The sequence below is a fragment of the Haliotis rubra genome, unplaced genomic scaffold, assembly GCF_003918875.1.
Source record: "Haliotis rubra isolate DU_JTF1 unplaced genomic scaffold, ASM391887v1 Scf168, whole genome shotgun sequence".
NCBI lineage: Eukaryota > Metazoa > Mollusca > Gastropoda > Lepetellida > Haliotidae > Haliotis > Haliotis rubra.
In genome coordinates, this window is record NW_025765647.1 from 83,656 (window position 1) to 227,834 (window position 144,179).

A 144,179-nucleotide genomic window follows, 5' to 3' on the forward strand; every position below is an offset into this window, starting at 1 on the left:
CAAAGAATATAATCCATACTGACCTGTAAGCACACAAAGGCGGAATTATCCATGACACGGTGTGATGTCCGCGCAGAGTGACCAGTCATTAGTCCAGCGATTAGGGAAGCCTAGTGGATAAAACATAAACTCGTCTAAGACCCGGGTTCGATCCCAAGACAGGCTCAGTGTGTGAACCCCGTTCGTAATATTTCCAATCGTGATAATACAGGGATATTGCCCTATACGGCGTCAAACCAAACTCACTCACTTAACAGTTCGAAGTAGAAATATTTGTATTTTCTTGCTGTCGTTCAGGAAATACGTTTCTGACTATCGCTTCGTGAATCAGTACGGCACTCCAGCTGTGTAGTGCCTCACATATGTATTTTTGCTGTAATCAATTTCACAAAAACAACCGAACATTAATAATGTAGAAATTTCCCTATCTCCATTTAACGCCACCCAAAGCATAGTGGTGTATTCAAATACAATACGCTTAATTAGCCGAATGCCATTTGTCTGGCAAGTCTTCTAAGTGTTTCATAATGATCCATATCCCGAAGCTGAACACAAGTCCCCATAAACACTGATTAAAATGAGTCATTAAATGGGGAGCCATGGAGTGTATAGTCACACACAATCCTGAAACAAATAATTCCAATACAGATAAATGAAATTCTGTAATATTTGAAGGAAGTGAAATAACCGTTTCTTCTCTGTGAAATATGTCTATTTCAGAGACTGTTGCGTTTATAAATTCTCCTGAATCATAACGGTATAGTCTGGTGAGGGTTCTTACTTGTTTTGTCTTTGTTTTTGTTTTGGGGATTTGTTTTGTTTTGTTTTGTTTGTTGTTGTTGTTTTGTTTTTGTTTTTTATTTGGTTTTGTTTTTGGTGTTTCGTTGGTTTTGTGTTTCTTTTTCTTTAGTTTGTTTTATTTTTATTTTATTTTTTGGGGGTGGGGGCTGGGGACACCTAATTGTGCCTGCACCTATTGTTCTAAGTAGGGGTTCAATCGACCATGGTAGATAGGTAAACAATGGAGGGATTAACTATAGTCTGTTGCAGTAAAACAGATTATTAAACTATTAAGAAAAACTCCTAAAATACTTTACTCACATAATTTATTCATTTTATTGTACACATACATGCATATGTTTATACAACATACATAACATAACACATGACATCTGTCATTTACACATTTACAACCAAATGCGACGCAACATCTGGGAGATTTACTCCTGGTCAGCAAGTCATTAATTTCACTTTCAATTTTGTATCCAGATTACGATATTTTCTTCTTTTTGGTGCCAGACTACCACCAGAACAGTCTCGGCATGTGGCTGCTGTTATTTTATATCCACGAACTTGAAGATGATTGGGTGGACTATTTTGTTTAGTTTTGAGTGCCAACCTTCCAAGTGGTTGATGGTCCTGGAACCGATTGTATAAAAGTGGTTCGAAACACTACGCCCATCCACCTTGACCCACTGTTCAGTTGAATAGCCAGTGAATCTCACAATCCCAGCATCTTCAACGTCAACATTCTCAAGGGCATTCAACCAGATGTCGTCAATGTCACGTGAATGGGCAGAGGCATGACGGCTGAGTCTATTTACACTGGGGTCTTTGTTGAAGAGCTTCTGGAGACCAAATTTTTAGCATTTCTCCATATCGCTTGACGGTAGTGGAACATGCATTCTTTCAGCTGGCAGCTGAACACATTTCTGGCAGCATTTTGGGCAGCTTGTTCAAAGTCTGTGAACATGGTCACTGGTGCCAAAGAATGTTGTTCTCGGCGACATTCTGCACAACAATCTGGAAAAACATTTGTCTGGGTCTTTGTCTGGTAGAAGTGAGTGAGTGAGGTTTGTTTTACGCCGCACTCAGCAATATTCCAGGTAAATGGCGGCGGTCTGTAAAAGTCTAATCCAGTGATCAACAGCATGAGCTTCGATCTGCGCAATTGGGAACCGATGACATGTGTCAACCAAGTCAGCAAGCCTGACCACCCGATCCCGTCAGTCGCCTATTAGGACAAGCATGGGTTACTGAAGGCCAATATTCTAACCAAGACCTTCACGGCTCATTCCATCGTGTGTATGAGTGAGAGAGAGAGAGTATGGTTTTACGCCGCTTTTAGCAATATTCCAGCAATATCACGGTGGGGGACACAAAAATGGACTTCACACATTGTATCCATGGGTGGAATTGAACCCAGCTCCTCCATGACGAGCGAAGGCTTTAACCACTAGGCTACACCACCGCTTCAGTAAGTGAGTGAGAAATGGTTTACGTTTTCAGCAATAGGCAAGCAATACCGCAGCGGGGACACCAGGAATGGGCTTCAAGTCGAACATTAAAGAATAACCAACGAGTTATCAGGAATTACTGATTAACAGCCCCGCGTGCAGCTCAGGGCTTACAGCATTTATGCTTTCACGGGGACCCATACGGAAATTCATACTCGACACTTCGATCACCATACTCTATATATTACTTATTAGCATTTTAAGAGTGAATGAGAGAGTGCGTTTAGTTTTTAAGCCCCGTTTTAGCAATTTTCCATCGATATCACGGCGGGGACACCAGAAATGGGCTTCACACATTTACCCATACCCATCGAAATTAACCCGGGTCTTCGGTCAGCAGGTCTTAATGGCCGAAATCATAACCTATTTCGGAAAATATTCAGTAATTTCTACTTATTATCTCGATCAGCAGCTGATGTCAGTAAGTGAAATGGATCTGCCCATTTAACGCTGGCTGACCAGTTGTACAGCAAAATATAACACTGATGGTCTAAAGGCTAAACTGTCATGGGAGGATCTTCAAAGATTCCTAAACAATGATACCGAACTCTGTTCAAAATCAGCAGTAGATGTGTATTCATTTGACAACCAACAAAACCATAATGATTCCGAACTTGAGTCAAACAGAAATGTACTATAGTAGACAACTGAACATGTTCAATTTTGTCATCCATGTCCATAAGAATGGTGATGGCATCATGTGAATTTATCCAGAAACAGTTGCAAAAAATGGTGGCATGCAGGGATTAACTGGTTCCCAGATCTTTCAGCGCGACTTCAATATACAGACAGAGTCCAGCTTGACCAATCCGGACGTGACGTCAAATAAACGAGCAGGGCGTTTTAAATGGCAGCCTATACCGGCTCCCTAGCTTTGGCGAACGTTAGCGCGCGCAAAGGGAGCCGGGAACCAGCTTACCGTAAGGAAGCGAAAGTACTAGTCGAGAAGTTTTCAAGGGAGGTAACTCTAATTTGTTTACGCATTCAGAGGGCGAATATTATGTATGACGAGGCAGTTTTTATCATCTTAGTCAAAGAACATAACGTAAGTGTACGGTTGACATTTAAAGGGATATTTTGTGACAGATTAGTGTACTGTCATCTTGTTGTTTTGTAGAATTCGTTGGTTTCACATTAATTTTCGACTCGCTGTGCGCATGCGTAGAGCGTGTAAAAATATCCTCCGGCCATATCCGGTTTGGTCGTATTAGCGATATTGTAAACACGCTCTAAATAAATGCTGTATAAAAATTATTTACGCGTGACAACTGTTCATAGTTGAGTACATACATCAATTTGCCTATGCTTTTCAATATTTGATGTCCTATTTTGGTGGCATTGCATCAGAGATGTGTTTTTTTACTTGTGAGAAGGGGTAGCCGGCGGCTCTCGGCTAGAGAAGGGGATGTGCAGGAAGGACGGTGGACGGGTGGTGGTGAGATGTGTTTATACAAGAGCTTGTTAACAAACGTTAAGCTATTTATTAAACTGATTCCGGTCCCTTCCATTCATAAATGAATTGAGATTAGTTAAATTCGACATAAAACCATATATTTGTTTTGATTTTCGCTTCCTTTAGAGTGCGTCTACACTATCGGTAAAGCTTACGACCAAACCGGATATGGCCTGAGGATATTTTTACACGCTCTGCGCATGCGCACAGCGAGTCTAAAATTAATGTGAAACCAACGAATGTGAATGGCCCTCCCTAAAATTTATATCCCAGTTTCACCAGTTTTCGGCGACGTAACAGCGATTCGCGGTACATATGTAACCATGCTATCGTAATAAAAATATTTTACATTCAAGACAAAGTACGTTAGCCAAGGTGTTTCCTCTTACTTTTTTATGATTCTCTCGGCTTCGTCGGTTGAGCAAGGCCGCCATGACCGTAACGTTCTATATTTGGCAACTTGAGCATTACGTCACCAGTTTTCGGCGATAACGTTATACACAGAATATCTATGGTGTTCCAATGTAGATATAATTCATCAAGGCAAATTAAGTGTCTCCTAGTCACTTGTCAATCTTTAAGAGTTAAAATATAATGTCAGTTCAACAATTTCAAGCACAGATAAGCGATGAAATCCAAACAGGTTATATACACTGTTGATGACAGTTTGTGAATGCAGTTCACTCTTCCACTGGGCTGTGATCACAGTGGGGACAGAAAAATGCCGCATGTAATGCGCAAAACGGTGACACTTGTACAAAGACAAGGTGAACCCAGTGACCACATTTGTCACACTGTGCCCATTTCACAAACGTGATTGAGTCACAACGATGCAATGCATCGGGTGTAAATTTTCCGCACACACAGCAAACTTCGTCGTCATCAGTTGCACTGTCGGAAAAACTGTCTGAGAAGGTTGTTGATGGGGGCGAGCGGGCGTTTCGTTTTGCGCATGGTCCTTTCCTTTTGACTTATTGTGGCCAGAATTCCCTTTAGACAACAGGGACGATGTGGACAACGATGTAGTGCCGCTTGACTTCTTCTTCCCTTGCCGACTTCCTTATCAGCCTTCCGTTTCTCTGGATGCTGTTTCTTGTGCTTTCGCTATCCTGTCAACAACTGCCTGATCTGTGATGACTTTCCGCCAACGATTTTACTGATGGTGTTCCTTGGCTTGTATGTTTGAACATTTCTCAAAACTTCTCCACCCGACATTCCAAGAATGTCCTTGCAGTATCCAGTCTGTCGTCGGTGTCCTGTCAATGAAGCCGCACCTGTTGAATTTGAAACCGCTGGGTGTCGGTCTAGAGAAAGATCGGGCAGGCATTACAGCCAAGTCATCAATCACTTAGGGGCTGAGGGGAAGATTCCTGATTTTGTGAAAGATGACAAAATGTTAACAGGAGTTAACGTTGAGTTGAAAACACGACATGCTATGCTGCATATATCATGCTTTCCGATAGCTTTTCCAGAGTTCACTCTTAAGAATGAATGACATGATCGTATCCATGTCGCGTCTCAAAAGGCCCGGTAACATCCGATGTCCAGTGGCTGTAGGAGGTGGCTTGTATGAGGGGGAAGAACAAATAGGACAATGTGATTTTCCGTGCCCATTCTATCAATCCAAGGAAGCGTGACTTTGTGTCCGTCATAGAGGATGAGAACGGGAGAGTCGGCTGCGCGTGAGGGCAAGTGTCGGACCAGGTGCGTTTTCATATCGTGCTGAATACTTCTGTATTAGACCACCCTGTCTCTGAAACTGTGCCTCCAGTACCGGGTGTAGCTCCTGATAACAGCTCATCTCTCATCACGATGTCCAGGAAATACAAAGTAAGGGGGAACGCTGCCACCAGCTGCGTTAACAACGGCAACCATTGTTACCGTTTGTGATTTCCCAGATGTCACGGTCTGTGGTTTGCAATGTATCCCGGCGACGATTTTGGGTGCTGTTACATCAGTTGATAGTCCCTTTTCATCGATATTAAAAAATTGCCTGGGGTGAACTTTGAAAGTTGTACTTTTGCATGGCGTTGGAGAGTTCTGTGAAATACCGACTGATGTTTTCTTTGGTGGCTGATCTCGCCCTCGCTGCTTCAAGTTTCCTCGGTTTCTGTACTTTAAGTTCCGGCCATCTATCTAAGAAACTGTACAGCCATCGGAGACTTAAAGGATGATCTCTGTCTCTGTGTCCTTGATTGGCAGCGTAATCGCTTGCAAGATTAATGGTCTCCTGACGCGATATAACCATAGCCAATCTCCCCATAACTCTGATATGGCTCGCTAAAAGGATTCTTCTTGTGAGGAGAACAGAGGCATGGGACCGACTTGACAGTATCTACGCTGATATTGCCCAACAAAGCGATCCTTAAGGGTAGAAACCGGAACCCCCACCTGGCTGCTGCTCTCTGTGCGGACACATTTTCTTCTACCACTAGTCTGTAAGCATTATCTAGATCATCTCTGGTGTAATTGGACCCCCCCCCCCTCTCTCTCTCTCACACAAACACATATACACACACACCTGCTTGTCATGTACAAAATCATGTTTGGTTTCTCATAGTTCACCTGGGCTTGAACGGGAATATACTAGCTGAATGCCAACAATTATCATGATTATATTGACCACTTTTCAAACTCTTGTTAATGCGTAATCTCATGGACTGTAGTACCCAATGTCTTCAAATTTGGTGACAGGCTACATTGGGGGATTATGCATACACCAGTCGATTTGGGTGACCTTGACCTTATCTTCAAAGGTCACCCAAGACACTTTGACCACCTTTCAAACTTATGTAAACACGACATCTCATAAAACATTGTACCCAATGTCTTCAATTTTGTCAACAGCCTACATTGCATGATTATGCAGACACCAGTCATTTCAGGCATCTTGTATGTGACCAAAAAATAAAAAGTAGTAAATATGTTATAAATATTCCATTTTTTAGCGGCGGGGGACATTGCCATATCAGTGGCAAACACTTGTTTTATTTGGCCGGAGTTTGATTACACATGACATTGGTAATCAATGCTTCAGGGTGAAATAAAAAGAATATCAAAGGAAGAATAGTAAGTAAGTAGTTACATTAGCACACCCTGGTATCAGTTTAGCATGAAAAACAGGTTTTACTGTTATTAGCTGTTACATAATACAGTACGGCGGTGGGGTAGCATGTTGGCTACTTGTCACACCCGAAGACCCGGGGGTCGATTCCCCACATGAGTACAATGTGTGAAGCCTATTTCTGGTGTCCCCCGCCGTGATATTGCTAAGTTCACAGTAAGCCTACAATCAGTGTGCTATCCAAGTACATAAGACTATAGCTTCATTAATTAGTCTAATTTTAATAAGAGTATGAATTTCTTACAAATTACAGTCATCCCTCGCCTTAGCGTGGGTCTCGGGGTCCATGGACGACACCCCGCATTGTCAGACACCCAGGGTATTGGTAACATCTAATGTATCTCAGGTGATGGTTCAATTATGACAAACATATATGTGTGTACACATGAAAACATACATGCATTTGTGAATGGTTACGATACTAAAGTTGAAATGCTCGTGATTGAGGAAAAGAAAAAAATTGTAATAAAGTATTTATGTGTGTAAGATCAATCTGTTATAAAGGTTCACATTGAGTGTGTTTACAACTTTAACTGCTGTAACGTCTGAGACCATGGAAATCCATGTGGACATTCTTATGGTCAACAGGTACCAGGTTATATGGTTCATATAGACTTATCTTGTAATAGAAATAATTAACATAGTTACAGCATGATACATTTGATATTTTAAACAAATATATACTATATACAGTCAGAGCTCGTATATCCGAACTTTAGATATCCGAATACATCGGTTTCTGACATTCTTCACAAAAAATGAAATTTTCTAGTTACAATTTACCTTGTATATCCGAATGTTCGGTTTCCGTATCCGAACGGTCAATTTTGGTAACGAAACAGAAAAATATGTAAATCAAAACCCAAGGTCTGTTGTCGGCAAGGGATGAAAACATGAAGTCTATCTATTTACACAGAAGAAATAGTTCATTAAATATTTTATTTATTCAGTAGAATATGTAATTATGATAACACATTTTTATTGACTATTTCTGAAGTTTGAAAGTCATTTTGGTTTAAACATATTTTATTATTATTTATGAAAATGAATTGGGATTGGTGAACAAGCATTACTGCTTATGTTAACACCGCTCCCATGCAACATAATTTACAAAATGAAATGGAGGATGTGACGTCATCGATATTGACTATTGCATAAATATATTTTTAAGTACATATAAATATATACAGATTACATCAAATACAACTATTCTCTAAGTAGTCATAATCAGAGAGTTACAGTTGTGTGTGTCTAACAAGCTATTGTAGGAATATAAATCAATCATGAGAAGGCTGTTGAGTTAATTTAAGTATTTTCCTGAGCAAATTTGAAGCGTTGTGTCTTGATGATATAATCGTGGACGGATTCAACTATTTTCTGGTTTACATAAGGAGTAAATTCTTTGTTTCCGTTCAAAATGGTATCCAGGGTGCCGTTCCACTAACCGATCTTAGCCCTATGCCAATCGTAAACCCCTAAAATCCCAATCTTAGCGTGACGTTACAATCGGCATACCGTTCCACTAACCAATCTTACCTAAGTCAATCGTAAAGTTAAGATTCAAAGTCTAAGCTGCTCATGACCAACTTAGGATAGCTAAAATCAATCATAGAGAAACCAAAATGGTGGCTTTCCTATTCTATGTGAAAAATAAGAGCGAGCATTTCACCGTGAGCGTCCCCTAAAATCCCCAAAGAAATGAATTTGTATATTTCTGTGATGTAAACAAACACTGCACTGAAGCCTTACAAATGTCAGGCAAGTCTGACCACTGTCGTCATGGGAACACAACCGAGCGAGTCGGTGTGACACATTTGTACAACAATATTGCAACGTCATGGTTAAGAATAAGGACAGCTGTGAAGTGAACAATGTTCTGAAGCAAAAAGACACAAATATGTTTGATTTCACTGCGCATATTTGGTGGGGGATTCTAAAGGCAAGCCGCGTGTGATTCAAGATTAAATTACATTTGTGACGTCATTCCATTGTCTGCTCGCTCCATTACTTTTCAGGAATGGAGCAATGTGTACCAGCTTCAAATTAAAGACTTCATTTTGTCATTTTGACATATAACTTTGATAACAGAAATATTCCCAATACTTTGAATGTAATTTAAGTAGGGTAATATCCTCGTAACTCTCCATTCCTTAAAAACAATGTGCCTCGCATGCGAAAGAGTCTCGATCTAAGCTTGGATGGGATCGTGAAGATCGGGACCCGGCTACGATCGGCCTAAAGATCGGTTAGTGGAACGGGTGTAACTTTTAGCTAAGACGATTGTAAAATTGGCGTAACTTGCTAAGATTGATCTTAGATAAGATCGGTTAGTGGAACGGCACCCAGGTTATAACGGGTAGTGTAAAGTACATATTAGTTCTTATAAAGTGAGAAAATAGTGTAGGGCGTTTTCACTCTGATATCGACAAGAGCAACATGGACTGTCTATTAAATGTCTTTTATACCTATCGGCGTTGAGGTCGCTAGATCCGAGCGTGAGTCGGCAGTGAACGATGTGACAAAAACAAGAGCCATAATTAAGGTCAATATAAATCTTGTTTTCGTTTTTTGTAATTAGGTTTTTAAATTCTGTGAGACTACATGACCCTTTGGAATTTGGTAGGGCATTCCATAAATTTATTGTGTCCGGTAAAAAGGATTGGCATAAGAGGCAGTTCGACTGTAAATTCCTTGTATTTCAGAGTTATTTCTTAAACTATAGCTTGTAGTTTATTAATTTCTCTTTCAAATGATCACGAAGTTACCTACACAAAATGTTTAATTTTTAAAGACATTTACCTGAGTATGATAATCAATTTATCTTATAAAGTTTCATTAAGTTACCTCCACAAGATTCAGTTACATAGCAAATCAGTAATTAGCTAGGGTTAATCTATTCTATCAGGCAGGGGAGTATGGTGTGTTTTCTTTGTTAATTACCTACTCCACTGTCTCATAACTGGGAGTGGGGCGGTGGGGTAGCCTAGTGGTTAAAGCGTTGGCTCGTCATGCAGAAGACCCGTGTTCGATTCCCCACATGGGCACAATGTGTGAAGCTTATTTCTGGTGTCCCCCGCCGTGATATTGCTGGAATATTGCTAAAAGCGGCATAAAACCATACTCACTCACTCATAACTGAGAGTCTCACAATTGGGAGTTCTCACAAATGGGAGTAGACCTGTAGGTTAATTAGAGAAGAAACAATTGAAAATGTCGGCTTTGTTAAAAAATCCAAGCAGCGAATAACAACTCTGTCCGTCAACAATCATCAATCAAAGACTTTTTCAAGCCGATTTAATTTATGTTATGTTATGTTATGCAAGATGTTATGTTAAATAAAGATGTAGTTATGTTTCAATGTTATTTTTAGTTGTTTTGTATTCATGTGCAGCCGACCACCTAGGTCCTGGTTCGGATATCCAAATGATTCGTTTGTCCGAGCAATTCAATAAAAAAACAAAGTGTTTTGATAAACGAGGTCTGACTGTATACATGCAATTGTATGCCTACCCTTGATCTTCAGTTCAGGCTCGCTGACTTGGTTGACACATGTTATCGTATCCCAATTGTGTAGATCAATGATCAGGCTGTTGATCACTGGATTGTCTGGTCTAGACTCGATTACATTTTCGACCACAGTGATGCAACTATCCAGAGTATTATCAGGGTAAAACATTTACTTTTGTAAAACACAGACAATCTTTTCTTTTCACACAGGAATAAACAGATAGAAAAGCTATGTATTGGTAATTACAAAAGTTTACAATTTATAAGCCAACTTTACTACATGTAATGCACAATATTAAACACTTATTAAGTTACTTTAATATAACATGTAGTGTGACATTTAAATGCAATAACATGCAGTATAAATGTATAGAAACTTCTTAAAGTAACCTGAGTCAAATAGCATGCTGGCAACCTGTCCATGGGCGGAGTGTTTGCTGGCTGAGAACATGCAGTGAAACAAAGGCTTAACTTGGAGGGTCAGCTTGGCCGGCCGGCTGGTCAGTCAAGCACATCCTTGCTTTGGTTTAAAAAGCATTTAAATCATCCTGACAACTTAATTATTTATAGACAATAGGAAAAACTGAAGCATAATTAAATAAATATGGACAAGAGTCATATCTGCCAAGGAGTAGAGAGTAAGTTTGGTTTTACACCGCTTTTAGCAATATTCCAGCAATATCATGGCGATCGAGGGACACCAGAAATGGGCTTAACACATTGTACCCATGTGTAGAATCAAACCCAGGCCTTCTGCATGATGAGTGAACGGTTTAACCACTAGGCTATCCTACCTCCCTCATCTGCCACATAAACAGGGTAAACAGTTTGTTGGATAACGCAATTCAAAAAGATTGTTCCCCCCAAAATGTAATCCTCCTGCAGTTATAATGGATGATCCCCCAATATGCTGAAATTGTGCAATTTGGGGAAAAAAGGAAGCTGATTTTGAAAGTTGTGTTTTTATGCTTTGATTACAGGAATTGTTCACTGTTTCCATGGTTACAGCTGATATGATCTGCAATACATGATCCACAAGCTCATTATCTTTGACCAAAAAGTAAATGAGTTGAAATTATGTCTCTGAATATGGTAACAATCTATTTAACATTTTGTTCAAATTCAAACCTTAATGTGATTAATGTGTCTAGTCATTTGTTTCTTGTGAGACTTTTGAGATTGAACATCCAGATAGTGCATACAAATGATACATACATACATACATACATACACACATACAGACACACGCACGCACGCACGCACGCTTGCACGCACGCACACACACACACACACATACATACATACATACATACATACTCTATATCATGAGGTAGCAATTTCAGACCAAATATATATATGTATGAAAAAGGCGATAATTAATCCAAAAAAATAGTATCTCATAGGTCAAAGAAAAGTAAAAAATAATTTTAAATGAATATACAGGCATGTGTGTATGGACAAAGTTAGTTTGATTGCCCCGTACAGCCGTAGTGCAATACAAAGTTCACATGCCCTAAGGTAGACCAAAAAATGACAATGTTAAAAGATTATGTTTTTATCTGCAATACTCTTGTTATGATTTTTTTTTCAAGGATTAAAGAAAAGGTATTAAACTGAAAATGGGACAGTGGGGTAGCCTAGTGGTTAAAGCTTTTACTCATCACACCTGAGGACCCGGGTTTGATTCCCAACATGGGTACAATGTGTGAAGCCCATTTCTGGTGTCCCCTGCCGTGATATTGCTGGAATATTCTAAACACTGCATAAAACCCAACTCACTCACTCACTCATTCAGCTGATAATGTTTCATTTGCTAAAACCCAATTTAAGAATGTAATATGGAAGATATATGATATGTTATTTTATGTTTTCAAATAATAAAACAGTTTTTGCCATTCATGTACATTGGTCTGTGTTTTAGTGCTGACACAACAATATGTCGGAAGCTGGTATCAGTAGCGTGATGGGAGTGTACTCCTCTCTCAGCCAGGCAGTGACGTGGAGCTCAGTTCTGGTCTATGGAATCATATTCGGCCTGTCGTATGGGTTCTACAAGGTCATCCTGAGGCCATATCTAACCCCACTCCGAAAGGTAAGGATTGGCAAGTGGGGCTGGCTATTGATATAGATCAAAGAGATTGATATTTGTTAATTAAATGTTGATCGATTGTTGATAAATATCAGAGACGTAACTTTAAGCAAAAATGTCTGAAAGAAATTAATATATTTCACATCACTGGTGAGTTGTGACATGTTTATGTATGGATTATTAACAAAACAGTGCCCTGAACATAATTTAACAAAGTCATAAAATTGCATATTGTGTGAGAAAATAAACTATATTTCAACCACAAAAGATATGAGATAATATCGATGACACAATTTTCAAATCGATGATCATTAATAATTTTCCTGTCGACAATATTTCCGATTATCTATTATTTCAGCCAGCCCTATTGGCAGGTGGGGTTTTGTGACACTTTTAGCAATCGGAGTTAAGGTCAAGGCTACCTTATTTCAGAGCTACAGATAATGTTTTGGGTCATTGAGTTATGTACTAGCTTGTGTTCATCTCAATTGGGTATCCTAATTTTTCTTTGAGTAACCAAATATATTGTACCCACCTCACTCAAACTCATTTGGGTATTTTGCCATTTTCCATTAATTGTAAACATATAATCAAGATTAAATGTTGGTTTACGTGTTTGTTATTTGTATTTGGTCTGTAATGAGAAACAGTAAGAAAGACTGCAAGTTGCCAAGCTCATGTGCGGAAATAGAATCTCTCAGTATACCTCAGTTATTTGATCTGTCCTCGGTAATCTCTATCACATTTTTGTGTGTACGCATGTAAGATCAAATTTATTGAGTATTTACAAAAGTACAAGCGTACTTGTACGCAATAGACTTAATAGGAATTGAGTTCTCATGTAAATATTTGCATCATTTATGCAGACGCACAGCTTATCTGTACCTCTGCTTATTGAAGCACCTGATGCGGAAATACATCCAGTAGGCAGGTGAAGAAGTGTGCAGATAGAAATTCAGCAGATAAAATCTTAGTGGACCAACAAATAATGAAAATTTGAAATGGTGGGCTCTAAATTATATCTATATATTTTCTTTATGTTTAGTGTGTCCTTATCAACGTCTATTCTTTCCAGACCCATGAAGGTCAGGATTAGAATTGGCCTTCATCAACACATGCTTGTAATAAGAGGCGACTAACAGGATCGGGTGGTCAGGCTCGCTGACTGTCATCATATAGCTGGAATATTGCTGAGTTCAGTGTTAAGCAACAAAACAAAATCTATTCTTTTCAGATACCAGGACGACCGATCGGCAACATTTTCCTTGGAAATTTACGAGAGATATTTGGTGGTGAAAGCATTGATGTCTATGTCAAGTAAGTAACATTCAAATTTGTCATTAAAGGCACAATGTCACACATTTCCTACAATATTTTGGCCTATATTTTATATATTGGGACATATGCACTCACTTTAGCTTCCTATTGATGCAATAAAGATTTATTATCCCTTATGACTTGCCTGATATCGATAATTGAAACTTCGAGGCGAACAGCTTCCATACAGAGAACACTTGCCATATATGGCATGTAAACAATTGCTCCTTACATTGAAAAATGTCGCACGCGGTATTGTCGGTGTTTGCTGAACTGGTTTCAATCACATGTTAGCGTTTAGGATATTTGTAGAGAAGTGCTCCAAAGGGACATAAATCTATTGGGTTCGCTTGAAATAATGTTCGGCCGGAAGATGGCACGAGAGTCAGTTAATGCAACGTTGCATTAATTCATTCGAACATTTTAATTTGATATTGTAATCTTAGTACATAATTGTTTTAAATAAATTATTTGGTAGCTTCCATGAGGGCTGATAGTTAATTTTATTGAGAGAAATGCATTATTTATTTTTAGAGAAATGTTGTGTGACATTATGCCTTTAAGTTAGTGATAGTGAGTGAATCAAAAATCTATGTCTCATGTAAAATTGCAGCCCAAAAGCATTTGGATACAATAATAATAATATGACAGCAGTCTGAAAATAATAAAATACTGTGATTGACATCATGAGCATTATCTACGTAATTGGGATATGGTGACTTGAACCGACCAGCAAGCATGACCATCCAATCCTGTCAGTCACCTTTTATGAATAGCATGGATTGTGGATGACCACCTCTGGTCCTATATCTTCACGTGTGTCCATCCAGCTAGGGACACATGGTACTTCAGGGGTGGAAATAACCCATTGCCAGGCAGCCGAGTCCAGTGTTTTTTTCTGTGTGAAAAATTATCAGGGCAAGTGATTTTACATGTGCCACTGTACGAGTACACTAGCAATTTTAAAGTTATTTCCACCCTGTACTTAAATTACTGACCCCTGGAGATCTGGGTTAAAGTTGATCTTCAGTAACCCATGCTTGTCATTAGAGGCAACTAATGGGATCGGGTGGTTAGGCTCGCTGGCTTGGTTGACACATGTCATCAAATCCCAGTTGCATAGATCGATGCTCCTGTTGTTGATCACTTGATTGTCTGGTCCAGACACGATAATTTACTGACCGCCACAATAGGGGGAATATTGCTGAGTGAGGCGTTAAACAACCAACCAACCAACCAACCAACTTGAGGTACTATTTCTACCTTCATGCTACTTAGTATGATGATGACAGACCAAGGATCTCGAAAACAAATTGCGATTGGACCCCATGATCCTTTGATGTTAGATAAGGAACTCAGTGTTGCCATGGTTACTGGTTTTCACTATGGATATTTGGGAGATATTGCAATGGAAACCACAGAAATATTTCGTTATTACCTTCCTAAGTAAATAACTGTTTGCTTGTTTTAGATTTATCAGTGGACTTTTCATTCCAAAGATGTATATATGTGACATGTTTGTGTTTAAGATGGGTGAAGGAGATGAAGACAGGCATGATCAGGTACAACCATATTCTGGGCCAGCAGAGATTGCTGGTGGCAGAGGCTGATGCCATGAAGCACATAATGGTCACTCACAGCAAGAACTATGTCAAGCCAACGTTCCTCTTCAGGTCAGTGTGTCCTGAATCCATAATGGTACACGAATACAGTGAGATCCTGAATACCTGGACACATTCTGTTTTTTAAGTAAATCGTCCGGATAACTGAATACCTGGATATCTGGAATTCTGTCTTGCAGACTTTGGTGTTGAAACGGTAGCAACCATACACTTCTGGTGTTAAATCACTCCCCAAATAGCGTGGTCGTTTTGATTTGCTAAATACAATTCACTCAGTGTCAGATAGGCCTGTTAGACACAAGCGTATCTTTGTTTAGCTGAGTATCTTTGTTTAAACACAACTAGCTTTGTTATCTTTGTTTAGACACAACTAAGCGTATCTTTGTTTAAACACAACTAGCGTATCTTTGTTTAAACACAACTAGCGTATCTTTGTTTAGACACAACTAGCGTATCTTTGTTCAGACACAACAAGCGTATCTTTGTTTAGACACAACTAGCGTATCTTTGTTTAGACACAACTAGCGTATCTTTGTTTAGACACAACTAGCGTATCTTTGTTTAGACACAACTAGCGTATCTTTGTTTAAACACAACTAGCATATCTTTGTTTAAACACAACTAGCATATCTTTGTTTAGACACAACAAGCGTATCTTTGTTTAAACACAACTAGTGTATCTTTGTTTAGACACAACTAGCGTATCTTTGTTTAGACACAACTAGCGTATCTTTGTTTAGACACAACTAGCGTATCTTTGTTTAGACACAACTAGCGTATGTTTGTTTAGACACAACTAGCGTATCTTTGTTTAAACACAACTAGCGTATCTTTGTTTAAACACAACTAGCATATCTTTGTTTAGACACAACAAGCGTATCTTTGTTTAAACACAACTAGTGTATCTTTGTTTAGACACAACTAGCGTATCTTTGTTTAAACACAACTAGCGTATCTTTGTTTAGACACAACTAGCGTATCTTAGTTTAGACACAACTGGCGTATATTTGTTTAGGCACAACTAGCGTTTCTTTGTTTAAACACAACTAGTGTATCTTTGTTTAGACACAACTAGCGTATCTTTGTTTAGACACAACTAGCGTATCTTTGTTTAGACACAACTAGCGTATCTTTGTTTAGACACAACTAGCGTATCTTTGTTTAAACACAACTAGCGTATCTTTGTTTAAACACAACTAGCATATCTTTGTTTAGACACAACAATTGTATCTTTGTTTAAACACAACTAGTGTATCTTTGTTTAGACACAACTAGCGTATCTTTGTTTAAACACAACTAGCGTATCTTTGTTTAGACACAACTAGTATCTTTGTTTAGACACAACTAAGCGTAGCTTTGTTTAGACACAACTAAGCATTATCTTTGTTTAAACACAACTAGCGTATCTTTGTTTAGACACAACTAGCGTATATTTGTTTAGACACAACTAGTGTATCTTTGTTTAGACACAACTAGCGTATCTTTGTTTAGATACAACTAGCGTATCTTTGTTTAGACACAAGTAGCGTATCTTTGTTTAGACACAACTAGCGTATCTTTGTTTAGACACAACTAGTGTATCTTTGTTTAGACACAACTAGCGTATCTTTGTTTAGACACAACTAGCGTATCTTTGTATCTTTGTTTAGACACAACTAGCGTATCTTTGTTTAGACACAACTAGCATATCTTTGTTTAGACACATCTAGCGTATCTTTGTTTAGACACAACTAGCGTATTTTGTTTAGACACGACTAGCGTATCTTTGTTTAGACACAACTAGCGTATCTTTGTTTAAACACAACTAAGCGTATCTTTGTTTAGGACACAACTAAGCTTATCTTTGTTTAGACACAACTAAGCAGTATCTTTGTTTAAACACAACTAAGCGTATCTTTGTTTAGACACAACTAGCGACTATCTTTGTTTAGACACAAGTAAGCGTATCTTTGTTTAGACATAAGTAAGCGTATCTTTTGTTTAGACACAACTAAGCGTATCTTTGTTTAGACACAACTAAGCATTTATCTTTGTTTAGACACAACTAAGCGTATCTTTGTATCTTTGTTTAGACACAACTAAGCTTATTATCTTTGTTTTAGACACAACTAGCATATCTTTGTTTAGACACATCTAAGCGTATCTTTGTTTAGACACAACTAGCATATTTTGTTTAGACACAACTGGCGTATCTTTGTTTAGATACAACCAGCGATCTTTTGTTTAAACACAACGTATCTTTGTTTAAACACAACTAAGCGTATCTTTGTTTAGACACAACTAAGCGTATCTTTGTTTAGACACAACTAGCGATCTTTGTTTAGACACAACTATCTAGTATCTTTGTTTAGACACAACTAGCGTATCTTTGTTTAGACACAACTAGCGTATCTTTGTTTAGACACAACTAGCGTATCTTTGTTTAGACACATAACTAGCGTATCTTTGTTTAGACAACAACTAGCGTATCTTTGTTTAGACACAACTAGCGTATCTTTGTTTAGACACAACTAGCGTATCTTTGTTTAAACACAACTAGCATATCTTTGTTTAGACACAACTAGCGTATCTTTGTTTAAACACAACTAGTGTATCTTTGTTTAGACACATCTAGCGTATCTTTGTTTAGACACAACTAGCGTATCTTTGTTTGTCTTGCAGGCTGTTCACAAGAGTCACAGGTGATGGTTTGATCAGCTTGAATGGTGAACAGCATCTGACTCAGAGAAAACTTTGCCTTGGAGCATTCAAGAGTTCATTTCTAAAAAGTGAGTACAGAGGACATTGTGTCAGATAGACTACATCACAGACAATGCAGACTCAGCTGGAAAGGTAGCTATCAGACTGAGTGGAGCAAATGGGATTTATATGCTGATATTGGCAATATGTCAGCAAGATCACTCTGGCCTCACTTAACTTAGCCAGAGATGACAAAGCAGTACTTTCACAGATTTATCTAATCTCTTCAATGGGCCATTGTTTAACGAAAATTGTTTAATTTTCTCAGATATTTTAGAGAAGTGTTGCTTGATAAAACTAGACAAATCCTTTTCCATAATCGTAAGAAATATCTGCTAAATGTACACTTCAATGTACTGTTTCAACTATACTCAACTAAATTATAAACTTGACATTTGTTAAATTGAATATCACAATGGAAGAAGAGAAGTCAGTAATGAGTGTGACATCGAAGGCAGGCAGTGACAGCAACACATCTCCTCATGGACAGGAGAGCCTGTTGGCAGACACTACCAGGAAGTTGTCACCATGTTGTAGTGAAGTCCTCCCACCGTCTGAGGGTTTGTAAACATTGTTGCTGTTTCAGACATGATTCCGGCCATACAGAAACATGGCGAGGAGCTGGTGGACTTCTGGGCCCAGAAGTTGACGGAAAACGAAGATACAGATCTGGATGTTGGTGATGACATGAGTAGAATGGTGAGTCCTGGATGTTGGGGATGACATGAGTAGAATGGTGAGTCCTGGATGTTGGGGATGACATGAGTAGAATGGTGAGTCCTGGATGTTGGGGATGACATGAGTAGAATGGTGAGTCCTGGATGTTGGGGATGACATGAGTAGAATGGTGAGTCCTGGATGTTGGGGATGACATGAGTAGAATGGTGAGTCCTGGATGTTGGGGATGACATGAGTAGAATGGTGAGTCCTGGATGTTGGGGATGACATGAGTAGAATGGTGAGTCCTGGATGTTGGGATGACATGAGTAGAATGGTGAGTCCTGGACATTGGGTTGACATGAGTAGAATGGTGAGTCCTGGATGTTGGGGATGACATGAGTAGAATGGTGAGTCCTGGACATTGGGTTGACATGAGTAGAATGGTGAGTCCCGGACATTGGAGATGATGTGAGTAGAATGGTGAGTCCTGGACATTGGGTTGACATGAGTAGAATGGTGAGTCCTGGATGTTGGGGATGACATGAGTAGAATGGTGAGTTCTGGATGTTTGGTTGACATGAGTACAATGGTGAGTCCTGGACATTGGGTTGACATGAGTAGAATGGTGAGTCCTGGATGTTGGGTTGACATGAGTAGAATGGTGAGTCCTGGACATTGGGTTGACATGAGTAGAATGGTGAGTCCTGGACATTGGAGATGACGTGAGTAGAATGGTGAGTCCTGGACATTGGGTTGACATGAATAGAATGGTGAGTCCTGGATGTTGGGTTGACATGAGTAGAATGGTGAGTCCTGGATGTAGGGGATGACATGAGTAGAATGGTGAGTCCTGGACATTGGGTTGACATGAGTAGAATGGTGAGTCCTGGACATTGGGTTGACATGAGTAGAATGGTGAGTCCTGGACATTGGGTTGACATGAGTAGAATGGTGAGTCCTGGATGTAGGGGATGACATGAGTAGAATGGTGATTCCCGGACATTGGAGATGACGTGAGTAGAATGGTGAGTCCTGGACATTGGGTTGACATGAGTAGAATGGTGAGTCCTGGACATCGGGTTGACATGAGTACAATGGGGAGTTCTGGATGTTGGGGATAACATGAGTAGAATGGTGAGTCCTGGATGTTGGGGATGACATGAGTAGAATGGTGAGTCCTGGATGTTGGGGATGACATGAGTAGAATGGTGAGTCCTGGATGTTGGGGTTGACATGAGTAGAATGGTGAGTCCTGGACATTGGGTTGACATGAGTAGAATGGTGAGTCCTGGACATTGGGTTGACATGAGTAGAATGGTGAGTCCTGGACATCGGGTTGACATGAGTACAATGGTGAGTCCTTGATGTTGGGTTGACATGAGTAGAATGGTGAGTCCTGGACATTGAAGCACAGTTCAGCACAACAAAAATATCTAAATATTGAAGCACAGCTCAGTAGAACAACAGTATCTAAATAACGAAGTACAGTTCACTTGATCACAAGCATCTAAAAATAGAAGCACAGTTCAGTATTTGAGAAGAGAACATTGAAGCACAGTTAAGTAGAAAAGCAGGTTAGTTTCAGTTGAACATTTGTGTGATACATTGTATCTTTAGAGCTCCTGCATCCAGATGGCTGCAGACACTAGCATGACACGGAAACAAATATTATAACAAGTTTGTTGTTGACAGACAATGGACATCATCTCAGAGTGCGGGTTTGGATACAACACTGAGGCACTTCATAAACCAGAGCAGAAGGGATGCCGGGCCTTTACAGACCTGTTATATGGCTTCAAACCCAAGTGAGTGTAGATCAGGATGGCCTCTGTAGTGCATAGAGTGCCTGACTGGAGAGTGGAATGTTGGGGATTCAGTACCCTAACTGTCTCTGTCATGTAGTGCATAGAGTGCCTGACTGGAGTGTGGAATGTTGGGGATTCAGTACCCTAACTGTCTCTGTCATGTAGTGCATAGAGTGCCTGACTGGAGAGTGGAATGTTGGTGATTCAGTACCCTAACTGTCTCTGTCATGTAGTGCATAGAGTGTCTGATGGAGAGTGGAATGTTGGTGATTCAGTACCCTAACTGCCTCTGTCATGTAGTGCATAGAGTGCCTGACTGGAGTGTGGAATGTTGGGGATTCAGTACCCTAACTGTCTCTGTCATGTAGTGCATAGAGTGCCTGACTGGAGTGTGGAATGTTGGGGATTCAGTACCCTAACTGTCTCTGTCATGTAGTGCATAGAGTGCCTGACTGGAGAGTGGAATGTTGGTGATTCAGTACCCTAACTGCCTCTGTCATGTAGTGCATAGAGTGCCTGACTGGAGAGTGGAATGTTGGGGATTCAGTACCCTAACTGTCTCTGTCATGTAGTGCATAGAGTGCCTGACTGGAGAGTGGAATGTTGGTGATTCAGTACCCCTAACTGTCTCTGTCATGTAGTGCATAGAGTGTCTGATGGAGAGTGGAATGTTGGTGATTCAGTACCCTAACTGCTTCTGTCATGTAGTGCATCAGTAACCCTAAGAGTGCCTGACTGGAGTGTGGAATGTTGGGGATTCAGTACCCTAACTGTCTCTGTCATGTAGTGCATAGAGTGCCTGACTGGAGTGTGGAATGTTGGTGATTCAGTACCCTAACTGTCTCTGTCATGTAGTGCATAGAGTGCCTGACTGGAGAGTGGAATGTTGGGGATTCAGTACCCTAACTGTCTCTGTCATGTAGTGCATAGAGTGCCTGACTGGAGAGTGGAATGTTGGGATTCAGTACCCTAACTGCCTCTGTCATGTAGTGCATAGAGTGCCTGACTGGAGAGTGGAATGTTGGGGATTCAGTACCCCTAACTGTCTCTGTGGTCATGTAGTGGACAGAGCGTCTGATGGAGAATGGAATGTTGGGGATTCAGTACCCTAACTGTCTCTGTCATGTAGTGCATAGAGTGCCTGACTGGAGAGTGGAATGTTGGGATTCGAAGTACCCTAACTGTCTCTGTCATGTAGTGCATAGAGTGCCTGACTGGAGAGTGGAATGTTGACTGGAGAGGCATAGGAATGTTGGGGATGTTCAGTACCTAACTGTCTCTGTCATGTAGTGCATAGAGTGCCTGACTGGAGAGTGGAATGTTGGGGATTCAGTACCCTAACTGTCTCTGTCATGTAGTGCATAGAGTGCCTGACTGGACAGTGGAATGTTGGGGATTCAGTACCCTAACTGTCTCTGTGGTCAAGTGGACAGAGCGTCTGATGGAGAATGGAATGTTGGGGATTCAGTACCCTAACTGTCTCTGTCATGTAGTGCATAGAGTGCCTGACTGGAGAGTGGAATGTTGGGGATTCAGTACCCTAACTGTCTCTGTCATGTAGTGCATAGAGTGCCTGACTGGAGAGTAGAATGTTGGGGATTCAGTACCCTAACTGTCTCTGTGGTCAAGTGGACAGAGCGTCTGATGGAGAATGGAATGTTGGGGATTCAGTACCCTGACTGTCTCTGTCATGTAGTGCATAGAGTACCTGACTGGACAGTGGAATGTTGGTGATTCAGTACCCTAACTGTCTCTGTTATGTAGTGCATAGAGTGCCTGACTGGACAGTGGAATGTTGGGGATTCAGTACACTAACTGTCTCTGTGGTCAAGTGGACAGAGCGTCTGATGGAGAATGGAATGTTGGGGATTCAGTACCCTAACTGCCTCTGTCATGTAGTGCATAGAGTGCCTGACTGGAGAGTGGAATGTTGGGGATTCAGTACCCTAACTGTCTCTGTCATGTAGTGCATAGAGTGCCTGACTGGAAAGTGGAATGTTGGGGATTCAGTACCCTAACTGTCTCTGTCATGTAGTGCATAGAGTACCTGACTGGACAGTGGAATGTTGGGGATTCAGTACCCTAACTGTCTCTGTCATGTAGTGCATAGAGTGCCTGACTGGAGAGTGGAATGTTGGGGATTCAGTACCCTAACTGTCTCTGTCATGTAGTGCATAGAGTGCCTGACTGGACAGTGGAATGTTGGGGATTCAGTACCCTAACTGTCTCTGTCATGTAGTGCATAGAGTGCCTGACTGGAGAGTGGGAATGTTGGGATTCAGTACCCTAACTGTCTCTGTCATGTAGTGCATAGAGTACCTGACTGGACAGTGGAATGTTGGGATTCAGTACCCTAACTGTCTCTGTCATGTAGTGCATAGAGTGCCTGACTGAGAAGTGGAATGTTGGGGATTCAGTACCCTAACTGCCTCTGTCATGTAGTGCATAGAGTGCCTGACTGGAGAGTGGAATGTTGGGGATTCAGTACCCTAACTGTCTCTGTCATGTAGTGCATAGAGTGCCTGACTGGAGAGTGGAATGTTGGGGATTCAGTACCCTAACTGCCTCTGTCATGTAGTGCATAGAGTGCCTGACTGGAGAGAAGGAATGTTGGGGATTCAGTACCCTAACTGTCTCTGTCATGTAGTGCATAGAGTGCCTGACTGGAGAGTGGAATGTTGGGGATTCAGTACCCTAACTGTCTCTGTCATGTAGTGCATAGAGTGCCTGACTGGACAGTGGAATGTTGGGGATTCAGTACCCTAACTGTCTCTGTCATGTAGTGCATAGAGTGCCTGACTGGAGAGTGGAATGTTGGGGATTCAGTACCCTAACTGTCTCTGTCATGTAGTGCATAGAGTGCCTGACTGGAGAGTGGAATGTTGGGGATTCAGTACCCTAACTGTCTCTGTCATGTAGTGCATAGAGTGCCTGACTGGAGAGTGGAATGTTGGGGATTCAGTACCCTAACTGTCTCTGTGGTCAAGTGGACAGAGCGTCTGATGGAGAATGGAATGTTGGGGATTCAGTACCCTAACTGTCTCTGTCATGTAGTGCATAGAGTGCCTGACTGGAGAGTGGAATGTTGGGGATTCAGTACCCTAACTGTCTCTGTCATGTAGTGCATAGAGTGCCTGACTGGAGAATGGAATGTTGGGGATTCAGTACCCTAACTGTCTCTGTCATGTAGTGCATAGAGTGCCTGACTGGAGAGTGGAATGTTGGGGATTCAGTACCCTAACTGCCTCTGTCATGTAGTGCATAGAGTGCCTGACTGGACAGTGGAATGTTGGGGATTCAGTACCCTAACTGTCTCTGTCATGTAGTGCATAGAGTGCCTGACTGGAGAGTGGAATGTTGGGGATTCAGTACCCTAACTGTGTCTCTCTGTCATGTAGTGCATAGAGTGCCTGACTGGAGAGTGGAATGTTGGGGATTCAGTACCCTAACTGCTCTCTGTCATGTAGTGCATAGAGTGCCTGACTGAGAGTGGAATGTTGGGGATTCAGTACCCTAACTGCGTCTGTCATGTGGTCAAGTGGACAGAGCGTCTGATGGAGAATGGAATGTTGGGGATTCAGTACCCTAACTGTCTCTGTCATGTAGTGCATAGAGTGCCTGACTGGACAGTGGAATGTTGGGGATTCAGTACCCTAACTGTCTCTGTGGTCAAGTGGACAGAGCGTCTGATGGAGAATGGAATGTTGGGGATTCAGTTCCCTCACTGTCGCTGAAGGGGTCGTTGTCGGCACGGGTACTACAGATATGTACCCCAGGTACGTTTCTGTATACAGAAACGTACCTTGGCCATAATGAGAATACAGAAACGTACCCTAGGACGATTCCATTCCCATTGTGCCGTATTCTTGACCGGAACTGTCATACTGTTGTATTAGATACATTTGATTGCGTTATGTAAATAATGAGAATACACAGTAACAGATATTTCGCTGATGCATATGAATACCACTCGAGTCAGTTGAACGGGAACAACTTACATACGGTTTTGCTTTTGGATTGCGAATATGGACTCCTCCGCCTTTTAGGGTGCGGTAATGCGTTTCTGTATTTGACTTTCTTTAGGGTACATATCTGTATACAGAAAGGTACCTGGGGTACGTATCTGTAGTACCTGTGCCGACAACGACCCCTTCAGCCTAACTGTCTCTGTGGTCAAGTGGACAGAGGGTCTGATGGAGAGTGTGGTCTGTGGTTTGATTCCATGACCACCTCTGTATTTGGGGGGATAGAGGGAGTGTTTGCCTGGAGACTGATGGCTTGTGGTTGCATCTCAGAGGAGTAGCACTATGGAACTACACACACATACTTACAATCACACAGACCTACAAACACAAGGCAGTAGGGTAGCCTAGTGGTTAAAGCGTTTGCTTTTCATGCCGAGGACCTGGGTTCGATTCTCTATTTCAGGTGTCCCCTGTCGTGATAGTGCTGGAATAATGTGCTGTGCCTTGATTGTTAGTGCTATGAGCATACCTAGTGTGGAGTTTGGTGCTATATAAATGGACACATTATTATTATTATTAATATTAATATTGCTGAAAACCTCACTCACTCACTCAAACTAACACACAAACTCACGCACACAAATACTTTCAATATCACACACTCCCATCCCTACACAGACAAACAGATGCACACATGCATGCACACAAAGAGACTTACATAAACACACACTCACACAAACTCTTCTCATGTGCCCACATAGACATACACACACGCGTCACTATATCTGCATGATTGTTGAGCACAACTTTTACCCACATTTCTCTTCGCTGTGAGTAGGACCACAGATGTACTGAAAATAATCAACTCAAACAGACCTGGGTGTTGTCTGTAGTATAAACTATGTGTGTGATTTGTGAACATATGTTATTTGTCACTGTCCATGAATTTTCACTGTGCAGACTTTCTACAATCAAAGATTCGTGAATGTCTGATTTGTGACAGTGAGTGAGTGAGGTTAGTTATACACCACATTCAACAATATTCCAGCTGTATGGTGGTGGTCTGTAAATAATCGGGTCTGGGCCAGACAATCCAGAGATCAACAGCATGAGCATCGATCTATGCAATATTTGGGATACGATGACATATGTCAACCGAGAGCCTGACCATGATGTTAGTTCCCTCTTACGACAAGCATGCGTTACTGAAGATCAATCATAACCCGGTGAGGTGCTGGTGAGGTGAGGTGCTGGTGAGGTGAGGTGCTGGTGAGGTGAGGTGCTGGTGAGGTGCACAGCTTTGCAACCATATTTTTGCGTGCATATTTTCGGTTGAATACGATGTAATACTGTACAACAATAATCCCAAAATACTGCACATCAGGTATTGAAACAAAAAGGCCTTCTGAATACAAGTATAATGAAAAGGCCACTTATATAGCGCTAACTCAACTCTGTGGGGGGCATGCTCTAAGTGCATACAACACAACAGACCTTTTTACCCTGGATAACCCAAGCTGCCTGTAAGATGCTAGAAAGTTAATAGTCATGTGATGTATCCCACCGGGTACCCATTTTCTGTGGGGTGAAGAAATGCAGTTGTTGCAGAGCAGGACTGAAGTCCTAGAAACACTCAGGGTCAAGTTGCCAAACATGGTCACCCATCCAAGGACTTCGCGATCATTATCTACCTTGCTTAACTGTTGTGCAACCTTCGCTCTATGCACAAGAACACACATAGATCATAGATCATACACACATAGATCATCCCTTATTATGAAGATGTTGCAGAACAATAAGAGCCCCAAACAATTCATTATTTGATAATCTTCTATTACTGAACATGATGTACATAGTAAAATATGCCACTATATAATGCCTGCATTAATTTAAATGTTTTCATCTTTTATTTAGTATTATGCGGGTGTTTTTCCCATGGTTAAACAGCCACCTGCCATCTGAAGAAAACAGAAAGTTTGCCAGGAATCTGTCTGTGACGAACAAGATGATCCACGACGTCATTAGCAACAAGCAGAAAGCCTTAGAGGAGTGCACAGGTGATGACAGGTTACATTAGCAACACGCAGAAAGCCTTAGAGGAGTGCACAGTGATGACAGGTTACATTAGCAACAAGCAGAAAGCTTTAGAGGAGTGCACAGTGATGACAGGTTACATTAGCAACAAGCAGAAAGCCTTAGAGGAGTGCACAGATGATGACAGGTTACATTAGCAACAAGCAGAAAGCTTTAGAGGAGTGCACAGTGATGACAGGTTACATTAGCAACAAGCAGAAAGCCTTAGAAGAGTGCACAGTGATGACAGGTTACATTAGCAACAAGCAGAAAGCCTTAGAGGAGTGCACAGTGATGACAGGTTACATTAGCAACAAGCAGAAAGCTTTAGAGAGGTGCACAGGTGATGACAGGTTACATTAGCAACGCATGAAAGCCTTAGAGGGAGTGCACAGTGATGACAGGTTACATTAGCAACAAGCAGAAAGTCCCAGAGAGGTGCACAGTGATGACAGGTTACATTAGCAACAAGCAGAAAGCCTTAAGGAGTGCACAGTGATGACAGGTTACATTAGCAACAAGCAGAAAGCTTTAGAGGAGGGCACAGGTGATGACAGGTTACATTAGCAACAAGCAGAAAGCCTTAGAGGAGTGAACAGGTGATGACAGGTTACATTAGCAACAAGCAGAAAGCTTTAGAGGAGTGCACAGTGATGACAGGTTACATTAACAACAAGCAGAAAGCTTTAGAGGAGTGCACAGGTGATGACAGGTTACATTAGCAACAAGCAGAAAGCCTTAGAGGAGTGCACAGTGATGACAGGTTACATTAGCAACAAGCAGAAAGCTTTAGAGGAGTGCACAGTGATGACAGGTTACATTAGCAACAAGCAGAAAGCCTTAGAGGAGTGCACAGGTGATGACAGGTTACATTAGCAACAAGCAGAAAGCTTTAGAGGAGTGCACAGTGATGACAGGTTACATTAGCAACAAGCAGAAAGCCTTAGAGGAGTGCACAGGTGATAACAAGTTACATTAGCAACAAACAGAAAGCTTTAGAGGAGTGCACAGTGATGACAGGTTACATTAGCAACAAGCAGAAAGCTTTAGAGGAGTGCACAGTGATGACAGGTTACATTAGCAACAAGCAGAAAGCTTTAGAGGAGTGCACAGTGATGACAGGTTACATTAGCAACAAGCAGAAAGCTTTAGAGGAGTGCACAGTGATGACAGGTTACATTAGCAACAAGCAGAAAGCTTTAGAGGAGTGCACAGTGATGACAGGTTACATTAGCAACAAGCAGAAAGCTTTAGGAGGTGCACAGTGATGACAGGTTACATTAGCAACAAAGCTTGAAGCTTTAGAGGAGTGCTGAGATGATGACAGGTTACATTAGCAACAAACAGAAAGCCTTAGAGGGTGCACAGTGATGACAGGTTACACGTAGCAACGCGCAGAAAGCCTTAGAGGAGGTGCACAGTGATGACGGGTTACGGTGGCAACAAGCAGAAAGCCTTAGGAAGTGCACAGTGATGACAGGTTACATTAGCAACAAGCAGAAAGCCTTAAGAGGCGTGCACAGTGATGACAGGTTACATTAGCAGCAAGCAGAAAGCCTTAGAGGAGTGCACAGTGATGACGGGTTACATTAGCAACAAACAGAAAGCCTTGAGAGGGTGCACAGGTGATGACAGGTTACATTGGCAACAAGCAGAAGCTTTAGAGGTGCACAGTGATGACAGGTTACATTAACAGCAACAAGCAGAAAGCCCAGCAGAGGTGCACAGGTGATAACAAGTTACATTAGCAACAAACAGAAAGCTTTAGAGGAGTGCAGTGATGACGGGTTACATTGGCAACAAGCAGAAAGCTTTAGAGGTGCACAGTGATGACAGGTTACTTTAGCAACAAAGCAGAAAGCTTTAGAGGTGCACAGGTGATGACAGGTTACATTAGCAACAAACAGAAAGCTTTAGAGGAGTGCACAGTGATGACAAGGTTACATTAGCAACAAGCAGAAAGCTTTCAGGAGAGGTGCACAGTGATGACAGGTTACATTAGCAACAAAGCAGAAAGCTTTAGAGAGGTGCACAGTGATGACAGGTTACATTAGCAACAAGCAGAAAGCTTTAGAGGAGTGCACAGTGATGACGGGTTACAGTAGCAACAAACAGAAAGCCTTAGAGAGTGCACAGATGATGACAGGTTACATTAACAACAAGCAGAAAGCTTTAGAGGCGTGCACAGTGATGACGGGTTACATTAACAACAAGCAGAAAGCCTTAGAAGAGTGCACAGTGATGACAGGTTACATTAGCAACAAACGAAAGCCTTAGAGGAGTGCACAGTGATGACAGGTTACATTAGCAACAAACAGAAAGCTTTTAGAGGTGCACAGGTGATGACAGGTTACATTAGCAACCGCGCCCAGAAAGCCTTAGAGGTGCACAGTGATGACAGGTTACATTAGCAACAAACAGAAAGCCTTAGAGGAGTGCACAGTGATGACAGGTTACATTAGCAACAAGCAGAAAGCCTTGAAGGCGTGCACAGTGATGAGGTTACATTAGCAACAAACAGAAAGCTTTAGAGGAGGCACAAGGTGATGACAGGTTACATTAGCAACAAGCAGAAAGCCTTAGAGAATTGAACAGGTGATGACAGGTTACATTAGCAACAAGCAGAAAGCTTTAGAGGGTGCACAGTGATGACAGGTTACATTAACAACAAGCAGAAGCTTTAGAGTGTACAGGTGATGACAGGTTACATTAGCAACAAGCAGAAAGCCTTAGAGGAGTGCACAGTGATGACAGGTTACATTAGCAACAAGCAGAAAGCTTTAGAGGTGCACAGTGATGACAGGTTACATTAGCAACAAGCAAGAAAGCTTTAGAGGGTGCACAGTGATGACAGGTTACATTAGCAACAAGCAGAAAGCTTTAGAGGTGCACAGATGATGACGGGTTACATTAAGCAACAAACAGAAAGCCTTAGAGGGTGCACGTGATGACAGGTTACATTAACAACGCAGAAGCCTTAGAGGGAGTGCACAGTGATGACAGGTTACATTAGCAACAAGCAGAAGCAGCAGAAGCGTGCACAGTGATGACAGGTTACATTGGCAACAAACAGAAAGCCAGCAGAAGTGCACGGTGATGACAGGTTACATTGGCAGCAAGCAGAAAGCCTTAGAGGTGCACGAGTGATGACAGGTTACATCATAGCAACAAAAGCAGAAAGCCTTAGAGGAGTGCACAGGTGATGACAGGTTACATTAGCAACAAGCAGAAAGCTTTAGAGGAGTGCACAGTGATGACAGGTTACGTGTAACAAGCAGAAAGCCTTAGAGGTGCACAGGTGATAACAAAGTTACATTAACAACAAACAGAAGCTTTGAGAGAGGTGCAGGTGATGACAGGTTACATTAGCAACAAACAGAAAGCTTTAGAGGAGTGCACACAGTGATGACAGGTTACACAGCAACAAGCAGAAAGCTTTAGAGGAGATGCTGGTGATGACGGGTTACGTGGCAACAAGCAGAAAGCTTTAGAGGTGCACAGTGATGACGGGTTACGTTGCTTAACAAGCAGAAAGCTTTAGAGGTGCACAGTGATGACAGGTTACATTAGCAACAAAAGCAGAAGCTTTAGAGAGTGCACGAGTGATGACAGGTTACATTAGCAACAAAACTTAGAAAGCTTTAGAGAGTGCACAGTGATGACAGGGTACGCAACAAGCAGCAAAGCTTTAGAGGAGGTGCTGAGGTGATTGACGGGTTACGTGTAGCGACAAGCAGAAAGCTTTAGAGGTGCTGGATGATGACGGGTTACATTGTGTCAACAAGCAACGAAAGCTTTAGAGGAGTGCACAGGTGATGACGGGTTACGTTAATAATACGCCAGAAAGCCTTAGAGGAGTGCACAGTGATGACAGGTTACATTTGCAACAATCTATGAGAAAGCCTTAGAGGAGTGCACAAGTGATGACGGGTTACATTAGCAACAAGCAGAAAGCTTTAGAGGTGCACAGTGATGACAGGTTACATTATATAACAAAGCAGAAAGCCTTAGAAGGTGCACAGATGATGACGGGTTACATTAACCAACAAGCAGAAACCTTAGAAGTGCACACGAGTGATGACAGGTTACATTAGCAACAAACGAAAGCCTTAGAAAGAGTGCACAGTGATGACAGGTTACAGTAGCAACGAAGCAGAAAGCCAGGGTGCACGGTGATGACAGGTTACATTGGCAACAAAACGAAGCTTTGAGGAGTGCACTGGTGATGACAGGTTACGGTTAACAAGCAGAAAGCCAGAAGGTGCACAGTGATGACAGGTTACATTAACAACAAAAGCAGAAAGCCTTAGAGAGTGCACGAGTGATGACGGGTTACATTAGCAACAAGCAGAAAGCCTTAGAAGTGCACAGTGATGACAGGTTACATTAGCAACAAACAGAAAGCACAGAGGAGGGCACAGGTGATGACGGGTTACATTAGCAGCAAGCAGAAGCCTTAGAGGGTGAACGAGGTGATGACGGGTTACGTTGGCAACAAAGCAGAAGCTTTAGAGGTGCGCAGTGATGACGGGTTACATTAACAACAAACGAGAAGCTTTAGAGAGTGCTGGGTGATGACGGGTTACATTAGCACTCGCAAGCAGAAAGCCTTAGAGGAGTGCACAGGTGATGACAGGTTACATTAGCAACAAGCAGAAAGCTTTAGAGGGTGCACAGTGATGACAGGTTACATTAGCAACAAACGAAAGCCTTAGAGGGGTGCACGGTGATGACAGGTTACATTGGCAACAGAAGCAGAAAGCTTTAGAGGGTGCACAGTGATGACAGGTTACATTAGCAACAACCGCAGAAAAGCCTTAGAGGAGTGCGCAGGTGATAACAAGTTACGTGGCAACAAACAGAAAGCTTTGAGGAGTGCACAGTGATGACAGGTTACATTAGCAACAAGCAGAAAGCTTTAGGAGTGCACAGTGGTGACAGGTTACATTAGCAACAAGCAGAAAGCTTTAGAGGAGTGCACAGTGATGACAGGTTACATTAGCAACAAAGCAGAAAGCTTTAGAGGAGTGCACTGGTGATGACAAGGTTACATTAGCAACAGAAGCAGAAAGCTTTAGAGGGTGCACAGGTGATGACAGGTTACATTAGCAACGAAGCAGAAAGCTTTAGAGGTGCACAGTGATGACGGGTTACATTGCAACAAGCAGAAAGCTTTAGAGAGTGCACAGATGATGACAGGTTACATTGCAACAGACGAAAGCCGCTAGAAGAGTACAGTGATGACAGGTTACGTTAACACATAGAAAGCAGAGAGGTGCACAGTGATGACAGGGTTACATTAGCAACAAGCAGAAAGCTTAGAGGCGTGCGAGTGATGGGTTACGTGGCAACAAACAAGCCTTAGAGGCGTGCACAGTGATGACAGGTTACATTGGCAACAAGCAGAAAGCCTTAGAGGAGTGCACAGTGATGACAGGTTACGTTAACAAACAGAGAAGCCTTAGAGGAGTGCACAGGTGATGACAGGTTACATTAGCAACAAGCAGAAAGCTTTAGAGGAGTGCACAGTGATGACAGGTTACATTAGCAACAAACAGAAAGCCAACAAGAGGTGCACGGGTGATAACAAGTTACGTGAGCAACAGAAGAAAGCTTTAGAGGTGCACCAGTGATGACAGGTTACGTAGCAACAAGCAGAAAGCTTTGAAGTGCACAGTGATGACAGGTTGCGCTGGCTAACAAACAGAAAGCTTTAGGAGTGCACAGGTGATGACGGGTTACAGTATGGCAAGCAGAAAGCTTTAGAGGTGCACAGTGATGACGGGTTACATTAGCAACAAGCAGAAAGCTTTAGAGGTGCACAGTGATGACAGGTTACATTTAGCAACAAGCAGAAAGCTTTTAGAGGAGTGCACAGTGATGAGGTTACGTGGCAACAAGCAGAAAGCTTTAGAGGTGCACAGTGATGACAGGGTACATTAGCAACAAGCAGAAAGCTTTAGAGGAGTGCACAGTGATGACAGGTTACGTAGCAACAAGCAGAAAGCTTTAGAGAGGTGCACAGATGATGACAGGTTACATTGGCAACAAGCAGAAAGCCTTAGAGGTGCACGGTGATGACAGGTTACATTAGCAACAAGCAGAAAGCCTTGAAGAGGTGCACAGTGATGACAGGTTACATTAGCAACGCAGAAAGCCTTAGAGGAGTGCACAGTGATGACAGGTTACATTAGCAACAAGCAGAAAGCCCAGCAGGAGTGCACAGTGATGACAGGTTACATTAGCAACAAACAGAAAGCCTTAGAGGTGCACAGTGATGACAGGTTACGTAGCAACAAGCAGAAAGCCTTAGAGGCGTGCACAGTGATGACAGGTTACATTAGCAACAAGCAGAAAGCCTTAGAAGTGCACAGTGATGACAGGTTACATTGGCAACAAGCAGAAAGCCTTAGAGTGCGTGCACAGTGATGACAGGTTATATTAGCTGGAGCATCAGATGTCTGGCACCTTGGTATAGTCTGTTTAGCTCAAAAGCGAACCGATGGTGCAATCTAACTAGAAAACTACTTAAAATATAATACTTAATGAAATGCTGATCATAATTGCGATAGCGATAGTCAATGATGGCAGTCTGTAAATAGTCAAGCCTGGACCAGACAATCCAGTGATTGTATAGTATGTTGGGATAAAAGATGACAAACATCAACTAAGTCACCAAGCCTGACCTACCAAACCTGTTTATCACCTCTTATGACAAACCTGGATTGCTGAAGATCAGAATACAGAGGACTAGATCTGATGTCCAATATCTAGGACATATCATCGACATCAGGTTATTGTTGATATTTGAGAAACATAATGCCGCACAATCAGTAAGACGACAAAGTGATCTGTCAGTTGCCATGAAGCAGTCAGACTATGACAAACTTGTTGACTACAATACAAAGAAGAAATATCACCCTGGTGTTCAGACAATCAAAACAGACAATAATTCAAGACATTCCAGGTCAATGGTTTAGACCTTTTTTATGATGTTTTTGGGATGATATTTTGTGGAGGAAAGGGTGAGAAATAAGGGTGGAGGTGTGGGCGGGGGAATTTAATTTAGGTGTAAACTAGATAATCTAGATTACATTTCCTTGAAGGTGAGTGTGAGTTTAGTTTTATGCCGCTTTTGGCAATATTCCAGCAATATCACAGTAGGGGCCTTCAGAAATGGGCTTCACACATTGTACCCATTCAAACCCGGTCTTTGGCATAACGAGTGAATGCTTTAACCACTGGGCTACGCAACTGCCCCTTTTTCTGGAAAGAAGCAACAACCTATAGTTACATGATTCCAGCAGAAGAATTTACCAGAAGAAAGTCCTCTGTTACACGCACAGGATTCACCAAAAAGGTCCATGATCTATGTTGTAGTGCATGAAATTAACAGATGACATCCTGACATTGTCAGCTTGCAAGCAAGGTTAATCTCTTGGTCATGTTGACAGGCTGTCAGACCTCGGACAAAAATCCCGTCAGAACTTTCTTGTCCTGGAAATATATACCTATATCCAATGATGAACCTGTCATTAGGGAAATATCTACTTAGATCCAATGATGAACCTGTCATTGGGGAAATATCTACTTAGATCCAATGATGAACCTGTCATTAGGGAGATATCTACTTAGATCCAATGATGAACCTGTCATTAGGGAGATATCTACTTAGATCAATGATGAACCTGTCATTGGGAAATATCTACTTAGATCCAATTATGAATCGTCATGAGGGAAATATCTACTTAGATCCAATGATGAACCTGTCATTAGGAAATATCTACTTAGATCCAATGATGAACCTGTCATTAGGGAGATATCTACTTAGATCCAATGATGAACCTGTCATTAGGGAAATATCTACTTAGATCCAATGATGAACCTGTCATTAGGGAGATATCTACTTAGATCCAATGATGAACCTGTCATTAGGGAGATATCTACTTTAGATCAATGATGAACCTGTCATTGGGGAAATATCTACTTAGATCCAATGATGTACCTGTCATTAGGGAAATATCTACTTAGATCCAATGATGTACCTGTCATTAGGGAGATATCTACTTAGATCCAATGATGAACCTGTCATTAGGGAGATATCTACTTAGATCCAATTATGAATGTGTCATTGGGGAAATATCTACTTAGATCCAATGATGAACCTGTCATTAGAGACCTCAGACACAAATCCCATCAGAACTTTCTTGTCCTGCTGCATCAACTTTGGACGTTCTCCGCACCATACTTGTGCTGACAGTTTATGAAAGTGGTAAACAAATGAGGACCTGTGCCAACTTGGCCCCGTCATAGATTACGCCGTCATGTCATGATGTGACTGAAGTACTGATCAGACCAGTGTGAAATGACCCATGTGATTTTTATCATTACAGATGAGAGTAAACTCTCGGACCTTCTTAGCATGCTGCTGCTGGCACGGGATACAGAGTCAGGGGAAGGGTTGTCACGGCAACAGCTGAGAGATCATGTGATGACCTTCATGTTAGCAAGGTCATGAGGTGAGATGGTCAGAGAGTGCTGAACTGTAGGGGAGTTGGGGTAGCCCAGTCAGGTCATGAGGTGAGATGGTCAGAGAGTGCTGTACTGTAGGGGAGTTGGGGTAGCCCAGTGGTTAAAGCATCCACATGTCCTGCTGAAGTCACAGTTTGATTCCCCACATGGGTGCAATGAAGTGACACCCATTACTGGTGTCCTTGTGTCCCAAACCAGGATACAAACAACATGGAACAAATCTACAAAGTTAACTGTGTAAGCAAAATCAGGGTGGCAACAATTCAGGTAAGGAGGATGGTATACGAAGTGAAAACTGTGATCATTAGTTAAGTGTTATAGCCGACAGTTATGCTGAAATTGGGAAAATCATACAAGGGATGGATTGAGTGACAAATTCAAATTTACACCGTATTATTTATGTATTTCTTGTCACTTTTTTAACCAGACGACAGCAACTTCAATGACATGGTGCCTCCTGAAACTGTCTCAATGTGCCGAGATTCAGAAACGGCTTTGTGATGAAGTCACTGCAATCTTGCCCCCAAAAGGTCAACCAATCACCATAGAACACCTGGAGAAGATGCCATATTTGGCGTGTGTTGTCAAGGAAACGTTGCGGTGAGTAGCAGTGATGGTACTAATGCCTGATGATTGACCCACAGAATTAGTTCTTAGAACCCTATGATTCTTAAAGTGAGCTACAGTGTGTCCTGGGGGCATGGGGGTCATGTCTATGTGGATAGAGAGATACCTGGACTCCCTCTGTGGTCTAGTGGATTGAGTGTCAACACAAAGAAGCGTGAAAATGGACGGTTTGATTCCCTGTCTCTTTTAGTGGGTAGATGCCATGATACACTGGGTTGTTTAGATCAGATGGCTTGTGGTTTCACTAAATTGGTAAATGTCACAAACCTGCACCTGCACCTCCCTCCCATATCAAGCAGCATTAAACCCAAACTGACCGACCAATTCACTCACTCACTCAAACTGATTTCCTTAGCACATGTTTCCATGGCAGGTTGTACCCAGCTGCACCTATGACATTCCGGACTGCTGTAAATGATGATGTCCTGAACGGTTACTTCATCCCCGCTGGCACCATCATCAACATCCAAGTGGGAGCCTTGCACAGGTAAGGGGATCTTCAGGTACTAGCAGGGTGAAGGAGGGAAAGTTCAGGGTCTATGAGATGTAACCAGTGTGAGCTTGGTATGATGCCACTGTTAACAGCATTCCAGTAATATCTTGTAAGGGGTTTATCACAGATAGGGCTATGGTCTGCCAGCACAATAGACTCATCTGACTTTCCTCCTACAATGAGCTCACTTGTTGTGATAGAACTAGATTACTGTTAATAGCCGTCTTAAAACCAACTCACTCGCTCATGCAGGAGAGAAGCTGCAAGTGAAGGAAGTTTCAGATGTTTATTACTCTGCCCTTCCCTCTGAGGGAGTGAGTGAGTTATTATTTAACGTCACATTGGCAATATTCTTCCCTCTGAAGTGAGGTTACTTAAGGTGCATGCTCGCAGTGCAGTTTGTGATAATAACTTGTAGCCTGCAACACAGACGCAACATCAGAATACCCTAATCAAGCCTCAAATGATCAAACACCAGAAATCATTTAAATATCTGGGAAATAGCTGATAGTGAGTGAGTGAGTTAAGTTTTACGCCGCTTTTAGCAATATTTCAGCAATATCACGGTGGGGGAGACAAGAAATGGGCTTCACACATTGTACCCATGTGGGGAATTGAACCCAAGTCTTCGGCGTGACTCGCAAACGCTTTAACCACCAGGCTACCCCACCACCAAATTGCTCAAGTTCATCACCATCAAATCAGATATACATTTCCATTCCCCAGGAACCCGGCCTACTGGACAGATCCCGAAGAGTTCAAACCAGAACGTTTCATGGATGACAGTAAGGTCCATCCGTATTCCTGGCTGCCCTTTGTGGCTGGCCCCAGGATGTGCATTGGCTACAAGTTTGCCCTGATGGAGATGAAGGTAATTCTGGCAATCCTGTTCCGAGAGTTTGACCATAAACTCTCAAACCCAGACCAGATTTACAAGAAGCGACAAAGAATCACTATGAGACCAGATCCTGCACCTAAATTGAAGGCAAAGGTTTTGAACTAGCAAAGTTTTCCACCAGGTCCTGATGGCAAATGTTTTGAACTGTTGAGTGTTCCACAAGGTCCTTTGAAAAGTGTTCCAGTGTTCAAAAAGGTCCTTCAAGGGAGAGATGATGAACTGAAAGAATGTTTCAGTATTCTACAATGTGCATGAAGGCAGGGTGTTCAACTTCAAGGACCTTATTGAACAGTTAAAGTGTTTTACACCTTGAAGGCAAGGGTGTTGATTTATTCTTAAAAGAATTATTATGAATCAGATACAATACTCAGTGCCTTCTTGCCACATTGAAAACTTATAACTTGAGAGAGATACTTACAACACAGTACATATTACCTTGGTATTGTTAGCAAATTCTTAGTAAGCAAGATTAACATACATGACCTTGACACCAAGGGACACAACTCATGTTTACAGACCTCTAGTCTAACATGTTTGCTAATGTTGGAAAGACTTATTGTCATCATCCTTTAAACAAATGGGTAACTCGTTCTAAAGTAGTAGTATTTTAGTGCATTCCATCTGTTGAATACATGTATATTATCTCTGTGTAATTGGGCCCCAGTTCAGTAGCAAGTGTTCCCAAATCTGAATTACAGTAAAATCTTTACTGTGATCACTAATTGTTGGATAGCTGCATGATTACATACAAAGTCATGATAACAAGGTTGTCACTAGCTCACTTCATGATACCCATGAAAATATATATACTTAGATCCAATGATGTACCTGTCATTAGGGAAATATCTATTTAGATCCAATGATGAACCTGTCATTAGGGAAATATCTCCTTAGATCCAATGATGAACCTGTCATTAGGGAAATATCTACTTAGATCCAATGATGTACCTGTCATGAGGGAAATATCTACTTAGATCCAATGATGAACCTGTCATGAGGGAAATATCTACTTAGATCAAATGATGAACCTGTCATTAGGGAAATATCTACTTAGACCCAATGTTGAACCTGTCATTAGGGAAATATCTACTTAGACCCAATGATGAACCTGTCTTTAGGGAAATATCTACTTAGACCCAATGTTGAACCTGTCATTAGGGAGATATCTACTTAGATCCAATGATGAACCTGTCATCAGGGAAATATCTACTTAGATCCAATGATGAACCTGTCATTAGGGAAATATCTACTTAGATCCAATGATGAACCTGTCATTAGGGAGATATCTGCTTAGATCCAATGATGAACCTGTCATCAGGGAAATATCTACTAAGATCCAGGGAAATAACTGCTTCAAGCCCGTTTTCAGGGAAATAATCCCTTATATCATGATGAGCATTGAGCATGAGTACACCTTAGGTGAATATAAAATAGATGGTGAACAATAGCCAGTCATCAGGGAAATGTCTCCTTAGATCCTATGATGAGCATGAACACATCATCAGGTCTACAAGTTGTATGTCCAGGAAACATTGGATCAATGCTGAAACATTCCCACAATCAAACAAGCCATATAACTTGATTAAACATATTTTATACAATTATTGACTTCTAGTGAGGTTGATCCAATGATTTATTGACCTTGGACATGTCATATTCACCGAGGCGAATATCACATGTCCAAGGTTGATAAATCATTGGATCAACCGAAAAGTACTGAATACTTGTTCTTCTGTGACATAGGAGAGACTCAATATAAGCTGGAATAGGCTTGCAGCTTTCAGAGGCAGTATTAGTAAATGAAAGCATTTTCTTTAAAATTCAACTTGTTTATTATCACAATCTTTTAGATATCTTTCAACAGTCAATAACATTTCACCATCTTTAAAACATCACAGTTCAAATATTTCAAGTCTCAATTTCAGCAGTGCGGAGTTCACAGCTGGAATTTCCCAAATCTATTTTTAGCCACAGGAGGTGCTTGGATTGTTATATCAACCTCTCGCAACGTGGCGAGGTTGACATCGCTTAGCGTCACAGCTGTCATGTGACCAAGTGGGCCAATCAGTAGGGCGGAAATATACCCGTCATATAATAATATGAAATATACATCTTGATAAATATACAGAGAAATATAAACATTATTCATGATCTATAGAGCACATATGACAACAAATATAACACAAGCCTAGCCACATCAAGAAATATGTCTGTTTGAAGAGCTAGAACTAATTATCATGTGTTCACTAGTTGATGCACCAATTTACTGTTTTTGTACTTGCTCTTTGATTGCTGCTATGTATCATAGGGTTTCACTACGTTCTTGGGCTAAAGGATCATTCCAAATTAAGAAAGAATGAATAATGATTTTGGTACCAAAAAATGTCAACAAATGTACTCATGCTTTGTGTGTTTAGTTTTCTCTTTTAATGCTTATATAACAAAATTATCTCAATCTCAGGAATGTGATTTGAATTTAATACAAACAATGTTATTATGCAAGATGGTTTGAAATTGCATCTTCTAAAATATATCGATGGATGATGATGATGATGATGATGATGATGATGATGACAATATACAGATTATAATGTACTATGCTGAAAACGATTTTGATATGTGTTCACATACAAGTTAAATGTTCTTTAGTGAAATGACTGTTGACAGTTTTTACAATATTTAAGGAAATCATTGTACCCCATTTAACACATTATATATATAAACTGTATTTGTTATGTTAGTGTCTTTTCGGGTAACATTCTACACATTTCATACTTTTGTAGTTGTTATTGAAGAACATTTAGATGTTTAATTTCAAGTATATTTTTATGTCTATGTGAGTAAAACAATTACATATTCCCAAGACTCTTGTAGTTTGTTTCTGTAAATAACTTTACCATGGCCTGTGTATCAATATACGTTTGTTACATTGGCTAAAGTAGTACAATTCAGCTGTTAGTAATGCTCCTTCTTTACTGACCGCCTCCGTGGTGTAGTGGTTAGAGCTACCGCCCGGAGAGCGGAAGGTCACGGGTTCGATCCCGACCACGTCATACCAAAAGACGTTAAAATATGGTACTTGTTGGTCCCTGCCTGGCTCTCGGCATTATTGGGTACAACAAGGACTGGTCGGCTCGGAGTCAGTATAATGTGTCTGAGTGGGGTATTCATGCTTCACTGCAGCATGGTATCTCAGTGAGCTAGCACTATAAAACCAGCTTAAGTCTGGGCTAGTACAAGCAGCCACCCAGACACATACACACGCATGCACGTCGTCATATGAGCGAAATATTCTCAAGCACGACGTTAAATCCAATTTCACCTCACCTCCTTCTTTACTAATGGTACATTATCTGATGGTCAGTCAGTGCTGCCAGTTCCACCTTGACCATCCAGAGTTCCCTTGTTCCTGCCTAGATGGTCAAAGAGACTGGTGTTTCAGCATTGTCCAGGCCATGGCTGCAAGGCTGATACAGAACAGCCAAAATGACATTGCTCATCCAAATGTTTGTCAAACTAAAACTTGTTAAGCCATTTCTCTTTTCTGTTTAGCCATTCCGTGTACACTTATAAAGGTTTGTTCTTCAGCATCTCTTGCTTGTGTTAAGAGGCAACTTATGGCCTTGCTGAATTGGTTGATGCATGTCAGTGTGTATAGATCAGTGCTCATGATGTCAGTCACTGGATGTTCTGGTTCACATTCAGACTGTCGTCATAAACTTTAATATGGTCCTTTTTATGAACACACATTGTAGTTACTGTAAGGAAAATGTTTAACAGTATGACAGTGATTTTATAGGATGTCCAGACAAATGATATGAAACATCAAGTGAACTTAGCATGACAAATGTTTTTGCATCCCGGGTTCCAATATGTCTGATTCTTGATCAGGAACATACTGGTTCATCATACCATGAGAATTAATGCCATTTTTATGCAGGCCAATCTGATTTTGCTGAGCAATTTGTAACCATGGTGTGGTTGGTTCCCCACTACCAACTAGTGACTAAACGACCCTAAGGTCAATGTAACATCCAACTATTTCTACTCATACTCCTTCTCAGAAGAAGAAGATAAAGCCTGTTCCTTCAGCTGGCAAGATGCTGGCTTCCGTTTGCTGGGATTCCAAATCCTGCTGGTGGACTCCCAAGGAAAGGTCATAGTCAGAATGATGACAAACAGGTGTAGGCACAGGGGCGTGTCACGCTTGGAAACAGCGTTAGAAAGACATATAGGTATATAGACCCTACCCTAGTACTATATAAAAGGAAAGGGATGTACGGAACCACCACCTCCTCAATCAAAGTTAGACTTCACAACGTAAACTATTTTTAAGGCCCCGTCGATGGCCATCTATGGCCGACAAGAGAGTATGATTGCCGATGGTTTTGGAAAAAATATCTGCTTACTGTCGAGGAAATGATTTGTAGATGTTGCAATAAGTTTTTAGACCCGTGGAATGCCGCTGCCGATCGAATCTAGCCCTACATAGGTGCTGTCAACGTGGCTGGAACTAATAAACGAATTTAAAAGGTGAGTTTTCGCTGTCTTGGGTGATCCATGATTTTGGCTTGGAATTGTGGAGGTAGCTGTTTTCGGTGAGTCGTGGCGTATAACTTTTGAAATAATGATCCGATTGTGACTATTTATAGCTCATTTTGTAGGGAAATTATCTCGCTTTCGATCCGTAGGCCTCGACGGGGCCTTAAAGATAGTCAACATGGTGAAATCTAACTTTGATTGAGTAGGGGGTGGTTCCGTCGTTACATCCCTTTCCTTTTATATAGTACTAGGATATGGTCTATATACCTATATGTCTTTCTATCTCTGTTTCTAAGCGTGACACGCCCCTGTGGGTGTAGGTTTATACCACCAAACATGGGTTACAACAATGGAGTAGTATTGCTGTATTGCATGCAAATTTGATTTCCGAAAATGTTATGGGTCGATGCTGAGGATACCAATGGAACTTGTTGCATAAGAAATACATATACGCATTTGCTGTGTACTAAAGTTAAAAACTCTTTATACCTATTTACCTAAGTAACTTTCAGATTTTTCTATCAATTGCAAAGAGGGGTTTGATTTAGTTGATCAAATATATCAAATGTGTGTTTTAAATATCATAGGTCAAAAGACTTAACATGGTTCCATGACATGATTAAATATCCAGGTAAAACACAAATCAAATTGGATCAGTCATCATACCACCCACGCTTAAAAAAATCCGAAAAAGCCTACAGTGTTGGGATACTTTTTTACAATTTGACAAGAACTACCAGGGATATTTTCAAAAAACGGCATCTGTGGGCATCCACCGTTCTTATTGTCACATTGTTTAGGTTGAAGAAATTCTGCCAAGATGGACAGCTGCCCAGTTCCCGAGTGCGTCACGGTGGAGGGAGCAGGGGTTGACCAACTGACGTAATTAGATTGTTGACACGAAAAATAACTTTCTCTAAATCAGTGCCCCTTTAATGGCAAATCTGCTAATCTGCTTAGACAGTTTCGTGACGACATGAAGGCCAAACGTCCATGAAAACTCAGTAAGGTGTGTTGTTCAATCAGTACAATGCACATGTACAGCCCGCAGTGCATGGATGTAGCTTTGATCCCACAGAGCATCCACCGTATTCGGCAGATTTGGTACCAACATATTCACACCACTGTCCAACCTTCAAGAAGAAACTCTCTGGCAAGCTTTAGTAAAATGGTGACGTCACTTCTGACGTGGAAGAATGTTCACACTACAATGGGGAAGACTTCCACGCCAGTTGGAGGGTGGCGGGACAGTGAACACTAATTCTGAACATACTCCACGCCAGTTGGAGGGTGGCGGGACAGTCAACACTAATTCTGAACATACTCCACGCCAGTTGGAGGGTGGCGGGACAGTCAACACTAATTCTGAACATACTCCACGCCAGTTGGAGGGTGGCGGGACAGTCAACACTACTCATACCCACGCCAGTTGGAGGGTGGCGGACAGTGAACACTAATTCTGAACATACTCCACGCCAGTTGGAGGGTGGCGGACAGTCAACACTAATTCTGAACATACTCCACGCCAGTTGGAGGGTGGCGGACAGTCAACACTAATTCTGAACATACTCCACGCCAGTTGGAGGGTGGCGGGACAGTGAACACTAATTCTGAACATACTCCACGCCAGTTGGAGGGTGGCGGGACAGTCAACACTAATTCTGAACATACTCCACGCCAGTTGGAGGGTGGCGGACAGTCAACACTAATTCTGAACATACTCCACGCCAGTTGGAGGGTGGCAGTCAACACTAATTCCTGACAGTGAACACTAATTCTGAACATACTCCACGCCAGTTGGAGGGTGGCGGGACAGTCAACACTAATTCTGAACATACTCCACGCCAGTTGGAGGGTGGCGGACAGTCAACACTAATTCTGAACATACTCCACGCCAGTTGGAGGGTGGCGGGACAGTCAACACTAATTCTGAACATACTCCACGCCAGTTGGAGGGTGGCAGGACAGTCAACACTAATTCTGAACATACTCCACGCCAGTTGGAGGGTGGCGGACAGTCACACTAATTCTGGAACATACCACGCCACGGACAGTAACACACTAATTCTGAACATACTCCACGCCAGTTGGAGAGGTGGCGGGACAGTCAACACTAATTCTGAACATACCCACGCCAGTGAGGGTGGCGGACATACTCCACTAATTCTGAACATACTCCACGCCAGTTGGAGGGTGGCGGAGACACAGTCGGACAGTCAACACTAATTCTGAACATACTCCACGCCAGTTGGAGGGTGGCGGACAGTCAACACTAATTCTGAACATACTCCACTCCAGCCAGTTGGAGGGTGGCGGGACAGTCAACACTAATTCTGAACATACTCCACGCCAGTTGGAGGGTGGCGGGACAGTCAACACTAATTCTGAACATACTCCACGCCAGTTGGAGGGTGGCGGGACAGTCAACACTAATTCTGAACATACTCCACGCCAGTTGGAGGGTGGCGGGACAGTCAACACTAATTCTGAACATACTCCACGCCAGTTGGAGGGTGGCGGGACAGTCAACACTAATTCTGAACATACTCCACCAACATGCACATCGTAGAAGTTCTACTAGAACTATTCAGTCGGAGTGACTGAAATATGATCAAAACGGGTCATGACTCGCAAGCAAACAGAAACACAATTTGGTGCCTCGGGCATAGTAGGCAACAAACCTGTGTGTGTATTGTTGTGATGGTATAACAATATCTGGGCCTTGACGGAAATCTGGATGCTCACCTTTACCGTAATGAAATCATTTAACCTTTAATCATTTAATCAAAATCCCATGGTTTGGCGTTTCAACGCCAGATCACACTTAGCTCATATTGAATATCTTGCTGAATGGTGTAATTTCCTGACTGTTCCCCAACTGAGCAGAGCGAGATGAGATTGTCTGTCGTCTGTAAGTAGCGCCAGAAAATCTTAGCACCGCGAAATCGGCGACTCACTAATTCAGATCTGGAATGATAGCCTCCATCTGACGTCAGGTTGGTTCCAACGGAAAATAGTCCTTGTCTTTCATTTAGGGTCACGGGGTCACGCAATGTCATGGCTTTAACGTTTGTGCAAATTTCACACTGTTACATGATGAAACCTTTTGTTTAATATTTCTTATACATTAGTCAGAAAAGAGTATGGTTTTCAAGATTCATAAACGTTACTCTTTGGGTTGAGTGAAAAGCACCTCACACTAGCCTTCGTTGTAAAGCATTGATTATACAAAATTGACAAAAAATTGTATGCGTGACACTACCATGCTCTTCCTAATGATTATGAGCTTGAATAATTCATCAGCATTCTATACATGTTGTAGCTGGATCTAATGGTCAGACTACAGCTTGTTCAGCTTGACCTGAGCTACTCTACATATGCATGACCCGGGAGGTCAAATGGCACAAACGGCAGGTCGAGTTAACTTCATTAAATAGGGGAGCAGAGAATGTTATTTATGTTGCTGCTCACTGCCTAAAAGCACGAATCGGAAACATTAAACCATCTGTAGCTTCTTGTTGAAAGAAAGTTAGGGCATTGCGGACGATTTCTCGACACTAAGACGTTAAACGGCGACCTTGTCTCGGCTGTTCGGGCATGTTCACAATCAACTGACAAAGGTGCACCCCTTCACAATAATAGACCCAACCAGTTGTGACACGGTCACGCAATGCATTAGTATTCACTTGATCAGGTCAAGCTGAAAAAGCTGTAGATGACTTGTTGATTGCCTAGATGAAAGACTGATTGGTCTAGACACGATAAAACATACAGACCGACTAAATAGTTGCAATATTGTTAAGTGTAGCCCTGAAGGCAAAGATACAGACATAATATTCTGAGTTGTCATTTGGTATGGTAGAGTATCATCAGTATGATATTGTTCTCTTTGTATTGTTTAAAGGAAATAATCAGGTTAGGGAGTAAATACGCTGGTAAATGATTCCACTGGTAAAAAAAGTAATTATATATGAACGGCGTGCAGACTGCCTCCATTAGCTCATTTACAGATGATAAAAACAGCAGCAATCAAACATTGAATTTTTAGTGTTTTATAAAAAAATATATATTGACTTCAAACAATGAATATTAAAAGGGACTGAGTGGAACCTCGGGGTTTACAGGATTCGCCAACAATTCTAGAACTTGTACTTCACATCCGTGATTCATGTAATTAATTTAAACAGATATATTCACATGAAATGCATGACCAATCATGCCCATAAACTTGTTGCTAAATGTTGTATTGATTTGTCACTCATTGCAAGACAAAGGGAAACTTAAATTTCATATTTCAAATATTTCATGACTTCCATCGTATTGGAATACCATAGAAACCGGCTTTTGACGTAAGTAAAGGGATTTGGCGGCAAATGGATCTATATCTGCTCTTGTCCAGCAGCATAGCTCAGAGGAAATGAACTGGTATCACTGCACGTCCGTCAGAAGTCAAATGTCATATAGATAGTTTGTTTTTACAGCCGATCTAATAAATGTATAATAATATGTCATACAAAAAGATAAATTCGATGTTGTGGGTTTCTGGGTTTGACGTGTTTTGTATTCTATCTGTTTTCAAGGATCATATGCTCAATACGATTACTCTCTTGGCGATAATCCACTTATTCAGTAGTACTTCGTATTCTAACTCTCAATATGGGCATTGCTCAATATGATTAGAAGCATAATCCACTTATATGACTAGTAATTTGTTCCAAGAATCTGTATATGGGCATTACTGTAAATGAAAGAAGTTGAGCAAGTTCATTTATATGACTGTAATTTGTTATGCAATGTTAAACAATGTACAAGTAGTGCTGTACTGGGTGTATGTGGCAGATTCTGTCTATATATTTCTAGTGTCCCCCGCCGTGATATTGCTAAAGCGGCGTAAAACCATACTCACTCACACACACTCTATATATATATCAGTGCAGTGATGACAGTTTAGAAATATTGGCTACGTTTAATGCGCATACCGTGTGTCCGTGTACCTAATAGTGTTACGATATGTTGTATCCATATGCAGGGTATGAAACTCCCCAAAAAATCAGCCAGACTACAGGGCTGGTTAGATGTAAAACTTGCCAGCCCTGGCCAAAACTTACCTGCCCACAGAAAATACTAAGATACATCGATATCTAAATTGTAACCCGACCTTCGGGCAGGTGAATTTGAGAATCTAGCAGTCCGTGTTGAAAATAACCCGTCCCGGGAGGTCGGGCAGGCAGGTATTTCGAACGCTGCCATATGATAATCAAGGAAAGATGAATGTGAGTAACTAATATTAGAGCAACGTTATTTTTCTTGGACTCGGACATTTTTGGTTGTCTCAAACATAAATGTGGTTATTTACTACAATGGTATTGCAACGTTTCAATGACAATTGCCAACTAATAATGGCTCAATGTTTCCTTCTGATCCCATTTTAAGCAAACGTTAAAGTGTAAAGAATATTTGTACTGGTTAACCTTTAGTAAACCCCGTTCACGTATGTGAAGTAAGGTTTAGATGCAGCGTAAACTGGTTGGAAATACAAACTGATAAAAATTCTAACATTACTGGCAAACACAGATATTTGGGAACCTATGCTCGTGTGCCCTGTATATACTCACCTACACCATCTCTGTATTCCTTTAAGACCCGTGAAGATCCGGGGTGGAATAGGTCTTCAGCAACCCATGCTTGCCACAAAAGGCGACTATGCTTGTCGTAAGAGGCGACTAACGGGATCGGGTGGTCAGGCTCGCTGAATTGGTTGACACATGTCATCGGTTCCAAATTGCGCAGATCGATGCTCATGCTGTTGATCACTGGATTGTCTGGTCCAGACTCGATTATTTACAGACCGCCGCCATATAGCCGGAATATTGCTGAGTGCGGCGTAAAACTAAACTCACTCACTCACTATATTCCTTTACAAAATTATTAACACCCAAAGGCCATAAGTTTATTATGTTTATCAACTACTAAAACAAAGCTCATTATCAGTGTCGGTAAATATCTGTATTACAGTAAAGAAGAAGCATCACATATTCCATCATTCTTGCTGTCGCCTAGTCTGCCTCAGAGTTCCTGAACCACTTATTTTCCCCACAGCATAGCCCTCCCAGCAATGCTAAAGCCATAAATGAAGCAAGTCTAGATTTCCGCTGGTCTCCTTTGGGCTCCTTTTCAATTTAAATGAGTTTATTTGTTACAATCAAAATTATATAAATTCACAGACTAAGTGATAGTCTAGCTGTTGCCACAAATACGCTGCATATATTTTGTGCACAGGACATGTGGCTTGCATAGTAGCAAATTAGGAAATTGACGCGGAAGTAAAGCTATGATTTTACGGCTACTTTTTACAGTACCAAATGAACAGAAATATCATGTCGAAGTGACATAGTTGAATGACTCATTCTAGAATTACCTCCCCTTACCAAAGCGGAAGTGTCTCCATATTTATAATAATTTTATCGGAATTCGTTCTAATTTGCGTATAGAAATGTTACTATCGTAATTGCGGACTAGTGCACGGTTTCAGAAGATAGTTCTAAGAGGTATGTAGTGTTTATTAGGAGCACATTAGATGTATTACTTAGCGGGAAATGCAGACGAGCTTCGCCTTTGTTAAATAGTTACTATATTTCATATTTTGACACAGGCGTCCTGTCACAGTACATTTGACGTGACTAATTGGACAGTCGTGTTTGATTTGGGTATACTTTATATTTAACTGTACTCAAAGCATTAAAAGTCTGGAAGTCATTTTTAAGCAGAATTGTTATTTTCAAGAAACTATATGCATGGAAGAAATATTCTTATGGTCATGATGATGCTGCTTCTGATTCAGTAAGCAATCATATGCTGTCCCACAGATACTCGTAATCTACTTGGTGTCTGTCCCCAAACGCCTCTTTGTTAGTTAAAGTTTCAGAAGTGATCTTGTAGTCCAAATATACTCGTTCAGTACCCACCCATCGCCAGTCCAAATCATGAGTCAGTCAGTTCCCTCTGTCACACATTACCATGTAGACTGCCCCTAGTACATGTTTATGTGTCGTGTATAGTTGTCACTTAATCATTTTAAAGTATATTTACACAAATAACTGTGATAATAACAATAGCAAATAAGTACTATGATGAAGCCCCGCTATTAACAGTCATTATTTGACTTTATTTTAACATTTTTCAACTATTTATGTCAGGTAATCCCATTTCAGTATGATGCTAATGTACCATTATGTTTATCATCACTATATGAGCGGCACATCGTGCATCAAGCTGTCAAAATAATATCTGACCCTACTCACTACTTAAATTCGGAATACAACCTCCTCCCTTCAGGCTGCCGCTACAAAGTTCCAATTGTGAAAACTAAGAGAGCCCGTACATTCTTTATTCCAAGTAACATATCTCTCTTAAACAAATGTGAATATACCTAAATCAAAGAATTTATGTAAATATGTTTGGTATCTCTCTAATGTGTCAGTAGGTTTGCTGATGTAACACAAATTCCTGAAAAGGCATTAAAGTATTATTCTATTCTATTCTGTTCTGTTCTGTTCTGTTCTGTTCTGTTCTGTTAAGGGGTATCATGTGAAGATTTGGGTGGAATTATTTGAGGAACCCATGCTTGTCTTATTGGAAACTATAGCAGATGAGAACAGTAAGGCTCAAAGACTTGGTTGAATTATGTCATTTCAATATAGCATAGATCAATACTTTCATTAATGTCCAGTGTGCAAAATACCCACTGGCCTGTTAGCCCATGGCTAGAAAAAATCCATTTGGGTTAGTAAATCTCCACAGTCACTGGCCCAAATGTTTAGTGATTTTTCATGGGGTCATTTTGTAAATATATCACTCTCTCCGACTTGTTCAGTTATAATACACTTTTAAATCATGCAAGATTATGGCCTGATATACCGGTATAGTGATAAAAATGTTCATCCTATCAGCAGCTTAATGATGAAACCTGTGTCTACATTCAAATTTCGGACAAGTGAATTATTTTGTGGTCTAGTCACTTTCAGGCATAGCTGGCCCGACTGGCAAGCAAAATTTGGAAACTATTTCGCACACTGAATCTCCATCACAGGATTGTCCAGTCCAGAGTTGAATATTTACAACTTGCCATCGTGTAGATTGATTATTGCTTTGTGTGGTGTAAAACAATAAACAAGCAAACAAAAGTGTCTGAGATTTGTGGGTTTATGTGAAGAAGATTATATATTTTGGATATTTTGCGTATCAGCATGATTATTTTTTAGTTGTATGGTTATGGATGGAGTAGACTGACTTGTCATGTAATAAAGGGGTTTATTTAGGCATGTTCAGATGTGATATTGAGTTATAACTGGCAGTAAATGTCAGTAAACATAGTAGAAATATCCAGATGGAAATTACAAATATTGTACTAATTTGTAGTTTATCATGTCCATGAAGATATTGGGATGAATGGGTAACATAGTGATTAAGTTGTTTTCTTGTCACACCAAGAACCTGATTAAAATCCCCCATGACTACAGTATGTGAAGCCCTTTTTGGGAGTCCCCAGTTGTGAGGTAGGAATAGTGCTAAAAGTAGTGTAATGCCGTATTTGCTCACTCGAAATGTAAGAAATTATATTACACAATTTTCACATATTCCTAGTTTGGAATGCATGATAACTAAATGAATCCATGTCTGTCAGTGTCTGTAATGAAGTGCCTTATTTGAAATAGTACTGTATTGTATCTCAAGATGAAAGACAAGTTTGTAAATGGCTTGTTTCCTGGGTTTGCGTGACATCAGTTCTACTTGAGACAATTCAGTGTGTTCACCCCAACGATTGCTTCCTTCTCTGCTTATCATGCAGTGGAGACAAGTTGTGTTCCATCGACACAATCAAGGAAGTATGTTTTAGGCATGTGTACATGTTTTCAGGCATTGTCAGTGTAGCCATGGTGTTGGGAACTTTTTGTTACGCCCATGAAAAATGTTGTTTGTGAATTCTAGCTTTTCCTTGTATTCATCATGTACATTGACATGTTGCACAAACGTCTAGATAAGCTGGATATTTGTCATGTGCACAAAAACATATTTAAATTTTTTATTATGGCTGGCTAACAAGATCTATAAATGGAAATATTGTCAATGGGTAAAATGATTATCAGTATGAAAGTATCAATGATGAATTTGTTTTACTATTTGTTGCATCATATATGTACATTTCAAATTGTATTGATAAAGCTGATCATGATGATATCACACATAAAGTATGGTGATGACATAACATTTGAATGTATTCAGACAATACACAAAATTAGGTTTTTAATTCATGGGCTACTTTAGAATTATGTTCGGGATGGTATTTTTTAGTAATCCAAGCCTTAGTATGTTGATCTCAGCTTTTTAATTCTCTGATATTTATCAATAATCGATCAATATTCAGGTAACGGTTATCAATCTTTATGATCTATTTTGAAAGCCAGCCCCAAACTTATAGTACACAAAGCTGTACATAATTACCTTATGTGTCCACTTCAACTTGCATAAATGTATTTGTTTACAAAGCTTTATTTACTGATAGAGAGCAGGCATTTCATATACATGAACACTAGCAGAGTGAATTAATGCATAAAAGGGACTATATCTTTAGTATTGTTTATTCATCTCACTTTTGTAGGTTTATGCAACAAGTTAGATACTTCGGACAGCACATGATTGGAAGTTGTGTTACCCGTGGAGATCCGGGTTAGAATTGATCTTCAGTAACCCATGCTTGTCGTAAGAGGCGACTAACGGGATTGGGTGGTCAGGCTCGCTGACTTGATTGACACATGTCATCGTATCCCCATTGTGTAGATAGATGCTCATGTTCTTGATCACTTGATTGTCTGGTCCTAACTCGATTATTTACAGACCGCTGCCAAATAGCTGGAACATTGCTGAGTGTGGCATTATACAAATGTGATCAACCAACCAACCAATAGAACTTAGAAGTCGTGTGAAACAGTATTTTAACAATTGTTGAGAAAAATGTTTATTCAATGCCCTGAAGTAAAACTATGCTGAAAAACCTATCCAGAATAAAGCTATCTTTAATGTCAATGAATTCTTGATACATTATCATGTTAATGGGTCAGGTGGTCAGACATGGTTTCCGTCTCGCTCACGTGCCAGTGCATTGACGGTGTGGATTCTTGTCCAAAATATCAACATTACTGTATGCTAACAGTAGTGTATTACTGTATGCTAACAGTAGTGTATTACTGTATGCTAACAGCAATGTATTGCTGTATGCTAACAGTAGTGTATTACTGTATATGCTAACAGTAGTGTATTACTGTATGCTAACAGTAGTGTATTACTGTATGCTAACAGTAGTGTATTGCTGTATGCTAACAGTAGTGTATTGCTGTATGCTAACAGTAGTGTATTACTGTATATGCTAACAGTAGTGTATTACTGTATGCTAACAGTAGTGTATTGCTGTATGCTAACAGTAGTATATTACTGTACACTAACAGTAGTATATTACTGTACGCTAACAGTAGTGTATTACTGTATGCTAGCAGTAGTATATTACTGTATGCTAACAGTAGTATATTACTGTATGCTAACAGTAGTGTATTACTGTATGCTAACAGCAGTGTATTGCTGTATGCTAACAGTGGTGTATTACTGTATATGCTAACAGTAGTTTATTACTGTATGCTAACAGTAGTGTATTACTGTATGCTAACAGTAGTATATTACTGTACGCTAACAGCAGTGTATTACTGTATGCTCACAGTGGTGTATTACTGTATGCTAACAGTAGTGTATTACTGTATGCTAACAGTAGTGTATTACTGCATGCTAAACAGTAGTGTATTGCTGTATGCTAACAGTGGTGTATTGCTGTATGCTAACAGTAGTGTATTACTGTATGCTAACAGTAGTGTATTACTGTATGCTAACAGAAGTGTATTACTGTATGCTAAACAGTAGTGTATTACTGTATGCTAACAGTAGTATATTACTGTTTGCTAACAGTAGTGTATTACTGTATGCTAACAACAGTGTATTACTGTATGCTAACAGTAGTGTATTACTGTATGCTAACAGTAGTGTATTACTGTATGCTAACAGTAGTGTATTACTGTATGCTAACAGAAGTGTATTACTGTATGCTAACAACAGTGTATTACTGTATGCTAACAGTATTACTGTATGCTACAGTATGCTATGCTAACAGTGTATTACTGTATGCTAACAGCAGTGTATTACTGTATTACTGCTAACAGTAGTGTATTACTGTATGCTAAACAGTAGTATATTACTGTATGCTAACAGTAGTATATTACTGTTTGCTAACAGTAGTGTATTACTGTATGCTAGCAGTAGTGTATTACTGTATGCTAACAACAGTGTATTACTGTATGCTAACAGTAGTGTATTACTGTATGCTAACAACAGTGTATTACTGTATGCTAACAGTAGTGTATTACAGTATGCTAACAGTAGTGTATATGTACATGTACCAGGTGAAAGATTTGGTGTGGCTCTACTGTACTAACACTACCAGTAACAGAAATGTAAATGTCCACATAGCATGTGAAAGATTGAGGTCCAGATTGGTGTGGCCATTAACATGCCATAGCAGGATGTAGATCAAGAGGCTACTTCCTGTTCTGTAAAACCTCACAATATACTGCTTTGGTCTGCTGTAGAAGGAAGGTTTTGGGATTTGATCATTTACAATGATTTATGATTGTATAACATGCTTAAGCTCAAAATCGATATGATATTTTCATGGCTTTAGCAAGGTAAGCCATATTTACCCACTGTGCAATCAGGTATAGCTCTCAGTAATTCCAGTTGTGTTGTCCTGATTAATATTTTATACTGGGTTATGATTTATTGAGGTTTGTTAAACTTTATTAAGCATGTTAAGTATCAACAGTCTAAGATTATCAAGACCCATTAAAATCCGGGTTAGAATTGGCCTTCAGCAAGTAGGGCTTGTCTAAGTTAATGCTCATCACGTACCGCACGTGCATTTGTTTCACTGTTCCATCTACTGCGCTTACCCCCTTGTAATACAAACCAATAATAGTGATTTGAATCTATGATTGTTTGTTAAACAACTTTTATCCTAAGTTGAATAATATTCTGAGATTTAAATGTTCATTTGGCAAGGTAAAATTATGAAGATTCGCAATCTTAATATCACTTTATTTGATTTACTTTTTTGTTTAAAGTGAAATTCATCGGTACGTTTTCACTGCAAACAGACTATAGCCATAAATATGAACGGTCCCTGAGTCAAAGTCAGATTGAAGGCCCCGCCCGTTCGATAAGTATGTTTCCACTTTTCACTAACATGCATTTTTCTGCACTTGCTAAAAATCTTATGCCTGTATTCTTAGGAATGACCAGCGATGACACTCTTTTTAAATCTGTAGTAGGTCACTGTGACCTACTTTCAATGAGTATAAAGCATATGCTGTTGTTTGTTGTTACTTGAATTTCACTATGGACATCATGTTTGGTATATTTGCTGGATAGCCCATTGAAAAGTTGTTGCAATACTTGACGTGGAAATTGGAGGTCATATTCACTATCAATGTCCTGAAGGTCCAACACTCCGATAAATCTTCTGTATCACATTCCAGGCACACCAAGCACAATGTCTGTGGGGGCAGGTGAGAAGATCACCTTGACTGATGCTCTACAGAACGTGGATGTGCTGGACGAGCTCCACCTGCCAGACCAACAGCCATGCATCGAAGCCATGCCGCAGTCTGTACACTACCGTGCAGACTTCGACACCAACTTCGAGGAAAAGAACGCCTACGTTACTGGTGTTGCCAAATACATTGAAGAGGCAACAGTTCATGCTGATCTGGTAAGGGTGTCTTCCTGTGCAGATTCCTGGTTAGAACTGGGCCCCCCTAGCCTGTGCTTGTCATTAGAGACAACTTTGGGGATTGGGTGGTCAGGTTTGGTTACTTAGCGGATTGTGTACCTTTGTGCACCAACTGTGTGGATTGTTGGTCACCATACTGATTGCTGCATTGTCTGTTCCTCTCATGTTTTAGGGGTGGTGGGGGTAGCTTTGTGATTAAAGCGTTCGCTGGTCATGCCGATGGCCCGGGTTCGATTCCCCACATGGGTATAATGTGTGAAGCCCATTTCTGATGTCCTCCGTCGTGATATTGCTGGAATATTGCTAAAAGCGGCATAAACCTAGACTCACTCACTCACTCACTCTTATGTTTAATTCCAGCACCATCATGTCCCGCCCATGTTTTAGGGTAGTACTATTGTGTGCAACCCATGTTTTATTATGGCACTATAATGTACCACCCATGTACTATATGGTGTATAACCAGATGGTGGCCACATAAATACGTGCAAACACCTAGTTGCGGGTACAGCAACGTGCAGTAAACTTGGACAAAGTACTGGATATGTGGGCTATATAAATATCCTGTAATGAATATGAAAAATAAATACTACCCATGTTTTATTGTAACACTGTCATGTACCTACCATGTTTCAGAACAAGCTGCTGGAGGAGGGGCAGGAGTATGCCGCCATGTTGTACACCTGGAGGTGCTGCTCCCGAGCACTGCCACAGGTAACGTCTCCTTCACCATCACTGCAACCAATGTTTCAGAACAAGCTGCTGGAGCTTTATGTTACATGTCACATAAACTACGCAACCACGACAGCTTTTTAACCTGGTCAGAATGGTGCTAATATAAGTTGTTCATTCGTCACGAGGGGGTATGGGTTGATGTACCCTCTAACATAGAGGTTACATCAACCCATGGGCCCAGAGGGACCACTTAACAACATAGTTTTCTTACGGAACACCTCAGTGTTAAGTTTGAACTGTTTGAAGCATGTGTATTGGATCATAATACAGAGAGCCGGAGTTAGGTAACAACCCAAACACTGCTAACACGATACACCAAATGAATGCCCACAGTTTGGCATTCTCAGGGGGTAACATAGAAAATGTTAGTCGCTTGTAAGCGGGTACTTTGATTGGCTCAGCCTATCAGAAAACGACATTTATGTGTGAGGTAAGATAATTGAATTTGTATAATATGGGTAATTGTTTGAGCAGTACAAATGTTGAACATTCGTTTGGTAATCATGGCTTGAACATCTCCACTTCCTCAGGAGATAACATAGGGCTGTTTACTGTAGATTTTATAGATTGAATTTGTAACAGAACTCACAGAATGAGTTTGCAAATAGAGGTTTCAAATCACAACCTCTGACTGGAACGAAATATTCATACTAAACATATGTATAATACAACACTTTTTCTCTCTTATGGTCAGTCAGTACTTTCAAATAATGAATGTTGCCTGTTACGACAGTCACGTTTTGCTAAAGACGAATTCTAAACCTGATCATCACAGGCTACATCTGTGGTACACTCCTAATCTAAAGTTAATATTTTGTGTTGTGTGTGAATCATGTTTGTTGTTATCCAGGTAAAAAGCAATGACCAGCAGAATCGGACACAGATTTACCAGAAGATTGTGGAGGTTCTGGAGCCGCAGGTGTCTAGACTGACTGACTTCATGCACTTCCAGGTATGTAGTTTGTGGTGTTGCTGGTGTGTAGGATATAGAGCCACTGGTGTGTAAACTTCAAAGTATGTAGGATGTGCAGCCACAGGTGTGTAAACTTCAAAGCATGAAGGATGTGGAACCACAGGTGTGTAAACGTCTGAGTATGTACAATGAGGAGCCACAGGTGTATGGACTTCAAAGTATGTAGGATGCAGAGCCACAGGTTTGTAAACAGCTGAGTATGTACAATGAGGAGCCACAGGTGTGTAAACTTCAAAGTATGTAGGATGTGGAACCACAGGTGTGTAAACGTCTGAGTATGTACAATGAGGAGCCACAGGTGTATGGACTTCAAAGTATGTAGGATGCAGAGCCACAGGTTTGTAAACAGCTGAGTATGTACAATGAGGAGACACAGGTGTGTAAACTTCAAAGTATGTGGGATGTGGAACCACAGGTGTGTAAACGTCTGAGTATGTACAATGAGGAGCCACAGGTGTGTGAACTTCAAAGTATGTAGGATGTGGAGCCACAGGTTTGTAAACTGCTGATTATGTACAATGAGGAGCCACAGGTGTGTAAACTTCAAATTATGTAGGATGTGAAACCACAGGTGTGTAAACGTCTGAGTATGTACAATGAGAGCCTGAGGTGTGTAAACTTCCAAGTATGTAGGATGTGGAGCCACAGGTTTGTAAATTGCTGATTATGTACAATGAGGAGCCACAGGTGTGTAAACTTCAAAGTATGTAGGATGTGGAGCCACAGGTGTGTAAATGGCTGAGTATGTACAGTGTGGAGCCACAGGTGTGTAAACTTCAAAGTATGTAGGATGAGGAGCCACAGGTGTGTAAAGTGTGTAGGATGAGGTGTGTAAACTTCAAAGTATGTAGGATTTGGAGCCACAGGTGTGTAAACTGCAAAGTATGTAGGATGTGGAGCCACAGGTGTATGGACTTCAAAGTATGTAGGATGAGGAGCCACAGGTGTGTAAACTTCAAAGTATGTAGGATGTGGAGCCACAGGTGTATGGACTTCAAAGTATGTAGGATTGTGGAGCCAAAGGTGTGTAAACGGCTGAGTATGTACAGTGTGGAGCCACAGGTGTGTTAACTTCAAAGTATGTACAGTGTGGAGCCACAGGTGTGTAAACATGCATTTCCAGACATATAGGTTACTTGTGGAGCGACAGGATAGTAATCTCCCACTTCTAGTGGGAGTATAAATAACATGCAAATGTTAATCTTATAATCAACAATTTTCATTGTACTTTCAGAAAAGAGCCATTGAAAGATTTTCTGATGAGGTTCGCCGTTTGTGCCACAAGGAAAAGAAGAATGATTTTGTGTCTGAAGCATATCTGCTGACACTTGGGAAGTTCATTAACATGTTTGCTGAACTGGACGAGCTTAAGAACATGAAGGCTAGTGTGAAGAATGACTACTCTGCATACAGGAGGTAAATACATCATGCATGTCCTGTAGATCATGTATAACAGGCTTGTGATCATATTCAGCAGTTAGAAGATGGTGTCATGGTTAGATGCATCTTTGATGAATATGCCTTATCATGCTGATGCTGCTGATGATTGTGATGGTGGTGGTGGTGGTGATGATGATCCCATGAGCTGCAACAGAAGTGAGTGAGATGGGTTTAACGCCACGGTCCCAACGCCACTTTTTACAGTATTCCCATTACATCACCAAGTGTCAGCTGAGGCTGAGAGAGAGCCTAAAGTGATGGAGGTATCTAAATTCTATTGTACAGTTTTCCAGGACACAGATCCAGATGATGCAGCATGAGCATTGATCTGCGCAATTGGGAACCGATGACATGTGTCAACCAAGTCAGCGAGCCTGACCACCCGATCCCGTTAGTCGCCTCTTACAACAAGCATTGGTTACTGAAGATCAATATTCTAACCCGGACCTTCACAGGTTGATGATGATGATGATGATGATGATGATGATGATGATGAAAGCCTCCTGGTTGTTAGAGGCATCTTATGGGATCGTATGGTCGGGCTTGCTGATTTGGTTGCTGCATTTCGTATCCTGATGGATAGACGGATGCTTATCATCACAATCACATTATCTGGTCCAGACTTGATTTATTTACAGACTGCTGTTATATTGCTTCAATATTGTTGAGCAAGATGTTCCATAACAACAACAGGAAACAGACAAACAGATTCAATAGATGACCACATGTGATTTCTCCAATATTGCAGAGCTGCCCAGTTCCTCAAGGTTATGGCCGACCCAAATGTTCTACAGGAGTCTCAGAACCTGTCCATTAACCTGGCCACCCAGAACAAGATCCGGTCCACAGTGAAGGAAAACTTGGCCCAGATCCCCGGCCATGAAGACCTGCTGGCAGACATCGTCAACCTGTGTCTGCAGCTGTATGAAGCTCAGATGTTCCTGGAACCCAGTGAGAAGTACATGCTGGTCAAGGTAGGTCGTCGTGGTCATGTTAGCTAGGTTATGCCTAGATACAGGGAGTTCCCAGTGCCTGTTGTCTGTGGTTGTACGAAGCCAAGATGTTCCTGGAGCCCAGTGGCAGTCAAGGTAGGTCGTCGTGGTCATGTTAGCTAGGTTATGTCTAGATACAGGGAGTTCCCAGTGCCTGTTGTCTGTGGTTGTACGAAGCCTAGATGTTCCTGGAGCCCAGTGGCGGTCAAGGTAGGTCGTCGTGGTCATGTTAGCTAGGTTATGTCTAGATACAGGGAGCTCCCAGTGCCTGTTGTCTGTGGCTGTATGAAGCCCAGATGTTCCTGGAGCCCAGTGGGGTCAAGGTAGGTCGTGGTCATGTTAGCTAGGTTATGTCTAGATACAGGGAGTTCCCAGTGCCTGTTGTCTGTGGCTGTGAAGCCCTAGATGTTCCTGGAGCCCAGTGGGAGTCAAGGTAGGTACGTGGTCATGTTAGCTAGGTTATGTCTAGATACAGGGAGTTCCCAGTGCCTGTTGTCTGTGGCTGTACGAAGCCTAGATGTTCCTGGAGCCCAGTGGGGGTCAAGGTAGGTCGTGGTCATGTTAGCTAGGTTATGTCTAGATACAGGGAGTTCCCAGTGCCTGTTGTCTGTGGCTGTACGAAGCCTAGATGTTCCTGGAGCCCAGTGGGGGTCAAGGTAGGTCGTGGTCATGTTAGCTAGGTTATGTCTAGATACAGGGAGTTCCCAGTGCCTGTTGTCTGTGGCTGTACGAAGCCTAGATGTTCCTGGAGCCCAGTGGGGGTCAAGGTAGGTAAAATAGTCATGTTAGCTAGGTTATGTCTAGATACAGGGAGTTCCCAGTGCCTGTTGTCTGTGGCTGTCTGAAAGCCTAGATGTTCCTGGAGCCCAGTGGGGGTCAAGGTAGGTCGTGAGTGGTCATGTTAGCTAGGTTATGTCTAGATACAGGGAGTTCCCAGTGCCTGTTGTCTGTGGCTGTCTGAAGCCTAGATGTTCCTGGAGCCCAGTGGGGGTCAAAGGTAGGTCGTGGTCATGTTAGCTAGGTTATGTCTAGATACAGGGAGCCCCAGTGCCTGTTGTCTGTGGCTGTCTGAAGCCCTAGATGTTCCTGGAGCCCAGTGGGGTCAAGGCAGGTCGTGGTCATGTTAGCTAGGTTATGTCTAGATACAGGGGAGTTCCCAGTGCCTGTTGTCTGTGGCTGTAATGAAGCCCAGATGTTCCTGGAGCCCAGTGGGGGTCAAGGCAGGTCGTGGTCATGTTAGCTAGGTTATGTCTAGATACAGGGAGTTCCCAGTGCCTGTTGTCTGTGACTGTAAGAAGCCCAGATGTTCCTGGAGCCCAGTGGGGGTCAAGGTAGGTCGTGTGGTCATGTTAGCTAGGTTATGTCTAGATACAGGGAGTTCCCAGTGCCTGTTGTCTGTGGCTGTACGAAGCCTAGATGTTCCTGGAGCCCAGTAGGGGTCAAGGCAGGTCGTCGTGGTCATGTTAGCTAGGTTATGTCTAGATACAGGGAGTTCCCAGTGCCTGTTGTCTGTGGCTGTACGAAGCCCAGATGTTCCTGGAGCCCAATGGGCGTCAAGGTAGGTCGTCGTGGTCATGTTAGCTAGGTTATGTCTAGATTCAGGGAGTTCCCAGTGCCTGTTGTCTGTGACTGTACGAAGCCTAGATGTTCCTGGAGCCCAGTGGGTGTCAAGGTAGGTCGTGGTCATGTTAGCTAGGTTATGTCTAGATACAGGGAGTTCCCAGTGCCTGTTGTTTGTGACTGTACGAAGCCTAGATGTTCCTGGAGCCCAATGGGGGTCAAGGTAGGTCGTCGTGGTCATGTTAGCTAGGTTATGTTTAGATACAGGGAGTACCCAGTGCCTGTTGTCTGTGGCTGTACGAAGCCTAGATGTTCCTGGAGCCCAATGGGGGTCAAGGTAGGTCGTCGTGGTCATGTTAGCTAGGTTATGTCTAGATACAGGGAGTTCCCAGTGCCTGTTGTCTGTGGCTGTAATGAAGCCCAGATGTTCCTGGAGCCCAGTTGGGGTCCAAGGTAGGTCGATTAGATGGTCATGTTAGCTAGGTTATGTCTAGATACAGGGGAGTTCCCAGTGCCTGTCCTCTGTGGCTGTCTGAAGTCCTAGATGTTCCTGGAGACCAATGGGGGTCAAGGTAGGTCGTGGTCATGTTAGCTAGGTTATGTCTAGATACAGGGAGTTCCCAGTGCCTGTTGTCTGTGGCTGTACGAAGCCTAGATGTTCCTGGAGCCCAGTAGGGGTCAAGGTAGGTCGTCGTGGTCATGTTAGCTAGGTTATGTCTAGATACAGGGAGTTCCCAGTGCCTGTTGTCTGTGGCTGTACGAAGCCCAGATGTTCCTGGAGCCCAGTGGGGGTCAAGGTAGGTCGTGGTCATGTTAGCTAGGTAATGTCTAGATACAGGGAGTTCGTCTGTGACTGTACGAAGCCCAGATGTTCCTGGAGCCCAGTGGGGTCAAGGTAGGTCGTCGTGGTCATGTTAGCTAGGTTATGTCTAGATACAGTGAGTTCCCAGTGCCTGTCGTCTGTGACTGTACGAAGCCTAGATGTTCCTGGAGCCCAGTGGGGGTCAAGGTAGGTGGTGGTCATGTTAGCTATGTTATGTCTAGATACAGGGAGTTCCCAGTGCCTGTTGTCTGTGGCTGTACAAAGCCCAGATGTTCCTGGAGCCCAGTGAGAAGTACATGCTGGTGAATGTAGGTGGTCGTGGTCATGTTAGCTAGGTTATATCTTGATTCAGGGACTGTGGCTTCCCTGTTGGGTTTCATGTTTGAATGTTTCTCCAGTAACCTGTGCTTGTTGTTAGAGGTGACGTGATCGATCAGGTGGTCAGGTTCAGTGACTGGCTTGACTTTGTCATCATACTGACATCTCCATCATGGCTCATAATATCAATCACTGGATTATCTGGTCAAGACTGTTTACATCCCACCATCATATAGCTGGGCTATTGCTGAGTGGTGTGCAACAACAAAGTGAACATGATATAAAATGTGCAATAAATCTGATCTGTGATGTCACTAACTGACCAGATTGAGTCTAGTATTCTCCACATTTAATGTAGAATTTGTGTATGGTGCAGTGGAGTCAATGTTTAGGACGTGGAGTGGATATTTTTGCCCAGTGTTCTATATAAACTCGTGTAACTGGTTGGCAAGAGTTGAAACTGATTGCTCAGCATTCTAGTAAGTGAGTGAGTTTAGTTTTACGCCGCACTCAGCAATATTCCAGCTATATGGCGGCGGTCTGTAAATAATAAAGTCTGGACCAGACAATCCAGTGATCAACAGCATGGGAACCGATGACATGTGTCAACCAAGTCTGACCACCCGATCCTGTTAGTCACTTCTTTCGACAAGCATGGGTTGCTGAAGATCAATTCAAGCCCAGACCTTCACAAGTGCATTCTAGTAGAAGTCCTGTAGATCAGTAGGTAAGTGCTGGTCAAGAGTTTGACCAGTGTTGTAGAAGAACACCTGCACATCATTTTGTATTTGTGTAATGTTGTTTCAGGTGATGGCCTTTGGGCTGTTTCTGATGAACTCCAAAGAAGGCATCAACATCTACAAGATGGATGCCAAGAAGAGAATCAACATCAGCAAAATAGACAAGATTCTGAAGGTGAGCAGGGAGATGCTAGCTCCTGGTCTCTCAGTACTAATGAAGCAGGTTGCTCAAGTTTACTGTGTTTAAAAAAATGAGTGTGGGGCAGTCTTAGTCTTAGTTTTTGTTTCATATTTTTAAACTTATCCTATCTCACGGTATGCACTTCTCTCTCTTGATTCGACACTGAGTGGAACGATGTTAAACTTTTTTCCTAGGCCCTCTTGTCCATCCGCCCAAGCACTTCATGCTACCCTCATTATAAGACAACTTCCTAGCTCTCATGCAAAGCATGCGGCATGCACCACTAGCTGCCCACGTGACTATCTCCGAATCATCATTCTCTTTCTTGTCGCACACAAGTGTGGACGTATTTTGCTTTGCTTAACGTTTTCAACTTAGTCTACAACATGGGGAAAGTTGACCATCCAAAGAAGAGGGAAAAATGCTCCCAGATGTAATAAAATGTTCTCCGCGAGTGATCCACATGGGTATTGTGTTGAGTGTATGGGACAGTGTAAATGAGAGTCTTGTTGCGATAAATGCAAGGTTCTTGCCTTCGAGGCGTTCGGTGACTACACTCAGGCTTATGCTCGTCGTGTTGCTGACAGGGCTCGTTATGCCGCTCCACTTGACGGACCCAGTCCCTTCAAGTAAGGAAAGTTTAAGCGTCCTTCTTTGTCTGGGTGGTGGGGTAGTCTAGTGGTTAAAGCGTTCGCTCGTCCCTACATGGGTTCAATGGGTTCAATGTGTGAAGCCCATTTCTGGTGCCGTGATATTGTTGGAATATTGCTAAAAGTGGCATAAAACCAAACTCACTCACTCACATGTTGACCATATCTCCTTACATAATTAGTTTATCTCCATATATGATGACTTGATCTCCACAAGTGATGACGTTATCTCCTTATGATGTGCTTATCTCCTCCTATGATGATGATCCCTTATGTTATGACTTATCTCCTTATGATGTCCTTATCTCCCTATGATGTCCTTATCTTCTGTCATAATTACATTATCTCCTCACGTGATGACCTTATCTCCTCATGTTATGACTTATCTCCTTATGATGTCCTTATCTTCTGTCATAATTACATTATCTCCTCACGTGATGACCTTATCTCCTCATGTTATGACTTATCTCCTTATGATGTCCTTATCTTCTGTCATAACCTTATCTCCTCCCTATGTGATGATCTTATCTCCTTACATGATGTATCTCCTCATTATGTGATGATGACCTTATCTCCTCATGTTATGACTTATCTCCTTATGATGTCCTTATCTTCTGTCATAATTACATTATCTCCTCACGTGATGACCTTATCTCCTCATGTTATGACTTATCTCCTTATGATGTCCTTATCTTCTGTCATAATTACATTATCTCCTCACGTGATGACCTTATCTCCTCATGTGATGACCTTATCTCCTTATCTCCTTATGATGACCTTATCTCTCCTCATGTGATGACATTATCTCCTCACATGATGACCTTATCTCTCCTTATGTGATGATCTTATCTCCTTATGATGATGACCTTATCTCCTGTCATGATGACTTATCTCCTCTCCTCGTGATGACCTTATCTCCTCATGTGATGACCTTATCTCCTTACATGATGTCCTTATATCTCCTTATGATGACCTTATCTCCTCATGACCTTATCTCCTGATGATTATCTCCTTATGATGATCTTATCTCCTTATCTCCTTATGCTTGATGACCTTATCTCCTTACATGATGACCTTATCTCCTCATGTGATGACCTTATCTCCTTACATGATGACCTTATCTCCTTATGTGATGACCTTATCTCCTTACATGTGATGACCTTATCTCCTTACATGATGACCTTATCTCCTTACATGATGACCTTATCTCCTTACATGATGACCTTATCTCCTTATGTGATGACCTTATCTCCTTACATGATGACCTTATCTCCTTATGTGATGACCTTATCTCCTTACATGATGACCTTATCTCCTTACATGATGACCTTATCTCCTTATATGTGATGACCTTATCTCCTTACATGATGACCTTATCTCCTTACATGATGATGATCTTATCTCCTTATGATGACTTATCTCCTTATGATGACCTTATCTCCTTACATGATGACCTTATCTCCTTACATGATGACCTTATCTCCTTATGTGATGATCTTATCTCCTTACATGATGACCTTATCTCCTTATGTGATGACCTTATCTCCTTACATGATGACCTTATCTCCTTATGTGATGATCTTATCTCCTTACATGATGACCTTATCTCCTTATGTCACATGATGACCTTATCTCCTTACATGATGACCTTATCTCCTTATGTGATGATTATCCTTATCTCCATATGTGATGATCTTATCTCCTTACATGATGACCTTATCTCCATATGTGATGATCTTATCTCCTTACATGATGACCTTATCTCCTTATGTGATGACCTTATCTCCTTACATGATGACCTTATCTCCTTACATGATGATCTTATCTCCTTACATGATGACCTTATCTCCTTATATGATGATCCTTATCTCCTTACATGATGACCTTATCTCCTTATGTGATGATCTTATCTCCTTACATGATGACCTTATCTCCATATGTGATGATCTTATCTCCTTACATGATGACCTTATCTCCATATGTGATGATCTTATCTCCTTACATGATGACCTTATCTCCATATGTGATGATCTTATCTCCTTACATGATGACCTTATCTCCTTATGTGATGACCTTATCTCCTTACATGATGACCTTATCTCCTTACATGATGACCTTATCTCCTTACATGATGACCTTATCTCCTTACATGATGACCTTATCTCCTCCATGATGACCTTATCTCCTTACATGATGACCTTATCTCCATATGTGATGACCTTATCTCCTTACATGATGACCTTATCTCTTATATGTGATGATCTTATCTCCTACATGATGACCTTATCTCCTTTCACATGTGATGACCTGATATCTCCTTACATGATGTCCTTATCTCCTTACGTGATGTCCTTATCTCCTTACATGATGACCTTATCTCCTCACATGATGTCCTTATCTCCTTATGTGATGTACTTATCTTCTGTCATGACATTATCACCTTATCTGTCCTCATATCCATATGTGATGACCTTATCTCCTTACATGTGATGACCTTATCTCCTCATGTGATGACCTTATCTCCTTACAAGATGACCTAATCTCCTTACATGACCTTATCTCCATATGTGATGATCTTATCTCCTTACATGATGACCTTATCTCCATATGTGATGATCTTATCTCCTCACATGATGACCTTATCTCCATATGTGTTGTACTTATATCCTTATGTGATGACCTTATCTCCTCATGTGATGACGTTATCTCCTTATGTGATGTCCTGATCTCCTTGTGTGATGACCTTATCTCCTTACATGTTGACCTTATCTTTCATAATTACATTATCTCCTCATGTGATGACCTTATCTCCTTATGTGATGACCTTATCTCCTAATGTGATGACCTTATCTCCTTACATGATCTCCTTATCTCCATATGTGATGATCTTATCTCCTCTCATGATGTCCTTATCTCCTTATATTATGACCTTACATGTTGACTTTATCACTTTATCTCCTTCATGTTGACCTTATCTCCTTATATGATGACCTTCCAACTGTATCCTTGAAACCATCACTACAAAACATCGCTCCAAATACATATTGCAATGCAGATGCCAGTATTACAAATATTTACATATTTATACCAACGCTGTAATGATCTTATTTCCAGCAACTGGAGGTTGTGCCACTGTATGGAGATATGCAGATAGCTCCATTCCACTTCATCAAGAATGCTGCGGTGTTCGAGCCGTCGAAGTGGCCGTGTTGTGAGTCCAGCCAGCCCAGCCCACAGTCCAACCTGCTGGTCAACCTAGAGGCCATCCGAAGACCACATGCAGTTCATTAGCCAGCTGTCTCGTCACAGCAACGAGGTCAGCACTGTCACCTTACAGACAGAACTGTAGCATTCAGGATTGAAACTGGTTGATAATATTGTTGTGGATGTCCATGATCTATTTATTGCATCTAATTCAGTTCAGGTTGTTCAAGTTTTGCACCACATGAAGATCTGGGTTATAACTGGTCTTCAGAAACCCATGCTTGTCATAAGAGGCGACTAACAGGATACATGTCATCATATCCCAGTTGCGTAGATTGATGCTCATGCTGTTGATCACTGGATTGTCTGGTCCAGACTTGATTATTTACAGACTGCCACCATATAGCTGGAATATTGCTGAGTGTGTTAAACAACAACCAACCAACCAACCAAAGCATTTGTAAGAGCCCTTATCCTGACCTTGCCTTCAGTCGCGTTTTAGGATTCTTTCAGAAAGTTACCTTTCCCTCTACATATGTGGAGACTGTTGCTAAGTACTACTGTAGACATTGTTTTCCTGTTTATTTGTGAAAAAAAATCAAATCTAATCAAACTTGTGGTATTAACTGACCCAGTCCGTTACGTATAACTCAGACTGTGTGATTGTTCCAGGCCATCACTACCACTAGGGAGAAACCGCGGAAGGATGCGGAGAACAAGGAACTGACAGACTTGGCGCTCCGCGGACTGCAGCTGCTATCAGCCTGGACACAGCAGGTCATGGAACTGGTCAGTGGCAGTACTTTGTAGTCAGTCAACATCACTAGCAGTGCCATTTGTCTCGCATTAAAATAAGGGAAGATGATTTCAGCCTGACTCTGACGTGAAAGTCATCTGCAGTGTATATGATGTAGGTGTAATGTAACTGTGATCTGCAGTGTACGTGGTGTAGGTGTAATGTAACTGTGATCTGCAGTGTACATGGTGTAGGTGTAATGTAACTGTGATCTGCAGTGTACATGATGTAGGTGTAATGTAACTGTGTGCAACTGTGTAATGTAACTGTGATGCAGTGTACATGATGTGTAATGTAACATGATCTGCAGTGTAGGTGTAGGTGTAATGTAACTGTGATCTGCAGTGTACATAGTGTAGGTGTAATGTAACTGTGATCTGCAGTGTATATGATGTAGGTGTAATGTAACTGTGATCTGCAGTGTACATGATGTAGGTGTAATGTAACTGTGATCTGCAGTGTATGTGTAAATGTAACTGTGATCTGCAGTGTACATGGTGTAGGTGTAATGTAACTGTGATCTGCAGTGTGTACATGATGTAGGTGTAATGTAACTGTGATCTGCAGTGTACATGATGTAGGTGTAATGTAACTGTGATCTGCAGTGTACATGATGTAGGTGTAATGTAACTGTGATCTGCAGTGTACATGATGTAGGTGTAATGTAACTGTGATCTGCAGTGTACATGATGTAGGTGTAATGTAACTGTGATCTGCAGTGTACATGATGTAGGTGTAATGTAACTGTGATCTGCAGTGTACATGATGTGATCTGCAGTGTACGTGAGTAACTGTGATCTGCAGTGTACATGATGTAGGTGTAATGTAACTGTGATCTGCAGTGTACATGATGTAGGTGTAATGTAACTGTGATCTGCAGTGTACATGATGTAGGTGTAATGTAACTGTGATCTGCAGTGTACATGATGTAGGTGTAATGTAACTGTGATCTGCAGTGTATATGATGTAGGTGTAATGTAACTGTGATCTGCAGTGTACATGGTGTATCTGCAGTGTAATGTAACTGTGATCTGCAGTGTACATGATGTAGGTGTAATGTAACTGTGATCTGCAGTGTACATGATGTAGGTGTAATGTAACTGTGATCTGCAGTGTATGTGGTGTAGGTGTAATGTAACTGTGATCTGCAGTGTACATGGTGTAGGTGTAATGTAACTGTGATCTGCAGTGTACATGATGTAGGTGTAATGTAACTGTGATCTGCAGTGTACATGCATGTAGGTGTAATGTAACTGTGATCTGCAGTGTACATGATGTAGGTGTAATGTAACTGTGATCTGCAGTGTACATGTAACTGTAGGTGTAATGTAACTGTGATCTGCAGTGTACATGGTGTAGGTGTAATGTAACTGTGATCTGCAGTGTACATGGTGTAGGTGTAATGTAACTGTGATCTGCAGTGTACATGGTGTAGGTGTAATGTAACTGTGATCTGCAGTGTACATCATGTAGGTGTAATGTAACTGTGATCTGCAGTGTACATAGTGTAGGTGTAATGTAACTGATCTGCAGTGTACATCATGTAGGTGTAATGTAACTGTGATCTGCAGTGTACATGCTGTAGGTGTAATGTAAGTGTGATACTGGTTCGATGTGGCTCAATTCACTGTGTTTTAATACTTGCCACTTGTCTCCAGTATTCATGGAAGCTGCTCAACCCGACTGATCCTCGTCAGAATCCTTTGTGCCCACAAGATGCGGAAGAGTACGAGAGGGTAAGTTGTCTTCTGTCTACAGTTCAAGTGAAGTTACTGTTCATAGAATGCTGTTATTATTTCTCTTCACCTCACTATACCTCACCTTACTTCACCTATTTCCTGTCTTACCCTCACCTAACCTCTCCTTACCTCACCTTTTCCCTGCCTAACCTCTCCTTACTTCACCTATTCCCTGCCTAACCTCACCTTGCTTAATCTATTCCCTAACTTCACCTATTCCCTGTCTAACTTCACCTCACGTCACCTATTCCCTGTATAGCCTCACCTTACCTCAACTACCCCTACTGCACTTGAACATTCCTCAGCTTACCTCACCTCAAATCATTTGTCCCTATTTCGCCCAACTCACCTATCCCATACCTCACCTATGATCCCTATCTCATCTCGCCATATCTCACCTCACCTTACCCCACTTTCGGCTTTACATTTTCAGATAGTATTGATAATGATTTGTTCCTGAAGTACAAAAAACTTGTGGCATATGAGTGAGTGAGTTGATCAAATCCTGCTATATGGCGGCAGTCTGTAAATAATCGAGTCTGGACCAGACAATCCAGTGATCAACATCATGAGCATCAATCTGCGCAATTGGGAACTGATGACATGTGTCAACCAAGCCAGCGAGCCTGACCACCCGATCCCGTTAGTCGCCTCTTACGACAAGCATGGGTTACTGAAGATCAATATTCTAACCCGGACCTTCAAGGGTCTGTGGCATATGAAAAGAGAATGACACAAGAAGTGACACAAGAAGTCCAGTGTTTCAGCCATACAGAATGCCATCCATTGTTTCATTTTGCCATAACCATTGTTCTCCACACATAAAAGCGTGTGGCTTGATCGTAACTCCCATATTTTAACATAGACTTACGATTGTCATCTCACGACAATGCTCTCCTGTTCTCTCTCTCTTTTTGATATTGCATAATGACTGATAATGCTCTCAAGATGCCTTAGTTTTCAGATTTTAGACAGGTAAATAGGCAGTCTTTTTAAGGGATAGGTATTGATATTCAGCAAAAAGTCCAGAAATATTTTTACATGAATCATATTAACAAGATTTTTCACAATTAAACAGTTGTGTTGTCGATTTCTCCAGAGAACCTTAGTGCCCTTGACAGTCAAATTGGGAAAAAATTGTTAAATGTTTTATTCTAGTTCGGGAAGTTTTATTGTTTTTTGCTGCAGGAGAAAATGTCCTCTGATCAGTTCGAGATAAATATCTGTATATACTCACTCTGTGATGCAATCCTGAGCAGAATGTGTTGTTTTTCAGTCTACTCGGTACAACTACAGCAAGGATGAGAAATTTGCCCTAATTGAAGTGATAGCCATGATCAAAGGGCTGCAACTCCTGATGGCCAGGATGGAGTCGGTGTTCATGGATGCCATTCGGCGCCACATCTATACAGAGTTGCAGGACTTTGTACAGATGGTACTCAGGGAGCCACTCAGGAAGTCCATCAAGAAGAAGAATGATGTCATCAAAGTGTGAGTAACTGCTTGGATAATAGATAATATTGGGGTACTAGGTAATGCATATCTGTTAGTTCTTTATAATACATGGAATTAGTTCTTTATAATACATGGAGATAATTAGTTCTTTATAATACATGGAGATAATTAGTTCTTTATAATACATGGAGATAATTAGTTCTTTATAATACATAGAGATAATTAGTTCTTTATAATACATGGAGATAATTAGTACTTATGATACATGGAGATCATTAGTTCTTTATAATACATGGAGATAATTAGTTCTTTATAATACATGGAGATAATTAGTTCTTTATAATACATGGAGATAATTAGTTCTTTATAATACATGGAGATAATTAGTTCTTTATAATACATGGAGATAATTAGTTCTTTATGATACATGGAGATAATTAGTTCTTTATAATACATGGAGATAATTAGTTCTTTATAATACATGGAGATAATTAGTTCTTTATAATACATGGTGTAAGAATAGTACCTTGTAACATATGATGGTTGAAAGCAGTAATTTATTGGATTACATGGTCAGGCTTGCGATATACCTTGATGTGATCATATACCGTATGGATTGATGGTTCGTGATGCCAGTCACTGGTTTGTCTGGTCCAAACATAATTACTAAAGGTGCGTTCTCACGGTGCGACTTGTAGTAACAACCTGTAGTATCTATGTGTAGATTTAAGAATCGCATATAAATGAGTTGATACGACTTGGAATCTCTCGCGATAATATCCTTATTTTCAAGCAAAATGGCATCATCAAGCGATGAGGAGATGATGGTGTTAATTGTGTACATTTGGTAAATTGTATTTTGGCTCACATTCCAAAGACATTCTTACAACAATTAGTAATAAAAAAATATTCCGTGTCCGCTTTGGAGAGCGGGTCTTGACTTCTCTTGTCTTACTTATATCTTTAACTTACTGGGGGTGATGGGGTATTCATGTGGTAAAGCGTTCACTTGTCACACCGAACACCCGGGTTCGATTCCCCACATGGATGCGATGTGTAAATCCCATGTCTGGTGTACCCTGCTGTGATATTTGCTGGAATATTGCTGGAATATTGCTGGAATATTGCTAAAAGCAGCATAGAACCATACTCATTCATGAACTTACTTGGAGACCGCCTCCGTGGTGTAGTGGTTAAAGCGTCCGCCCGGAGAGCAGAAGGTTGCGGGTTCGATCCCCGGCCGCGTCATACATACCAAAAGACGTTAAAACATGGTACTTGTTGGTCCCTGCCTGGCGCTCGGCATTAATGCGTACAAAAAGGACTGGTCAGCTCGGAGTCAGTATAATGTGTCTGAGTGGGGTATTCATGCTTCACTGCGGCATGGTATCTCAGTGGGCTAGCACTATAAAGCCAGCTTCAGTCTGGGCTAGTACAAGCAGCCGCACATACACATACACACGCATGCACACCTTCATATGAGTGAAATATTCTCAAGCACGACGTTAAACCCAATTTCACCTCACCTCACCTCACCTCATCTCACCTCACCTCACCTCACCTCATCTCACCTCACCTCACCTCACCTCACCTCACCTCACCTCACCTTAACTTACTGGGAAGGATCTTAAAGATATTGTTGTTAATAAGGAGTCATTATCCTTGAAACGGATCCAGTATGAAACCATGAAACCAGATGTAAAGGATGAAGTTGTTTTGTATCAGAAAGTAAGATGTGTAAAAATGATCCAGTTCTTGTGATTAGGACTGAAAATGATGCACACGCAAAATTGACCCACTTCAGCACCCTTTCCTTGTCATGAGAGGCGACCAATGGCATTGGATGATCAATCTTGCTCACTGGGTTGACACATGTCCGTGTATCCCAGTTGCGCAGATCGATGCTCATGTTGTTGATCACTGGATTATTTACAGACCACCACCATATAGCTAGGATATTGGTGTGTGGTATTAAACAAAAATATATTTGAATCTGTCCGATAACAGCTTGTCCTATTTATGATACATGTTTGAAGTCAAAATGTATGTCATTTTGTGATATTTCTGTGACAGTCATATGTTGACCTCTGTGTGTTGACAGGATCATCATGTCTGTGAGAGACACGTGTGCTGATTGGCTGAGAGGCGTGGAGCCCCAGGAAGATCCCGCCTTGCGGGGAAAGAAGGACCCGGAGGAAGGATTCCACATCAAAGTCCCCAGGAGGAATGTGGGGCCCTCCACCACACAGGTAAACAATTTGATGTTTTGCTGGGTCTGTTTCCACTCATGTTCTTACATGACATGTGATATTAACCATCACGTTTAATAATGCTGCATAGATATGATGTTGTTGTGAAAGATGTAATATTTACCAAGGCAGCAGTAATACATGGATATGTCATAAGTTTGGGAAAACATCTCCTGGAACAGACTTGAATATCAGATTCATGTTGTTCATGTGATGTGCTCATTTCTGTGGGTATTACCATTGTGCCAGTTTCCTCAGTGACTGTAAACTGTTTTAGCCAGATTAGCTAAATTCGGTGAGTGTTTGCCAGAGTTTCATGTGAACAATTGATTTGCCTTTGCATGTGTTTGTGACAGGTGGTGTGTAGGACAGGGTATGATCACCTTTTCGTGAACACCTGCTATTGTCACTTGTTCATAGTGATTCATAAACCGTGCTCATGATATAGTATTCATTTAGAATGAACTTTGCTTTCACCAGAGATTTCTTTTAATTACATTGTATTCATTCACTGACTGCCTCCTGTCTGTTGTTTAACAGCTGTATATGGTACGAACCATGCTGGAGTCACTGATCGCAGACAAGAGTGGCGGCAAGAAGACGCTGAGGAAGGACATCGACATCCAGCACCTGCAGGCTATTGACAACTTCCACAAGACTTCCTTCTTCTGGAACTATGTTCTCAACTTCAACAGTAGGTGCCGCAGACATGAACACGAATATAAGGAAAATATGATACTCATACGTCGTGTTTAGGTCGTTCTCCCCAAGGACAGCGTTTAAAATTCCCGCCTGCCCCACCGTCTGGAACGGTCTATTTTCATCTCGGACGGTCAGATTTCAAAAGTAGCCTGTCCGGTGGTCTGGTAGACGTTTTTACCCCTAACAGTAAATATTCCATAATATCAGACAGGTTCTCTTGTCGTTAGTTTGAGGTGTTTAAGGTATTATGATAATTATGTTAAACTATTTATGATTGGACAGTTCATTTTACAATAACCAATCACTATACACGTACTTTCAGTTTACCTGAACTCGGTGTATTGCCTGTTAGTGCTATCTTGTTCATTGCGATGCCTACAAACAGTAAAGTATTCAGAAACCTGATGTTTTTTAGAAAAAAAATTCATTCTTGAAAACCGGACAGGCAAGTTTGTATCCGGACTGGTAATTTTTTAAAGTTACCAGTCCGGCTGTCTGGCTTGGAATTTTGGGAGTTTTAAACACTGCCAAGGAGCTGATAATACAATTTGAATGTGCCCTTACCACTCAACCACTGCTCTTTGTTAATACACCATTATCAACAGTTTCCATAAGTGTTGAAATTCTCATGAAGACATGACACTATTTGTACAAAACTGTTTTTGTCAGAGTCCCTGTTCAACTGCTGCGATCTGTCCCAACTGTGGTACCGAGAGTTCTTCCTGGAGCTGACCATGGGCAAGAGAATACAGGTGGGTCGGACTCATCTTCTGTACTGAAGGGAACTTTATTGGCAATCATTCCACAACTAGGATCAACACTTTAAATGACATCTCCTTACATGTAACAGGACATGGGTTCAAATCAACACTTAATTTCATTTCGTAAACCCTGGGTGTTACCTGTGCCATTGTGGCCTCACATATCTTGTAATGATTGTGTTAGTTCTGTCATTTTTCTTCTTTCCTTATGATCTCCTCATATAGTTAGCCCTGATTACAGACAGGGCAATTGTTATGATGTTAGGAAGACCGGGTTCGTCCCCACATGATTTGGAACATTGCAGCATTATTTTGTCTATATGTTTAGGTTTGTTTTGTAAGTTCATTTGATAGAGGGAGGGGGATACTGTAAATCAGTACTGTTAAAGATGAAGAATCGCAGATCATGGTGGAAGTTGAAGTGATGCGAGTGCTTGTGGTTGTACATTTACAGCTTTGTTTTGCCTGGACATGATTATTTCTCTCATGTGGATTGTTTAAATAACTTGTTATCTCTTGCCTAGTTCCCGATTGAGATGTCGATGCCCTGGATTCTCACCGATCACATCCTGGAGACCAAGGAACCATCCATGATGGAGTGAGTAGACTACTGTACTCTCCAACTCACCGAGCTGCTCATTCTCTTCGTTATAATGCATACCAGTGTGTTACATTGGGGCTGGCTGTAGGTACAGGCCATAGGGATTGATATTCAGTTCATTATTATCCCCCGCAACGCGTTTTGGGGGGTATTAAAATGGACTCCGTCCGTCCGTCTGTCCGTGCACATTTGTCTTTTCCGGAGCAGAACTCTAAAACCGTTCAATATTTCTTCACCAAACTTGGCACATAGATAGATCTGGTGGTGTACTGGTGCTTTTTGGTGGTTTTGGAATTCTGAATAAAATATTTTTGGTGTTTCCATGGCAACAAGTTTGACTTAGACTGAAATTGGTGGTAGTGCTCTTTTCCGGAGCAGAACTCTAAAACTGTTCAATATTTCTTCACCAAACTTGGCACATAGATAGATCTGGTGGTGTACTGGTGCCTTTTGGTAGTTTTGGAATTCTGAATAAAATATTTTTGGCGTTTCCATGGCAACAAGTTTGACTTAGCCTGAAATTGGTGATAGTGCTGCTTTCCGGAGCAGAACCTTAAAAACCTTTCAATACTCTCCTTCCACTTTTCTATATACACACCTAAATATTTGACATAATCATAACTCGTAGACATAATCATGAAGAGTATTTTGCCATTGCGGGGGATATTGATGACTTTGTCTTCTTGTTATCAATCAGTTACTGATAAATATCAAAGGAGTATGGGCCGAGATGGTAATAACTTTTGACGTTCGACTTCCTCCCCAGGGAGCTGAAAATAAAAATCCTTGGACTGTAGAATAAATGTAGTACTTTAAGCATGTGAGGATGTGGATTCATTGCATGATAAATGTGATCATCATCATCTAAAGATTAAAACACCCAGGTAAATAAAGTGTTTGGATGATCCTGGGAGAGTGATGATGATGATGATGATGATCCTGGGAGAGTGATGATGATGATGATGATGATCCTGGGAGTGTGATGATGATGATGATGATGATGATCCTGGGAGTGTGATTGATGATCCTGATGATGATGATGATGATGATGATGATGATGATCCTGTGATGATGATCCTGGGAGTGTGATGATGATGATGATGATGATGATCCTGTGATGATTATATGATCCTGGGAGAGTGATGATGATGATGATGATCCTGGAGTGTGATGATGATCCTGTGAGATGATGATGATCCCTGGAGTGTGAGTGATGATCCTGGGAGAGTGATGATGATGATCCTGAGTGTGATGATGATGATGATGATGATGTGATGATGATGATCCTGAATGATGATGATTTGTGATGATGATGATGATCACTGATGATGATATGTTGTATGTATGATGATACCTGTGAGTGTGATGATGATGATCCTGTATCCCCTGTGACTCCTGTATGATGATGATCAATGATGATCCTGCGAGAGTGTGATGATGATGATCCACTACTGTGAGTGTGATGATGATGATCCTGTGAGTGTGATGATGATGTCCTGTGAGTGTGTGATTATGATGATGATCCTGGGAGGGTGATGATGAATGATCCAGTGATGATGATGATGATGATCCTGGGAGTGTGATGATGATGATGATCCTGTATGTTGATGAGGGATGGATGATGATGATAATGTATAGACCTGAATTATTTTGCTTGAGAGTCACTGAGCTGACTTAGTCTGTATCCCTGGACTTGGACTACAAACTGACCAAGCAAGTGAAGGTGTGCAGGAACACATGCCCTGTGCCAGAATATCCCGTGTTTTAGGAAGCAGATTAAAGTTCCATGTCACATATAAATCAGAAAGCATACATGGATTGAGTGTGTTTAAAGATTGTTATGTGGAAATGCAAGGGTTAATCAGACACAAGGGTTAATTGGGAAACTTGATGACGCCCTGTCAAAGATTGTTATGTGGAAATGCAAGGATTAATCAGACACAAGGGTTAATCGGGAAACTTGATGACGCCCTATCAAAGATTGTTATGTGGATATGCAAGGGCTAATCAGACACAAGGGTTAATCGGGAAACTTGATGACGCCCTATCAAAGATTGTTATGTGGAAATGCAAGGGTTAATCAGACACAAATTTGAATGCTTTTGGCGCATGTCTACATAAAGATTATATTGCACTTTCCATTGGCACATGTTTTATATGGCTATATCAAGTATACATTTCTTTCATAATGTGCAGTTTGATTTGTCTACATTGAAGATTAGTTTAAAACTGCAAGAAATACAGCCTTCTATGCAAATCTCAAGACAAAGAAGGGTATGTCTTTTGAAACTGTAAAATCTCATCACCTTATGATACTGTGTGCATACAAAATTCTGTAATATTGTGTTTGTTGGCCAGGTGAATCTGTGTTTTGACCAGTTTGTGTTCAAGCTGAGTGACCAGATCTTCTCCTACTACAAGCATCTAGCTGGAAGGTGAGTACCAGGATACATGTTCCTACTTCAGTACCTTTGGCCCACTGCAAGGACAGGTGGGGTAGTCTTGTGGTCAAAGTACTGTAAGAATGAAATCTAATATTGATTACAACAGTATCAAATATGCAGGCAAATGACACTGCATGTTTTCCTGATAATTGTAGCTGTACCAACATCTGAATCTACAACGCTAAGTCTGTTAGTAATGGTGTTGCAAAGTTGATGAGATAGGCTGACAAATTCATGTACAGATGGCCAAGTGCTAGTGTCACACATTTTGAATTACCTGATAAATGATGTACCACAGACTAACACAGGTTCATAAACTATTTCGGAAGCCTCTGCCCATCAAGTCTATCATGTTGGCCCTTTAGACATCCTGTATTGGATGTAAATGTATTACGGTGCAGTGTCATTGTGACATACTTACTTGATGGTATAATTAACAGTATCTATGCAAGCCTCAACATTCATACAGTTCCGCCCTCACTGTGCATAGGCGGATCCAGTGGGTGGGGGTTGGGGTGCAGGGGTGTACACCCCCCTTTTGTGCTGAAAGTGTGTTAAATGACCATTGAAACTCGGGTGAAAATGAAGTGTGCACCCCTCCTTTAATCAATAGTGTGCACCCCCCCTTTCTCAAAAAGCTGTATCCGCCCCTGCCGTGAATGTTCATATTCCAATGGCCTCACACAAAGAGAATGTCAATTCTTTAGTGATCAACTGTTGTCTTATCCTTGCAGCATTATGCTGGACAAGCGGTTCCGAGCCGAGTGTGCCAGTCAAGGGGCCAAGATATTCTACCCTGTGGCTAACCGCTACTCAACGCTGCTCAAACAGAGACATGTCCAGGTAAACCGATAACAGGAGTCGTGTCTGTTGTTGTCACGTATCCCAGAAGTTCCTGCTCCTCTCAGTGGTGTCAATCCCAACATGGGTCGAATGTAGGCTGCCCATTCCTGGTGTTATCCACCGTGATAGTTACATACATTGGCCATGTGAGAACCTTTATCATGGGTTTGAATCCCAGGCTTGTCGGTATGGAGTGTCAGCACCAGGCAGATACTCATACTTTCAAGGGACAAGATGGCCTTCTCTAAGACACCACAGTTTGCTGTGCAGAGATGTGTCCTGTGAACATCGCGATATTGCCTGATTTGCTCAGCATTCCTTGTGTGTCAGCACATACCTGTGAAAGGTAAAGTGATAAGCATAATATTGTTCAAAGCAGTGTTGAACTCATCTCATGATACAGGGGAATATTGTTGAAGGCAAGACAGATCTCTCATTTGCACATTTCAGAACTGTTTCGTGTTTCAGGACAAGTTGTGTTTAGTTTATGTCTTTAGCTTTTAGATTATTCTTTTACATGTTTGTTCACTGACTTTTGAAATTAAAAAGGCATAACGTAATACCATGACACCTATTTTTTCAGATACTGGGTCGTTCATTTGACTTGAACCGTCTAGTGAGTCAGCGACTGAATGCAGCACTACAGAAGGCCCTGGATGTTGCCATCTCACGATTCGAGTCCCAGGACATCACTGGTGTTATGGTGAGAGAACAGGATGGATACAGTTTACAGCTGATATTTTATGTGTTTCTGGAACAGTGAGGTAGCCTAGAGGTTAAAGCATTCTCTAGCAGCAACACCAATACCCCACATGGGGACAGTGTGTAAAACCTGTTTCTAGTAAGCCCTGCTGTGATATTTGTGCTACATGTATGGAAACTCAGCACCTGACTTGCCAAACCTGCTTGACTTGTAACATTGCTGTAGACAGAAGAAATTTTCTTCAGTTCAGATACATCTTGTAATGAAAACAAAATTTGGGTCAATATCAAACAGACTTGTCTTCGGACACATGAATATCTACTGTTAACTGGTCTAGTAACAAGTTCACGGTTTAGATATTTTTGCACCTCTGTAGGTCCTTTGACAACTCACGTTAGATGTACGTCGTCATATGAGCGAAATATTCTCAAGCACGACGTTAAACCCAATTTCACCTCACCTCACGTCGCGTTAGATGTTTGGGTACAGATTACTTAGTTCTCTTTGACTACATAATCTCAAGGTTGTATTCCTTACCTGTGCCAGGATCTGCTTATCATGAACTCAAGGTTCTCCACTTGTTCAACACTGATGTGACAGAATGTTCAGTCCGTACACAAACACTGATGTATCGTAAATTTATTCAGGAACTAGACGGCTGATGTATTGTATACATTTTTTAGGAACTAGAAGGTTTGATAGAGGTCAACCGACTTTGTCACAAACTCCTGTCAGAACTGGTCGTACTCAACAACTTCGATGCCATGCTGAGCGAGGCCAACCATAATGTGTCAGCTCCTTATGGGCGGATAACTCTGCATGTCTTCTGGGAACTCAACTATGACTTCTTGCCAAACTATTGTTACAACGCTGCCACAAACAGGTACGTCCCCATGAGACTGTTTGTCTCCATATGGGTTTATACAGAACATTTCCTCAGTATAACTTGCAGAGATGTCAACCATTGTGACAGTCAGTGAAAAGTTCTGCACATCCCCCAAATTACGAAACCGCCTCCATGGTGTAGTGGTTAGAGCGTCCGCCTGGAGAGTGGAAGGTCGCGGGTTCGATCCCCGACCGCGTCATACCAAAAGACGTTAAAATATGGTACTTGTTGGTCCCTGCCTGGCTCTCGGCATTAATGGGTACAACAAGGACTGGTCGGCTCGGAGTCAGTATAATGTTGTCTGAGTGGGGTATTCATGCTTCACTGCGGCATGGTATCTCAGTGAGCTAGCACTATAAAACCAGCTTCAGTCTGGGCTAGTACAAGCAGCCGCACATACACATACACACGCATGTACGTCGTCATATGAGCGAAATATTTCTCTAGCACGACAATAAACCCAATTTCACCTCACCTCACCCAAATTACGATTTTTATACACAAATAAATATCACAGAGATTAAAACTGCTATGTTGTGGAGAGAAAACTGTCCAGATGTTCAGGCCAGTCTGTCTGTGTATAGGGGCCGTGGGGTAGGCTAGTGGTTAAGGTGTTTGCTAGTCACACGGAGACCTGGGTTAGATTCCCCACATGGGTACAATGTGTAAAGCCGATTTCTGGTGTCCCCAACTGTTATATTGCTGGAATATTGCTAAAAGCGTCGTAAAAACATACTCACTCACAGAGATATGTAACATATCAGGGGTTCAAAAATCCCATTTCCTGACCCGGGGCAAGTCAGTTTTCATTTCGGGCGATCAAACAATGGTATCTTACTTGTCTGTGGGCTGCTAGATAATTTCTGCTTACGGTTTCAAACTGCAAATAAATTGGATTTCATTTCATACCTGCTCAAAATGTAGCTATGAAAATTTGCCACGTTACGAGAATGAAATGAAGTAATTTTCGCAATGATAATAAACTAGAGTTATCTTTCTTTGCTATTTATCACTTCTCGATATATAGTCCAGTGAACATTAACATCAAATACCATGTTGATTTATTCTTTCATAATTACATCATCCTGATTATGTCATAAAACTCAGGGCAAGTGGAAAATTAGTCAGGACAAGTTACTTTCTTAAAGTCACTTGCACTGTGGCAAGTGGCTTTTAAAATATGACCATTACCCTGTTCCTTTGTACTGTGATGTGTACAAATCTGAGGAGAAATTTCATCTCAAGTATCCGTTGTGTACCTTATTTAAGATCAGTTAATTAGGAGTACTTTTGAGCTACTCAGTGGAAGGACATGTATTCATGTGAGCGTGTGTTTCAGGTTTGTGAAGACGCGACTGCCATTTGTGACCGATGCCAAGCGAGACAAGCCACTCAACCCTTCCCAGTATTACATCTGGGGCACCAAGGTCAGTCAGGCCTCTCGTTATACAGGAGGGTTGCTGTTACTTGTCACAAAAAATATTTTCATAAAATTATCAACGGTTATGGAATGTTTCAGTAATCATTTATTTGTTTTGAACAGAATTAAGCAAAGTCTTTTACCATGCTGACCAAGATTCGAAACTTTATTGCCATTAATCCCCCCAAATATATATAAGTTCAGACTGTGGATCAGTGGTATGTCTGGTCTATGACCCTGTTCTGCAAAGTGATCATAGTCGAAGCATCAACACAATTGTAACTCCATTTCTTTAACATAGACCTACAACAGTCATAGCTCTAAGGTGTCTTTTTGGAACAGGGTTCTGAGTTGTTGTATTGCACTACACTAAGGTTTTATATTGAATGAACTTTATGGATAAGAACTTCTTTGATTACGTGAGTGCGACATTTTGATACACATCTTGTATCCATAAAGTTTGTTCAATATTGTATTTTATTATTTATTATAAGATATTTATATAGCGCACATATCCACGCACTAGTGCATGCTCAAGGCGCTGGTATTTTTTCCCTCGATCATTGGATGTCAATCTCAACGGCACATCGCATTATCAATCTCAACTCCCTGGGGAGTATACAACTCTTGCAGCCACTAGGCGCACCGAGTTATTGTGGCTTTCTCATCCTAACGAGGTACCCATTCACAGCTGGGTGGACTGGGACACAGTCATATTGTATCTCCCAAACTCTAAAATGCCACTGAAAGAAGTTACTCTAAGGTTGACATTACTTACCCTGTGTTGTATTTCCAGGTGTTGAATACCTCCTACAACACCATCTACAGCCTGTACTCCGGGTTCATCGGTCCGCCACACTTCAGGGCAATCTGCCGGCTCCTCGGCTACCAGGGCATTGCAGTCGTCATTGAAGAACTGCTCAAAACTGTCGAGGGCTTCGTGAGTAACCAATATTTTAAATCTCTGTTAGGAATCCAGCTTAGACTATTGTGTTAAGTTTGGTCAACACTAAATGATGGGCAGAACATTATTAGCTTTGGAGGTGTGGAAACTGATCACCTGACTTGCCCAACCTGTTTGATCATGAGATTGCTGTAGACAGGTGTTAATGCTGGTTATAAGAGGGAACTAAATCAATTGACTTAGTTGCTTACATGCCGTGGTATTGTATTGTTACTTATATGGTTCAGTTGTTCACAATTATACAGGGGGCAGTTTGCTAGCCTTGTAGTTAGAACTCATCATTCTCAAGAGCCGAATGTGAAGCCAATTTCTGATGTCCGCTGCTGCGATAGAGCTGGAATATTGCGAAGATTTTGTAAAACCATTCTCACTTACTCCCTGTCATATACCCTGACTGACTGACTGAGTTTTGGTTTTACACCACTTTTAGCAATATTCCAGCAACATCACGGCGGGGGGACACCAGAAATGGGCTTCACACATTGTACCCATGTGGGGATTCGAACCCAGGTCTTCGGCGTGACGAGCCAATGCTTTAACCACTGGGCTACCCCACTGCCCCTCATATACCCTGTATACAATGTCTTGTTAAACAACATTTCCATGATTTTGTAACTGATCTTTAGCAAAGTCCAGGTTATACCACATCAATGGATTGAGATGTAATATATACTAAATTATCAAGGATACCATGTTATATAGGTGTGAGATGGCAGTAACATCATAGAAACCAATGTTAGCCTTCAGCAGCTTTGTGGCAAACATAAGTTGTCCCAAACACTTGTCGCAGTATTAAAGATGTAATATGTTGTGTTCAACAGCTGAAGGAGACGACGATGGAGTATGTGCGGACGTTGATGCGAGTGATGCCCGAGAGCTGCAAGCTGCTCAGATATGACTACGGATCTCCAGGTACTCTACTTTCCTTCATACAGGGGTATAATTTGTCATAGTGACTCTGGGGCGGTGGGGTAGTCTAGTGGTTAAAGCGTTGGCTCGGCACGCCGAAGACCCGGGTTCGTATCCCCACATGGGTACAACATGTGAAGCCCATTTCTGGTGTCCCCGGCCGTGATGTTGCTGGAATATTGCTAAAAGCGGCGTAAAGCCAAACTCAGTCAGTCATAGTGACTCTAAGGGTCCAGCAATCACTTATCCCATTTCAGGAAACCTGAATCCATAATATTCTTAAATTATAATCACAGACCCACTCACGATTATGAAATGGTGATAGAGTAGATTTAGTGAGTCAGGTCAAGTCAAAGAGTTCATATGTGTGAGTGGTCAATAGTTGACTTACTAAGGGATTCAACAGACTAGGATGATGTACAGTGGTGTAAGTGATGCGGTGAACATCACCATGGGATACCTTTGTAGTAGACATGGGATACAGTAAGTTTAACTACATTGCTGAATCAGCATAAATTCCTGGGGGACATCAAAGGTGCTGTAGTGAATGAGTGAGTTAGTTTTGCGCTGCTTTTAGCAATATTCCAGTAATGGAACACCAGAAATGGGCTTCACACATTGTACCCATGTGAGGAATATCAAACTCTGGTCTTCGGTGTGACGAGCAAACGCTTTAACCACTAGGCTACCCCACCGCCCCCAAAGGTGCTGTAAGTTTCATACTGAAAGTAGCACATGCGCACACACACACTCACACACACAACTTGATAAAAAATGCAGTAATCAGGAAAGACACATAGAACCCCATTTCACTACGTCTCAGCCTACCCCACAGTAGAGGTCTAATGTTTCAGACTGTAACCATTAGGGCTGTAGCGATGCATCCAACTATCGATGGATTGGAGTGTCCAATAGCAATTAATCGATGGTAGAAACGAAAAAGCATCGATAGTATGTGTGACTATCGATAGTTTATTAATTGCCTTCCATTGATAATTGTGCAGCGCAAAATACAGGAAGTACCAGATTCGTTCACACTGATTTAGAGTTATCCGCCCCTGTTACCTCTTAAACAAATATGGCAACAAACACGGCATGCGACTCGAAATTTGCGAGTGTGAAATTGTGAATAATAATAAGTTTGTGTTTAACTGTTTACTAGATCTGGGTTTCAAATTTGTCAGTTATTAAAAGAGACTGAAAATACTTCAACTTGTTTTTATTTCATATAAACTATACATTCATATGGGAAAAGACTTCAAATGAGACAATTCAAGGAGAAAAGTATTGCAATAGTCAGTCGCAATAGTATGTTGCAATAGACTATTGATATTGCAATAGTCGTTTCCCCCACAATAGTCACCCCTAGTAACCATTGACATGTATTCAAAGTGTTAATGTGTTACCTGACTATTGATACAAGATGAATGAGCATCTCTGATTCCCACAGGTGTGATGGGGTACTACCAGGCCCAGCTGACAGACCTCATTCAGTATCCTGACTTGAGGACCGGAGGTGTTCCAGAGCTTCAGGGAGATGGGCAATGCCATTCTGTTCACTCTGCTGGTTGAACAGGCACTGGTAAGTTGTAGCAGTAGTCTGTTATCAGGATGTATAGTCGTGCTGCCAACGACTGGTGACTTAAATATTGACAGACTGAGTGTAGGCCTGTGTGATATCACTAGAATATTGTCAGCTGAGGTAACTTAATTCTTTCACTCTGAGTTTGACAGTGTAAACTCGGGACAGGTTTGTGATGTACTGATGTATGTCTAACTAATCCTGCACTACCCACTTTCTGCACTCGTTGGTTTTGACTTGAAACGTGGCTGTCACAATGAAAAAATGAACTGGTCACTTCCCGATCTCGCATGTGTATCTGTCTGAAGGTGATGTCAGCCTCCTAAGATTATTGCTTCTCAGGCACCAAGTATAAAGTTTCGAATTGTAAGCAATAAGTGCAGGATAAGTATACTGATAAAATATTTAGATTTCACTAATTTGATGAAATATCAAAATGTGTGATCTCCAGTTTTATGCAACCACATGGCATATACTATGTTTGAAGTGCAATGACAGTTTTATGAAATGTCTACATGTGTGAACTTTATTTTCAGGAAGGACAATGTTGCATTCTTTTGTTTGCAATATTTTACAATGGTGTATTATTAATTTATATCGATTTGTGGATGAGAATCCTGATATATCCCATAGCGTATTTGACGTATTACCACACAACTGTATCGATCTTGACAAAAGGTCATCTAGAATTTAAATAAAAAAACAACTGATATGATCTCTAAGACAGTTTTTGTGAAGAAGTGAATATACTATCCCAGCATTGTGCATCTTTTTATGACATGCTCTGCCCTTGTCTTCCTCCCACAGACCCAGGAGGAAGTGTGCGACTTGAAGCATGCAGCACCTTTCCAGAACATCATACCCAAACCGTTCATCCATGTCAAAGGTAATCCATGTTCAGTAGTTCATGAGGACCTATAGTGGCGAAGTAGTGTTTGTCATAAACTAGAGTATTCACAAACCCCAATTTGAAAGTAAATATAATTCATTTGCGAATCCCTCCTTACCTAAAATGGTTCCTACATGCTATCAGTCTCACAATCACCCATCATGCATTCTCTGTCCAATTATTCACCCAATCATGCACATAATACCCACCGTTCACATACACTCAAATAAATACTCAGATATCATAGCATTACAAATGTCTTTAAAACAACTACAAGCAGTTCATACAAATATATTGTTTACATCATAGTGAATATTAAAAACAAACAAACAAACAGATCAGTCACTCATTACCAAATACAAACAAACTTGATTTCACATAAATTACATTGCCATCATATCACTAACTACATTAATAACATTTAAACATATTTCACTCAAGTTAAGCAGTACATACTTCATGGTGAATCTACATATGTATATATATATGCACACAGTTCAACATAACTAATGTAAAATTATAATACTCACACCAGTCGAAGATACAGGAGAAACAGCCAACCTGACACACACATATTTTCCCACTGGTTGCAAACCCTCACCTTTCAGATCAGTTCTTATATACCCCCAAGCCATATTACACAACTTGATTGACCCAAGCTTATATCCGAGATACATGCAATGGTCTCTCATACCACACACCTCCAACACAAAGACAGTTGCTCAAGACTTACATAACTGTCCTAGCTTGCATGTGCTCACTCCAAACCTATCACACCTCAAACATTAAAAACATACTTTGTACTGATTGTGATCTTGACACTGTTGAGGGGTGGTGGGGTAGCCTAGTGGTTAAAGTTTTTGCTTGTCACGTCAAAGACCCGGTTCGATTCCCCACTTGGGTACAATGTGTGAAGCCCATTTCTGGTGTCCCCCGCCATGATATTGCTGGAATATTGCAAAAAGCGGCATAAACCAAACTCACTCACTTGTCACATGGTCACATGTGTGAAGCCCATTTCTGGTGTCCCCTGCCGTGATATTGCTGGAATATTGCTAAAAGCAGGATAGAACCATACTCACTCATTTTATCACTCACTCACTCACTTGCTCTGGTCCTGGGATCAAATTGCAACTTTGTATCACTCAGTATATTGCTTGGTCTGTTATAATGTCAATGTTTAAACATATCCTATCTCACGTTCTGTACTCTCTCTCTCATGTTCGACAGCTGAGTGTAAACGAACTGTAAATACAGTTGTTTTCCTCTCTTGCACCATGGCCCTGAACACACCCTACTCTCCCTTATCTTTTCAATATGTTACATAGCTTTGCATCACTATCATCATACACACTAGTCCGCATCTCCCTTTAGACGTACCACCCATGTTTACTTGTTAGGCTGTGATATCCCTGCTCCTGATACTATTACATTCCAATATAGGTCATATCAGTGATTACATTACTGAGATATAGGTCATATCAGTTTACAGCTACCAGGGTATTACATTACTGACATATCAGTGCAACTACCAGGGTATTACATTACTGAGATATAGGTCATATCAGTGCAACTACCAGGGTATTACATTACTGAGATATAGGTCATATCAGAGCAACTACCAGGGTATTACATAACTGAGATATAGGTCATATCAGTGCAACTACCAGGGTATTACATTACTGAGATATAGGTCATATCAGTGCAACTACCAGGGTATTACATTACTGAGATATAGGTCATATCAGTGCAACTACCAGGGTATTACATTACTGAGATATAGGTCATATCAGTGCAACTACCAGGGTATTACATTACTGAGATATAGGTCATATCAGTGCAACTACCAGGGTATTACATAACTGAGATATAGGTCATATCAGTGCAACTACCAGGGTATTACATTACTGAGATAAGGGTAATAACTGCGTGGAACTACTACTGGTTTTACAGAAGCTGACAATCGGAAGAATCGTGATGAGGACCTGAAACAAGCGATGAAGCAGCTGGAGAAGAAGTATGCGGCGCTGCAGATCGTATCAGTCATCAAGAAACTGGGGAACCAGACGGTCAGATATTGTCACTTCCCCTGTCTCCACCACATCTCTACTTACCACATACACTGTGTACATCCATCACACTCTAGTAACCATACAGATATACTTGTCTGCCAGCCGCCTTCGTGGTGTAGTGGTTAGAGTGTCCGCCCGGAGAGCGGAAGGTCGCAGGTTCGATCCCCGACCGCGTCATACCAAAAGACGTTAAAATATGGTACTTGTTGGTCCCTGCCTGGCGCTCGGCAGTCATGGGTACAACAAGGACTGGTCGGCTCGGAGTCAGTATAATGTGTCTGAGTGGGGTATTCATGCTTCACTGCGGCATGGTATCTCAGTGGGCTAGCACTATAAAACCAGCTTCAGTCTGGGCTAGTACAAGGAGCCACACATACACATACACACGCATGCACGTCGTCATATGAGCGAAATATTCTCAAGCAATGTTAAACCCAATTTCACCTCACCTCACCTCACTTGTCTGCCATGACAGTGAACTGATCTGTCGCCATGGAAACTAAATAATCCTAAAGATGATCTCAGTGTGAGTGCATATAAGAAATACTCCTGTCCGAGACTTACAGCTCAACTGATATGTTGCTGAGAGGACATCAAAGTGATTGTGTTTTGTGTCAAAGAGCATGATGATTTAGGTTTAGTTTGCAGTGATAAAATTCATCTTCTCAATACGACTTTGCAGACAAACATCTCTTGTTTCATGGTTATAGTCTGCCTCCGAGACTCTTGGAGACTTTCGATTGGATTGGTTGCATGTTATAATAATAGCACAGCCATTACACAGATGTAATGGCTGTTATGTATTCTATGATGCTTCGGTGAAAGATCAAAGGCACCGACAGTACTTTTATCAGACGATAATGTGCACATTTTGCATTATGTCACAATGCATTGGTGATACTTTGCCATTCTAGTCTGCCCCCTCGTAATCGAACAATTTTGCATTACGTCACAATGTAAGCGACGACACGATGCATGTCAGTTGTCATCGCCTCATACAGCCTCCTACAGTAAACTACTCCGTTGCATCCCGTTTCTTGGTTTGCAATTAATAGAGCTAATAGAGGTGATATTCTTAGAAAAATGAACACAGTGATAACTAATGTTTGATTATGCTAACAAAAGAGAAACCATCAGTTATCTTTTGGTATTCATATATTAATTAGTTGCTGCACTAATATGAACCTGGAAATGTATATTTTGTTCACCTTCATTGATCTTTAGGCCTAGAGTTTTGTAGACCAGCTAATAAAAGTAGAAGACCTAGAAATGTGCTGAAGGTTTTGACAAATGTTTGAATACAAAAGTGATCACAATTTGGACACACAAATAGTCTGCAAGTTGTGGCTTAACTGTATTTTCTCTCTGACCTTGACCTATATTTGAATGATGCTTACAGCAAGCTGACATTGCTGCGGAGGGTGACCTGTTGACGCGAGAACGCCTCTGCTGTGGACTGTCCATGTTCGAGGTCGTCCTCAACCGCATCAAGTCCTTCCTCAACGAACCCCTGTGGCATGGCATGCCTCCTGTCAACGGCGTCATGAACGTCGACAAGTGCACCGAATTCCATCGCCTCTGGTCAGCTGTACAGTTTGTGTTCTGTATGCCTGTAGGAGAGAACGAATTCACCGTGGAGTAAGTGTGGACTTGTAAACTCTGTGTATAGAATTTGTGATGTTGATATTTCTTAGCGTCGATGTCACGCCGAAGACCCGGGTTCGAATACCATCATGGGCACAATGTGTGAAGCCCATTTGTGGTGTCCCCCGCCGTGATGTTGCTGGAATATTGCTAAAAGCGGCGTAAAAACCAAACTCAGTCAGTCAGTCTTAGCCTCAAATTCCATTACATTTAACACCTCAAGTAATCTATTTCAAATTTGGGTCCTGTCTTAACTATAACATTAATAGATAAGGAATCATGATATTCTGAAGCAGCTGTTAATAGAATTTATATCAGTTTCATAATGCAGGACTGTGAAAAAGGGCCTTTGATCATTTTCTATGGTAACATAACCACTAAGGTGGTAACATATAACCAAGAATAGCTATTTGGCAGATTATGATTACGTTCAATATTTAATTAAATAAAATAGTCTAAATAGACAAATATCCTGTTTCAACATCTGATCATTAATATTAAGAAAGAATAATACTTAGGAAAATTGTTCCAGATTTAAGGTTCCTTTTAGATATTTCTTTCAACCATTCATATCTTGCCTGACTGATGATATTGTGTCCTGTTGATGCCTTGGTGGACAATATTGTGCCAAACACTGCCAAAAATAAAATAACGGTTCCTGTAAAGACACAGAAATTAATTAATAGCTTTCCCACATCTTAGTTTGCTGGCATTGAAACATTTTCCAGATTTTAATATCTTTAATCAGACTTTCTTCTCTATCTTTACCAAATTTTGGAAATTGTCTGGAAGTTTAGGAATCCGAAGCACCCTAGCCCATGGTACTGTGTTGTACAGTAGTGTCTGCACAGTGCAGGTCAGTGCAGGTGCAGTTTCTGTGGACTGGCAGCAGTATGTTGATTGTGTCTCTCCTGGGTTCCAGAGAGCTGTTTGGTGAGGGTCTGAACTGGGCTGGATGTACGCTGATCATGTTGCTAGGGCAACAACGGAGGTTCGAGTGTCTGGACTTCTGTTATCACATACTGCGAGTCAACCGAGTCGACATGAAGGATGAAAATGTCAAGGGCATTGTAAGTATAACTCTTGTTTGATCATGTTAAAGGTGTTGTGTTATGGCTTATGGTTTATTGTGTTATGTTTTATTGTGTTATGTTTTATTGTGTTATGATCTATGGTTTATTGTGTTGTGAATTATGATTTATTGTTATGATTTATGGTTTATTGTTATGCTTTATTGTGTTATGATTTATGGTTTATTGTGTTATGGTTCATAATGTTTTTGTGTTATGAGTTATGGTAAGTCTAAGTAAACTTAGGCTCAATGTTATTCTAGTCCAACACAGCCCAGTAGAAGGTTGTGTCAGCTAACCTTCTGAATTGACCAATCAGAACACAGCTTATCAAATTGCGAAAGTTAACATGCGCACATATATTCCTGTTCCCTCGAAAACGTTTGTACTCGAACGATTCCGAATGCTATTTTCCGCATGGTCACTTCCGAGTGATACACATGGAGGCGCAGTTATTCACAACAGCGAGTAAACAGTCACTGAAAATAGCGTTTTTGTCAATATCCCAGGATGTTATCTTGCGGAAATATAGGCTAATAGTAACAATGTCATCAGAAACCACTAAGCATATATACTGCAGGTCAAATATCTGTGTTTTATGCAGATTTTTGTGTGTTGAGAGATTAGTGTCACCAACCGGGGAAGAGAAAATCTGTTTTGTTTCGTCCGCCTTGCATTTGATTTGACGGTCATAGGTCGCTCAAACCTTAGCTGACAAGACCTTCTACTATAGTCTGTTTGCAATGAAAACGTACCGATGAATTTCACTTTAAACAAAAAACTAAATCAAATAAAGTAAAATTAAGATTGCGAATCCTCATAATTTTACCTTGCCAATTCAGAATTTTATTCAACTTAGGATAAAAGTTGTTTAACAGATGATCATAGATTCAAATCGCTATTATTGGTTTGTATTACAAGGGAGTAAACGCAGTAACTGGAACAGGGATACAAACGCACGTGCAGAACGTGATGAGCGTTAACTTAGACCAACCCTACTTGTTTTCGGTGTTTCATTTAATGTGCATACCCCCTTGTAATACAAACCAATAATATGGATTTGAAACTATGATCGTTTGTTAAACAACTTTTATCCTAAGTAGAATAAAATTATGAGATTTAAATGTTCAATTGGCAAGGTATAATCATGAGGATTCGCACTTCTAATTTCACTTTATTTGATTTACGTTTTTGTTTAAAGTGAAATTCATCGGTACGTTTTCACTGCAAACAGACTATAGGGTTTGTTAGACTTAGTATAGCAGTGTAAAAAAATAATACTGAGCCTAAGTTTACGTAGACTGGATTCATGGTATTATTGTGTGATGTTGTTCCAGTGTTACGTTGTTATGTCTGATGCTATCACCTGATAGTCTGGTCAAGACATCAGTGATCTTGGTTTCAAAATGATGCATACACTTACACAATCATTTTTGGTTTCAGCAACTGAAGAGAATGGTAGATCGCATCCGCAAATTCCAGATCCTCAACAACCAAATTTTCTCGGTTCTCAACAAATACATGAAGACAAGTGACACAGAGAGTATGCCAGTGGAACATGTTCGCTGCTTCCCACCACCAATCCACCAGTCACTCGCAACAACCATCTGAGTCACTGGAATATGGGGAGCCCAGTGGATGAAACGTCAGCTCATTACCACATAGGGTTTGATTCCCAGTGTCAGTGTTTTACAGCACATTCTGGTGTTCCAGCAGTGATATAGCTGGACTGAGTCACTGGAAACAAGGGAGCCTTGTGGATGAAGCGTTAGCTCATCGGGTTTGATTCCCATTATCAGTACAATGTTTATTTCACAGCCCATTCTGGAGTTCCAGCTTTGATATAGCTGGACTGTTTCAGAAAGCAGCATATTTGTAACACCCCACCTACTCTATTGCATGGTAGAAACTTGGTAGTTTGTATATTCCCAAGTCTTTAAACCAACGACCCTTCCTAGTGTTGATTATTTGATAAGTCTTGATCCAAATCTGTTTACCTGTTACACAGAAATGTTGAAGTCACTTTCAGTATGTACAAACTGACCATAAACTGAGAGTCTGTAAAGATATGCTGATGCAGCAGTTTGTTTAATACAAGATGTGGAACACCTGGATTGTGTAGACAATATGCCATAAATGGTAAGTCAGTACAAGTGATCCAATTAATGGCAAAATCATTATTTACATGCTTTACTATGGTGGACATTGCTTCATACCAGAATGGACCAACTGAATAACTGAACAATTTTCACTAGAAACTCTATATGAGCTTCTTTCCCATGTTGGGAGTACTTGTGATGAGCCAGGTAACCATACTTTCTTCTTTATATAGTATGCAGAGTGCCACAGATCTATACAGTCAGTCAGAAATATTTTACTTCCATAAATAAATATGGAGTTTTTAGTTCACTGCGATGGGCTTTGAACTTTGAAACTAACACAACATTTCATGTATACTATAAATTGAATTATGAATGGATAGGGTATTGTTTTATTTTTGTTACAAGCTTGTCCTTACGGACACAATTGTGAAATATTTGTGTAAAATATAACACTTTTCCCCATGTTTTGTACATCTTACATGAAATCAAGGTTTTGAATATACTCAGCTCAGTATCCACCCAGACACTGTCTAAAGCTGATAGTATCTTATGCTTATACTTATTTTTCTTTTGCGTCTGTCACTATGAGATATGATGCTATGGTGATTGTATTTGAGTTGGATTTCCTGGTGATTTTAGGTAATATTCATTAAATCATGTTTCAAGGTCTCTGCATTGATGATCAAGTTTGCGCTTGGTAGATCTTCATGTTGTAGACAACTTGCCATTTACAAATCTCCCGCTATTTCAGAAGTTTATTTTTATTGCATTGATGTGCTTGAATAACTGCATTTCATACCTTTATTTGTGGCTTATAGTTGTTTGAGACCAATTAGAGATCTGATGTCACCATTGACTTAAATGTGCCAATATATGATAAGAAATAGAACAGAAAACATTAATCAATATATTGGGGAAGCTCCTCCATAAGTTTGGTGTGTATTTTGTTTACTTTGTATACTTTAGATGGACCAGTTTTGTATGCAGAACAAGGGGAGATTACTCTAAACATCACTTGCATCATTTGAATATTACTTCCAAACGAACTAAGAGTGTTTGTTGGTCATTCACAACCATTATATAATGTTATTCATTACACATATAAGTAAACTGTAGTCTTCTTCAAGTTTTGGGTATTTTTTTCCCTTGTATTTATTCTTGAAAATTATTTACCTTGTTAATCACTACTTCATCGTTGCTTGATTTTGCCATGTTTGATTGCCCTATGCTTGTTATCCGAACGTCATATTTCGCAGGTAGAGATTTTTCATTACAACATCATGAGACATCAGAAGGAGTTTATTTTAGCATTTTCTATTCTCATCATTTTACAAGTAAGCTTTCCATAGATCCTCCTTATGCAAATTACCTTCTTAAATTTTTTAGATCAGTCATAAGACAAAGTCTCTGATGTTTGTCCGGAAACATAATGTGTTAATTCATCTTATTTAACCCACTTGATACCAATCAAACAATCAAACACTTCATTTACATGTTTGAACATACAATTAGGTTTTCTTTGAGACATATAGGGTGAATGAATTTTTGGTACTTTATAACTGTGATGAAGTCATGTTGTCATCACGAGAGGCAAGTGCAATCAAATGTCAGATACGGTTTTCTATAAGTGCTTGGATGAAAGATGCCACTTACCTCATTGATGTTGATTGTCTGTGAATTTCCTATGGGAAGTAATTTCCTGTCTGTGTTTTACATTGCCTGTGTCTTTTCATACTAGAAAACAATATTAGCCTGCCTTACTACATCCCTGTTGAATGGGACCCTTGCAGAGTTGTGTCCCTTTGGTATGTCTAGATCTGCTAGTTTTGTTTGAAACCCAAATTCTGGCTGGTCAGTCAGCAACATAACTGTTCTTGTGGATCTGACCAAGGTGATAAGGGTCTATTACCCTTTGATGGTCCCTATGATTAGGCCCAATGTTTCAATATAGTAACTACTAAAAGACTATTTTCCTAAAAACTCATTTTGTTATTCTGTTCCTATTTTTCTGATAATATTCATGATAGGAATTCATAGCTCCAGCATAGCTATAAAATATGATAATGCATGCATTCTACATTGTTCTACATTCTTTTTATTGCGATAAGTTTGAATAGACATAGGCAGTTTTAGATCAGTTAGTCTTCTATGCATAGTTGTGTGGTAGCTAGTATCTGTGATAATTCAGACATGTTGACTGGCTCAGGGTGGAACGGAAGCTTGGTTGTAGATTCTTGTAGTGTTGCTGTGCTTGTCTCTGTATTATGTTGTGTCGCCTCTCACAGGAGCTTTATTTGCTTTCAGAAACTAGAAACGATTATGCTGGATAAATAAGGAGATTCTCTGTGAATCTGAGGATTCGAATTTGATCATTGTCTGATGTTGCCCATTTCTCAAAACGAGGGTCACATAGTTATTGTGTTTGTGTAATACGACATGATTTTCATATTATAATAACTAAGAGTAATATTTTTTCTGAAGAATTCACATGTTATTTATGCATGGTCAGATATACATGTGAAAGATATTTTGGTTTCTTTTTAGAAATATTCGGCTTTGTCCATGACTGCATTTAAACCACATACACTTGACTTGTTTTTCTAAACAAGATTAACCTAATTGTAGGCCATGGAAATATGACATTGACCATTATGCATGTTCCTTGTGGTCCCCGGGGAGGGTGGTGGGGTAGCCTAGTGGTTAAAGCATCCGCTCGTCACACCAAAGACCTGGGTTTGATTCCCCACATGGGTACAATGTGTGAGGCCCATTTCTGGTGGTAATGCTGGAATATTGCTAAAAGTGGCGTAAAACCATACTCACTCACTCTCTTGGGTGAGCTTGCAGTTTGGTACTTGCTGTTTGGAATACAGTAGTCCCCTGTTATATATCTATAGATAACTAGGACAGGTTTATCTAGGATTTCTAAGAGGCTGGGGTCAAGCCGCAAGTCTGTGCCAATGTTAGTAAGAAAATCCCAAACTGGAATTATAGCATTGCCTATGTGATGTCTTGGGTTATGTAAGTCACTGATATCAAGACCCATAAAGAATAAGAGGCTTTAATGGTTAGGTGTTCATAATAGAATAAAAACAAATTATTAATATAATGATAAAATATTATGTTTAAAATGCTGATTTCAACAAAATAATCATTTTAGAATATTCCAATTTTGTACAAAATAATATCATTTTCACAATTTGCTTGCAATCCTTGTAGTTTGGAATCCAGATATATTCCTGACTTGACTTCAGTACTTATATAGACCTGAAGCATTGCTTAATGTCACAGTGTGTACATATACAGAGCAATCAAGGGTTTGTATATTGTAACTGGGGCCATAGGTAGTGCACTATTTTGAAGGCATATTGTTCTGTAGTATCACCCAGGTATCAAGTAATATGTTGGATAATGTTCTTTCATGGGAACAATTTCAATATTGTACAGTTCATGATCAATATTGTACAGTTCATGATGCTGTTTGTACAGTTTTGTTCTGAGTAGAAATCATCCCGTTTTCAGAATATCAACATTTTGTAAAGCCTTTTTCCTACCATTGAATTTATGCTCTATATCATTGAATAAACATTTAACAAATTGTTTGTCGTTCTGTTTCTACGTACATATTCCTGACCAGAGGCTCTGAGAAGTCTGTGTTTTAGGAACACTAAAAATGGCCAAAATGGCTGCTGAATATGTATGGAGTGCACAGATGCCCACAGTGAACAGACAAAGTAAGGTACCATGTGATATGAAGAGTTGACCATCAACTGATCCACTGGAACAGGTCTTCAGTCCAAGATGTGCATGATGAATAACCATTCACCATAGCAGCATACCAACAGGGGCGGATACAGCTTTTGGAGAAAGGGGTGCACACTTCATTTTCACCCGAGTGTCAATGGTCATTTAATAAACTTTTGGGGGTGGGGGCAAGAGAAAGAGAGAGAGAGACCCTGCACCCCCCTCAGCATGTGCCTATGTACCAACTCACTAGAGCAAGCAGGATAACATGGTTTTCTGGACAGATGTTTTATCCTCTTGCCCACAGAGGTTTTAAGGATGAGGCTAGCTATGCATCTCAAACCTCATTAAGATGATGAATGTATCCTTCATGCCATGAAAACCGGAGCTACTTGCAGGAGTTACTTGATACAATGATAACCTCAATAACAAAAGAGACTAATGTTACATTATATTCAGGAAGAATAGGGACGGTAAATCAGCGATAATGTTGTATGTGAAATCTGAGTTGAGTTGGTATGCTTATTAATACTACTACTAGCCTTGCTACTCTATATTTATTGCGTTAACTACCTTTCAGGTAGCTGACTCCAGAGTTCTATGGTAAGAACGGTTTTAATGTCATCACTATAGCTTTTATTTTATGCGAGACCTATCATAGTGTTGTGGCTTGTTGTGTTACCATAGAGCAGAAACAACAGTGATGAGAAAATTCATTTGTTTGAGGGGCGGTGGGGTAGCCTAGTGGTTAAGGCGTCCGCTTGTCACGCTAGAGACCCAGGTTTGATTCCCCACATGGGTACAATGTGTGAAGCCCATTTCTGCTGTGATATTGCTGGAATATTACTAAAAGTGGCGTAAAACAATACTCACTCACTCGTTCCATTTTACTGTACATTACATGTATTGTCCGTTTGGCTCAAAAGCGGACCGATGAATTGCAATGTAACTCAAACATATAAACTAATAAACATATAATCAAAACATCAATCAACTCTGTGATCATAATCAAAACATCAGATCAACTCTGTGATTTTGAACTTTATTTTTAGGAGGATAAATTCTGCCAGGTGTTAAAACCTCAGAGAGTTGGATCATGAATGTTTGCGTCTCCAACCTTTCTGATCAGTGTCCTCCCTCGTAACAAATTGAACTGTGTCAATATTGTAATGATAGTTTGTTAGTTAAATTCTGCAAAACCCTCAGAGTTGGTCTGATGTTATAATTCATCAGTCCAATTTTGAACAAGATTGCAATTCATCGATCCAATTAGTCGTAATAGTCGTTCTTGTAGTGGACAGAGTTAGCCTTGTGGCTTCAAAGATGTTGAGACCCGTGAAGATCTGGGTTAGAATTTATCTTCAGTAACCCATGCTTGTCGTAAGAGGCAACTAACGGGATCGGGATCAGGACGGTTGACCGTCAGACTCCACCGGCTGACTTGGTTGACTGACATGTCATCGGTTCCCAATTACCCGTGAAGCAGATCGATGCTCATGCTGTTCATCACTGAATTGTCTGGTCCAGACTCGATTATTTACAGACCGCCGCCATATAGCTGGAAGATTGAGTGCGACATAAAACTAAACTCACTCACTCACTCACAACCGCCATATAGCTGTAATATTGCTGAGTGCGGCATAAAACTAAACTCACTCACTTAAAGATGTTGAAAAGGTAAAGGTGAGCTAAACATAACACAAGTCAACACAATGTTTGGAATCCATTTTATTGATAAACATAATCTCACAAATCAGTATTGAAGAGCCCTGACACAATATCCATATCTTTGAACTTTTACCACAAACTGATAGTCAACCAGATGGACACCTAATGTTAACTCCAGCAATACTTAGGACTGGCTGCAATTATTTGTATTCCAATACATATTTACACCTGTGGTGACTGGTTAGTTTATGTGTACTGTATTGTTAATAACTCTGTATTTGTTGTTTACTGTTGGACCAATAAATTCTAGCCAATCAGGGTTGACAATTTGAAACAATATTTAGATACAAATAACTGTTTTCTTTTGCAAAATGCAAATCTGCAACTAAGGCTTGTCTGTCCTTGAAGTATACTTAGCAATTTAACAGATACATACATCTAAACTTGACAAGGAAATATGAAAGAAATACAAGAGCAAGAAGCAACAAAGACATTTTCTGCTAAACTTTGTACAAATAAACTTCTGGATTAAAAAATATGCCACATTTTTAAACTGAAGTTTAAACATCAACTCTATCTATACTTCTTACGAATAGGCACAACATGAAAATTGTTAAAGGATGAAATTAATGAATATCACCTTATGTAATATGAAGAACATAACATTTTTGGAATACAATCCTTCAGCTTTCATCAGAATACAGTCTGAAATGTCACGCTCTTCAACTGATGGAGCAAGAATATACTTCAAACTGCTGTGTTCCTTACCCAAATGGAATAAGAATATATGTGTACTCTTAAACGTTGTGTTCTTCACTACAGAAATTGACATCCATAAAGTTCCCCCTTCATGTGTATTACTTCTAAATGCCATTCAAAGGCTTGCTGAAAACTATTATCAAAAGGGTGGAGTATGTTCTGAGTTTGAGTGTGTCCAGATTGATGCTATCTTGCAGTGACATCAAGCTTAGTGATAACATTTGGTTGGAGTGATGTTTGAATCAGTCTTCCTTTGGTAAGTCGGCATAGAAACTTCACCTTGAAATTCTGACTATGCTTCAGCCTACAGCTGCGTTTTACTTTCTTCATGGTAACAAGAACATTAGTAACTAGCGGCATGAGAACTCCTTATACTAGCAACAACACACATACAGGGCACATTCTTATATTGGTCACACTCTTAAAGCATCATAACACATTTATTTTATTATGTGATTCACCCAATTTCAGCTTAAAATTTAAAGTAGGTGGTTTGGAATTATTTTTTTTTCAGAATTACAATTGATAACTGATACAGAAAGAAAACTTATACCCAAATATAACTCGTGTATTTTTGTGTCTCGAAATAAAGATTTTTAGAAGCTTTAAAACAAATGCCATGTTTGTTTCTATTCCACCTAATTGTCAAAAATTGAGCCAAACTTTTGCTGTTAAAGTCATAGTCATATAAAAATATATATATATATGACTATTTAAAATCTAAATATTTCTCTCTTGGTTGGTCTTGTAAACCTTCTCAAATAAAAGACATTACAGGAATCATGTGTAAAGAGATAAGATGGATATACTGGTTTATGAACAAATGCATTAATGGATGAAGTATGACTATTTGGGGCCATAGAGCAGCCCTTCCAGTTGTGAATAGAGTCACACAAGGATTTAAATGGTTGGATTCAACAAAATAAATATAGAACTTTACATACAAACACCTCATCATGGGGGATAATCCTCTCAGTGAAGATAAATCCAGATGATGACCATGGATTACAATGGATTAGGATTAGCTAACGGATTCAATGCAAGTCACATTTTCAAGAAATGTTCAACATACAGTCCACAGACACAAAGGAAAGGTGAAGAATAAGTAAAACACAAAGCAAAAATGTGGAATACAAAGAGAATCTGCATACAAACATGACTCCAGACAGCATAAGAAAAACAGAGTATATGTTTATCTCCGATCTTTTACACTGCTGCACATTATAAGTTTTACATAAACAGCTTTCATACAAATATTATGAAAAACATTCACTCTGAGTAAATATGAAGTCTGGTCATTCTTGTAAATTCATGCACAACAGTAAGTATAACTTACTCTTCAACTTCGTACATATGTCATAATAAACAAATCTGTATCTCATGTATGCTGGCTGATCAGTGGTTTAGGAAATAGGGGAACCTGTTTGACGGAGAGAGCGATCATGCATGGCATACTTCAGATGGAAAGTCTTTCCATGTCATTTCAAATTTCTATTATTTTCAAACATTGCAATTATGAACCTCTTGGAAGTGCCCAACTTAATAATACTTAATTAAATATGTTTAATATGGCAAGTTAAACATCACACCTATTCCATACCCAATTTAAAGAACATATTAAGGCAGATATACACAAAAAAATTAATCCAATTCATCTATACATATTATTTTTTATGTCTCTTAATATATACATTTGTTAGTTTGAATTTATTGAAAACATAAGACAAGATGTCATCAATATACTACCAAGATGATCTGGTGAAGTACAGAAGAAACCATTCAGGTTTAACGATGTGTAAAAACAAATATCTAACATACTTAAAAATATTAAATATTGGAGATCTTTGAACAAACATTTTTACATTTCACACAAAAACCAAGCATATTTGGTCTGTACACTTTATTTGAAGGATCTATTCAGAATGAAAAAGCAACAATGTGTCTTTTCTACAGTACATAGTCATGTGGTCAGTGGTGGTACAATACAGTATGGCGGATATATATCAAGATACGAATGTCATGACACCAAGCACTGATACAGTATCGCACAGTATCACATCATGACACAATAAGTATAGTTTTATGCAGGTTTTAGCAATATTCCAGTGTTATCACGGTAGGGGACACCAGAAATGGGCTTTAAACCCGGGTCTTCAGCGTGACAAGCCAACGCCTTAACCACTAGACTACCCCACTGCCCCTCGAATACATTGAACCTGTCAGACTGCATCAGTTGTTAAGTCTCATCAGTACTCGGTGTTTGTGAGAGAGTGAGTATGGTTTTACACAGCTTATAGGAACATTCCAGCAATATTTTGACAGGGTACAAAAGACTTGGGCTTCCCACTTCGTACCTTTGTAGAGAATCAAACCTAGGTCTTCGGTGTGAGTACACACTTTATCCACAGAGCTACCCTCCAATCATTGGACATGTAGCAGTTACATGTATAAGAATACACAGTGTCGGTGATGACAGTTTGAAATGGATAAATATTATACCAGAATTAGAGTTCGCATTTGAAAGGTTGAGCAAAAAACTTTGGTCTAAAGTTAGGTCATTGTCAAAATAGAAATCAATAAAACCGTCTGTGACATCTTTCTGTTGCTTCGGCATTCCACTACCTTTCTGGCATGGCCAATGGTTGTGCCCTCTGTCCCTGTTGTACATACACCAAACTGTTGCAAGCTATCATTACGATGAATACACTTCAGGAAGTTTTGTCAAAGAGTGAAAGTAAGGAATTTCAGAATTCAGAGAACATCTGTGTACCTCGACTAATTTTTTTTGAAGGATGGAGTGAGTGAGTTTAGTTTTAAGTCGCTTGTAGCAATATTCCAGCAATATCACGGCGGGGTACACCAGAAATGGGCTTCACACATTGCACCCATGTTGGGAATCAAACCCGGGTCTTTAACCACTAGGCTACCCCACCGCCCCCTTATAGCATGGAGAGTCAGTCTGGTTTTCCTTCGAATCCTTGACCTCCAAAGCCTAATTGACTGAATATCATAGTTCACCAGGCTCAAGATAATGAAGTTATACTCTCATCTAAACAATGGAATTGACACATACTGAGCAGGATACGTTAGTGATCATGAATATTTTGGGGGATAATATTTAGAAGCAAAGACTGAGCTAGCAATTTCTTAAATATAACACACAAAATATTCATGTTCCTTAACTTGTTTTGTTCAGCATAGTGGGATCAGGTCCCATGGTCACAGAACAAACTGACCCATTTCTTATTTGTTTCCAATCAAAAGCAACTTCCACAACACAACACACCCAATCAGTTCACAATCTCACTGAGATCTGCGCAGCACATACAGATATTGACCGTTGACAACCACTACACCTGCTCCATCACTGAGCTTGGGCTACAGCTGGTGCGAGGCGGCCGACAATCGAGATACCCTTGTAGCAGATGTTGCGGAAGAATGCTGGGCACTGGGGCTTGTTGCACACGTACTCCACCATCATACGCAGCTCTGTGAACAGCGTCCTACAGAAACAAACCATGAGATCAACCAATTCAGAGGAAGTTAGAACAATTTAAATAAACTGATGTAAATTGAGTTGTACTGAACTGAACTGAGTTAAATAGCATGAGTTAAATAGCATGAGTTAAATAGCATGAGTTAAATTGAGTGAGTTAAAATGAATGAATGAGAAACTGAGTGATTTGAAATGAGTCTGTTGAATAAAGTTAGTGAAATTAAAGTTAAATTGAGTGTGTTGAAATAGATGAGTTAAAGCGAATGTGTTAAGTTGAATGTGTTAATTTAAGTGAGTTGAGTGAGTTAAAATTTTACATTGCAGCAGCAATATTACAGCCATGTAGCGATTTTAAGTCAGTTTAATACACAATGCCTTTTAGAAAGGGATCAAACGTAACAAGCGTTAAATTTGGGATTACACTTTCTCAGTAAAATACAGATTCTTGTACATTTTGAGTCCCATCCAGGTTTCAAATCCACACTCTCAAGAGTCTGACACCTAATCATCAGCCACAGGAAACAGTTACACATGACCTACCTGCAATAGGGTTTCTTCTGGAGGAATACCAAGCACTTGCACATGACCTACCTGCAATAGGGGTTTCTTCTGGAGGAATAGCAAGCACTTGCACATGACCTACCTGCAATAGGGGTTTCTCCTGGAGGAATAGCAAGCACTTGCACATGACCTACCTGCAATAGGGGTTTCTCCTGGAGGAATACCAAGCACTTGCACATGACCTACCTGCAATAGGGGTTTCTTCTGGAGGAATACCAAGCACTTGCACATGACCTACCTGCAATAGGGGTTTCTTCTGGAGGAATACCAAGCACTTGCACATGACCTACCTGCAATAGGGGTTTCTTCTGGAGGAATAGCAAGCACTTGCACATGACCTACCTGCAATAGGGGTTTCTCCTGGAGGAATAGCAAGCACTTGCACATGACCTACCTGCAATAGGGGTTTCTCCTGGAGGAATAGCAAGCACTTGCACATGACCTACCTGCAATAGGGGTTTCTCCTGGAGGAATAGCAAGCACTTGCACATGACCTACCTGCAATAGGGGTTTCTCCTGGAGGAATATCTCAGTGACAGGAAACGGTAGTACACAAATGGCAGGATGAGGCTGGACTTGCCACTGGAAGAGATATGAGAACAACCAACTGTGTGAACATGGCGAAGAAGCAGTTTGGAATATATTCTTCAGGTTATCGTAAGCTCTAGTTAGGAGATGAACCATCTGTGTTTTGAAATTTGATGTAGTCTCACTGTAGAGTAGATACCTCTTATTTTCATTTGGAACCAAGCAACTCAAAAACATTTTTGGGGACATTATGCAACTGTGTTCTCCCTTCATACACGGACAGAGTGAGTACATCCATCCATCCATCCATCCAGTCTAAATATAGTGAGTTAGTGAGAGTGAGTTTAGTTTTACGCCATCTAAAAAATTTCAGCTATATGGCAGACTGTAAGTCCTTCAACAGCATGACATTTTGTAGAACCGATGAATCAACCAAGTCAGCAAGGACCATCCCGTTAATCCTGGGTTACTGAAGATCAATATTGTAACCCGGATCTTCAAAAATATAGTATTCACAAGCTCCCTCTACTGACTCTTAAATATACAATGTAAGAAAAGTTACAAAACATTTACGCCACATTACCATATAATACCTCTTATGCAGCGAACTAGGCTGTAATAAGTGTAAATTCAGAGTAATGTTTTGGCTGGACTAACAAGTAGATGCATAGACCAATCAAAACTGTGTGACGAAATATATGTCTGGTTCATAAACTGCCTTGCCAATGGCAAGATTTGCAAGTATGTGTACCTTTAACTGGATGTATGTTCACATATATCTTCCAAATATTTTCAGGCTTTCAATCAACATGATAAAGTAATTTGATGCACTTTTTTAGGTGAGATTTGTTTTATTACAATACAGATCTTGATTATCGATCAGATTGTCTTGACTCAGATTCACTTCGCTGAAACAAATGCAAGGAATGACAGGTAACATCTGACTGGTCGATAGGAGAGGACATAGAAGGGACATAACTCCTAATAGCCACTGGTGACACTACAATCGAGCCACAAAAGACCAGCCTAGTTTGACAAGGGTCAAAGCTGGACTTCTTTGACTTATAAAACGGATCAAACAGACATCTCATCAATATTGGATGTCAATTTTACTGTCAAAATCTTTCTCACCTGAAGATCATCAGAATGATAGCTGGCATGAGGAAGATTTCGTTACATGCGATGAAGCGGAGAATGTTGATCTGCTGAGCCTCCAGCTTGGTGATCATGTTCCTCAAAAACTGCATTGAGCTTGGTCCCATGAGCTGCAACAGAAGTGAGTCAGATGGGTTTAACGCCACGGTCCCAACGCCACTTTTTACAGTATTCCCATTACATCACCGAGTGTCAGCTGAGGCTGAGAGAGAGCCTAAAGTGATGGAGGTATCTAAATTCTATTGTACAGTTTTCCAGGACACAGATCCAGATGATGCAGCATGAGCATTGATCTGCGCAATTGGGAACCGATGACATGTGTCAACCAAGTCAGCGAGCCTGACCACCCGATCCCGTTAGTCGCCTCTTATGACAAGCATTGGTTACTGAAGATCAATATTCTAACCCGGACCTTCACAGGATGATGATGATGATGATGATGATGATGATGATGATGATGATGATGATGATGATGATGACAAAGGCGACAATGATGACGACTATGACAGAATCAATTAATCAATGAAGACTTGTGACTACTTACGTTGAGGATTGTCTTGGTGTAGGAACATGCGTGCAGCAAGGCAAACAGGAACACTGGACACAAAGCCACTGGTACATGGTCAGGAAACAACAACTGTTGGAACTGACGAGTTGGGTTGTGGATGTCAACAACACATAACCCTTGTCACTACACCCTGTGCATATCAAATAGGATCTGGGTGTGGCGAAATAGGCACAAAACCAACTTAAGACAGGCAAGTCAAAACATGTATTTAAGGTCATAGTCTGATTAAATTTCAAATCGTGCTAAACAGTGTATTATATCTTACACCAGATATCCTATACTTGCTCCACATCAAATTTCGTATTGATACATACAAAAGTAGTGGACAAAAATGTTATTTTCAATATGGCCACTGTAGAAGCCATGTATAAAAACAACTGGAATTCATTGAACATGTTTTCGAGACACCATAGCTGAGATAATTCCCACAAGTTTCAGCTCCATTTGAGTTTTGGGGAAGGTGCTAAAAATCATTCTAACAAAGGATGGACAACAAGACAAGAGGTCAAGCAGCTCAACTGATTTTCTCTAGTCAACACTTTGAGAAACAAAATAACTAACAACGGTTTGTGGGCTGAATCTGGTGTGTGGAGGATACTGGTGATGGGGAAACTGTTGATGAAGATGATGGAGAAGAGGAGATAGTGGCAGCTGTCCTCCATGAACAACCGGCCCAGGAACTCCCGGGAGAACTGCACTGTTGGGATCCGCTGATGGAGGCGAAGTGCGCTGGATGCCACGCTGCTGATGAGAGCCCTCTGGTAAAAGCTGTATGGGTTGCCACTGCAAGGGGAGATAATTCAGGTTTGGATAAATACTGCAGTTCCAAATTTACATGCAGTTATTCACTTCATAATCTTTGACATGAATTTGAATATCATATTTATAGAAAAAATCCAACATGACAACTCGATCTGAAGAGTGTTGAAACAACTCTGAATCCTGATCACAAGTCAGCAATCTAACCCACTCAGCCACCTCAGTTTCCACATAAGTGGGTTAGATCGACGACTTTGTGTGTTAGCGATTACATGCCTCATTCTGTCAGTGTGGATTCAAATCCTGCTAGAGACTCACCCTACAAACTACTAGAACCTTTACTTTACTGAAGACTGACTGACTGACTGACTGAGTTTGGTTTTACGCCGCTTTTAGCAATATTCCAGCAACATCACGGCGGGGGACACCAGAAATGGGCTTCACACATTGTGCCCATGTGGGGATTTGAACCCGGGTCTTCGGCGTGACGAGCCAACTCTTTAACCATTAGGCTACCCCACCGCCCCACTTTACTGAAGAAGTGTGATCCAAATCTAACACATCACATGTGACCACATTCTAAAAGGTATTGTAGATTCAGTGAACTGTGGACTTGGAAAAAACAACTTCTGACCTACCCAAAGAAAGGCAATATGTAGAGGAAAGTGCAGATCACGGTGAAGATCCTGGTGAACCAAAGACCTGCTTCCACTTTGTTCCCCATCATGTGTCCCTGAAGCAGATCAGATATTACTGAAATGTATTGTATAACGGCTAATCTTATATATACATTAAACCAACCCAACTATGCAACAGGGTCCGATAAATATGCAAATGAGAGACTACTTTCAAGCTCTATACATCAGCACGATGACTTCCTTTTCATTTATTATTGACTAACGTTGCAGAATTAGTGAGATGCCTTTTGATGCATGGAAGAAACATTGCAACAAACATGTCATGTCACAAAATGGATAGTTGAGTCCAAAAATGTATTCATATGCAAAGATTCATTATTGAATGAAAACACATCTTAAAATCCATTATTTTAAGACTGACATATTATAATAAATTTTTACTTGAATGCAACATTTACCACTTTGGCGGAAAACCCATGACCATGTGTTTGGTCTGTTAAACCTGCATGTAATCGAGGCAAACCAGACTTGAAACCATGATTATAAGTTTCTATGCTGTTCCAGAAAAGCAGCTCTGCACCTTAAGCTGATACTGACACAGAAGACAGCCCGACACAGTGACTAACAGTATATACCCACCAACACTGGGTTTCCCTGACGTGGGGGTTCCCCTCCAGCAGTGCCTGTGTTCCCTGAACCTGCGTTCTCCTGATTTTCTGTTGAGTCAGCCATTCTGAATTATGCCTGCATCAGAGACATGAATAGATACATGAACAACCATCCAAGGTGTGTCAGGTATGAACAATACATACAACTGGGTTTGTCCACTCACAAAGTCTACTGTCCACATGGCCAGAGTGGACTACCTCCATATATTGTAACAAATAACCTATGTATCATGTGTACGCTTGTATCATGTGTTTTGGGGTATCATGTGTACAGGTGTATCACATGTATGGGTGTATCATGTATACGGGTGTATGATGTGTACAGGTGTATGATGTGTGCAGGTGTATCACATGTACACGTGATACACCTGCACACATCATACACCTGTACATGTGATACACCTGCACACATCATCCACCTGTACATGTGATACGCCTGCACACATCATACACCTGTCCATTTTTTACATTTATTGCGAGTCATTTTTAATGTTGAGCATATAACGTTATGCATAAGCAAATAAACCCATTTCATATAAACTTATGTCGTTCAGATATCAGGCTGTAATTTCTTCGCTCACACTTTCCGTAAAGATGCCAAATTAAAAAAATCGTAGCACAGTGCTTTTACCGGTGCACGATCAAAAGCGGAGAAATTTACTGTTTTTTAACGCATAGCAAAGTTTTGGACATCATTTAGCAGTGTTTATTTCTCAAACTGCCGAGGTATTTGCATTTATATTTATACCAACGGATAGGAAATTTAATATTCCACATTTGTGTGTAATTATATAGCTGTACGCAGATCCAGGACCACGCAAACGCAAATCTCACACAACGTTCACTTTTCAAACCTTACGAAATTGTGGGCCTGAAAAAATACTCGGCATCAAAAAGGGCTTAAGACTGGTAGGTAGCAGTCTCAGGATTTAAGACAAAAAATGATCTCAGTCTTAACTTTTACGACTAAAAAATGTACGCGATCCCCGATTTAAGACAATTTTTTGGACTTAAGATCAAAATGACAGACTTTAGCAATTTTTAGACTTAAGTCACTTTCATGACCCCAGGGCCAGGTTTATCACATGTGAGTGAGTGAGTTTAGTTTTACGCTGCACTCAGCAATATTACAGCTATATGGCGGCGGTCTGTAAATAATTGAGTCTGGACCAGACAATCCAGTGATCAACAGCATGTGTGTATCACATGTATGGGTGTATCATGTGTTCAGGTGTATCACATGTACAGGTGTATGATGTGTACAGGTGTATCACATGTACCGGTGTATGATGTGTACAGGTGTATCATGTGTGCAGTTGTATCACATGTACAGGTGTACCATGTGTATGGGTGTATGATGTGTGCAAGTGTATCACATGGACAGGTGCATGATGTGTACAGGTGTATGATGTGTGCAGGTGTTTCACATGTACAGGTGTATCATGTGTATGGGTGTATCACATGTAATGGTGTATCACATGTACAGGTGCATGATGTGTACAGGTGTATCATGTGTACAGGTGTATCATGTGTACAGGTGTATCATGTGTATGAGTGTATCAAGTGTACAGGTATATCATGTGTATGGGTGCATGGCGTATGCGGGTGTATCATTTGTACTGTTGGATCATGTGTGCTGGTGAATTTTCACACATGTTAATGATTTGAACTCAAGGCAATAAAGATATTTTATGGTATATGGTAATATTGTCACATCTAGAATTTTGTGACATCAATGCAGTGCCAATACAAATCATGAATACAGATACTAAATCAACAATTTATTACCACAAAAATGTTCAATGACAAGACAGAAAATCCAGTTACATATGTTTAATGGATTAGAGTATTTCATATTTAGCAATGAGTTGATTAACTGCAAGTCTACACAGAAATTTCATATCTATATGCAAAGTATATATAATGAGAGAGAGAGAGAGTTTTATTCAGTAAAGGGGCCACAGGCCCATTATACATCAGGTGTACAGAATATACAATCATTAGAGCACCGTACAACATCATGAGAGCTGCACAATTATACATTTGTGGGTACGAAGACTGAAAGAAATTTTTTTTTTTTTTCATGGCAAAAAATAGATATTTTGCAAGACAATTTATAATATAAGTATTCTTTGATGTAAACAACTGAGCTAATTTCACTTCAGATGGATATATGTGATAATTTTTAGGGAGGATATCATTTCTTAATTTCCCATAAATAGGGCATTCCAGGCAAAAGTGATATTCATTTTCTATGTTAGGTATGATACAAAGCAGGCACAGGCGATCCTCCCTTTTAAGACCTAAATGTCTACCGTATTCTATCATCAAATTGTGGTTTGAGCAACGAAATCTACTTAAGAAGATTCGAAACTGTTCTACACTAACACTATCGATATAGAACTCAAAAGCTACACCTTCTTTGAGCCTGCGATAAAAATCCAATTTCGAAACAAGTATAATACGAGATGACCACAACTGGTTATCTATATCAATACATCTTTGCTTAAATAATGATATAAAAGTAGAGATATTTCCAACACTTTGACTGGCCCAAACATTGCCAAAACCATAACTGTACAAAAGAGATTTCACCTTAAAAGCCCAACAATCTGTACCTTTTTCAGCAAGACAATACTGATACTCATATACCTTATTTAAGATTACATTCTCCACTTGAGACAAGAGGCAAACCCAATATGTAACAATCTTAATGTACTGATTTACCTTTAATGAATAACGACCAATCTCAGCACGCGCTGCAATATTTGGCGTGTATCTTGAAAGACCCAAAACCTGTTTACAGAACCCATCCTGTACATTCAATACAGATGGCGACGGGTGGAAACCCCAGACTTCACTTCCGTATAGTAACAATGGCAAGACCTTGACATCAAACATATGGAGCAGCACATTAATTGGTAGATTATAAAATTTCTAAACCGATGATTTGAAAATATTCAACACCTTCCATGCTTGGTCAGCCAAAGTTTTCTGTGCAACATACCATGATCCAGAGGAAGAGAAGTGAACACCCAAGTATTTATATGATGCATCATTTGTACCGTTGGATCATGTGTGCTGGTGAATTTTCACACATGTTAATGATTTGAACTCAAGGCAGTAAAGATATTTTATGGTATATGGTAATATTGTCACATCTATAATTTTGTGACATCAATGCAGTGCCAATACAAATTATGAATACAGATACTAAATCAACAATTTATTACCACAAAAATGTTCAATGACAAGACAGAAAATCCAGTTACATATGTTTAATGGATTAGAGTATTTCATATTTAGCAATGAGTTGATTAACTGCAAGTCTACACAGAAATTTCATATCTATATGTAAAGTATATTTAATGAGAGAGAGAGAGAGAGTTTTATTCAGTAAAGGGGCCACAGGCCCATTATACATCAGGTGTACAGAATATACAATCATTAGAGCACCGTACAACATCATGAGAGCTGCACAATTATACATTTGTGGGTACGAAGACTGAAAGAAATTTTTTTTTTTTTTTTCATGGCAAAAAATAGATATTTTGCAAGACAATTTATAATATAAGTATTCTTTGATGTAAACAACTAATTTCACTTCAGATGGATATATGTGATAATATTTAGGGAGGATATCATTTCTTAATTTCCCATAAATAGGGCATTCCAGGCAAAAGTGATATTCATTTTCTATGTTAGGTATGATACAAAGTGGGCACAGGTGATCCTCCCTTTTAAGACCTAAATGTCTACTGTACTCTATCATCAAATTGTGGTTTGAGCAACGAAATCTACTTAAGAAGATTCGAAACTGTTCTACACTAACACTATCGATATAGAACTCAAAAGCTACACCTTCTTTGAGCCTGCGATAAAAATCCAATTTCGAAACAAGTATAATACAAGATGACCACAACTGGCTATCTATATCAATACATCTTTGCTTAAATAATGATATGAAAGTAGAGATATTTCCAACACTTTGACTGGCCCACACATTGCCAAAAACCATAACTGTACAAAAGAGATTTCACCTTAAAAGCCCAACAATCTGTACCTTTTTCAGCAAGACAATACTGATACTCATATACCTTATTTAAGATTACATTCTCCACTTGAGACAAGAGGCGAACCCAATATTGAACAATTTTAATGTACTGATTTACCTTTAATGAATAACAACCAATCTCAGCACGCGCTGCAATATTTGGCGTGTATCTTGAAAGACCCAAAACCTGTTTACAGAACCTATCGTGTACATTCAATACAGATGGCGACGGGTGGAAACCCCAGACTTCACTTCCGTATAGTAACAATGGCAAAACTTTGACATCAAATATATGGAGCAGAACATTACTTGGTAGATTATAAAATTTCTTAAGCGATGATTTGAAAATATTCAACACCTTCCATGCTTGGTCAGCCAAAGTTTTCTGTGCAACATACCATGATCCAGAGGAAGAGAAGTGAACACCCAAGTATTTATATGATGCATCATTTGTACCGTTGGATCATGTGTGCTGGTGAATTTTCACACATGTTAATGATTTGAACTCAAGGCAGTAAAGATATTTTATGGTATATGGTAATATTGTCACATCTATAATTTTGTGACATCAATGCAGTGCCAATACAAATTATGAATACAGATACTAAATCAACAATTTATTACCACAAAAAATGTTCAATGACAAGACAGAAAATCCAGTTACATATGTTTAATGGATTAGAGTATTTCATATTTAGCAATGAGTTGATTAACTGCAAGTCTACACAAAAAAATCATATCTTATATATAATCTATATGTAAATTATATATAATGAATAAATATATCATGGTATTTTTGAGTTCACATATCCATACTTAAATTTCTACTAATGATTTCTCTGCAACACATGATATTCTGGATATATCAATGAATGACATTATTCTTTCTAAATATAGGCATTACTCAGATTTAGATAAATTAATCTACCTTTCCAATTGAAATTGGATGGGTTTTGTACACATTCTATTGCTCTATACACTAAATACTGTGCCAAATTCACATTTACTATGACAGTGTGTGAAACGGATCAGGAAATTTGGTTAGGAAAATGTAAAACTGGTTTGACTTTCTAATTGAGATATCAAGACAATTCAGGTTTCTTTCTAATTCTATGAATCATCAAGTTACTTGATGGCATCATTTAATGTTGAAGTCTGATGTAATTTTGTTTTCATTTTGTAGTTTATCAGAGTGAGCGAGTGAGTAAGTTTGGTTTTACACCGCTTTTAGCAATATTCCAGCAATATCACACTCGGGGACACCAGAAATGGGCTTCACACATTGTACCCATGTTCAGAATCCAACCCCAGCATGTCAAGCGGACACATTAAACATTAGTCTATCCCACAGCCCCAAGTTCATCAGAAGAGTTTGGGGCTGAAATATGATGAGAAAATCTAACATTTCAAAGACTCACACACCGGAGCATGATGAATAGTTTAATGTCATTTCATCTGCCAGTCATGTACATGAAGACAGATTATAGCTCAGCATCTGTTCATATACTGTACAATATTCCAACCATGTTTTTGAGATATGTATTACCATGACAACTAACAAGATTACAAGCTAAGCTCTGAATATTTTACATCAGATACTGCGATACATATTGTAGCATGACAAGTGTCTCATAAGAGTTACAACTCTGCATGTTTTACACCATGACTAGGTTACAATAAGATGCAATTTTCATCGTATACAAACACCTTAAATCAGTAAGATTTCTAGCAGACTGTGGCACTGCTTTGTAGTCCTTAGTTACACTTTTTGTGGTTTTCCAATGCCAAATTTTGCCACCTAGCTAAAATAACAATTTTGGTTTGGGAAGCAACAGCTTGAATCAAATGCTTTTGTCAATGTATATTGTGGGAGTAGTGCACTTCACGGGTCGGACTTTGTCTGATATCAATTAGCGCCACGTGGAGGATCGAACTCACTTTGTCAGCTTGAAGCCGAGCTTAGCTAATGAGTTAATCAAACACCCTACCACAAAACCACAGGTGTTGTCACAAGTAATTAATGTTCCTGTTTAAAGTCATCATCATCCGATTGTTTACCTCTCTGTGATATGCACAGCAACCATTTTCTCCACGAAACTTTATAAAAATCTATGTAGTTTCCACAAACTGCATCAGATTTCTTTGTAACAAGAGACAGCCAACCCACCCAACCTCACAATTGACCCTAAGGATTGTAAAGGGGTATCTAAGACTAAAGTGAGTGAGTGAGTGAGTTGAGTTTTACGCTACACTCATTATTCCAGCTATATGGCGGCGGTCTATAAATAATTAAGTCTGGACTAGACAATCCAGTGATCAACAGCATGAGCATCGACCTGCGCAATTGGGATTTTACTGGGGTATTTCATTGGCAACTGCTGCCCAACCCTTGGGATCATGAAGGGGTGTTTGACTGGAAAGGCGATCCAAGGCATAAGAATAGAGTTTGGGCTAATGTTCTGAACCTAATATATGTCTCTGATGAGGCATGGACACACAATCATACTTACATTTAAATATTATTTGAAGCTGAAGTCAAAGTTTGTTTTCATGGGCTACTTTGATATCTATCTTTGAGATTTTACAATAATGAACAATACAAATGCAATTTTGGTGCGTAGTTTGAGAGTTATCACCCTATGCTATATTAGTAGCATCAAACAAACAACACAGAAAGGTATCAAGCAAAGTGCATGTGCACTGTAAAATCTACTGAGAAAGAATAGAGGAAGATCTAGCCTTCCTCATATGTACTCAAATATTACAAATTACTGAGTATACACTTTGCAAATGACTAACATCAACATATGCTACTTACTCTTCAATTTACATGGAGTTTACATTTATATTACTTCTGTTTTAAATCAGCTTCTAATATGAAATGCGTCGATCATTTTAACTAACAAGTATTGGTTTATTATTCCTTATAGACAATACGATCGTGGAACAAGTGAAAAACCCAAACAAAACGTTGGTTTTCAAAAAGGTTTATCACCGAAGCTTTTCTATTCGGTATCTGCTGCTAATAACGTGTGCTTGTGAATCTAGTGTCCTCCACATTGCAAATATGTGAAAAGTGCAAACATATTCGCACGATGAATAGGTGACGAAATATACATACATAAAATCATAAGTGAAAGTGAAAATTGAAAAACCCAGTCCCAAACACTTCCATGTTCGCCATTCGATTTCTATCATGAGTGCTTTGTGAAACTGATCACGAGATCTTTGTTTTGTGTGGGAGATTATAACAAATACAGAACAGTTACAGATTTTATAATTACCTGTTTCACACAAAGATGAGTATTAATCCCGACAAAGAATATGCCAGAAGGATTACACGAGCAGAAATGTGATTTGCTTAATTCATATACTACAACTCTATACACTACTCGTATATTTTTCGTGAAGGTTACCCTTAACCGACTCCTCCATAACTCTGCAAAGAGTTTACACCGAAAATACGATGTTTCTACCTCATTGCGAAAAGATCTATGCAGAGTTGTTTCCCTTACACCAGAGCCCAAACTTGACTTAGCCTTGACGTCACTAACGCTTAACAAAAGTGGTGAAGATTAAGAAAGTAAAAGTTACTCACTATATGTGTTGCACACAAAATACCACAGAAGACATAAAAAGACATACAATGCTCCAAAAATAATATGACCTCGGTGTCACCGTGGATGGGTTACGAAAATGCATACTGATGTGGCGGTAAGTTGTGGAAGAGGTTTGTATATAGATTGTAAATATTTTAATAAATCATGCATATCTGAGTAGTAGAAGTGATGTGTAAGTACTGGACGATGTTTCTAACCTGACCTATATCGGACTGTGGATTCCGTATTTCCTCATCCGCCCGTTAACAAATATAAGTTGTTGTTTTAAATCGTTGATGTGTGTAGATTTATTTATTTACGGACAGACGAGGGAATGCGGTACCAGAAGTCAGATGTCGATGAGCCTAAATGAACAGGCAACGAGGGAGTGTGGTTTTACGCCGCAATATTCCAGCAACATCACGGCGAGGGACACTAGAAATGGGCTTCACACATTGTGCCCATGTGGGGAATCGATCCCTTCAGAGTGACGAGCGAACGCTTTAACCACTGGGCTACCCCATCGCCCGAACAGGCAACGAAGAAGATGTTATTGTGTACTTTGGACTGCGGGACAGTTTATAATAGACCATCATAACATAGGCTCGGACTGTCATTACAACGTACAGTGCACTCTGTCTAATTCGGACCAGCTTGGGACCGACTAAAAAGTCCGAATTATACAGTAGTCCGAAGTACACAGGTTTTAATGGAGTTATCTCCCTTTGACGAACATACGATTGTGCATAAAACACATGTTACATGAATGCGTATAAAGAAGAAACACTGACAAAGTACATGTACATTTGTTTATTACATACTTGCATATAAAAGCTTCAGTTTGTGAAGAAATCAGTCATCAAAGACTGTGACTGACTTTGAAGTGATTGTTTTAGAATCAGGGTTTCTGTACTGGCTTCGAGTGTAGCCACAGGGTTCAACAGTTCAGGTGAGTTTGGCAACATGGCAAAATGTTGTATATGGTTATAGTATTAATGTAAAATTAGTATTTTCGATTTGTATCCTGTATGTGAACTAGAAAAGGGAACGCGTGACAGAAATCTGTTCACATTATCACCACCGCCAGAATATAGTCATTGTAGGAACTACGACACTCCGCTGTAATACTGATGGTGTGTTGGTAAACGGGTAAAACATGCATGGGTATTCACTCGCCCAGTTGTATGAGGCCAATGTGACAAAATGAGCATAATCCTAACACACACGAACATCATGGGCGGATGCAGGGTGCGTGGGGTGGGGCGTGGGGTGGGATGAAGTTGATGTTTTGCATTGGCGGAGCCGAGGTGAACCCCCCACTTTGAAAATTCCTGGATCATCCTATGCACACGCACGCACGCACGCACGCACACAAGCACACACACACACACACACACACACACACACACACACACGTCAGTTGATATGACAATTAACAGACACATCGTGTTTAAAGAGGTGATTGTATATTTTATTTGTCCATGCTCGTATTTAGAAGAAGGCAGACTTATAACTTACATCAATGAGTCTTATCTCGCCTCCGTGGTGTAGTGGTTAGAGCGTCCGCCCGGAGAGCGGAAGGTAGCGGGTTCTATCCCCGACCGCGTCAAACCAAAATCCATAAATTATGGTACTTGTTGGTCCCTGCCTGGCGCACGACATTAATGGGTACAACAAGGACTTGTCGGCTCGGAGTCAGTATAATGTGTCTGAGTGGGGTATTCATGGTTCACTGCGGCATGGTATCTCAGTGGGCTAGCACTATAAAGCCAGCTTAAGTCACACATACCACACAGCCACACATACACATACACACGTATGCACGTCGTCATAAGAGAACAAATATTCTTAAGTACAACGTTAAACCAATGCATTTCACCTCACCTCACCCCACCTCACCTCACCTCTTATCTGTTAACTCGTGAAGGTCCGGGTTAGAATATTGGCCTTCAGTAACCCATGCTTGGCGTAAGTGGCGACTAACGGGATCGGGTGGCCAGGCTCGCTGACTTGGTTGACACATGTCATCGGTTCCCAAATTGCGCAGATCGATGCTCATGTTGTTGGTCACTGGATTGTCTGGTCCAGACTCGATTATTTACAGACCGGCGCCATATAGCTGGAATATTTCTGAGTGCGGCGTAAAACTAAACTCACTCACTTACTCTTATCTGTTTAGTACACTGGTTCAGTGCCTTGTCACATGAATGAGAAAACAATAATTTGGCACCATTTTGTAACCATAAAGAAAATACGCACGAAAAGGACAAGCTGGTTTCCTTGTTAAATGAACGTAATCCATGGCAGAACGGCCAATGTTGACAAGACTTACGGTGTTGGTATTGATTATTTTGAAGCACGGCGTCAGTTCGTGGTAAGATATTTTACATGCGCTTCAGATTATTCATGTCGTGAATGGGCAATGTGCGATGCATGTGGAAAAAGTTTAAATGTTTAAAATCCAACCAGAAGTGACCACATTTTTAACAATTAGAAATATTGTTATACAAGAAACGGCTTTATGGCATAAATTTGCCAAAAAAATGGTTGGGGTTGGTTCTTGAGTTTTCACAGACAAACACTTGTTCTCTCTGTCTCTAAAGCAGACACCAGGCATGGCTGAAAGGTTCGGAGCTTATCGACAATGGACGGCTTTGATTGCTAGTCATCTTCGAACATCATCCGTCTGTGACTCACAAACTTCTACTAACTATGGTGAAATGTCTGGTACCACTGGTGTAGAAAGCTTCCTTCTTGTGGGGTTTTGGCAGTTTGTTGTTTAATGCCGCACTCAGCAATATTCCATCTATATGGTGGTGGTCTGTACATAATCGTGTCTGGATAAGACAATCCAGTGATCAACAGCATGAGCATCGGTCTACGCAACTGGGATACGATGACACGTGTCAACCAAGTAGGCGAGCCTGACCACCTGGTCCCGTTAGTCGCCTCTTACGACAAGCATGGGTTACTGATGACCATTTCTAACCCGGATCTTCACGGAAGCCTTGTGGTGTCTTGTCGTGTAAGAAGAAGTCTTCCATAGCGGAAATGACGTCATAGCCATGTGCAATTCTGTATTCAAGTTTAAAAAGAGGTGTGAATCTGCGTGCTGGAACCTTTGTCATGTCAAGTTCAGTCCTGAGAATCTTGTCACCCATCTCGTGAGATTGTTTGTATATTTATAATCTATTTATATAGCCCCGAGTTCCAGCTAGGCTGCTCTAAGGCGCTCTATGTTTCCCTCGATCATTGGATGTCAGTCTCAACGGCACATCGCATTATCAATCTCAACTCCCTGGGGAGGATACAACTGTTGTGAAACCATTACGATGTTGTCCAAAATATTGGTGAGAATATAGACCGATACTTATCTTGACCGATATTTATTCCAAGAAATAAAGTTATCTTATTTGATAATATCTAAAACCCCAACACGTACAAAGAAATCTCATTGAAACTTGGCATAGAACAATTCTTAATGTCCTAGAGTTGAGGCAATCTAGAATGACTCATTCCAGATGCGATTTGGACTCCTGTTTATTCTCTAAAGTCTGGGAAACAGACCTTTTCTCAGACAAGCTCGCAAACTCTTTTCGTAGTATTAACAAACACCCAAACTTAAGATATAGAACAAACTTTATGGATAACAACTTCTTTTATTCATGCGTACTACGTTTCGATACAGATTCTTGTATCGTTGTCAAGTAGACAACGGTATAAGAATCTGCATCGAAACGTCGCACTCAAGAATAAAAGAAGTTGTTATCCATAAAGTTTATTCTATATCGTAGTTGTCAACTTCTAAAATGCCACTCAAAGAAGTTACCCAAACTTATGTTTGTAAACATAAACCATCAAACATAGATTCGATGTGTGCAGACACCTTTATACAGAATCCCCGCTGTTGACAACAACGGTCGCAATGTATAACCTCCTATTTTTGTATATACGTCCAATCGCCCCCAACAACTGACCATTTGATCTATTGTATGAATATGTTTATAAATACATTGTTTATAAAACATGACGGGTGACTTACCAGACACATGAAGACCCGTTTAGAACTGGTGCAAGAGGAGACTTCGATAGGGTCGCTGTTGTTGACATCGATGCTCATGTTGTCAATCACTGGATTGTCTGCTCCAAACTAGATTATGTATTGACGGCGTCATATATATTTAATATATCTGACTTGGCGTTAAACAACACACAAAACAAACAATAACTTTACCTTGTACCTAGCCTTGCTTCAAGGTTGTACTGAGTGCTAAGCCCATGGGTGTAAAGTATACTCCTCACAAAAAAATAAGCTACAAGTATTTTCATTATTATATCATTATCAATCTTGATAACGATTTTTGCCGACATGTTACTGAAAGGTAAATATTCAAAGAATACATAACATTTAGTGACTGTCAAATTGATTTATTAGATAAGATTGACAACATCACCCGAACACAACCACCCTCAGAAACAACATGCAAAATGTGTGGCATGAACGTGCTCCACTCTTCACACATGCACCCTGATCGGTGTACACCTACCTGTAATCATTCTGGTACAACAAGCGGGTCCTTACTTCACTTTTATGGATGATAATGCCCGTCCATGGATGATAATGCCTGAGAAAGAGTTGTTAACGATGTTGTTTAGATCAGCAACATCGCACATATGTACTGGCCTGCAAGGCCAGTTGATCTTAATCCCATTGAACATGCTTGGGACATGATTGGAAGTCGTGTTTACGGTCTCCATGTTCACTCCCAGACTCTGGATGGCTTTGAGCAGGCGTCACAGAGAGAATGGCAGAACATTCCACAACAGCAACTTTGAAGGCTCATTTGGTCAATGCAAAGACGTGTAGAAGCTTGCATTTGTGCTCATGGTGGTCATACGCGTTTCTGAACACTGCTTCACTGTCCAAAACTGACTTGAACTTTAATGTTAACATTTCGCTCCATCAATGCAGCACATTTTGCACGACTGTTTCCCGGGTACATGATGATTTGTAAGTCTATTATTGCTCAATACCATTTCATTTCATTTTGTTAATCGTGTGTACATATGTTTCACCTTACTATTGCATCATTCCATGATTTGCAATTTCAATAAATGAAAATGTAATGAGACTAAAAATGTGTGTTGCTTAACTTTTTGTGAGGAGTATAATTCCATCCTTTAAAGAGGCAAGTCCATATAAGCAGAGGACGCCAGTCTGTTATATATATTTCTTTAGAAATTTACATTTGAACTATTAATTATTACCTTAGAGACTTGTGCAGGTCTACTTTGTACCTACTTACCCTTTACAACTCTCACCGCCTCCGTGATGTAGGGGCCCGGAGAGCGGGAGGTCGCGGGTTCGATCCCCGGCCGCGTCATACCAAAAGACGTTAAAATATGGTCCTTGTTGATCGCTGCCTGGCGCTCGGCGTTAACGGGTACAACAAGGACTGGTCGGCACGGAGTTAGTATAATGTGTCTGAGTGGGGTATAGGGAGAAAGAAACAATAACAAAAACACCAACCAGTCAACCAGTCCCGGGTAATTGCACTGGATCAGTGTCCCTTTAAAGGTAGCCCTGAAACAATTTGCATGTCTACTAAAAATATGTCATCCATATTTTCCTTGTCAAATTTATGTGCAACTTCTTAATGGCTGTAGAACACCCAGATCTTACTCTGTGCTGTCAAATACATTCCCGATTGGCTAGGTATATACTGCCCCGACCCATTCCCTCCCGCCTTGGTTCCAAGTGCAGACGCTGGGCACTAACCAGTCATGTTACAATGTCTTGCAATGTGTAGGATTCTGAACTTGAACGGAAGTGCAGTCGCGTTGGATTGGTGACCTTTACGTCGCCTTTAACAACACTCGCACTGGGCTGAGCGGTTATAGAATATGAATGAAATAACATGTAGGTGCGAGGTATATGTTTAGTGGAAACGAACCGCCCCTTCATTTAGCACATTGAAGATGTATATCCAGCTATCGGGTCTCCATGTAATGTAGAACCCACCCCAAACCTACTCTCCTTCTAACAGTGATTCGACTAATGGGTCTCCTTATTGCAGAGGTGGGGCAAACGGGTCTCCTAATGACAGGGGTCTAACTAACGGGTCTCCTGCCGATGGAGGCCTGACAAACGAGTCTCCTGCTGACGGAGGTCTGACAAACGGGTCTCCTGCTGACGGAGGTCAGACAAACGGTCTCTACTGAAGGAGGTCAGACAAACGGGTCTCCTGCCGATGGAGGTCTGACAAACGGGTCTCCTGCTGACGGAGGTCAGACAAACAGGTCTCCTGATGACGGAGGTCAGACAAACGGGTCTCCTGCTGACGGACAAACGGGTCTCCTGATGACGGAGGTCAGACAAACGGGTCTCCTGATGACGGAGGTCAGACAAACGGGTCTCCTGCTGACGGAGGTAAGACAAACGGGTCTCCTGATGACGGAGGTAAGACAAACAGGTCTCCTGCTGACGGAGGTCAGACAAACGGGTCTCCTGCTGACGGGGGTCAGACAAACGGGTCTCCTGATGACGGAGGTCAGACAAACAGGTCTCCTGATGACGGACGCCCGCCAAAGTGGTTTACAACGTATTAGATCCTGCTTTAACAGCAAACCGTCACATGGTGGTTCTTCTACCGCAACCTGCACTTACAGACATCGTAACCACAGTGGCATAAGTACTTAGGGTTTTAATTAAACCATCAAAATAGCGCATTTCCTTTCGTATCGCCGCAATGCATCGACATGCCTGCTACTCTCCACATCACGACTCTTATATCGCAGTGCTAAATTACTATCAGATTTCCTCTCATAAATCACCTTAGCTCGTATAATTGATACGGAACGCAATTATGTAATGCTAACTTCTGAAACAATATCTATTTTCGTAAATTAAATTAACACGGGATTCAAGACATGTTATCCGTAACAGTACAGCGATTAAGACGCAGAGAGCCAATTACGTTCGTGGTTATCTCCCTTTGACCGGTTGATGCCGAGTTTATTGACTGCAGCCTTTGTCTGTCTGTCTGTTTGCCTGTCTGTCTGTCTGTCTGTCTGTTTGCGAATCTGTACTCTGGTAAGCTACCCGGCCTGGCTGCTTTGTAGATTGCAATTTAAATGGGTTTGTTTGTTACTATCAATATTATATATATTCAGAGACTAAGTATTAGACCATGTCCACCTTTGTATCTCTTGCTAACTTTGGCATGATATTTACGGCAACTTTAAGTTAGCACCACCCAATTTACTGACAGGATAAGCGTCCAATTGGCTGTATGTCATCTTAACTACAACACTGGGCTTTTTAATACACGGACGATAATACTGTTTTAGCTTATTTCATCATACACAAGGGAGTGACTCCGGTTGAACAAGGATCATATTGCGTCATCTTGACCTCATAACGGTCGTCTGCTTACTGCCTGCATCTTACAAGGCAAGACGTTGCACCAGTTTCATCACTTGTCTGCTCCAGCTGAAAAATCAGATTTTGTCGTGAATGTTTTTTTCTTGCGTTTTACTCGTATACCGATGAATGAATGGTTGGCCTGAATGATTTATAATCAAACACTTACTTTACAATCTCCATGTGGGATAAATGTAACAGTTTACACACACAACACATACACACACAAACACACACACAGAGACTTGATTATTGTAACAAACTCAATCTCTCACTCTCTTTCACACAATCTTTCACATACACAGACATATTGGTCCCTTTAACACACACACACACACACACACACACACACACACGTATTGGTCCAGTTTGTACACACACAGACATATTGGTCCATTTTACACACACACACACACACACACATAGGTCCCTTTTGTACACACACTCACATACACACACATTGGTCCCTTGTGTACACACACTCACATACACACACATTGGTTCCTTTTGTACACTCACATACACACACATTGGTCCCTTGTGTACACACACATTATTGGTCCCTTGTGTACACACACTCACACACACACATTGGTCCCTTGTGTACACACACTCACAAACATATATTGGTCCCTTTTGTACATACACTCACATACACACACATTGGTCCCTTGTGTACACACACACACATACACACGGACTCACATAGGTCCCTTTTGTACACACACTCACATACACACACATTGGTCCCTTGTGTACACACACTCACATACACACACATTGGTTCCTTTTGTACACTCACATACACACACATTGGTCCCTTGTGTACACACACACATTGGTCCCTTGTGTACACACACTCACACACACACACTGGTCCCTTGTGTACACACACTCACAAACATATATTGGTCCCTTTTGTACATACACTCACATACACACACATTGGTCCCTTGTGTACACACACACACATACACACATAGGTCCCTTGTGTACACACACTCACATACACACATTGGTCCCTTGTGTACACACACTCACATACACACACATTGGTCCCTTTGTACACACACTCACACACACACACACATTGGTCCATTTTGTACACACACTCACACACACATTGGTCCCTTTGTATACACACATATACACATTGGTCCCTTTTACACACACACACACACACACATTGATCCCTCTTGTACACACACTCACGAACACACACATTGGTCCCTTTTGTACACACACTCACACACACATTGATCCCTCTTGTACACACTCACGAACACACACATTGGTCCCTTTTGTACATACACTCACATACACATATTGGTCCCTTTTGTACATACACTCACATACACACACATTGGTCCCTTTTGTGCACACACATATACACATTGGTCCCTTGTGTACACACACACACACACATAGGTCCCTTGTGTACACACACTCACATACACACACATTGGTCCCTTGTGTACACACACTCACATACACACACATTGATCCCTCTTGTACACACACTACCGAACACACACACTGGTCTCTTTTGCACGCACACACACTCAGGCACACATGTACACGCACACACTCTCACACGCACACACACGCGCGCACGCGCGCACGCACACACACACACACACACACACACATATATTGGCCCCTTGCAGATCCGTACAGCTCAACTACTGATGGTTGTAACGTACAAAAAGAATCAACTAGTCTTTTGTTTATTGGAACGTGTTGGTTGTGTATCGCCAAGTTAATCCAGTGATTCATATTGTCAGCTGCTATTCACGACGTCGTTGACCGACACCAAAACCTGTCCAACTGATCCACTAAGTCGCTTCTAACGACCAACATCAGTTCGAACCCCGGATCCCTATGAGATGAACAGCTTAAAGAATGACTCGAGTTTATGGTTCCCCACGTTTAGTTCAAGTCATTAAGCCCACTTTGCCAGCCAGTTGATGCTTGTTGTAAAAGGCGACTAACGGGATCGGCTAGTTAGGCTCGCTGGTTTGGTTGACACATGTTATCGGTTCCCAATTGCGTAGATTGAAAACCTTGATATTGATCGCTGGTTTGTCTGATCCAGACTCGATTATTAACAGACCGCCTCCATATACATGTAGCTGGAATATTGCTGAGTGCGGCGTTAGACAACCAGCCAACCAACCCTACTGCCCATAAGTACTCTCGTGGCGGAGAGTCGTTGTATGGGTTACCGTATTCGGCACTTTCACTCATGAGACTTTCTGAAGTCCATTTTACATGTGGAGTATCCCAAGACAAGTGACTTTCAGAACATGCCTCTGTTCACCCAGCAGTGACTGGGTACCCGGTAGGATGAGATGGTCGTCTGAATGTTAACATTCTGCTGTCTCAGTATGTGTAGGTCGTATGATCCTCAAGGAACAGAGAGGCAGTGGGGTAGCCTAGTGGTTAAAGCGTTTGCTCGTCACGCCGAAGGTCCCGGTTCGATTCCCCACGTGGGTACAATGTGTGAAGTGCCGTGGTATTGCTGGAATATTGCTAAAAACTAAAAAGCTAAACTCACTCACTCATTCAAGGAGCTGAGAACAGGTAAGGCTTTGCTGAAAATGTGTCGAAACCAAAAAAATGAACAATCTTTGACCGAGCTGATCTTTTTGAGATGTAGATAATGGATGGGGCAAAAATGTATTTTTGTCAAGGGACTTGCAAAAAGTTACATTTTCTCTTGAAGTTTGAAAAATTGTCCCTTTTCGCTCATTTTGTAATTCTTATGTACTGTTTTTGAAATCATTGTCGCATGCAGTAGCAAGAAAACTTCGACAGCTTAAACCTAATTCCCTCTTTTATGTGTTTTTCAAATAGAAAATATTGTTTAGATGAAAAGAGAATTACAGTAAAACCAAAAAGAGCGTTGACGTAGAACAATGAAGTTGGCTGTTCTTTAGTTTGAAAACATGTCCATTTCAGGCGCTTTGGCACTGGCATTTTAACCGATTTTGGCATCGTGAATGTTCAGTATAAACATGTTACTTCACAGCTGTATGGTGGCCGTTCGTTGTTGGTGATCAGTGGCCTGTTTCAGTCTGGTGTGATAACGTTTAAGTTCAACCTTACTTATCCGGACACTTGCATTTTCTCACATTTTGTCCGAGTAAACTAATTTCCGGATATCTTAATCTCGCCAGTTACCTCCCTTACCCAAACTCCACGGAAGTCAATAATACCTCTTATATAATGCGATTATTTTGCGATGTCAAATCTACATGGTCTACCTTCAGCGAATTCAGGTGAACGAGCACGTAATAAGGAACTTGTTTTATAGCCAAACAGATATTTGTGATTAAACTTCTTTGGATGCAATACAATGTTGTGGTATCTTTCTATCGTCCCATGTTTATTTTGTTACACATTTATAATTCTTTAATTGCGTTACCGGCCCTTGCCGACAGGTTTTATTTCTACTAAATGTACTAATATTGATCAATAAATTGTTCCAGTAACTATATGGCTATAAATGACCGATATGACTTAGACGGAAAACGAATATGTAATCTTCAGAATAATTACGTCGTATTTTAAAATACGTTGACCAATGTTACATTTAAATCATTGTCGAGATAAACTAAACTTATTAAAGCTATTTCATAAGGATCAATGTAAATAACGAGCAAATATCAAACATTTGCCTATTAAGCGTGTTTTATCCAAAGTGCAACGACTGCCAAGGTGATCATGCTCCTACCCATAAATCATTTCATAATGACGGATAATCAGATTATTCAACATTTACACCGCGTTGTCTCCAGACCTTAAAATGCCATGCTCAAGGACCAACTATCACCCACGTCTCGCGCGCAGAATGTAGAACTACTTATTGAAACGGACACACAATTTACTGCTTTTTATCCAAAATGACCTGAATGTTATAGAAATGGCATGTTTACCACCAATTCTGACCCCTTTCAAGTAATTTCTCTAATTTTCATCTGCCACATTCTCGATAAGAACGCCCATCCAGTACGGGGAAGGCCTGTCGTTCTACCGTATATTGTTTCCCGTTATAGTTCTCGTGATCTCGCGTGCTCTAAGGTCAAGGGTCAAACTGTCTACGTGCCGTGTATCCGTGCGCGATTGTTAGAATGGTCTTCATGGCGCACGAATTCACTTTCACACAACATTCGTTTGATAAAAAATGACAGAAGTAAGGGTTTTCTGCTATGTCTCATAGATAGAGCACATTTTTCTTGTAGTTACGTGAGAGAAACGAAAGCAAGAAATTGATATCCCGTGCCAGCGATTAGTAAGACTTATCATTAGCGTAAATGTCTAGGGCCATATAAAATTCCAAACCTCCTTAGCCGTTTCGTCAACACGGTAGACACAGAAACCGGGTATTGAACGATTTACTGTTATTATTTCGAGCCAGACCAATTATATTTGAATCATTATTAAGCAGTATGGGCCTAAAAGACTTTTTGTCCGTGTGCATTGTTTAAATAAGCGGCACGTGCAAGATGTGTTTGAAATCAAAGATGGACGAAGAAGGTGTGTTTGTAATCTAAGCGTTTGTTGTATAATTAGAAGACGAGATTAGTAACGTAATTGGATTTATTCCAAATGGCAGGCCCATTGTTCTCTGCTGTTGATGCAATTAACACCAGCATTAATAATAATAATAATAATAATAATAATAATAATAGTAGTTTATTATAGTGTCATGTGTTATAAATGATGGGACAGCATAGTACAGCATATAAAATGCAAACACCAGGCCTCGAGAGGCCGAAATGACACCTTAAAAAAGAATATTAGCAATATTTAAAAAGCGTTTATAAAATATGAAAAGATTGTTGACATATATACACACTTAGATACATGCATAGGTACATATATAAATACTAGCATCGATGCGTACAAACATAGATAACTACAAAGATACCTTCATACATAAATTGTATGGATATTTTAAAGGGTGTTTGTTTGTTTGTTTGTTTGGATGGATGGATGGTTGGTTTGTTTGTTGGCTGGTTGTTGCTGAACGCAGGACGCAGAAATCTTCCAGCCATATGCTGGTTCCCTGTAAATAATAATGATAATAACAATAATAGGAACAGTGCATACCAACAGCCAACCAGTGACTGACACGTTGAACATCGATGCTGGGAGTTCTGGTGTTATACGATGTTTTAACAAAGTCAGCAAGCCTATCCATTCGATCCCGTTAGTCGCCTCTTATGTTCAGCATTAGACTTGCACAAGTCTCTAAGGTAATAATTAATAGTTTAAATGATAATTAATAAAATATATAGATAACTGACTGTCGAGCTCAGACTGTCCGCGGGGCGGTGGGGTAGCCTAGTGGTTAAAGCGTTGGCTCGTCACGCCGAAGACCCGGATTCGATTCCCTACATGGGCACAATGTGTTAAGCCCATTTCTGGTGTCCCCCGCCGTGATATTGCTGGAATATTGCTAAAAGCAGCGTAAAACCAAACTCAGTCAGTCAGTCAGACTGTCCGCTTATCTAGACTTGCCTCTTTTAAGGATAGAATTCCTATACATCAATGGGCTGAGCATTCAGTACAGCCTTGGAGCAGGGCTAGACTAGCATGTGCTGCTGAAGACCAATTCTAAACACGTCTTCACGGAGCAATTGCAAGGAGGCGTGTTTATCAGCAAAGGGGCATATGATTCTGGGATTTTTTTCAAATCAGAATTCAGATCGTGACATTAAGGCAAAATATTTTTGGGATGGAAAACCTAAACATGGAAACATTCTCAATTGTTCTTTGGTTATGTGCCATTAACGTAACACCTGACAAACTAGTGATTGGTAGCGTGAGCAACGCCCCATGAGATAAGGAGTGGTGGTGGTGGAATTGGGTTTAACGTCGTGCTTGAGAATATTTCGCTCATATGACCACGTGCATGCGTGTGTATGTGCGGCTGCTTGTACTAGCCCAGACTTAAGCTGGTTTTATAGTGCTATCCCACTGAGATACCATACCGCAGTGAAGCATGAATACCCCCAGACACATTATACTGACTCCGAGCCGACCAGTCCTTGCTGTACCCATGAATGCCGAGCGCCAGGCAGGGACCAACAAGTACCATATTTTAACGTCTTTTTGGTATGACGCGGTCGGGGATCGAACCCGCGACCTTCCGCTTTCCGGGCGGACGCTAACCACTACACCACGGAGGCGGTGTGATAAGGAGTCAGCTTCCATTCAGTTGCCTGTTTTTCTGGAGACCGTATCGAGCTCGGTATCCCCTCAGGGATAATATTTACAGTCTTTCGGGATGAAACTTACCTTGAAGCTTTTTGATATTCTGAGGGAGCTTGGGTATAGCCTCGTGGTTCAAGCGTTGGCTCGTCACGCAGAAATCCCGGGTTCGATTCCCCAGATGGGTAGAGTGTGTGGAGCCTATTCCTGGTTTCCCGGCTTCATTTTGCTGGAATATTGCTAAAAAGCGGCGGAAAACTACACTCACACACTCTTGATAATCTGGAATGGACAACCTGGTGAAGGTTGGGATAGAACTGGGCTCCAGCGACCCACGCTTGTCGTGTGAGGCGAATAACGGGATCATGTGGTCAGGTCATCGTATGTAATCACATTAAATAAATTTAATATATATAGTAAATTGAACAAAGCAAAATTTGAAAGTAATGAATGAATAATTAAAAACAATGAAAAGGAAAGGAATGGTTGAACATAGGGTTTTTTTCAAATATAAAAATGAAAATAAATCACGAAAATGAAGAACGCTGCTCAAAATCAAATTACAAACATGATTTAATTAGGGGCGTGGCTTACATTTTAAGGTGTGTTATTATGCAAATGAGCTATATTTCAACAACACTTGTGTCGATATAACTTCAACATAAATCTTTCACGCCACAACTGAAGGACCACCGTTTGAGTCGCAACATTGATAAAACGTTTTTTAACGTTCCTGTTCTTTTGAAACCTGTATGTTTGAATGCGTTTATTGTGGGACACAGCCCCGTGTTGATTGGCTACAACTCGTGAGTATTTACGTGCCTGATACCAACCATCAAAGGAAGGCGAGTTTATTCATGTTTTGAATGGCTTTTTCTGTGTGTCTGAATACACTTTGAGAAATAATTACGTTATTTAACCAGCCGTATAAGCGGTGGCAATGCTGGGGCCTGATGGTGAAGCCAGACGCGCCTTCTACTAAATACTTCCAGGTCGCCAATTCCAACATTTGCTTCACCAAAAAATCCCGACAGAGTCAATCCGTAAATGAAAAATTTGGGAGAATCGGTTTGGCAGATTTGTTTCCCAATAATATTGCCCCTTTGATTACTGCGTATTGCATGGGAGGACGGGACAGAAGCGATTCCATGAAAGTTGAAACATTTACAGATCAATAGCAAGCGGCCTCCTACTGTTAAAATGGAAGTAAAATACGAACGTTTTGCCTTGAAGTTAGACCTAATCACCAGAGCCTCAGTCAAAATGAGCACTTCGCTTCTATGTCTTAATAGATTTTTCTATATTATTGCCCCGGTTCGCCATTTTGTGTATTCCGCTTTGCGTCTAAATCGGTCGCTTGAGTTATAAGGGTTTTTCTCAAAGCAGTGCATATGGTTTTGGATAGTGGCTAATTCTTTTCAATTATCCCTGTTAGACTCTCTTATTACCACGTGCAAGGACGCGCAAATTTGAGAAATATTTAATTTTTATGATAGAAGGGGATTCAACGATTTCCCAGGGCGATAAACAACAGACGCCATTGCTATTGTGGGGACGAAACGACGCTAAATGAGTATAGAGCCATCTCTCTAATGTCCCGTTGCCATTCCGGAATCTGTAATGGCCGAAACGATCTGGAATGGTTCGTAGAATAACACTTGCCCGCTGCGAGGAATGTTGATTAACACATCACCCCTTGATGAATTGTCAATTTCCTAATCCAATCTATAAATGTGTTGTTTTTCAGAAAACATCGACAATTCTCGTCACAACTTAAGCCACTGGCGGTACTTGAATGCGAAATCTGGTCAACTCTCTTAATCTACGTTCATCGAGTCAATAAATTCCTAGCGCTGGTCACTTAAAATTGACACCAGCTAGAGAAGGGGTTTCTACTTTTCAATATCGTAATAAACTTTTGTTTGATTTATCATGAAATTAGGCAGTTTGGGGAAGAAGTTCCGACATTTGTGTAAAGTGTTTGAAAAAATACATCAATTGTTTGTACTATATGTGATGCAAGTGGCTACTGTGCATCTGCTTTTACCTACTCACTTAACCCCCGTGCTGTATTCTAGTGTGTATGTGAGGTACATTAGAATGTCTCATTTGTCAAATCAGTAATTTCTCGTGTAGTTGTTTAGAGTAAGCGTCTGGAAACATGGTGAATAATTTTCACATTATCGAGCTCGCCATGTTTACTGTTGCTCGTCTGTCAATCATATATTTTCCAAGTAATTTGTAGAAGTAGTTTTTATTGTGATACTAAATGGACGGCGTCGACGTTGGGGTTCACGTTCACCAAGTGCAGTTGCTACTGTCATCTCCGCGACTAAAAAAATAGACTTATCTACATTATCCAGTCTTTTTAAAATACAAATTACATCAAATTGTTCCTATGGTCAACGACCTGATACCCTGTTTCAATTCTGGCATTTAAATTGCAATCAAACTCATGTGTTAATCTGAGACTATTCAATTTGGGGATAATTTACTGTTAGTTTGAACAATTTAGTCAATTTTGCTGAGTGTCATTTGCCCGTTTAAGGCACTTATCTCTCCTTTTTTATTGACAGTTCGTGGTTTAATGATGTAATCAGCAGTAGTCGAGCTATTTAATGACAACCTGTAAATAATTAAGCCTGGACCAGAAAATCCAGTGATTGACATCATGGGCGCCGATCCACTCGATCTGGTTAGTCTGGATCGACTCAAGCACACTAAATCAAGGAGTCTGACCACAGTATACTCATATTGTAAGATAAGCGGTGTTTGTTGCGACCAATTCCTGACCAGGTGTTGATGGTGTATGAGAGTGAGTGAGTGAGTGAGTTGAGTTTTACTCCTCACTCAGCAATATTCCAGCTATATGGCGGCGGTCTGTAAATAATCAAGTCTGGACAGACAATCCAATGTTCAACAGCATGAGCATCAATCTACGCAATTGGGAACCGATGACATGTGTCAACCAAGTCAGCGAGCCTGACCACCCGATCCCGTTAGTCGCCCCTTATTTACGACAAGCAGGGGTTGGTGAAGATGGTTTAGGCTATACTAATATTGAGCTATTTAGTTCACTTCAGCTATATTTCAGTCGTAATGTGTCGATATACACAAAATGCAGATATGCAGTCAGACGCCCTTATGTCGACTTTACGGTTGTATCGAAGGTGAAACATTACTCCCCGCGTATTCCTCCATTACCCGGGGTGGTGGGGTAGCCTAGTGGTTAAAGTGTCCGCTCGTCACGTTGAAAACCCGGGTTCGATTCCCCACATGGGTACAATGTGTGAAGCCCATTTCTGGTGTTCCCCGCTGTGATATTGCTGGAATATTGTTAAAAGTGGCGTAAACCTAAACCACTCACTCTGGATATTATGTAATGGAGATCCTGGTGAAAGATTGGGCTAGAACACAGGCTTGTCAAACCAAACTCACTCACTCCCCCATTAGCCCTCATTTGTGTAAAATTGGGATAAGTCAAAGTATTACAAACAACCCTTCAACTTGGACATAGCGGTGTTTGATTACCAACAACAGCATCCAAATGACATTTTAAACATAAATACGAACTTAATGTTCTATTTTTGAACTGCCACAGTTGTGAAAATGTTAACATTATTATGATTGGAAAGTTCATTGGCCGATGACGATATACTGTAATTGTTCTGAGATATCTTGGAGTTGTTTTTTTTCATGATTTGTACTCATGATCTTCCAAATATATAATACAATTCCACCAGAAAAATAGCTCCCGGACAAGTAGTTTTATATTATTTGAATTTGATACAATATCCGGCCTTGACTTTATCGCACACATTGCAATGCTGCTGCAAAATGTGGCCATACAGAGAACTATTGTACAGCCCGCTTTATTTGAAATTAATTGCAGAATTTTATCGGAGGTTTTCTCCCATGATGAACTGAAAGGCTTGAAATTTAAATTGCATATTTCTTTTATACGTCAGCAGACTTGACGATGTGTTATACGACCCTTCCTCTCGGCGCAGATAAATATTTCCTCCCCACAACATACATCGAGGCCAATCAATAGTCTGGTGTATAAACTTCCAATCATTGTCACCGCAAAGCTCACAGGAGATTTAGAGTTACCTCCCTTTGTGCGTAGACGTCAATCAGCAAGAAGAAAACGGTTATCGATTAAATCGTATAAATTGATTCAATTATATATCGTGCTATCTTAGTGTATAATAAACGCACCAGACTGTTGACTGATTTCAATACTTTATGTGGTTTTGCAAAAAGATACAGTCAAAATTATAGAATGACAGAAAATATTTTTATGTAGGCCGTTCCCTGAGAAACCGATAAATGGTTTGTATTCTTTTTATTGGTTTTATGTTCCTTTATAAACTTTAAACATATGCGTGCCAGTGTGAACTTAAAAGCAACTTGATATTATTTCGCAGCAATATCACATAAACGCATTACAAAAATTCCTGTGGATATAATCTCAGTTTAACGCGAAGGAGACTATGCAAAAGATCTATGTATGAAAGAGGGCATGTGTATATGTCAGTTCGAGGGGTATGGAAGAAGCCTAGTGGTAACAGTTTCGTCACGCCGAATTATCGGGTTCGAATCCACACATCGGTACTTTTGGTATTCTCGGTCGTGTCAGTGCTGGAATATATATTTAGAGCAGTAAAACCACAATCAACGAGGTTCAGTTTCGCAGTCGGGAATCGAACCCGGATTTTCGGCGTGACGCTTTAACCACTAGGCTGCCCCACTTTTGAACATTATTCGTTTGCGAACATCTTTCAGCAATCAGTCACATTTAATTTCAAACTGGACACCACGAATATCCCCATGAAACGTTGAGCTGTATATATTCAACACGTGATGCCGTATTTGGAGACAGGCAGAAATATATTCGAGGCTTCGTACATACTTACAATATTCTATTTAAACATATTATTAATAATATACAATGAAAGTTATGGCATATCTTTAGATATACAGTGAGTGAGTTTGGTTTTACGCGACTTTTAGCAATATTCCATCAATATCACGGTGGGGGACAGAAATGGGCTTCACACATTGTACCCATGTGGGAAATGAACCCGGGCATTCGGCATGAGGAGCGAACGCTTTAACCACTCGGCTACCCTACCGCCCCTTTAGGTATAAAGATAATAACGCTCTCGTATACACATGCGAATATGACGCACAACATTTAATGTAACAAATTTTACATCGCAGTTTAAATTCTTAAGTGTTAGAACGGGTGGCCCAGTAGCATAAGGCTATAATTAGCAGTGTAGAATTGGTCACTTGATCGTGTGTTCGGATCCCAGTTTCGCACTGATCTTGATTCCATGCTTGTCCGCACGCCATGTTTGTCCGCACGCCAAACAGACATGGCATGTGACAAAACGGAAATACGTGTTTGGAAGCGGCATAAAACCCAGATTACTCACTCATCAACCAAACCCTTTAAGCTAAACTTTAAAAGTGGACCGTCATGATCTAGTGGCCGAAAGACCAGCAGTTGTTAATACGCTGGCTAAGTTGCCATTGTCAACGGAATAAAACATGGTTGTGTGGCTATCACGTCTGGTGTGTGTGAATCTTGTGTGCACCTGTACGAGGTTCTCATACCGAAAACAACCGCCTCCGTGGTGTAGTGGTTAGAGCGTCCGCCCGGGGAGCGGAAGGTCGCGGGTTCGATCCCCGACTGCGTCATACCAAAAAGACGTTAAAATATAGTACTTGTTGGTCCCTGCCTGGCGCTCGGCATTCATGGGTACAACAAGGACTGGTCGGCTCGGAGTCAGTATAATGTGTCTGAGTGGGATATTCATGCTTCACTGCGGCATTGTATCTCAGTGAGCTAGCACAAAAACAAAACCCATCTTCAGTCTGGGCTAGTCCACGCATGCACGTTGTCATATGAGCGAAATATTCTCAAGCACGACGTTAAACCCAATTTCACCTCACCTCACCTTACACCGAAAACACCAGCGTTTATTTCTCGGGGGCACCTTCTTTACGTCCCAGTAGCCAAGGTGCTGAATTCAAGTTCATGAATCACAACTTGCATGGAATGCATGAACAAACTCTCGCGTCTTGCTATAAATGCGACCACGTGATTAAATGCCAATGTTTCATTGGATAATAGCATCAGATTTGTGCTCCAGCATCACCCTTAATTATCACTGTTGATGGTGGTGGTCAATTCTCTGTAGAAAGACTACTTTCGGTTTATTTTACCCTGCATAGTTGAACAGTCTATATACATAATCATAAATCCATCGTTTATCATTGGTGCCTTTCAACGCCCAATCCGTTTATCATGGAAACATTCGTTGTGACAGATTCTCTTAAATGGCCACATATAATTCATAATTGCCGGACGTAAAGCCAAGAAGGTGGCTGCAGTTACGCCCCTTGGAGATTTCCGGGCTGCTAAGTGGCTGACCGCAGAGGAGTTACGTCCCTTAGGTATATCAAATAACGGCATTGATTTACAGGCCAATTTTCTCGAGGAAAGGCTAGAATTCGGTCATGTTCCTGATCAGTCAACTCCATAGAGTTCATTTAAAAATAGGCGGTAATATAACTTTGGGCCATTTGTATGAATACAAATAGTGTGTGTTTTCAAGACTATGTGACCAAACGAAAACGAAAAAGAAAAAAAATCCCAAACAAAACAAAACAAACACACAAAACAACCTTGAACGCAAGCAGGAAGATGATACCCAAATTATTTTCCCTACTGCCTACCCTCCCTGTAATGCTAAAGCCCTAAATGAAACAAGAGTAGATTTACCCAGGTTCAGGAATGTCCCAACTCACTGTGTCTCCTTTTCAACTTAAATGAGTTTATTTGTTACTGTCAAAAAATTTAATATATTCAGAGATTAAGCGTTAGTATACCCACATGGTTACAAGTACAAATAGGCAAACACGTTTTAAAATATTTATGAACTATATAAGTGTTCGCTTGAATAAGAATAATTATTGAAATTTGTTCTCTTCAACACTCTAATCTGTGATTATAATCTAGGTAAACAGATAGCACTATTTCAGGTTTGTTTTTGATAACTGGACTTGTAGACATGTAGATAACGACAGATATACACACGTGGTACAATCATCATTTGCAAATGGAGATTACTTATGCAGTCATATTTATGTACTTGGTTTTGACCGTCGAAGTCTTGCAAGAAAGAATGATATTTAACAGTCATATATCTGATGATTGATATTACCAATAATGTAAAGGTAACTTTGAAATTTGGCCTTTCCAATGGGATGAAAACCTCTTATCGTTATGTACCCCTCCTCCTTTTAATATAATCCCCATCAAAAGTTTAGACTCACTAGTGTAAATGTAGCCACTTACTTCAGTCAACTGATCTAAACTAGATTTTGCAAAATTCGTAACGTTGAAAAGTTTATTGTCATGAGTTCAATAAAAAATGATGAAACTCAGTGAAAATTGGTGAATTCTTAACAAAACTTTACACCAAAACGCAGCTGTTCACATGCACGATATTTGCACATGCTTTTCAGCAAGTTGATGCATGATCCTCGTGCAATTCATCTGCATAAGGTTTGCAGTTGGTTCCCCCAAGTTAGTGGAGAAATTCATCTTCGATGTAACCACATGTATATACATAACATATAGTGAGTGTTTTAAGTGAGTCTAAACTTTTGATGGGTAATATATATAAAACACCTTATCAGTCAGTAACTGTAAAGCTTAACAACCCGAGTGTCTCTGGTTAGATGTAGAAATCTATTGTCAGTAAACGATTTAACAAATCTGTTGTCTGTACTTTGTATATTTTGTTTCTTTGTATGTTTAACACCGGACATGGCAATATTCTGGCTGTATGACTGAGGTTGGACCAGACAATCCATACATTCACATCACGAGCATCGATCTGGAATACAAATGGAATATGATGACAAGCAACAATCACGTCCCTGACCACCCGATCACGTTAGTCGCCTCTTACGATAGCAATAGGTTGCTTCAATTCTATCCTGAATATAATATATATGGGTTACTTTTTTCTGGCTAATTGTGTGCTCTTAACATCATCCACTAATTTGTCTGATCTTCAATTACCAACATGTCAGTGCCATATAGCAGGATTAGAGCTGTAAAAAACCCTTCATTTACTAATCGTTAAAAATAAAACAACTCATGCGCAGTTCTACTCGGAAATATTCCCACCGCCACATCTTAAATGCTAGAGGGAAATCCTTCATCTAAACAGCGTTGAGTTTATCTCAAGGAACATGCATGAGACATCAGTTTATCCTGATCCATATTAAGCTTGTCAATAACCTATTCTATGATGGCGTGGTGGCGACAGTCATCGTGCTGTTTACCGTTTTGTCCCCTGCCTGTCATCAGAGTGTAGGACGACGGCCATTAGAACCAGTGTTGAGTTAATAACTTCTTTATTATAGAAACTCTTAGGGCCTCAGCAGACAAATGTGGTTAAAAAATCGAGCTATTCGCGACATCCGAATACTGGCGGATCAAAGCCGGCCATCTTGACTTGATTGTTGTCCGAACAGACGCCTGGCCAGAAACCAAGGTGGCTTAACGCTCTCATCCTCTCAAATCCCCCCCCTACATAGTCACATTATGCTGCCCAGGAGATGGGGTTGGTATTAGACAAAATAAGTCATGGAGAAAATGAAAGTAGCGAGACGGAAAAACTACAGAATTTATCCAAATCTGCTTTAAATCGAAAATATAGAAAAATAATCCAACGAGGTTTCCTTTGGGAAAGGTTTTCGAGGTTCATTAGAAGCCGTAATTGTTCATCTTTCTTCGGGTTGGAATAAAGGCCTCTTATGATGGCGGGTCATTACTGAGTGATATTTATGTAAAACCCGAGGCGAGCCCCAGCACAGTGACCGCTCTCTCCGTAAATCACTCTCGCGTTATCTCGTTTAATACCAGTTATGACGAGATTTAAAGTTCTTAATCCGCGACAATCATACCGCCATTTCCAGGTGTGACAGCAACGCTGATGAACATGTGAAAAATGTAATTATGAGCTGTTTTTATCAGTTACCATTGCTTTAGGTTACGATTGCAAATTGAAAAGGACTTTGTTTTCGCCACGCTAACTGTAAAACGTATTAAAAAGAGCTACAACTTGTCAAATTTGCTTGATGGTGGAGCGGGGCATCAGCGGAAAAAGGCATTGAATGAGTTTTGAAAATGATGACGAAATTGTTTTATCTGTAATGACAGAATAGATCGTGACAGGCGACATTTGAACGTTTAGTCATTGAAAATAGGCTAAGGGATGTCATTTAACAGAATGAAAGGATTCCTATTCTTTCTTGTTCATTTTTATTGATGAATTATGTCAACGCATAAATGTGTTTTGGGAAAGGTTCAAGATTTTATAGCCCAATCGTTAAATGTGCGCAGAGTTTCGTTAAGTGTGTGCAGAGTTATGTATGCATACAAATGTTCTTCCTGATTTTGTGAAGATTTCCCATGAATTTATGCACCACCATGGTGATATTTATGTATCACATAAATGTATGATATATGTGTTGATATTCTTCTTTGGCTAATAAGGTTATATATTTATTCATAGTTTCCAAAATAGGTTTTGTTTGAAATGTCATTATCAGTTTAATGGAAATATGTTTTCTCCTATAACTATGGAAATATTAATAAACAAAAATAAATATTATTGTCTTTATATCAACACAGTTTATTAGCAATAAATATAGCTAAACAAATAAACAACTGTATCTGAATGTTTGTACACTATTTGCGTTCCTACTGATTTGAATTATTACTATATGCCATGGGGCGGTGGGGTAACCTAGTCGTTAAGGCGTTCTGTCGTCACGCAGAAGACCCGGGTTCGATTCCCCACATGGGTACAATGTGTGAAGCCCGTTTCTGGTGTCCCCCAATATTGCTGGAACATTGCTAAAAGCGGCGTAAAGCTAAACTCACTTACTCACTATATTTGCGATACATGTCTACACGGCCGAAAGAGTACACATAAAACATCAATGCCAGAAATTAACGAGTCTCGATTATCAACCGAAGCAGATTCCTCCGGCGTAATAGACAAAACAGTGGCGAAATCTCTTCGAACATCTAGTGCTCGCTAAAAGTGTCCATGTCCTGCTCTATACCGGTAGCATCTGTCACCACCATAACTTGCATCAATGTCGTTATGGCTCGACGCCACACAGCAATTTCCCTTTCATGAGGTGAAGTCCTGTTATTGACAATAAAAACATAGAATTATTCCCAGTAGTATTGCTCATCAGGTGCGTGAATGTTGTTTAACTATGCGGTCAGTAATATTTCTTAGCATGGACCGTGTGCCGTCTCAAAAGCAGGCATTGGGGCCCTACCTGCACAGCCATTTACAGGACATAAATTAGCACGGGCCTCTACGTTCGTGGGGACAACAGGCAACTGCCAATGAGTTACGACGACCTTGCATCAACCGTAGCGGTGATCATTACATATGGCGTCTTCTTTGAGTGGCATTTTAGACAGACTTGACTGAGTTTGGTTTTACGCCGCTTTTAGCAATATTCCAGCAATATCATGGCGGGGACACCAGAAATGGGCTTCACTCATTCTACCCATGTGGGGATTCTTTATCTTCGGCGTGACGAGCGAACGCTTTAACCACTAGACTACCCCACCGCTCCGTTGGGAAGTACAATATAGGAATTTGATTCTTGACAAGTGCGACGTTTCGATACAGGAATTCCTTCTTGACAACGGTACCAGAATCTGTATCGAAACGTCGCACTCACGAAATAAAGAAGTTGTTATCCATAAAGTTGGTCCATATTGCCTTACAAATGGACCGAGAAAACTAATGGTTGATAACATGAGCACCGAACCTTGGGCTAGATCTACAAAGCGCTACAACATTATTAGGACAGTGCCCCGTTTCACAAAGGGATAATAACGCTACGAATATCGTAAGTCAGTGTTACGGTAAATGACATACGATAGTCGTTGCGTCACTTCCGCTTTGTGACATAGGACCCTGGGCCTAGATTTTCGAAGCTCTCTTAGCGCTAAGATAGTCGTAAGTGCCATACATTAACATTAACTTACGACTATCTTAGCGCTAAGAGAGCTTCGAAAATCTAGGCCCTGATGAACGATAGTTACGATACTTCGTGACGTTGTGAACGCTCAGTGGTCCGGTAGTCTGGTCACACACTGTGACCCCTCGAAGCGGGTAGCTCTAACAGCATGGTACGTACTGGCCGACACAAAGGAGTACAACAGGTGTAGTGAACCAAGAGTTGGGTGTCAAGAGCATAGGTGACCGGGCAGTCTTAGTGTAGCAACGTACTGCCATGGTGTATACCCGCGAAGGTCCGGGTTAGAATATTGATCTTCAGTAACCCATGCTTGTCGTAAGAGGCGACTAACGGGATCGGGTGGTCAGGCTCGCTGCTTTGGTTGACACATGTCATCGGTTCCCAATTGCGCAGATCGATGCTCATGCTGTTGATCACTGGATTGTCTGGGCCAGACTCGATTATTTACAGACCGCCGCCATATAGCTGGAATATTGCTGAGTGCGGCGTAAAACTAAACTCACTCACACTCACTCCTCACCGAGTATCGCCCTTTTTCCACACTGAAACAACTTGAAACTCCATAATACGTCACCTGTAGAGAGCTGATCTGTACACTGTAACATGTTTACTGAACAAAACTATATCTCAGCAGTATGCCACTTTTACTGAACAGATACACCACTGCAGAACAAACAGTATCTCTACAATATGACAGTTTTCGTGAACAAACCCATCAATACAATGCGATACTTTTAGAGTACACACCGCATCACTATTATATGACACTTTTAGAGAACACATCGTAACACTATTATACTCATGCCAATAATGGTTGTCACCCCCCTTCAATGTTTTTATTGGAGAGGGTGTGTGGGGTGTGTGTGTGGGGTGGGTTGGGGTGGGGAGGGGGGTGACAACCATTATTAGCATGAGTATATATGACACTTTTTTATCGATATAGACACTGAGTTCCACCCGAAATTAGCAAGATATACATACTCGTACGTCATAGTATTCAGGTTTGTCAACACTGACCCTATACTGCATCTATGTGTTACACAACACGATGGGAATATTCAAGGCCGTGCTCTGTCAGTGTCTTAATGATTTCCTTCATCCTATATCCCCCCTGAAACTCAGGGTAAGCATTGATCTTCAGCAACTCATTCTTATCGTACGAGGCGACTAACGACACCTGGAGCTCCCACAGGCTCACTTGGTCGTATCACGTTATCGTATCCCGTGATTTACATCACGTGATTGTCTGGTCCAGATTTTATTATTTACGGCACTCTGGAATATTTCTGTGTTGTGTTAAGACCAAGCAAACCAAATCTATACGCTCACGATAAGTGTTCTCAAACGGAAGGTATCACATCGGTTCTACTTTAAACTGTTTCTTGAAAGGAAGAAGGGTACACCTTTCCCCGTCTATGTCTAGTTTGTTTTGTTTGTTTGTCTATTATTTATTGCCCCACTGATCGGTTTATTGGTATAGCTGATCAATACTTAGATTCTGATCTGTCTTATAAGCGAATATCGTTTATGTTATGAAGCTGCGAGTGATATCGAAGTAAATGGATGATATGGAAGTAAACAAAACTGGTAGGAGGTTAACTGTTGTGGATTAATAATATTCATTTCAGGATTTTGAAAAATATGTGTAAGAAATTTATATTCATATTATTAATAATTTTATACGTTGTCTGATTGTATGGTATTCATTGATCTTTCAAGGATTTCAGGTACTGGTACTCGTCCAAAACAAATTATATGCTTTAAGAAGCCATTGAACTGGATCACGGTGTCAGGATCGGACACTACAGATTGAGTCTTACTGAGTGGGGAGTCCGGCTGCAAACAGTGAGTGAGTTCCGTGCGTGCGTGTGAGTGAGTGAGTGATCGATCATTACACGCCCTACAAACCGATGAATTTAACCAAAAAATATACAAACCATGGCATCAAGATGAACAAGGACAAATCAACGATCATGCTAGATTACTACTACACGGATATAACATGTTACACATTAACTTCAACACCACCAGAAACGTCTCCACTTTCATCAAAAACACCTTGCTTCTATCACACTTCTATACACTCCCATAATGCATTCAATCAACAGTTACCCAAACATATTTATCTTTTCAAATCGCACCTATTCCAACAATTCTTGTCCCTATAGTCAGCTTCCTGGCTCTGATATATTTTTATCAAACTGATGTAGCAAAAATATTTTAAATTCGACCTGTTAAAATACAATTCTTTATTCAAAACAGCCTAAAATAATTAGGTCCCTGAAAGCAAAGATGCTCCGAAGAAATGTATATTATGTATAATGCATGATGCATAACGTTCCCATGCTTCTTATAATCAGTTGGAGAGTAGTACCATGTCTCTTGATACTATTGATTGTGCTATCCTATTACCATTATCAAAACATATGGGGCATCTATCTGGCTGACGCTCACAGAAGTAGGTGTACCGGTATATATAGTCGGTCGCTACCTCGCAATCCCGTCTTACGCTCAGGGATCGATCGTCACCGACATCAACTAAAGATGAGAGGCTTGTAACGTTCCAAGGTGCACGGCAGTGTTCATGAAATGGATTGTGAATTGCAGTGCTTTAGGAGAACCGTGTTACATTTGAAAATATTTGCTCCAAATACAACGTATGTGTTTAAAAACATTGAAACGTCGACGATTGCTAAAGATACTAAACAATATTCATTGTTAATGAAGGTGAAATAGGAAAACCCCCAAAATGAACGGTGTCACCTTAGAGACAAAAATTAGAACGAAAATGCATTGAAAGGCTGAGTTCAAACTAAGTTCAAACTCACACATGACTTAAGCTATGGATACATGTACTTGCCACATAAAGAAACTGTGCATTGTCAAAATATTATCCCAGTTGATAAGTACGATAACAAGGTCAAAGGTACATATAAACTTTAATCGAGGGATCATGAGACCATAACAAGTCGGGAGAATTTCAATTGAAAAGTCAATCACAATGACGTCACGAGTCCACAAGCGCATCAGTTTTGTTATCATCCTGTCACTATGATATATCATCAGGAATGAAGATATCAACATACTTGAAATCACACGAAAATATCACTTATTGCATTTCACTATGCGCCATGAGCATGCATGGATGGGTGGAAACTGGCGCTTTACAAATACCCACTATTATCATTTCTATCAAAATGGCAAGCAGGCGTGTGCATGTGCCCATATAACCCGAATGTAAAAGAAAGACAACTATCACACAGATGCATTAATCATGAAGGAATATTACAAATTATGCAAAATATTAGAAGCATTTACCTCCGCACGCTGAAACGTTGTAAAGAAAACATAATGTATGATTCTCCAGATTTTCTACATAAAAACATAACTGCATGATTCTCTGTATATAGTCCATTAGAAATAAATGTATGACATCCTACCTATAGTTTATAACACATATATGCATGAGACTTGAGTTATGGTCTATAAGAAATAAACGCATGGTAATCCAGTAAAAGTCAACAAGAAATGAATGGATGATACTCCCCACCTACAGTCAATAAGACATGCATCATGTATGATATCCCACTTATGGTCTGTAATTGATAAATGTTTGATACTCGCTTTGGGGTCTGTAATAGAAGTGTTAAACTAACACAAAATCTACAACAAAACAAACCAGAAGAAATACACTAAACGCCAAAAGAAACGTTACCCTCCTTCCTTAATGACGGAGGTACCTATCTTCAGCTAGCGTTGTGATGCGTGGACGTCCACTTCTTGGACTGTCTACGTGACCCCAGTCTGTCTGAAAACCCTGAATAAGTCTTATAACCGTGATACGGTGGAGGGCGTTGGCAACAGCATTGTATGTCGACCCCATGGGCATACTTGTGTATCATATCATGTATTCTAGGCTCTCTTCATACCCTATAGAATCATTTTACATGTGAAATGGAGGCAAATACTGCTTGAATAGTGTTGCGTTTTGGCGATTGATATTGCTATGTGTAAACAGAAAATGGAAAAAATGTTACTTTCCAAGCAAAACTGGTTAAGAAAGATAATCTTAGATGTTCCTAAACATTGTTTCACAATATCAAAGACAGTTTTACTTTTTTTCACAAATGCAAATCAGCAGAAAATGTTTTAAAAGACTGAAATCATAGGAATGATTATTTTACAATTTTACACACTCTACAACAGTTGTTTCTTGTTTTAATAGTTGAAAAATTGTGACTTTAAATGTTTTATCATTGTCCCAAAGCAGAATTTTATTTCAACCTTTCTTTTGGACATCAAAATCACTGTTATTGGTCTATTTCGGCATGGACGAATATAGGACAATTTAACTCTTCTGAAAAAGATGCATTTCACCTAAATATGAATGCATATGAGATTTTCGTTTCGTGATTTGCATAAAGCTGTGTTGTTAAGCTTTCTTGTAAACTAATACCTTCTATCATATCTTTGATAGTTTTCAGTACACGCGAGTCCGGTAATTCCGCGCGCCCTGTAACTCTGCGCAGCTGCAATAGCGTACTTCCGTATCGAAGGTAAACATCGTCTGCTACCACAATTACGTTTGAAATCGGGACATTTCTACAAGGGACTAGCATTTAATCACTAATACCCCCTTCACACTTGAGGCGGAATGAGCCGGAATGCCATCGGAATGAAAATTCCTGGAGATTCCTGGAAATTCGAACTGCATTCTAAAACTTCTTACTCCATTCCGAATGCATTCCAACTATTCGTGTCAATTCTTGTAACATGCCCGAGGTACATTCGAAGTGGAAAAATATCGAACAGCATTTGAAGTGTGTTCTAACTGCATTCTAAGTATTCTTACTGCATTCTAACTGCATTCTAAGTATTCTGAACGTATTCGAGGGAGAATCGAAAAAGCAAGCGACTTCAAATCCTGCAAGAATGTCCCGAATGCGCCTCGAATGTACTTCGATTGCCGGTGGAATGTAGGTGGAATACTCCTCAAACGTATCGGAATATTTCGATTGCACTTGGAATACAGCTCGAATGTACATCAAATGCATCTCGAATACAGTCAGAACGTCTCGAATGCTCTTCAAATGAGCCCTGGAGTCATCAGAAAACCGCCGAATACCTTAAAAACGTCACTGAAACTTCAGACATCATTCAC

General features: G+C 40.5%; 3 protein-coding genes across 3 annotated transcripts; 2 read left to right on the plus strand and 1 right to left on the minus strand.

Annotated features, from left to right (window-relative positions):
* Positions 1-3,221: 3,221 nt before the first annotated feature.
* On the plus strand, positions 3,222-40,059 carry LOC124272266 (cytochrome P450 monooxygenase 169-like). Its single transcript, XM_046707429.1, has 13 exons — positions 3,222-3,309; positions 12,303-12,473; positions 13,705-13,787; positions 15,317-15,460; positions 18,071-18,177; positions 18,735-18,847; positions 20,501-20,613; positions 26,493-26,635; positions 35,045-35,157; positions 35,220-35,231; positions 35,611-35,783; positions 36,184-36,297; positions 37,030-40,059. The coding sequence occupies exons 2-13, from the start codon at positions 12,318-12,320 to the stop codon at positions 37,304-37,306; spliced, it is 1,548 nt and encodes a 515-aa protein (XP_046563385.1). The 5' UTR covers positions 3,222-3,309; positions 12,303-12,317; the 3' UTR covers positions 37,307-40,059.
* Positions 40,060-48,160: 8,101 nt separating this feature from the next.
* LOC124272240 (cytoplasmic FMR1-interacting protein-like) lies at positions 48,161-95,674 on the plus strand. Its single transcript, XM_046707395.1, is given in 31 exon segments — positions 48,161-48,291; positions 54,376-54,608; positions 55,266-55,343; positions 56,215-56,316; positions 57,572-57,753; positions 58,526-58,751; positions 62,278-62,385; positions 66,156-66,307; positions 66,309-66,357; positions 66,918-67,034; positions 68,700-68,777; positions 70,057-70,271; positions 72,337-72,484; positions 73,025-73,178; positions 73,856-73,938; positions 74,472-74,545; positions 75,562-75,633; positions 76,891-76,983; positions 77,727-77,835; positions 78,419-78,538; positions 79,222-79,421; positions 80,764-80,851; positions 81,641-81,784; positions 82,630-82,720; positions 84,168-84,229; positions 84,231-84,299; positions 85,107-85,185; positions 87,142-87,257; positions 88,660-88,898; positions 89,827-89,974; positions 91,418-95,674. Coding segments are annotated over 30 exon segments (3,783 nt in total). The 5' UTR covers positions 48,161-48,291; positions 54,376-54,389; the 3' UTR covers positions 91,586-95,674.
* Positions 95,675-97,530: 1,856 nt separating this feature from the next.
* LOC124272267 (transmembrane protein 33-like) lies at positions 97,531-114,101 on the minus strand. Its single transcript, XM_046707431.1, has 8 exons — positions 113,959-114,101; positions 106,592-106,696; positions 105,953-106,047; positions 105,154-105,338; positions 104,532-104,599; positions 103,964-104,097; positions 102,803-102,886; positions 97,531-101,750 (listed from the first exon to the last, which is right to left on the minus strand). The coding sequence occupies exons 2-8, from the start codon at positions 106,682-106,684 to the stop codon at positions 101,612-101,614; spliced, it is 798 nt and encodes a 265-aa protein (XP_046563387.1). The 5' UTR covers positions 106,685-106,696; positions 113,959-114,101; the 3' UTR covers positions 97,531-101,611.
* Positions 114,102-144,179: the final 30,078 nt, after the last annotated feature.

Coding starts and splice junctions, on each gene's coding strand:
- LOC124272266 (XM_046707429.1), top strand. CDS start 12,318: ATGTCGGAAGCTGGTATCAGTAGCGTGATGGGAGTGTACTCCTCTCTC. Junction 12,474..13,704: donor ATCTAACCCCACTCCGAAAG/GTAAGGATTGGC, acceptor TATTCTTTTCAG/ATACCAGGACGACCGATCGG. Junction 18,178..18,734: donor CAAGAGTTCATTTCTAAAAA/GTGAGTACAGAG, acceptor TTGCTGTTTCAG/ACATGATTCCGGCCATACAG.
- LOC124272267 (XM_046707431.1), bottom strand. CDS start 106,684: ATGGCTGACTCAACAGAAAATCAGGAGAACGCAGGTTCAGGGAACACA. Junction 102,887..103,963: donor ATCATTCTGATGATCTTCAG/GTGAGAAAGATT, acceptor TATCTCTTCCAG/TGGCAAGTCCAGCCTCATCC. Junction 101,751..102,802: donor AGGAGAAACCCCTATTGCAG/GTAGGTCATGTG, acceptor TTGTTTCTGTAG/GACGCTGTTCACAGAGCTGC.